The sequence below is a fragment of the Cebidichthys violaceus genome, unplaced genomic scaffold (assembly GCF_023349555.1).
Source record: "Cebidichthys violaceus isolate CVI_PGR_0920_01 unplaced genomic scaffold, fCebVio1.0.p SCAF_9, whole genome shotgun sequence".
Classification (NCBI taxonomy): Eukaryota; Metazoa; Chordata; class Actinopteri; order Perciformes; family Stichaeidae; genus Cebidichthys; species Cebidichthys violaceus.
Genome location: NW_027176975.1, coordinates 1,935,621 through 2,078,751, shown reverse-complemented (window position 1 = coordinate 2,078,751; position 143,131 = coordinate 1,935,621). Strand labels below are relative to the sequence as shown.

The 143,131-nt window shown below is 40.8% G+C and overlaps 10 protein-coding genes, 1 non-coding gene and 2 pseudogenes across 13 annotated transcripts in view; 4 read left to right on the top strand and 9 right to left on the bottom strand.

Annotated features, from left to right (window-relative positions):
• The first annotated feature begins 2,784 nt into the window (after positions 1-2,784).
• fam189a2 (family with sequence similarity 189 member A2) lies at positions 2,785-14,656 on the top strand. Of its 2 annotated transcripts, XM_068703537.1 has the most exons (11): positions 2,785-3,443; positions 7,369-7,425; positions 9,293-9,403; positions 10,866-10,985; positions 11,363-11,470; positions 11,626-11,759; positions 11,876-12,011; positions 12,211-12,277; positions 13,325-13,537; positions 13,631-13,983; positions 14,101-14,656. In XM_068703537.1, exons 1-11 carry the CDS (start codon positions 3,156-3,158, stop codon positions 14,401-14,403), a joined length of 1,890 nt encoding a protein of 629 aa, XP_068559638.1. In that variant the 5' UTR covers positions 2,785-3,155; the 3' UTR covers positions 14,404-14,656. The 2 variants fall into 2 exon arrangements, with proteins under 2 accessions (XP_068559638.1, XP_068559639.1); XM_068703538.1 differs by lacking the exon at positions 9,293-9,403.
• Positions 14,657-15,748: 1,092 nt separating this feature from the next.
• On the bottom strand, positions 15,749-15,821 carry trnar-ccu (transfer RNA arginine (anticodon CCU)). The gene has a single exon. It is a non-coding gene; the product is annotated as a tRNA-Arg (tRNA).
• Positions 15,822-16,787: 966 nt separating this feature from the next.
• On the bottom strand, positions 16,788-23,771 carry LOC137867107 (natterin-3-like). Its single transcript, XM_068703541.1, has 3 exons — positions 23,706-23,771; positions 19,026-19,083; positions 16,788-17,886 (listed from the first exon to the last, which is right to left on the bottom strand). The coding sequence occupies exons 1-3, from the start codon at positions 23,769-23,771 to the stop codon at positions 16,796-16,798; spliced, it is 1,215 nt and encodes a 404-aa protein (XP_068559642.1). The 3' UTR covers positions 16,788-16,795.
• A 3,513-nt stretch (positions 23,772-27,284) lies between these two features.
• Positions 27,285-31,081, top strand: LOC137867224 (natterin-3-like). Its single transcript, XM_068703708.1, has 3 exons — positions 27,285-27,329; positions 27,742-27,829; positions 29,632-31,081. The coding sequence occupies exons 1-3, from the start codon at positions 27,324-27,326 to the stop codon at positions 30,732-30,734; spliced, it is 1,197 nt and encodes a 398-aa protein (XP_068559809.1). The 5' UTR covers positions 27,285-27,323; the 3' UTR covers positions 30,735-31,081.
• A 5,044-nt stretch (positions 31,082-36,125) lies between these two features.
• Positions 36,126-37,133, bottom strand: LOC137867560 (natterin-3-like; annotated as a pseudogene).
• A 2,348-nt stretch (positions 37,134-39,481) lies between these two features.
• LOC137867311 (natterin-3-like) lies at positions 39,482-42,172 on the bottom strand. The gene is made up of 3 exons (XM_068703840.1): positions 42,057-42,172; positions 41,779-41,863; positions 39,482-40,671 (listed from the first exon to the last, which is right to left on the bottom strand). Exons 2-3 carry the CDS (start codon positions 41,861-41,863, stop codon positions 39,578-39,580), a joined length of 1,179 nt encoding a protein of 392 aa, XP_068559941.1. The 5' UTR covers positions 42,057-42,172; the 3' UTR covers positions 39,482-39,577.
• Positions 42,173-58,442: 16,270 nt separating this feature from the next.
• LOC137867308 (golgin subfamily A member 6-like protein 26) lies at positions 58,443-60,909 on the bottom strand. The gene is made up of 2 exons (XM_068703833.1): positions 60,241-60,909; positions 58,443-60,124 (listed from the first exon to the last, which is right to left on the bottom strand). Exons 1-2 carry the CDS (start codon positions 60,890-60,892, stop codon positions 58,563-58,565), a joined length of 2,214 nt encoding a protein of 737 aa, XP_068559934.1. The 5' UTR covers positions 60,893-60,909; the 3' UTR covers positions 58,443-58,562.
• Positions 60,910-61,820: 911 nt separating this feature from the next.
• On the bottom strand, positions 61,821-74,303 carry LOC137867105 (GTPase IMAP family member 5-like). Its single transcript, XM_068703540.1, has 5 exons — positions 74,273-74,303; positions 73,208-73,381; positions 65,887-65,976; positions 61,953-62,579; positions 61,821-61,867 (listed from the first exon to the last, which is right to left on the bottom strand). Exons 1-5 carry the CDS (start codon positions 74,301-74,303, stop codon positions 61,821-61,823), a joined length of 969 nt encoding a protein of 322 aa, XP_068559641.1.
• A 19,787-nt stretch (positions 74,304-94,090) lies between these two features.
• On the bottom strand, positions 94,091-96,680 carry LOC137867277 (natterin-3-like). 2 transcript variants are annotated; one of them, XM_068703790.1, is made up of 3 exons: positions 96,643-96,680; positions 96,257-96,350; positions 94,091-95,409 (listed from the first exon to the last, which is right to left on the bottom strand). In XM_068703790.1, the coding sequence occupies exons 1-3, from the start codon at positions 96,643-96,645 to the stop codon at positions 94,325-94,327; spliced, it is 1,182 nt and encodes a 393-aa protein (XP_068559891.1). In that variant the 5' UTR covers positions 96,646-96,680; the 3' UTR covers positions 94,091-94,324. The 2 variants fall into 2 exon arrangements, with proteins under 2 accessions (XP_068559891.1, XP_068559892.1); XM_068703791.1 differs by lacking the exon at positions 96,643-96,680 and adding an exon at positions 96,515-96,597.
• Positions 96,681-99,719: 3,039 nt separating this feature from the next.
• LOC137867611 (natterin-3-like) lies at positions 99,720-102,948 on the top strand. Its single transcript, XM_068704301.1, has 3 exons — positions 99,720-99,778; positions 100,131-100,185; positions 101,704-102,948. The coding sequence occupies exons 2-3, from the start codon at positions 100,131-100,133 to the stop codon at positions 102,792-102,794; spliced, it is 1,146 nt and encodes a 381-aa protein (XP_068560402.1). The 5' UTR covers positions 99,720-99,778; the 3' UTR covers positions 102,795-102,948.
• Positions 102,949-104,883: 1,935 nt separating this feature from the next.
• On the bottom strand, positions 104,884-108,045 carry LOC137867434 (natterin-3-like; annotated as a pseudogene).
• Positions 108,046-129,141: 21,096 nt separating this feature from the next.
• On the top strand, positions 129,142-131,945 carry LOC137867284 (protein FAM163B). Its single transcript, XM_068703798.1, has 2 exons — positions 129,142-129,242; positions 129,952-131,945. The coding sequence occupies exons 1-2, from the start codon at positions 129,150-129,152 to the stop codon at positions 130,399-130,401; spliced, it is 543 nt and encodes a 180-aa protein (XP_068559899.1). The 5' UTR covers positions 129,142-129,149; the 3' UTR covers positions 130,402-131,945.
• A 5,929-nt stretch (positions 131,946-137,874) lies between these two features.
• The window catches only part of adamtsl2 (ADAMTS-like 2), a 16,330-nt gene continuing 11,073 nt past the window's right edge, over positions 137,875-143,131 (bottom strand). The window contains exons 14-18 of the mRNA XM_068703854.1: positions 142,163-142,318; positions 140,596-140,766; positions 139,285-139,461; positions 139,030-139,174; positions 137,875-138,002 (exon numbers count right to left, since the gene is read on the bottom strand). Of these exons, the coding sequence (XP_068559955.1) occupies positions 137,875-138,002; positions 139,030-139,174; positions 139,285-139,461; positions 140,596-140,766; positions 142,163-142,318 (777 nt within the window). The remainder of the gene's footprint in view (positions 138,003-139,029; positions 139,175-139,284; positions 139,462-140,595; positions 140,767-142,162; positions 142,319-143,131) is intronic.

The following is a 143,131-nucleotide window of genomic DNA, read 5'->3' as shown; positions in this document are numbered from 1 at the left end:
AATATGCTTGATTGTATATCTCAGTTCTCTCTTTACCTCCACACATAAGCTACAAAGTGCTTACCATCATAATCCAAGTGCTGATGAGCGATGTCCCTCACAATGGACTCGTGGAGTACACTGTACCGTGTCATGGCAGAGGGTTACATTACAAATGAGACGGAGAGAATGAGAAGAATGACTGGGCTATGTCTGCTGAGTTTTTTCCATGTTTTCACCTTAAAACACCAAATAAAAACAAAAAAGTCTTAACTACACGTGTGGTGTATGTACTGTGCTCCTTTTCAAACATTGTAGATTTCCTAACTAGCCGAATGAAAACAGCGGCGATAGAAACGGTAGAGGATTGGTTTCACTCGGCAGAACCGGAGGCTACAATGCCCAACTTTACAACAGAAATAAACACGTTTACAGCCTTTTTCGTCTCTTTAGCTAATATTTCTGTTCATGACAGCTGTATGATATGGATATGAGGGCTTAGAGTTAGGCCTCAGGATTTGGTTTCAGGCCGTTAGCTGCTAGCTGCCTCCTCTGTTGCGTCACCCAAGCAGCCTCATCTCCACCAACGATTCCACCTCTTCTCCCAATTTATTTGAAATGTCAGTTTTCAATGCAGTACAGCTCAAACTCAATTCACCTCCATTATATTGAGGTGAGGCAGAACTCGTGGACAAACGGAACCAAAACCATCTTGGCTTGATACCACCACAGGTACGGGAGGATGTGCTTTTTATTAATAGGTGGAACAAACACGGCATGTCTTGTGCGTAGGTGAAGGCATGCAGTCAGCAGAGATTTAGTGACGGCAGGGAAGCGGTCGGTCCGATCCTCTCGGCACAGCCGGGTCAATGACGCACATTATTGAAGATTTATCACCGCTGCCGGTACGGACCAGGTAAACGACGGCGTGTGAAGGTTACGCATCATTCATACCCAGGTAGCTACAATATATCAACATGGTGGATTGAAGTCGCAGTTTATTTCAACCTTTTTATTCAGCTCAACGGCATAGCTGCTCAGCCAACATAACTGAAATATTATATATATATATTTTGTTTTTGTGTGAGTAAACCTAACCAAACCGTAACCACGGAGGTGACCGATCATGACACACTCGTATGGATATTTTTTGTAATATTTTAGAGGGCACTGAAAAATGACTTATTTTCTCATTTACTTTCATGGACTTGTTTGCTAAAAACATTTCTGTCTCCTCCTCATTATGAAGCATGGGCGTTAGGATGTTTTCAGAGCAAGCAACAGCCCTGTGTCATTTAAGAAGGGGCTGTGTTGGTAGCAGGCGGCAACCTCCTGAAGCCGATGCTTCATTTGTTAAAGCTGCATTCTCTCTAATGTCCACCAGGGGGCGACTCCTCTGGTTGTATAGAAGTCTAGTCTAAAATGACTCTACTTCTCTCTTGATTTATTCCCTCAGTAAACATTGTAAACATGAGTTTATGGTCTCAATCTCTAGTTTACAGTCTTCTTCAATACAGCATGATGTTCATTTAGTACATTATGCTCCATTTAGAGTCAAACAGACCATAAAGCAGGGGATGCTTTAGGGGCGGGGCTACACGCTGATTGACAGGTTGCTACCACAAGGTTCACCAGTGTGCGAGTTGTCCAGTGTGGGACTTGTCCATGTGTTCTTCTTAATAACTTTAACTTTAAGCCTAAAAATGTCTTATTCGACGTTTGGTTGTACTTAGCTCCACCCTCTGGAGTCACTTCTTTTAAAAAAAAAAAACCAAGATGGCGACGACCAAAACGTTGAATTCAAGGCTTCAAAATCAGAGGCCACACACCAGTGGGTGCTTGTTGTACTGGCGGTGCAAACAAATTGCCCACTGGGACCATAAATCTAAATCTATGCGCACTGTCATAGATTTCACTGACCATGCAATGTGCAAGGACAACCTGGCTTGCAGGATGACCCTGCAGACCTCGGCAAAATGGATCTTTATCAGTGAGTATAATTTCTCATTTATCTTTCTCACATACTTGCCTATCAGACCTGTTATTTATTAACAGTGTTCTATGGGTTATAAACTGTCATCATGTAAATTTGATACATATTCCAGCAATATCTTAATTGTTGTTTTCAATTAGCCTCCAACAATAAACATATATGTATGTGTGTATATACTGTATGTATGTATATATATTTATGTATATATGTATGTATGTATATATATATATATATATTTTTATATATATAAACACACATATATGTATGTATGTATATTTATCTATATATATACATATATATGTGTGTGTATATACTGTATATATATTTCTGTATATATGTATGTATACATATACATACACATATATGTATATATATATACACATATACATACACATATATGTATGTGTGTATACTGTATTTATATATTTTTAAGTATATATGTATTTATATATATGTATGTGTATATACTGTATGTATGTATATATATATACACACATACATACAGTATATACATACACATATATGTATGTGTCTATATGTATGTGTATATACTGTATGTATGTATATATATTTATATATATATATGTATATATATACATATGTATGTGTGTATGTATGAATATATATTTATGTATATATATAGGGGGTGAGGTGTGGGAGGTTGGGGGTGCCCTTTTTCTATTCAAGCCCGAGTCCTTCACACGTTTGCGCACGCGCCTGACACACACTGACCCCCCCCCCCCTCATGCATGGTAAACAATGTGAACGACTGTATGTTAAACGTGTGAGTAATGCTCTGCGCAGCGTTCAACTCTACACGTTATCTCCAGCGGGGTGTTTAGGTGGTCTGGAGAAGACAAACGGTCCTGTTTACATGTCACACATGGCCGCTCTGCCCCTCCCCCGTCCGTCCTCACTTTTTCTCAACCTCGCTGCCAAAATATGTGAAAGTCAATCCGAAGCCCTGCCGCTCGGCTCAGCTCGGCGATCGTGTTATTTTAAACCCGGACAGCCATCATGTCGGGGGCACCGAGCGGCTCCACCGGACTCCGCGAGGATCCACCCCGTGAATCCGTGAAAACAACGCTTCTGTAAAAAGAGACGCCCGAGCGACGGATTCTGAGCTTTTCTTTTTGGTTCCATCCCGCCCCGTCGAGCCTTTTTTTTTTTTTTTTTTTTTTAGATGTCGCTCCCGGTGGTGCTGCCGGGGTCTTGCTGTCCGGTCGTCGGGGCTCCGCAGCTCGCCGAGCAGCCTTACCGAAACCGACCGCGTGGCTTGTCCGCCTCTTCGCGGATCACCGGCGGCGGCGGCGGCGGCTCTCGGCTGCTGCTGCCCGGGCGGCCGCTGCTCTCGCTGGGCTTGTTGCAGCTGCTGCTCGGCGGCTCCATGGTGGTGCTGTGCTTCGGAGCTCTGTCCCTCAGCAACTCGCCCCCCATACGGAACTCCTGTCCCTTCTGGGCGGGCTCCTCGGTGAGTTAGCCACCGGGGCTCGTGTATCACTCGTCGGTGTGCATGGTGTTTAACGGACAACCGTGACTCTCAACTTCCGTCGCTTGCTAAGAGCTCAACACAAGCTATATATATATTTATATCTATATTTATAGATATAAATATATAAACAGTGACAAACGCATTATTTTCAAAACGGAAACCACAACTATATAATGCTGTAATAACGCCTGTTCCCCATGAATACCAGTGACACTGTTACTCAGAGGTATTGTGTCAGATCAACAACCACTGGTAGGCTGTAGCAGATTGTCCAAACTCATTTGGAAGCGTAAACAACGGCAACTATTAAAAGAATTACATGACACACAACCCAAAACTGTCCATCCATCACAGTTTACCGACCGGCTTCAACTACGACCTACTTAAGTTAGTAGTTAGTAACACAAAGTTGTGTTTCTGTGCAATGAGAGCAACAGTCCAGGAGCTCCCGTTTCAGGTTTGGCATCCAACTAAAGTGATGCAGGTCTCTGGATGAAGACCTGCATCAACAACCTGCAGTTTGACCTGCTGCTGAGAAGCAGGACTTGAGACTTGACTTGTCCCAGACTGACGTGAGACTTGCTTTGACAGAACTTGTTGGTTTGACTTCTTCAAATGCGAATGTCGTTTTAACGGGCATCATTCAGAGACTTGCGGCTCGACTTGCCAGTTGCTTATATAGACTCGGTGCTGAACTTGGGCCCGAGACCGGTCGAGATAGACGCCGTACTCGGCTAATGAGCAATATAAAGACGGTGCTGAATGGAGTAATCTTAATAATAAAGTTTTCTTTTTCCATTGTGAACTCCTCTTAAAACCAAGATGGCTGCCTTTACATTTGTATTTGTACTCAATAAAAAAAGGCTGGGTTTGTAATATTTTGCAATTTTTTTTACAAATATTTTTGTTGAAATTGTCTTTTTTAAAATGATGCGTAATCAAGATTACCAATCCTTGCCGTTAAGCAAGCTGGGAATGCGGGACATGTGTACATTATTTCACTTTTGATGGAGCTGAGCCAGCGTTTTCCTCTCTGGCTCCTGGTCTATATTCAAAGCCAGGTGTAACACATCCTGGAAACACAGCGGTACGATGGCGAACAGCGCTCATTTCAGCTCAAAACGCTGGACTACTCCTTTAAACTGTCATCCCTTTTTGATCACTAGTTGAATTATATGGCATTATATCCAAATCATATGTTCATGACAAATGAGAAATGCTTGTTCCCCCCAGTGTCCCGCCGGCTCGTCTTCCACTCACACATCATCTCATTCTCGCTGCCCCTCCAGCCTTTGGAGACGATTAAATTCCCTCACCTCCCGCAGCGGATCTCCTCTTTGCTCGTATTATATGTCTCCATCAATTCAAAAGCTATTTAAGGACAAAGCCTATCCGCTCCAGCTCTCCAGCCTCTGCAGCAACATTCCTGTGCTTCACACCGGGTGTTACACAGTATATAGTATGCGTGTTGTGTTACAGTACGGCAGTGATTTAGTGGTTCTGTATGCTTGGCGGCAGCCGAACACGGAAGTTGGTGGGACTGTACTATAGTGGAGTGAGGAGGGAGCTGTGTATTTGTAGAAGGGAATTGAATGAATACAAAACGAAAGACTAAGAAAACAATGTGTGTAGGTTAAAATGGGGTTTGTTTAGTGTGGTCACTTTTGAGAATATGGATATATAAGGGCTGTGGAGGGATTTGTTAGGTATAGCAGGATGTCATCTGCATATAAACGGATTTTGTGGTGAAGATGTCTTGCTTCTATACCTGTGATAGGAGTGTTCTTCCAACTTTATGAATTTTGATTAAAAATGGTTCGATAATAGGAGAAGGTGGACATGCTTGTCTTGTGCCCCGCTGCACTGTGAAGTGTTGAGAGGTGTGATTGTTGGTTATTAACTGATGAAGATGGTGAGTTGTAAAGAGTTTTCATCCATGAAATGAACGACTCCCCACAAACACATTTTTTGAGGGTTATGAAAAGAAATGTCCAGTGGACTTTATCAAAGGTCTGGTCTGCATCCAGTGGTTATCCAGTATTGAAGGGTTTTCTCTGGGATGAACTGATGAGGTTGAATAGAGGCCACGTGTTGGTGGATGACGTAGCAGGATGGTCAGAGCGGAGGGCATTTTTATGTGTACTGTTGCCATTGCGTCCGTTGTAGCGTGCTGACCTCTCTACATATTTAAACCAACTTTCGGCAAGTCGTGGACTCACTGAGGTGACGTTTTTGCAGTAAAGACTGAACCAAACAGTGGAGTAATGTTGTGACACATAGAGAACCAGAGTAAATGAGTACAACTTAATGCTTCATCCACACACTGGGTAGCCATCAGTAGCAGGTGATGCATTGTTGGAGAAGAAGGCTTCCTCTGAGGTGGTGGGTTGGTCTGACCTGTGGATATTTGGATAAATTTGGAAGTTCAATCCAGCAAGGAAGGAATGGATGTTGATTTTTTTGTTGTTGTGTCTCTTCAACTAATTAGCGAAGAGTTTACCATTGCTATTTTTGTTGTTCTTGTTTTTACCTCTGTTTGGAATATGAAATGATATGTTCTTTAAGAACTGTTTCACCTGTTTCCCGATGTACTGTTTGTGGTATTTCTATGGGGTCATTCAGTTCGATGAAAGATGTCCACTTTCTAGTGAGGAAATTGTCAATTAATGATAACAAAACGACCATCTGGGTCTATTATTGTTGCTTTATTATGGTATGGAATGTTTGAATTGATCAAAATAGTGGCTCCTTTTTTATTTTAGAATTATATGACGCAGAAATAAACTTAATCTATCCATTTTGTTTTTCAGTTTTATACGTTCAGATATGTTTCCTGCAGAAGGCAGAAACTAGGGTTCATTCGAGCAAGATCGTAGCGAATGTTGACTTCAGCTTTCACCCACAGTTCTGATCTCATGAGGCAGGAAACGGCCTGCAAGGCTCGAGGAGGACACCAAAGGACAACTGGCCAATTTATGGTACCGATCCCTATTTACGACCATTATCCCACATTCCAGGAAGTGGCCCTTTTGAACTCAAAACGACAAAAGGAACAACTGTGGTACAAAGGCAGGGGTGTCCAAACTACGGCCCGCGGGCCAGTTGCGGCCCATGGTCCATTTTGAATTGTACTTCTTAGTCTTAACACTAGGTGAGTTACTGTCTTGAACGAGGCAGCTTCTCCACAAAATAAAAGCAATCATAGAAAAGTTTTGCCACAGATGATGACACGTCCTACACCGGTGCCGAGTGAGAACAGAAAGTTAAGCAAATGGCAGCTAGCCAGCTCGCCCCACAACAGTATTTTTTCCGTGCTAACAAAACACAAGAAAAAGCCACCTGGACAAGACCGAGTTTGTGATCCTGTCCACCACTGACAACACCGTGGGGGTGCCAACTCGGAAGGCAAGGAACCTGGGAGTGACCCTGGATGTCAAACTGTTCTTTGCAAGGAGTAGCCCTCTCCTGTTGATTCTTCTATTTCAGGATCGGGATCTGCAACTGCTCTGCAACAAGATTTTGATATTGGAAGTGTTTTTGTTTCTGCTTCGGTCGAATGCAGGTACAATCTAGAAACAATCTGGTCGTCTCTCGACTCCAACTACAGTCTCGCATCTCAAGTTGCAAACCGGAAAGTAAACAACAAGCAGGGCACGGAGAAGAAAGTCCTGGCACAGATATCCGCCGACTAAACCAGAACTCCAGAGTTGTAGCCCCTCTTACCCAGGGGCTTATCCGTCGCCTGACTGATAACGATAGGTTCTGAGACTGCACAGCGATGGACTGGACTCACTTGTATTACAGATTGTTAGATATGTGCATGGGTGTTTGTTTGTTTAATTCTGTGTCGTGTATATTTTTTGTTGCACCACATGAAAGTGAATTTTTCTCTGTCTGTTTCCAGGTCATACTGTCAGGCATCGTAGGCCTCACAACATGGAGAAGGCCCATGCTGTTACTGGTGAGCTTTGGTTCTTGGTTTCCTTCTGTAAAGCAATGATTGCATGATATTGTGTTGCTGTTGAATTAGAATCAAATCATTACCATGGTGGCAGCAACGGATGTTTAACGATACAATAAACGGTGGTTGAGCAGCTGCTTTGTCAGTAAGCCAGCTTCCTGTGACCGCTTCACAATAAAAGCCACCTCGTTGTTCTCCCCAGTTCTTTTATTTTGAAGCAGCAGCAACAGGACATGTCAGGTTAGCATTAGCAGCGACTTATATACGGCTGTAGCAGAGCGAACAGAGTGAGACTGATTCATCCATTGTGACACATTATCCCTTGCATATTAAGAATTATTCCCAGATGGATAGAGCTATTTGTTATGTGTACAGGATGTGTGTGTGTGTGTGTGTGTGTGTGTGTTGCTGTCCTGGGTGCTGAAACCCAGCGCAGGAGGTCGATAGACAGAGGTATTCTATTTTGAAGTAAATTGGTTTTTATAGGATGTCGCTGTAGCGTTTGCGTGAGAGAGATTCTGGTGACGTACAGTGCCTGTAGACACAAAGGGCTCCGTTGGGCCGACAGGTTGCTGATGTAACGTGTCATAATGACGAACGCCGGTTCAGCCGGTTTGCATAACGTCAAACTGGTGTAAGCTCGTGCACCGGACCAAAACCAGCAAAACCAGAAATCAACCCAACACAAGTGTGTCGGGTTACCGTCCGTCTGAAGGGTCCTTTTGTAGAAAAAGATTAAATTCATAAGAATCTTATTTCTTGCATGAATACATTTCTTTCTCCCACTCTTAATCCAACAGTGCTGAAGAAATCCACACTGACTTGTGTCCTCCAGCTTTTCCATTTAAGCCAGAATGTAATAAAATATTGAGCGCACGGAGAGAGCTCATTGATACCAACAGTGTTTGATGGCCCACGAAGCTGGAGGTGTGACACAATGAGACAACGGTGTTCCTTTTGACTTGAGATCATCTTGTCAGACGGGTGGAGACAGCTATTTATAAGTCGGTACCCCCCCCCCCCCCCCCGCTGTGTCCTCCTGTCCTTGAACCATAGACACTGTGACATCACCCATTAGTTTATGGACTACTGTTTTTATAGCTGTGGGCTATCAATACATCAGAAATCAGTATTTAACAAGGTTCACTTTATTCTTAAAGATAATGTAACAAAACGTACTTCTATCTGCCTCCCCCAGCAGGCTTGAGAGAATCATTCATAAACTCTAAATACATCTAGCGCTCTGATATATTTAGAGTTCGTATGTGTTCTGATTAATACATGTAATCTTTCATTTTTAAACAGTAGCGTTATATTATTGTAATTTCGCCCTTTTTACGGCCCATCGCCGAGATGCTGTGCCAACGGTCCACTTGGATAGAGCTTAGCCTCCGTGGTTATCGACTCACTTGTAGACGCGCCGAGCTGCCGAGTCGCTGCCCGAACCCCCGTCACCATTTTCCGCCGCCCGAACTGCTCTGGCGACCTCAGTCTGGTCCCGATGCCGGCCGGCACCACCGACGATCATCAGGTATCCAGCAACCGCGATCAATACAGAAAACCTCAGCCTGAACTCGTGGACTGGATGACTAGCTGGTGAAAGTAACACACGTTCCATAAAATAGACGTGAACATTCCTTCTATATGTTCACGTAAGGTTCACGTAAATGTAACGTCATCTCACCGTCGTCTCACCGTCTCTCACCATGTGTTTTCATCATGTTCATCATGATCTGTTTCTACACAATATGTCCACAGGGGTTACACACATGTGTCCAAACCACAATAATCCATCTTCCCTTCCCTTTTCATCCTACCTCTCTCCCCCCCCCCCCCTCTCTCTCTCTCCCCGTCCCTCCATCTCCAGGTCAATGTGTTTGTCCTGCTGTCTTTGGTGTGTGTGCTCCTTAACCTGGCTGGATTCATCCTGTGCTGCCAGGGAGCCCAGCTGGTGTCCAGTATGACAAGCTGCCAACTGGTGAGGCCGTTACCCGTTTTCTGTGTCTATGTCCAGTTTTGTTTCGGTGAAGCAACCTCCGGTTCTGCCGGAAGTGTCTTAAAAGCTGCATTCTCTCTAGTGTCCAGCAGGGGGCGACTCCTCTGGTTGTATAGAAGTCTAGTCTAAAATGACTCTACTTCTCTCTTGATTTATTCCCTCAGTAAACATTGTAAATGTCTTGAGCCTTGATTGACACATAAGGTTGTCAGTTCTTTGGCCTGCAGCAGGTGGCTCTGGGGGTATATTTCGTCTCTTATTTCTGACTATTTATTGAATAAAATAGATTTATTCTCATGCGTTGATCTTCCTTGAACACACGGCGGTCCGTGTGTGTGTGTGTGTGTGTGTGTGTGTAACTACGTCTGCAGTTTGTCGTATCGTACAGCATCACTCTTGGCTGTGACCCGGTAACGAGAGATCTTTGCCGGTCGGGCTGCAGGGAATGTGATGAGTCTGGTTTTTCCGGGCCGGAGCTCCTCCATGTGACCTTTTGACTCTTCCTGCTGTTGTGTTGTCTTTCCTTCCTCCCCTCTGCCAGGCCTCCACCCCCCCCCCCCCCCACCTCTCTTTCACCGTCACTCTGGTCTCCACGCATCTTGTTGTCCATCTGTCCTGTATGTGAGGGAGCTGGAGGTATAAGAATAGATGGGGGGTCATGCAGTGTTTCTCCCTCCGCTCTAAAAATAGAGGGATGTGTGTGTGTGTGTGTGTGTGTGTGTGTGTGTGTGTGTGTGTGTGTGTGTGGCCCTATTTTCATGTTTATGCAAACTCAAGAGCCTTTGTTAAAAAAATAATAATGAAACGTCAATTCATACCATTAGTGTCACCCTTTCATCTGCATGGTCCTCTACATCTACCGGCTGCAAAGTGGAGGTCACGCCTCTAACTTCATTTGATTGAGTGTGACATTGACGAGCGGTGGGAGTTTTAAAATGTCATACAACACATATATTTCCAAATCTCTATTTTAGACGCGCACGTCTTTCTTTCCCTTCCTTCCTTCCTTCCTTTCTTTCCTTCCTTCCTTCCTTCCGTATCGCACCTGCTTATCTTTCCAAAGTGCGATATGTTCATAATTTACGCACAACGCCGTTAGCCTAGCTTAGCATAAAGACTGTGAACAGGGGAGAATACAATAGAATTTAATGTCATTAAAGGTTAGAGGGGGAGGGGCACCAGAATATTTAGGATTCAGCCTCTCGGGACCATGAACATCCTCAGTAGATGTTGTTGTAGTGTTGTTGTAGATTATTAGAAGAGACCTTGTTCTTTCTGGGACGTCGTGAATCCAGAAACGTTTTAAATGGTATCAAAATCAACCCTCTCTGTGTGTGTGTGTGTGTGTGTGTGTGTGTGTGTGTGTGTGTGTGTGTGTGTGTGTGTGTGTGTGTGTGTGTGTGTGTGTGTGTGTGTGTGTGTGTGTGTGTGTGTGTTGTTGCAGAGCGAGGCTGGAGATGTGTGTTACTGCTGCTCCCTCTCCCCCAGCTCCAAATGTCCCGAGGAGAAGCTGCTGGAGCTGCACCCCGCCCCCTCCTGCGGCACCATGAGGGTCCTGCTCAAGGTACCTCTACCTCTACCTCTACGCGTTCTCCTCGAGCCGAGCCGTTAGACGCTCTCGTTGTTTTGTTTCTCTTTGGAGAAGGTGCGTTTGATTCAAATAGTTAATTACATTTACGGTGTTATCTTGTGGATGAAGGCGGCAGGAGGTTGTGGTCTGATGTCAGTCCAAGACCCCCAAAAGGCTTTTCAACCGTCTCTGATTAATGCAGCGTCTGAGGTGATAGGTCAACACCCCTCCTGCCTTGTTTGATAAAACCCTCGTCCAGTCCTGCACCGGGTACAGTGCGACCCCTATCGAGCCCTTGGTCCGTTGATCAACCGTGGACGACTGTGGACTCCCTTTGACCTGATCTGATTGTGTCTCTTTTGTCCCCCCAGAAAGTGTTGTTTGCGCTGTGCGCTCTGAACGCTCTGACCACGGCCGTGTGCCTCATGGCGGCCGCCCTGAGATACCTGCAGATCTTCACCGCAAGAGCGCAGTGCCCGGTATGACCACACACACACACACACACACACACACACACACACACACACACGCAGTGTCGGCCCATTAACTACAACGGGTCGGTGTGGCAGCCTCCCGCCCTGTACTAGCGTTTAGCATGATGTGTGATGTCACGTGTCCCCCTGGTCTGTGATAGGACGAGCACAGGGCCGCTGTCGAGGAAAGGGAGGAACCCGCTCAGGTGCCAGACCCGGATGAGTTTGTGGCCCCGGCCCCTCCCCCATCCTACTTCTCCACTTTCTACTCGTACACGCCACGCCTGGCTCGCCGGTAACAACCCCCCCCCCCCCCCCACACACACACACACACACACACACACTTTCATCTTCAGTCCTGTTGTTGGTGGACTCGCTCTCCAGTTTGTCAGTTTGACTTGCGTGTTTCAGGATCCTCGGGGACAGCGTGATCCCTCTCCCTCACATCTACGGGACCCGGATCAAAGGGGTGGAGGTCTTCTGTCCGCTAGACCCCCCGCCGCCGTACGAGGTCGTCGCCGGCAGCTCCGCCGACGCAGCCGCACAGGTGCGCTCCAAATACAAAAGGATTAAAGGGACAGTCCAAAACATTTTAAAAGTCAACGGCAACAAACAATGACCAGGTCCCTCGAGATAATCCACAGATGCCTTTCTGACCTGCTCAGGCTCATGAGTTCTGAGCGTAGAGAGACGTTTAGAATTTGCCAACACTCTGTGACGACCTCCTCACTGTTTGTTCCTTTCAGGAGACAGAGATCGCTCTGACGGAGGTGACGACGAACCCGACTCCACCAGCAGCGTCATCTGCTCCAGGTAGGAGGACACATCTCCACACACACCCTGGGGCGGGGCAGGCCTGATTCTATGCTGACCGGACATAGAGCTCCAGAGTGTGTCTTTGTACCGCCCTCTGGAACAAAACGCTGACGCGGCGCCGGTGTCATTTGTAATAAACTGTCCGGCTGCTTCGCTTGTGTAAGCAAACTATGTAGACATGTTTTGCTTGTTTTATCATTTTTAGTTGCTGCCACTTCTCTAAAGGTTGATTTGTGTCAGGGCTTCATTGTCTGCGTGAAAGCTTTACTGTATGTGTGTGTGTGTGTGTGTGTGTGTGTGTGTGTGTGTGTGTGTGTGTGTGTGTGTGTGTGTGTGTGTGTGTGCCACAGTGGGTTTTCTTGGCTACGGTTTACCTCAGTGTTTACATGCACACTCATATTTCACTATTATTATTTTACTGTATTTCTTACTAAAGTATACAGAGAGGCGAAGTCTCTCTGTATAGCATGACAGCACGGTGGAGTTAACGAGCTAACGTTAGCACGACAGCACGGTGGAGTTAACGAGCTAACGTTAGCACGACAGCACGGTGGAGTTAACGAGCTAACGTTAGCACGACAGCACGGTGGAGTTAACGAGCTAACGTTAGCATGACAGCACGGTGGAGTTAACGAGCTAACGTTAGCACGACAGCACGGTGGAGTTAACGAGCTAACGTTAGCATGACAGCACGGTGGAGTTAACGAGCTAATGTTAGCCAGCTAACTTGTCTGATAAATGAGCTAAACAAACAACTTAATGCTTCACCTACACACTCTAGTCACAGCATCGTTAACAGTCTTATCACTAACAGTGGTTCATGACGTAGATTAGTCCCAAACGGCCGGCTCTATCTCAGAACCGGCCTTGAAGCACTTGGGCTGATTTTGATGGCATTTTGAGGCCGTTTTAATCATGAAATTAATTAATCACGGCGCAGTTACTCTATCAGCGTCTCTGGGTCTGATGTGTTTCCTCAGAGCATCCGCCCATCTTCTGTGACAACTTGTTCTAATAGCACCACCTGTCTGTATTCGGTCTTAGACGGGAGTCCGCAAATGGTATCGGCATCACCGGGCACCAAGCCCCAGATCCTGCCTCCTCCTCCGCCTTCCCCACCACCCCCTCCTCTTCCACCTCTTCCTCCTCCTCCTCCTCCTCAGCAGCAGGAGCCCTCTCCCGCACTGACCCACTGGAGGAAGGCGAGGATCCAGCGCTCCAACAGTGACCCAGTGTTGATGGACCTTGCTGCTAAAGGTTGGCTTGTTTGCAAATGTAGTTGGATATACCGATAACAGGGGTTGTTTAGGGAACCTGAACCATCTTCTTCCCCTCTGCTGTCCGCCATAGTGCTGAGCAGCAGCGACGCCCCCCAAGCCCCGTCTCCTCAGACCACAGATTCCTCCACCCAGACCTCCCAGCCCACGCTGGCCGCCTGTGCCCAGGGCCAGGTCACGCTGCGACGGGGCACCAACAACAACGGCGGCGGCGGCAGGGCTCCCCGTCGGCCCCGGCCCTCCTCCATGGTGGACTACCAGAGCTACCGGCACACGCAGCAGCTGGTCAGGAAGATCCTGGAGCAGCCGGCCGCCCAGGGGCTCGCCCCCGAGGTCCAGGAGCTGGTGGACAGCATACGGAATGTCCTGCAGTCGGACCAGGAGCACATGGAGGAGGCTGTGCGCTGTGCCAGCTACATAGAACAGGTCGGAGTTCATACAGAAACATACAAGCATGTGATACAAACATCTTTGTTGGGGAGTCCAACCATTTAGTAGTTTACTTGAACAGGAGCGTAACACAAATGATTGGTTGGCTTTCAGGTGTTCACTGATTCACAGATGGGTCCCGGTCAGCCTAAACCGCCCCAGCAGCCAGCGGGCAGTCACTCCCAGACTTTCCCTCGCCCCCCGAGGAGGAGGAGGAGGAGGCCCGGTCTGCTGCACCTGCAGAGCTGCGGGGACCTCAGCTCCTTCACCTGCGAGTCTGTGGAGCAACGAGGAAGAGCGGGGTCGAGGGCGGCCTCGAGAGGGGGTTCGGGGGCGGGGTCGAGGACAGGGTCCCGCCTGGACCACCCTGAACGCCCGCACAGTCTGATCGGAGTCTTTAGAGAGACGGTGCTTTGAGGGACAGCCAATTGTGAAACAACAAACCTGTTGGACTAAGGAGGATCTGAGAATGTGTGATGTGTGCAGATGAGTTTGTATGAGTGCATTTCTTGACAATTTACTGGTGAAATACAGAAAATAGGGCAAAAACACCTTGTATTGAAACATAATACCCAGCATTCAATGTGTTGTTTGCTATGAGATTATTTTGACATCGTAATAAGTTTGAATTTGTTCCCGTCTATGATAATAAACTGAACCCTCACCTGTGGATTATCAGTTACTTCGGTTTGTACTTGCTGCCCACACCATCTTTAATTTACAACGAGGAACTTTCATTTCTGTTGTTGATTTTGGCGGCCCCCTGTGGACAGAAGCGGTAGCGTTTCCGACCACCAGAGTCCCTTTAAAAAACCTCTCATGTTACCTCTAGCAGGCGTCTGATGGGCTGGCTCTCCCGTGCCTCCCTTCCCTCCAGCGGGCCTCGCAATAGTGGTGATTTTTTGATACTTTGGAGCTCCCTTTTTTAAAATCGATAATTTTAAGATAAAGCACCCGTACCGTACCGCCACGAATAGACAAGCATCAAGATCCAAGCGGCTTGACGGCAGTCTCATTTTGCTGCTACTTCACGTTATGAGGAGCGTTTATTTACTCCTTAAATACCGTAATATATCAAAGCAAAGCTTTGCAAAAGACAAGTTTGCGCAAATTCGTCACTTTCTGAAGTTGCAGTGAACCGATTCGAGAGGTTGTAATCGTTGCTTTGCCATTTGTGATGAATAATAGACGAGTAAATGTTGAATTACACGTTTGCAGCTGTCATTTTATTTACATAAATATCAATTTACACACTTTTGAATATTTTTTCTGTGACTTCACATTTTTGCGAAGCTTACTGCCTTCAGTGTAAATGCTTGTTTGATACTCTTTGCTTTACCATTTGAGTTCAGTTTAAATAACCTTAACAGTCAACACTGCTTTTTTTTTCATCCAAACAAGGACGATCAAAACGTTTATTTGCAATGAATTTAACGCATTATCTGCAACGTGTGAAGCGCTCTGGTGTGAATCCACAAACCTTAAGTTTCCCTGCCGCTGTAGCACATCGTTTGAACATCTGTACTTCTGAATATGAACGGCCAAACCCACGGGTGATACAGACCGTCAACCAATTTGACGGAAAGTGGCGATGCATGTATACACCAACCCCAACGTGAGATGTTGGAAGCAGAGCTATCTTTGGGAAGCAAGATTTATTTCTACCCACTCAATTCAACTCAAAAAGCAGAGGATTGTTTCAGTCTAGTAACCACTGGGTTGTGGGCCCAGCATACTTTCATTGCACAACTCTGTTGCAGAGCACCCCAGATGGGACTTGAACCCACAATCCCTGGCTTAGGAGGCCAGTGCCTTATCCATTAGGCCACTGGGGCTCTGATGGTGTGGTCAGAGAGTCCCTGTTTGCAGCATGGACTGTTGTTCCTAACACGTGGACTGACATACAATGAATGATATTCCGCTCCGCTACTCTGCTTTTCATCACCCCACATGAGACTCAGAAGTCTTTGTATGCACTGAAAATATGGGGAACATGAGACCAATACATTGATGTCGCGAAGCAAAAACAAATGCTATGGTGCTCAGAAGTCTTTGTATGCAGCACTGACTGTTGTTCCCGACATTTGCAGTGTGGACTGACATAAAATGAATGATTTGTAGAAACTATTATCCTTTTAGTGAGCAAAAAGGATAATAACACTCTATTAGTAGGCCTATGTTAACCCATTCAGAGTGACTACAATTGTTGGATTAATCCATGTCACCATGTCAGTCAGCGACACTGAAATGCTGTTAGCAGAAGGTGATTTCGATCCACCAATCTCTGGGTTATGGGCCTAGCCTGCTTCCGCTGCGCCACTCTGCTGTTTAAAGTTCAAATCAAGACAATTAGGGGACTTTGACTGAAGCTTTATTATATATTGTTTAATCTCATTATGCTCAATGCAAACGTCTAATTGCTGTAACACCTACTGTGAACATCTGGGTCCTTGCACACCAAACAACAATGCAACAATGAAGTTTGACCCATTTATCGTAGTTGTTTTGTAGCATTATCATGCTAATGTTCCTGACTGTAACATGCATGCTGATTGAATATTTGAGTGACTGTGACACAGATTTAGTTTGCATGGGATTTTATTTTATGCATAACAATGAAATCTTAAATGCAATTTTTTAATTGTTGAAAAACTGAAGAAACAATTAATGCCAAGTCGTTATATTGTCTTATAAGATATATTAAGGCAAATAAAACATAAAAGCAGGTTAATGTTTTAGCTTGATTACAATGTTAAGGGTATCCAACATACAATATGTCAGAAATTGAATCTCATCTTCCATCATTGTTTCAGGGACAGGGTGTGGGATCAGGGAGAGGTTCACAGGGATCCACCACACTCCTTACTTCTGCCATTTGGACACTTTTGTAGGTCCCAGAGATGGACGTCCATGTGGTTTCCCCGTTGCTGTAGGTGCGGCTGACGCGTGCAGTGAAAGGGATGTCTGCCCCGTACTGATACCCCACCATACTGACACCGCAGGAGTGGTTTGGTGGGACATTGTGCGTAACATTAAGAGTGTGGGTGTTGGACTCACTATAAGTTGTCCCCTTGGTGAACTGGAAGGTCATTGACGCACTAAGCTGAATTTGTGTCTCAGCAATTAAGGGGAGTTTGGCAGTCATGCTGATCTGGGCGCCCGCTGTGATAGAAAAGGTGATCTCCCACGTTTGATCCACTTTGTTCATCTTTGAGAGGGAAGCTGTCCCTGTCACTGTCTGGCAGCCCCTGTTGGTGATGGCAGACTTGCGCATGGTCTCTGGAGGATACTCAATGGGTTTAATGCCATCAGTCTTATACTTGACATCAGACAAGTGCTCCTTGTATACATCTTTGGTAAAGGTCAGGACCTGGTAGGACCTGGACCAATACTCTGAACCGCTCCAGGGATAGTAAAAGACCTTATCTTCAACATCCACCTTTCCAAGACCATACATGTTCTTCCCAACATATCTTTGGCAGGTAGTGCAGGTCTTGACTGAATTCGGAGGCACTGAACCGTCGTACCCTTCCTTCCATTCCAGAAACTCAAAGTTGTCTTTGTTGACCAGGATTTGAAATGGGGTGCCAACAAACCCAGACCCCCCATGGGTGTAGTGGCAGTAAGGAATCGAATCCATGCCAGGGTTGTAGAAGCCGGAGTTGTACCAGAATTGGCAAACGTAGTCGGTGCGTTTAACATATCCGTTGTAGATTGAGACTGCTCCATTGGGGAGAGAGCCATTAAAGGTCTGCCATTCTAGATTGGTTTGATTATTGTTGAGCTGGAGATCCTTCTCTGAATAATTCTCAATCCCTACACGAGTTGGAATAGCCTGGTTTGCCGTTCCGGTATCAGTGATAATCGGAACTATGTCCTCCAGATTTGGACCAAGAACAGAATTGTTTAAAAAAAAAAAAGAAGGAAAGAGACACAGATGGGAACAAAGTTTATGTATAAACCAAATGACATCAGTACTCAATCAAATCTTTCCTAATCCTTTTTAAACTAAGTTTTGAAGAATTCTTTATCGGACAATTCACAATTAAAGTGATGTCAGCAACTGTAATTTCCAGAGAACTTGGATATCTGAGACAGGAAAAGCCTGCAGTGACTCAACAAGGGCAACAGAGTTTTAAAATGCCTTTTAAGGTGTACATTTTTAAAAACTGTATACTTTGTATCTGTGTGGACACGTACAACAGAAACAATGACTTCTCAAAGTAACAGATGGTTTCACGCGAACAACAACCAGCAAACGGACCAGAAGTAAACCTTCACAGAGCTCGAAGCAAAGCAACACCACTCTGCGTGCCCAATTCAGGTTCATTGGTTCCCAACCTTCTCAGAGTTTTCCTTTGCAGGATACAGTTCTTGAAAACCACTGAGATGTCTGAATGTTTTGTATAACTAGACTCCCAATCAACGCTTTCTTGTGTTTTCATCTCCTTATATTGTAAAGTGACGCTAAGCAGGAACTCCACCTTCATCGTTACTCCACAAGAGTTAAATTTATTTTTTTACCGTGAAACCAAACATCAAGTATGTATAAATAAATACGGAATTAGCTGTTGATTGAATAAGCTCACTGAGCATGCTCAGAATATTCTTTTATGGTATTTGAGGTATTGTTGACGTAGCCTTTATCACCACCTACTGGCCCAGTGTAGCGCTTGGAGACGTTTTTTTGTGTCAAATGAAGAATTTCAGTTTAAATATTTTCTATGGTCATGTCTTTTTTGCTTCCTACATTTGTGCTAACACACTTTATATCCTCATCAAGTTATGCACAAATGGCGAAACTTGGAAATGGAGGCGTTTGAATTTTCAAATGTGATTCAGCAACGCTTAACGCACCACAGATTTAATCACCACTGAGATCTTCAATCGTCAGCACATCAAACCGAAATGATTTGCATGTCTTTGCAACACTTGCAACTTAAATCAATTGAAATTAAATCCGTGTTCAAGCAACATGGAAGACTCACACTGTAATGTCAGTTTCAGTTTACCTGGTTTGTAGTACTTCTCACAGCTGTCTAGGCCTGCTGAGGTCAGAGCTGGCAGCGCCAACATCAGCAACACAGACAGCTTCATCTGCAGATGAAACAGAACAAAACCACTGCAGTGAACCTACCAGCAGTTTGTAGCATTATACCAAAATTAAAATGAAGGCAGTGTTTGGTTTATTATATTATTTGTCATTCATTTTATTAAAAAAAAGAACTTAACGCAGACAAAAGCAGCAGAATCACTTTGGTGGATTTATGGGAAAGTTGCAAAAACTTACAGTCACGACGTTCAAAAGTCCAGCGGAGGGTCAGGCAGGCAGGTACGCAACAGTTGGGTTCAAGCAAACAGGTAACAGATGCTAGAGAACAAAGACGTGATGCACACTGAAGCTTTGATAGACGGTCAGTGACTGTGGTGAAGAGGCGGTTATAAGAGGTGCAGATACGGAGATGGGCGGGGAAAGTTCAGGTGAAGGTGACTTTCAAACATGTTCTTCTAGGTTGTTTGTAGTTCTCCCTGGGTGTGTTCTTTTATGTTCATATATGGTCTTTGTTCTGGAGCTGTGTAGTATGGAAGCCTAATGAGGACTTCTTCAACACAATAATGCAAACTTGAAAATGAAAAATGAATTCCGCAGTAGCATTATAATTTTCCACAAATGTATGTGTTATTTGAGTTGAGATGAATATAAAAAGACAATTATTCCATTTAAAATTTTTTTTTTAAGGCTGTTCTATGACCATAATAAGATGGAAAAGAAAAAAGCTACATAATGCAATATGAACAATGTAACCTGATTTTCCATTAACAATGTTTATGTCAAAATGAAAAAGATATTGCAATTTTCGAACATTTTGATAATTATGGCCAAAAACATGATTTTACCACCAAAATCTAATCTACCTTTTTGTTCCAAATTTGAAGAAGTTAGCTCAACGTTTCCTGAGATATCGAGTTCACAAGAATGGGACAGACGTGAAGTGTTTTACTGTCATGAGTCACAGGGTCAAGAAGATAGTTTTTCCCAGTAGCTTTATCTGTGGTATGACTTTTTTCACATAATTTCTTTGCAGTTAAAGAATGACAGAGATTCTTCCCCCGCCCCCTCAGTCATTGAACATTGATCTCAAAGACAGGGCTTTACCTGAAACCCTCTCGCTGTGTTAATCTTTGTGGAATCTTTCAGCGAACGTTTAAGGAGTGTTGAGAACTGTCGATGTCAGCAACTCAGAATTTGAACTGTGAAACTCCAATGACACTGGCAATAAACGGCTATAAACATGCTCTCCAGTGGTTGAACTAGAAATCGAGAACACGAGAACTTAAATTCATTATCAGGTGACAATCTACAGAGTAGGACAATTTACACTGAATTAACTCTTTGGGCGACATGTTAGTCTGTAAGACAGCAAAATCATAGGTTTATATGCGCTGGTTCATTTGGACTATTTTCTTCCATAAGTAAGTAAGATTTATTCATAAAGAGCTTTTTAGACATTAGTCACAAAGTCCTAAACAGCAGCGGAATTACAAACGAAAATAACACAATGTGACCAAATGAGGGCCAATAATTTACATTTAAGAAGACAGAAAAAACTGAAAGTACACAATTAAAACACGGTTTAAAGCAGGCCTAGGGCACGAGTTTTACCCAAACTATATCCACTGCGTCTGTTCTTATTAGTAGTCGTCATTTTCCATCATTATTCTGCTCACTACTTTCGTTATATGAATAATTTCAATTTTAATTGTGATTTTGGGCTATTCAAAATAAATTTAACTGAATAAAAATGCATGTGATTTAATTAATTTAAAGCCGATTTCATTAAAAGAGTCTTGATATGATGAAAACAGAGACAGGAAGAGCCATTTTGTTTTTAAAAAATCCTTTATTAATCAATTAAGGAATCTGTGGAAGCAGACCAGACAAAAGATGAAAGGAAAACAAGCAAACTAATTCAAACACATAAAGACGTTCAACCACCTTTTCACAGATCAGAGAGAAAACTAGAATCAGCCCCGCGGTTGTATGCCTTTGCCGACTAGTTTGCAGTATACAACCCCGCCCGTCCAAAATGTCATCACTTCATTATTTCATCCTATTAGACATTTGTGTGGAATTGTCATAATTAGCATATACGTTCTTAAGTTATGGCCAAAAACATGATTTTACCACCAAAATCGAATCAGTTCAACCTTGAGTCCATGTGGACCTTTTTGTTCCAAAATTTGAAGAATTTAACTCAACGTTTCCTGAGACATCGAGTTCACGAGAATTTCCCAGTAGCTTTATCTGTGGTATGACTGATGATGATTTGATTTTCATGCTGTGCGATTGTGTGAACGTTTTCCACATAATTTCTTTGCAGTTAAAGAATGACAGAGATGAGATATCATTCAGCTGTCAGGCAGTGTGAAGAAAAGCAAAGGGTTGGACATTTTTCCACAGAAGCATGAAGACATAGAAAAAAGTCTGTTTATTGCTGTAGGACAGGGCTCACTGATAGGTGGACCGCGGACCTGGACTTATAACCGGGTAGATAATTGAAAATTATTACATTTTCATTGAAGCGCATTCATTCGCTGCCCAACGAATTTACGCTGTAAAGGAGAGAATAGAACTGAAACAAGTGGGTTCAATAACCACAGATAAAGTTCCTGCACACAAAGTTCTCTTTGTAGAGGAGAAGAAGAATATAATAGCATGTTTTTATTTTCATTGAGATCACTTCACACCTGAGTGAACTGAATTTAAAGCTGCAGGGCAAAGACAAGTCAGTTTGTATATATTCATAAACACTTGTTCAGTAGTCATCCTTTATTTCAGAAGGTTAGTCTGAAAAAAGTGAATTTATGCACCCAATTAAAAAAGCAATAATTTCCACACAGCTTAAATGAGAATGTTCATGAACAGACAAGATAGTGAGCGAGAGTGAGCAAAGAAAATACTGTAAATCATTTTTTGTGTTTTTGTTTGGTTTTAAGTTATTCTTATAGAATTTGCTTTTGTTGCTGCAAGAAGTCAATCCTGGAGGACAAAATAAGAACAAATATGTTGTGGTTTCAATGTTCAATAGAACTTTACTATGTTTTCTATGTGTCTTTTGTAAATGTTGAGACACAAAAACAATCCTGTGGCAATTACAATCTTTCTCCATTTGTTTCTTTTTGAGCCATAAATTCTCACTACAGTAGAAGTAGTCCCTAGAGGAATTTCAAAGAGATGTATTCATATTCTTAAAAAGCTGAAATATCTCAGATATCCAGCAGGTGGCAGTGCAAGATCACTAATTTCTCACCAGACATTGTAGCTGGTGTGCCAGTCCCCATCTCAGTATCTCACACAGCAGTGCAGTAGTGCTTGAACATGATATTATATCATATATTACATTGCATAACATCCACACATGTCAATTTGAATGTAGAAGTACTAACAAATGCTCTTCTTCTACTTAAACTTGTGTCGTGATATTTTTGTTTCTTGAAGACCAAGTGACGGAGCAAACTCAACCCCCCGATGAAGACCATGAGATCTGGCTGAAGGCTCCGGGAAAAAGCTAGTAAGCTAGAGTGGATTTTGGATTTCTCAAGGTTTATTAGATCAAATGCAAGCAGAGAGCGCGGGCACATCAAGTTTATCTTCATCCGTCTTCTTACTCACGATAAATGACTCTATTTTAAAGTTTTTATTACACCTCGTTTAAGCCGCTGGGCAGCATTGTTTTTAATTTTTTACCATCTTTGGGCTCTGGACCACCAGCACCCCAGACTCAAGTCCCTAGATCATTAGATTGTCTTTGCCATGTCTCCGGAAGTGCACATATAATTCTGTTGCCTTCTCCATGCGATCGATACAATATATATGTTTATAGTGTGTTTCTTGTCTGTCCAACATATAATTTATTACAAATTTTACACTCGATCCCATACACCAGATTTGACGAACCCAGTTGGAAGGTTTGCCAGACCGGAGCACTGAGACATTTGTAATGTATTTGACCGATCTAAAATGTGTGTCATTTTGTTGTTGTTTTCCACTACTTAAGGAGGCATGAACCAACAGATCCTTTAGATTTGTATTCCTCTTAAAGGCTGATGTCCTAAAAAGACATGTCCTACTGTAGCCCCTTGTTCTGAGGGCTTTAAAGAGCACTCTTGTTGCCACCTCGACCTCACCCGGTCTTGTACATATTCTAAACCTTGTCAGTTGGGATTTCACGATAAGTATGTTTAGGATGGTAACTTGTTTTATGCAACAAGGCATGGGTGTCAGTTGATTTAAAGTATACTCTAGTCCCCAGACAACCCCCCGACCATCATCCCCCCTCATCCTAAAAACTTCAGTATCCCAAAATTTGATGATCTCAGTTTGTAAATTGTACTTTACAGTGATCGAATTATGGTGTCCATTCAGTATCCGACTCTGAGTGGCTCTAGACTCCAAAAATATCATCCAAGTACCGGATGTCCAATAATGGGATCTTACAGCATTTGGGCAAGACAGTATGCTCCCAATCAGTATGATCCTATATATATATATTGGCATATGCTGGAGCAAACGTCTTTCCCATGGCTGTCCCATGTACCTGGAGATAATGTCTGGAGTCAAATTCAAAGTTGCTCTGTGTCAGACCCAGTTCCAAAAGAGAGAGAAGGGCTTCATCCGGTCTAGACGGGTCAGGATATTTATTAAAAATCTGTCTCACTGCTCTAAGGCCTAGTTGAGGATCTATATTGGTATCCAGCGCATCTATGTCGATAGTGAAGAGCATTGCTCCAGGAGGTACATCGATTGTTTTGATCTTATTAACAAAGTCATAAGTGTCCTTCACATAGCTAGGATGTTTTCTGAGATAAGGGATTTATTTTTTTGTTTCGGAGAGATATATTTATTTTCATATAGTTTTACAACAATCTCCCGGATCTTGCTCTGCGTCTCCAATTGAAGAGAGCAAGTCAGAGGTACATAATGTCTAGCATTATTTAGTTGTCTGTTAGCCTCTGTGAGGTATTGGGTTTTGTCCATAATAACTATTTTCGATCCCTTATCCGCAGGTTTTATAACAATGTCCTGGTTTCGTTTTATTCTATTTAATGCTTGTCGTTCTTCTATTGACAGATTGTCCTCTCCTATGGTTCTAAACGAGATGTTCTCGACCTCTCGAATGTCACGCCTAATCAACTATTTAAGAGGTTCAGAAACTGAATCCCACTCAGGTTCCCACTTTGAGGGTTCGATAAATGATCAACGATCAACCAATATACCACATACACACGATATGTGGGCTCTTATTGTGAAAGGCCCCGATCACACTAAGAGGCGTCGCAACAGGTGCAACCTCACCGTTTAAAAAAAACACCCCTTGACAAAGCAGGTCAGGCTAAACGGCGTGGTGCACCTGTGGAACGTGTTCAACCAATCGTATGTGTTTAACAAAATTTTTTTGAAAACCGCCCTACCACATCAACCGGCATCAAAACAGGAAGTGAGTGGTAGAGCCCGCCTTTTGCTTGATTTGATCGGGGCCAAGTGTGGCATTGACGAGCGATGCGACTCCGCTGCTGGCGCTAAAAAGTTGAGAATATTTAAACTTTTATGCCCATCTAATCATTATCAGGGCCGAAGGGAAGAACGGACGGGTCGGATCTGGTCTGCGCTCCCTTTGTCAAGGTCTATGAGAGAAGTAAAGTTTGCCGTCTTGGTTCGGACCAAGAGTGTATAAAGAGGACAGACTGCGGAGCCTCCGGGTTGTTAATCCCATTCTGCACAACTTGATTGGTTGACGATGCCTTTATTTGCGGTTTGAAAGCTTAACTGCTGTTTTAGTCACCATTGTTTAGCATGTTAGCATGCTTGCATTTGCTAATAAGCTCTGAACACAGCACTGTACAGCTGAGGCTGATGGGAATGTCATTCATTTGTTTTTAATGGTAGTGGAAAAAATGTAAAGTCACAGGATCATTTAAATTAATCCGATTCATCCTGAAGGGAACAGAACCAGATTTCATGGCGATTCAATATTTGTCGGGACATTTCACTCAAAACCGATATTTGTCAACCTCATGGTGGTGCTACAAGAGAAGTCAGGGGATCACAGAAATCTGAAGGATTCATCCTCTGGGGAACAGATGAATCCACATACAAAATTCCATAATCCATAGTTGAGGTATTTCTGTCCATACCAGAGGTCTTCAACAGGGGGTCCGTGACCCCTATGGAGTCCGGAGGTACTGCAGGGGTTCCGCGAAATTTTTGGTTGATTAGAATTTCTTTTTCTTTTTTTTTTTCAAAGCATGAATCTGTCCATTATTTTAATAGTTCAGTATTGTATGCAAGATAACGGGTATGTTTGTACATGGCAGTGGTACTAATAGGCCATCACTCATTTTCATTTCCACATTTATGTTTAAAATAAAAACGTCAGTTTGAATAGCTTGTATGCATGATTATCATACAGTGTGTTCATAAATGTCAGTGTCACAGCCTCCCTACTCACTGTACCTTTAAAATAAAAACATGAAGATATGAACCTGTGTATTATTTGAATAGCTTAGTATTGAATGCACAATAACAAGGTATGTTTATACATGGCACTATAGGCCTATTTTAATATAAAACATAATTTTATACAATATACTGTATATAGTAGGGTAGTAGGGTCCTTGGCCTGAAAAACGTTGAAGACCCCTGCTGTAGGTTGTGTTACCTCGTTTAGTAAAACAGAAAAGAAGAGAAGCTCTGTGCGTGTAAACTAGTAAATCAGTGAATTATTGACCTGTTTTCTACATAGTTTCTTCCCAAGATAATTTCTCCCTACATGGTCAGTGGTGGTAGAGGTAGCGATGGCGGAATAAAAAGACTCTTGTCTACTTCAAAAACAGGAACAAAAGCACACTTCATAAGGCCACAAGCCACCCTAACAGAAAATCAGTTGTCCTTTTCCTTTAAAACAACAAGGCCGGATAGAATCACGTTTATGGATGATTAACCTATTAAAGAAAACAGTGACACAAGGAAGCATCAGACACCGTGAGCATTCATTCACAGTTATATAAACCCTTTTTTTCCCACAGTTTTTATTTAAAACATTCAATCCCTTCTATTGATAATTCACAGGTTAGTTTCACCAAGACAATGTTCATTGTTAACTATCTCATTTTATACAAGTTCAACTGTTGCAGTTAAGTTTCAAGCCTTTTGATTAAGTTTCCAATAAACATATTTCATCCACACTAAGTAGGAAAACAGTTGGCAAACATCCTTCCACAGAGGTTAAAATAAAAATACTACAATCCAGAGCCATATTTAGGATTCAGGTGTACTACACAGGTAAAACAGTCTGTTTTAATCACACATCTCTGATGTTAAATATAAACCAGTGTGCTGCTGAAGGATAAATCTTACTTGCATTTTAAATAAAAACTGTCTGTTGTTGATGTACCAAACTGTGACCCTGAATCCAAGTTTCATACTGAATTAGGAATTTGTGTGTACCGTTTCAGTATACTTTGACAAAAATGATTGTTAATTGTATTTATTTTAGACTAATAACATATTAATATACTCAAGGTACAAAAGAACAATTCTATAAGAAAGTCCACAAAGAGCCGCAACGGTAACAGAAAATAAGTTATCCTATTACTTTAATATGACAAGGCCAGATAGAACCACATTCTGGGATGGTTAATCTACGAAGAAAACAGACACACAAGGAAGTATCAGATTAGATTAGATTAGTTGAGAAACTCATTTGCCACCAAAAACGCAAACAGTCAACAATAAACTCATACAGACAACAATAGACACAGTCCACAGTGCACAACAGACAAAAAACACATTACAAAGAATAAATAACACCAGGAAATGCCATATGAAACATTGACATCAGAAAGATGCTAAATCTAAAAAACCACATCTAAAGGTGTTCATTAACAAATCTAACTACTGCTGGAACGAAAGACCTTCTGAGTCATCCTGAGTCTCTCACTGAATGAGCTCCTGAGTCCATTAAAACACAGTAAAACAATCGTTTTTAACTTGGCCCTGGTTCTCTTTACTACAGTAACCTCTAGTGAGTCCGGGGTAAGGCCAACCACTGATCCAGCCTTTCTGATCATGTTATTGATCCTGTTTTTATCATCCGCAGTGATGCCGTCCCCCCAGAGAGCTCGATCCAAACCAATGAGAAACACCTGGCTTGTTACTTTTTTGGCAGGTAACCAATATACTCTTTTTTTTCCAAGCAGAGCAAAGACACTCAGCCATTATGCAGCCACACTATAAAGGAGGTGGGGCACTGGAGGTGCATTCAGTGAAGGACAATATGATGGTGAGTACTTTTTATGGTGTTTTCACCTCAAGTTCAATAAGTGTCAAATTGTAAAGATTATGACTACATTTCAGAAAATTCAATAGATCAAATATATGAATGGTGATATAGAAAATGTCTTAAAAAAATCTTGAAATACAAAAAAATGTTACAAAATGTAATACCTGTGAAAAAGCATATAAATGTATTATTATTATGATTATTATTGTTTTTATCTGTATTTTCTTCTGTATTTCCAAAATCTATTCCAATCTATTATTCTTACAAAAACAGATTTACCATTCACAGACGATCATGACTCAATGTGTTGATGGCTAAACACTGACGGGACTTCTTCACCAAGCTCGTGTCGGTTTAACGCTGTTTTGTGAAAGAACTTTTCTAAAGATTTGGTTCTGTGTTTCATCTCCAGATGAAGCTGTCAGTGCTGCTGCTGCTGCTGGTCTTGCAGACTTCAGCCACGCCTTTGAACATTGGGAGCAACATGGAGCGGGAAAAAGGTAAACACAAACTGGCTTCTTAAATTTGGGGAAATGGGGAAAATAACTGGGATATGTTTATTATAAATGGCTTACAGTATAGAGCAACAAAGAATCTTGAGACAAAACTCTGTAGTGTGTTGGTATTACAGCTGTTTATCGTTCCAAATCACAAACTAATTGTGTTTTCCAACCTTCCCCTGTGTGTAACTAGTCATTTAGATGCTTGTGCTTCTGTTTTATATGATGAGATTTTCTTTTGTGACTTCTGCCACCCCCCCATACAATGTGTTGGACACTGTGAATTAAAAACTATATACTTTTCTACATACTAATCCTGTCCTTTTGTCACTTCTTCAGTTATCTCTTGTTTCATGTAAAAAGAAAAATTTGTTTGTCAAAAGAAAAAGAATTTGAGCATTTTTAAATAAAAAAAATAAAAAATCCTTCTCTTTTCTCTGAGCGTTGATGTGAATGTATCCAATGAAATGTAACCACAGTATACCCACCACAATAAACTAGACAACACCGTTGCCATGTTTAGCATCTTAATTTAATGTGTTAGCATGCTAACATTAGCTAATTAGCACAAAACTCAAAGTACAGCTGAGGCTGATGGGAATGCCATTTTACAAGTATGTGACCATAGACCAAGGAAAGAGATGACATTTTAAGATGAAATGTTAACCGCATCATGGTACTGGAGGAAAATCTTGTGGGATTTTGTCAAAGTTAGAACACTTTGGGGGCTCAGCCCGGAACACTCAAGGGCGATTTTGATAAACAAGCTCTATTTTGTTGCTTTTTTAAGCATTCTGGCACCTTATTTACATACAAAGTACATGTTTTAATCTTTGAAAAACTGTGTGTACCACAAAAAACTGTTTACTTACCAGATTAATTATGAATTGTGATCTTGAAAATAGAAGTGGTTGTTGTTTAATAGGAGTATAGTGAGTAAAAATAGAATACTTAACAACCGCTATTACATTTATTGACTAAGAATTGGAAAATATTGAAATATTGTGCTCTTTGCTCCACTACGTTTATTTGACAGCATTAGCTACTCTGCAGATTAAGAATAATAATGATAATAAAAACTAATAACTCATGATGTATTATCATAGATTAAACTGCCCAGCAGTATACAAAGTACTTAAAATGAGCTCCACCTTTACCAGCTGCAAAAGTAAAGTGATGAATACGTTATATTATAATTCAATAATATAATATATGTTAATATACATAATGAGTACTTTTTGTTCTTTATGTATATTTGATAATCATTTTGTACTTTTACTTGAGTAACATTTTCAACGCGTTTTTCTTCCACCTGGACCTGTCTTTTATGTTACGTAGACTTTGTGCTTTCACACACATTATGCTTTTTGACAATCTTTACAGGTTTAAATTTAAAGTTATATTCAGGGTTAACTCAAAACATACAAAGCTTTAGCACCAACAAAACGATCTGTGAATTCAAATACTGAATGTAGCACTCAAATTTCAAAACAATTTTTGTCACTAAAAAACAAAATTGTCAGCCTCATGGAGGCACTAAATAAAAAGTCACAAGCATCATTAGGATTCATCCTCTGGGGATAATGAATGCAAACATGGCTATCCATCCAATAATTGTTGAGACATTTCAGTGAAGACCAACTGATAGGAAACAAACTGAGAGGTCAGTTACTGTCTTCATAAATCAGAAAGCTGCTTTGTTTTTTATTTTAAGTGTAATGTTACACTTTTCACTCTGTTTATGCTTTGTGTTTGATATTAAAGCAAATATTGTTTGTGCCTTTTCCCTTGTCTTTTTCTAGTCTCCTTCATCAACTCCAATGTAAATGGCATCCCTGAAATCACAGAGAGCCGATCACTGCTACCGCATCGCCCTCTTCTGACTGTTCAGTCCTCCTTTGTGTCTGGCAGTGGCTCTAACCTGGCCTCCTCCTTCGTGTCTGCCGATGGCTCTAACCTGGAGTGGGTGACCTGGAACAACTCTCTCCCAGACTATGCAGTTTCAATTTACAATGATTACTTTTATCGCATTGATTATGTCTGCAAATACATGTGTGAGGCTGGCTTTTATACCCCCAGCATGGGTTCTTATTGCCACTATGCCAATGCAAAAAAAGTAAGTTCTGGTTCCCCATTTGAGATCCTGGTGAACAAAGACAACTTTGAGATCCTGGAGTGGAAAGATGGTTCATATGGTTCAATGCCCCAGAGTTCAGTCAGAACCTGCTCAAGTGGTAATATATATGTAGGGAAGAACAAATATGGACTTGGGCAGGTTGTGACTGGAGAGAACAACTTCTACCTGCCATGGAAGAGTTCTGTATATTCGTACAGCTCCTACCAGGTCCTGACCACCAATGAGGATATAATCAGCCAGCAGGTCTACAATGTCAGGTACATCATTGATGAGTCTAAAATCATCCACTATCCTCCGGAGATCATGCGGATAACATCTGTCCGCAACGACGATTGCCTCTCAGTGGTGAAAACAGACTCCCTTTCAAAAACGTATCAGACAGAGCACAGGTGGGACAAAAGAGTTTCTATCAAAGCAGGTGTTGAAATGACCTTCACAGCCGGGATCCCGTTCATCGTCTCCAATACTATTAGTTTGAGCACTGAAGTGTCGTTCCAGTACTCTTGGGGAGAGACGGTGACCGAGGCCATCACCAGTACTGATTCTGTGCAGATCACGGCCCCGCCAAACAGCTACTGCGTGGTTAATATGGAGCAACATAAGGTCACAGTTGAGATCCCGTACACGGCAAGCCTCACACGCACCTACGCTGACGGGGAGATCCACACCACGTCCATCACCGGGACGTATGACAGCATTCAGGTGGGAGAAGTCCGGGCCGTGGTGGACCGATGTGAACTTCTAAAAGACTTCAAGCCTTGCCGTTAAAATACAAAAAGCCCCGTATAGTTTATAGTTTTTAGTCCAAACACGTTTATTGGTTGGAAGATTTTTAACTGAAACAATCGGAGTGTCTCGGATGTTTTTAGACCGTAAACTAACACCAGGGGTTTCCTTCAAACACAAGTTGTCATTGTTTTCATCTGTTATCCCCGTAGAGTGTCTGACATAATGCAGCTGAATGTTTGATGCTTTTTTCTTTGCACTTCCAACTTTTGATGAAATCTAACTCTTGTTGAATTTGATCGTCATTATTGTAAGCCACTTTTTTTATGCTTATATACATTTTTTTGCACATAATAAAAAATCACACGCCATTTTAAAGTCCCCCACCACTCCAAAGTGTGTCCCTCTTATTTCTACTTCACTTGAATGTTTTCAGCCAAACTGTGCAGAGTTGAAGAGGGAAAGTTTCCCTGAGCTCACCTTTAGTCTCATTTTATCACGGGTTAGTCTTAGAGTGGTTTTGTGACACTGTGACTACTTTGGAAGCCAATCATGGTGCAGTATGTAGTAAAGTAGAGACGTTTCAGTGAAGATGGAGAAACCTTGTGACCAGTAGATTGACCTCTGAAATTAATAGTGCACAAATGTATAATCTTAAGACTTTGACATCTCACTTCAATATAGAGTTCTACATGTTAAAGTACAGAATGTGTCAAGTTGCCCCATCACCAGGTAAGGTGTCAAACAATGAGGGTTAAATTGTCACATTATATTTATACAAATGAGAACATGTATGAGGATTTACAAACTCATTTATGCAGATTCATTTAGACAGATGTTTCCAATAACAGGACTTCATCAGTGTTGGTGCATTAAAAACAGGAACAAGTAAGTAAATAAATAAATAATCTACAGGTTGATAAACAGACCTAAATGCACGTTTACTAGAAAAACAAGTGTAACTGAAAAAATGTAAATATTCATCCTGATTTATGACTATAATTCAAAACCAAATGCAAAATCAATGAACCAAAGTGACAAAGCCTAACATAGTTTAAATGTTGTCACTGATTACATGCACACTCGTATTCCACTATTATTCAGGTTTTGGCAATAAATATGACAAGGAATGAAAAGAGGGTTGCAGTGTTCACACGGTCCAACAAGTCATTGGTGGAAAACCCCAAACATATTTTGATGCAAAGAAGCAAAATGGCACAAGTGGCTCCTGATGTTCCACTTTTCCATATTTAGACGTGATAAGTGACGTGTTAGGACATCGAACCGTCACAGAAGAGAACGGCGTTGACGTGGGATTCACTGGTGATGAGGATGCAGCATGGGGTCATTTCACGTTAATCGGAATATGCTCGGCTGCATGTAAACGTGAATATTGGTGGAATATTCAATAGCCATGTAAACTGCTTATTAGGAATATTGTCTTCTTCCGAATAAGGGCAAAAAACGGAATATTTGTTGCAAGTAAACGTAGCCACTGAGGCTAGGTCATAGGTCCGACACAAATAAACTTTGAACTCTGGAGTGAAAGCTGGATTTGCCCGCTTGCTGCATTGGATGCATTGGTTGACAGTTGAATATTAGCCAGCGTAAAAAAGTGTGGGTGGGTCAGAGGTAGAGCGGGTCGTCCTGTGTTTAGAGGATTAGGTGTTCAATCCCCAGCTCCTCCCGTCTGCATGTTGAACTGTCCTTAGGTGATCCCGAAGGATGTGCCATCTGTGTGAATGTGCATTATTTGATGGGCCAGTGGCACCTTGTATGGCAGCCTCTGCCATCAGTGTATGAATGTGTTTGTGAGCGATTTGAGTAGTCAGAAGACGAGAAAGGTGCTACATAGATGCAAGTGGGGGACAGTAACTCACTGGGCTAGGAGGATTGTCTGGGAACCGGAGGGTTGACGGCCCAATTCCTTGGCTGGGATGAGTTGAGGTGTCCTTGAGCAAGACACTGACCCCCTAGCGGCTCCCAGGGTTCCTATCATGGGCAGCCCACTGCTCCCTGATACAGGAATGGGTCAAATGCAAAGACAAATATCCCCCTTAACGGGATAAATATAGTATAATAAAAAAAAGTACAACTACTGAAACAGCTTTTATTCAATGGATTTTATCTAGTTAAATTAAGATTAAATCAATATTATTGCTGCAATTCTGCATCATCTCATTTTGAGTTGACATCAGGTGGCAAACCTCCGGTTCTGAAAAGTGAAGCTGAAGTGTCTTAAAGCTGCATTCTCTCTAGTGTCCACCAGGGGGTGACTCCTCTGGTTGTATAGAAGTCTAGTCTAAAATGACTCTACTTCTCTCTTGATTTATTCCCTCAGTAAACATTGTAAACATGAGTTTATGGTCTCAATCTCTAGTTTACAGTCTTCTTCAATACAGCATGATGTTCATTTAGTACATTATGCTCCATTTAGAGTCAAACAGACCATAAAGCAGGGGATGTTTTAGGGGCGGGGCTACACGGTGATTGACAGGTGTCTACTAGAGACGTATACGATGTCTCTACGTCACTCCTCCTCAGTCCAGATATGGTCACTTCCGTTCATCGGTTCCCAAAAAAACAACATGGTGATGGTTGTATTCTAAGATGGCGACGGTGAAATTGCCGAACTCGAAGCTTCATAACATCAGTCCAAATCAATGGGTGACCTCACGACGACTCCGTGAACTTCTTATTCACAGTCTATGCATGAGGCACATTACAACCTTGGCAATATGTCAGTATCCATTATAAATGTCATGTATATTTATTTTAGACAGAAAAAGGTGAAGAAGCGTGTGCTTATTTGTAAATAATAATACAAATTCAAAATTCAAAGCCGGTACCTTATTAATTTATGAAGTTGTGCAAGCCAACAATACTGTCCTGAAATATTTCAGAATAAAAGCCCGGTGTTAACAAATGAAGGGATTCTGTCGATAGAGAGACACTAAATGGCTTTTATTTTACAATAAAAACAGTTTTGAATTAAAATAAAATATTTACTTTAATTTTTTTTATTTAATTAAATATGAAATGCAAATTTTTCATAAATTTTATTTTTTGGTTGGAAAAGAATTTGCTGAAAAAGCAAAACCGAAAATGGTAAATGTAATTAAGTAGTGTTATTGTCTTATAAAATATATTCAGACATAAAACAAAATTTAGGATTTCGTAATTGTTGTCTTTCTGAGAGTCTTGTACGGCTACGCCCTTGGCACTCTCAGTAGGATGTAACCCTAACACTCAGAATAAATATAGTTATGTAGACCGTCTATACTTTACTATTGCCTATTTTATGTTTCTCACCATTTTTGACTAACACTGTCAAGTCTTCACCCAGGGAACTTACCTTAAGCTCCTCTGGTAGAGTCGGTCGTCACCTGTGTACCACACGTTTCAGGGACAGGGGAAGAGGGTTAAACTATGTCTAGAAACAGTCTTTTAGTTTGGGTCCCAGACACTTACAAATGGTAAGGCTGTGGTTTTATTAAAGTTTTCTCACAACAGTCACATACAACAATTTGAATTCAATGAAACAGTTTTAGTGGTACAAAAGCTAATGCTAACAATCCTGCTGTAACAGGTATTCCTCAGTCAGCTTTCGCTGGCTTTAACCTGGTCTTCTTATTAAAGAAGTGTATGCTGGAAACAGCTGCTTCTCTCAGTTTTGCTGCTGCTTTTTATGCTGGTCTGAGGCTTGTACCGCCCTCAATTTCATGGGTCACTATTTTACATAAAGCGTCTATGCAGTTTATATGTTTAATCATTTTTATCATGAAATAAAACAGTTTATATCAGTGGTCCCCAAACTAAGGCCCGCGGGCCGGATACGGCCCGCCTCCACATTTGGCCCGGCCCCCTGAACAATACCAGAGACGCATTATGATTTTTTTTTCAGTCTGGCCACGCAAATCCTAGACTAGCCCCTGTCAAATAGAACGGAACAATGGCGAAAAGGTTAGGTAAGAGAAAAATTGATTCAGAATGCAGGGTATTTAACCTGCAGTGGGCAAACGATTATTTTTTTGTTCAATGCAAAGAAAAGGCTGTTTGTCTCATCTGTCAAGAGGCGGTGGCGGTATTCAAAGAATACAATCTGCGCCGACACTATGAATCCCGTCACAAAGACAAGTATGATTTTCACAGGGAAGTTGATGAGAGAGAGCTGCAAACAGCGGTGTCTACAAGCCTACTGGAACCTACAAAAGGATTATAAGGAAGGAACACAAGAACTTTGAGAGACTGCTCATATGAGTCATTTGAGTAAGAGATTCTGCTCTGACTAAGCTAAACTTTTACCTGTTAAGATTGTGCACGGCACAACAGAAAGTTAATGTTAAATGGACTTTTTTTCTGTGAAGATCCCAGAGAGGGTTATTTGGTTATTATTTATTTCATAAATAGTGTTATTTATTTCATTAATAGTATTATTATTTATTTCCTGACTTTATTTTCTGTGAAGATCCCGGAAAGGGTTATTCATATTTGGTTATGTGTGGCTTTCTGGAAAACAATAAATGTTTACATTTCGGCACCCCTGCGATCGTCACACTTTTTCTGTTACAAACTGACCCCGGCCCCCATCAGAGAAGGGAAAAGTTATGTGGCCCTCACAGGAAAAAGTTTGGGGACCCCTGGTTTATATGGTGTAAAGGTTATACTTTTTAAATCAAACAGGTTATATGGTGTAAATGTTACACTTTTTAAATCAAACAGGTTATATGGTGTAAAGGTTATACTTTTTAAATCAAACAGGTTATATGGTGTAAAGGTTATACTTTTTAAATCAAACAGGTTATATGGTGTAAAGGTTATACTTTTTAAATCAAACAGGTTATATGGTGTAAAGGTTATACTTTTTAAATCAAACAGGTTATATGGTGTAAAGGTTATACTTTTTAAATCAAACAGGTTATATGGTGTAAAGGTTATACTTTTTAAATCAAACAGGTTATATGGTGTAAAGGTTATACTTTTTAAATCAAACAGGTTATATGGTGTAAAGGTTATACTTTTTAAATCAAACAGGTTATATGGTGTAAAGGTTACACTTTTTAAATCAAACAGGTTATATGGTGTAAAGGTTATACTTTTAAGTCAAACAGGTTATATGGTGTAAAGGTTATACTTTTAAATCAAACAGGTTATATGGTGTAAAGGTTATACTTTTAAATCAAACAGGTTATATGGTGTAAAGGTTATACTTTTTAAATCAAACAGGTTATATGGTGTAAAGGTTATACTTTTTAAATCAAACAGATTATATGGTGTAAAGGTTATACTTTTATGCTTTCATACTTTTCTACGATATTCTAACACATTCATCCATAATAATAATAATAGTCTAATAGTAAAATTACATTACAAGTACCCAACGAAACATACATGATGTCAGGTACTGTATCTCATGGAGCCTCTTCCATCCTTTCAGGCATTGGGCGTGGCGTCAGACAGAGGTTCACTGGGACCCACCACAGACTAGACATTTCTAACTTTGACGCGTTTGTAGGTCCCAGAGATGGACGTCCATCTGGTCTCCCCGTTTCTTTAGGTGCGACTGAGGCGTGCAGTGTAAGGGATGTTTGCCTCGTATGTATGTCCCACCATACTGACAACACAGGAGTGGTTTGGTGAGACTTTGCACTCAACAGAAACAGTGTTGTCCTTTGACTCAGTATAAGTTGTCCCCTTGGTGAACTGGAGGGTTGCCGATGCGCTATACTCAATGCTGGTGGATACCAATAAGGGGATTTCAGCAGTGATGGTAGCCTGGACACCTAATGTGAGGGAAAAGCTGGTGTCCCACCTTTGCTCCACTTGGCTTTTCTTTGAGAGGGAAGCTGTCTGTGTCGCTATATGGGACCCTTTGTTGATGAGGGTAGCCTTGGTCATGGTCTCAGGAGGATGCTCAAGGATTTTAGCCTCATCATTCTTGTACTTGACATCAGAGATGTGCTCGCTGTATACTTCTTTGTTAAAGGTCAGGACCTGGTAGTGCTTGTACCAATACTCTTTACCCTCCCAGGGAAGGAAGAAGGCCTGATGTTTAACATGCACCTTCCCAAGTCCATACTTGTTCTTTCCAACATAAACTTCATCGTTGGAGCCGCTGGTCTTGACTGAATTCTCAGGCACTGAACCATAGAAGCCTTCTTTCCATTCCAAAAACTCAAAGTTGTCTTTGTTCACCAGGATCTCAAATGGGGAGCCCAGATGCTCTTTATATGCCCAGGGGTAGTGGCAGTAAGGACCCTTGTCAGGGTTGTAGAAGCCAGCCTGGGAATCGAACCTGGCAACGCAGTCGGTGCGCCCAACATATCCGTTGTTGATTGAAACTGCTCCGTTGGGGAGAGAGCCATCAAAGGTTTGCCATTTCAAGTTGGTTTCATTAAAGCTTATCAAGGGAGACTGGTCCAGTTTGTTCTCAATCTCCATGAGAACAACAACTGTCGTGATAAAAGGAACCCTGTCCTCCAGACTTGGGTTTAGTAACCGGACTGTATAAAAGAAAGGATAACAGCACAGATTGGAAAAATGTTTAAGTAAATCAAATGCAAAACAAGTAATCAATTGATGTATTCCTGATGCTTTAAGATACATTTATAATAAATGCTTTATAGGGCAAAATGAAAACTGGACAATGGAGAGTAGGATAAGGGTCTTGCACCCTTGTAATACATGAGGACTGTGTTGGAGGGCAGTCACTGACAAGCTGCTGTCTTGAATTTTAGAAGTTCAGCCAAACAGACAAATTGCTAAACCCCTAACCCAACCAGCGAGGGTCTGTCCAGCTCTGGATCTCTCATGTGTTACACTGTGAAACTCATTTAAAATATTTAGAGGGTGCGTATCTTTTTCAAGCCTTTCCCAAACCAAAAACACAACAGCAAAACGTGTTAGGAATGGAGTCAACTATGTGTTTAACTGCTCCAACATGAGCTGCAATGGTTAGTGAAACAGGAATAGTGTTGCATATCATTTGCTAGCCTCGCGGTACCAGACAACCGGAAATCGTCCCCTACCAAATGTCTGGGTATTTCTAAATTGAAAGTTTTCGCAGGAACGACGCTGTTGCATCGTTAAAAAATGTATCAAGGTTTGTAGAATATTGCACGAGGAGTTTGCGTTTTCAAATGTGATTTAGCAACGCTTTACGCACTACAGATTTAATCACTACTTAGTTCTTAAATCGTCAGCACATCAAACCGAAACAATTTTAATATTCAAACATGTTCTTCTAGTTTGTTTGTAGTTCTCTCTGGGTGTGGTCTTTTATGTTCATACATGGTATTTGTTCTTGAGCTGTGTAGTAGCTCAAGAAGAAGCCTAATGAGGACTTCTTTAACACAATAATGCAAACTTGAAAATGAAAAATTTATTATTTTGAATTATTCATTATAATTTTCCACAAATGTATGTGTTATTTGAGTTGAGATGAAAACAAAAATATAATTATTCCATTTCTTTTTTCAAATACTTTTAAGGCCGTTCTATGACCATAATAAGATGGAAAATAAAAAACTATTTCATGCAATATAAACAATGTAACCTTATTTTCCATTAATGCAAACAATTTTTATGTCAAAATGAAAAAGATATTGCAATTTTCGGTAACACTTTATAATAACTACACACTATGAAGCATTAGTTAAGTATGAGTAAACACTTAATTCATAATTTATAAAGCATTGTTCACTCATTAACACTCATTAGTATACAATTCATTACAAGTTATAAATGTTTTATTCTTGATGAATAAGCTCGTCAATTATGTGTTTGGTGATTATATTTTCATACTTTATAAATGATTGATTCCCCATTTGTAAATGAAGTATTATGTATTACAAAACAATTATTAAGGAGTTGTAGATGATTAATAACATCCTTTATGAAGTGCTAGTAAATGATTAAGAACTTATTTAGATGTACATTATTCATGCATTTATATATATATATATATATATATATATATATATATATATATATATATATATATATATATATATATATATATATATATAATGATTTAGATATGCACTAATGGTTAGGGACTATGTTAATATATGCTTTATAAATGTGTATTCATTCAGTGCCAACTGGGTTTTGTTGAATATTTCAGCTGCTTCATAAACATCTACATTATTGGGAGTTGATAGACAGTTAATAAGTACAAAACTTGATATTTGTTATATGTCTGTTTATATAATATTGTGCTATTTAAAATTCAAATCAAGACAATTAGGGGACTTTGACTGAAGCTTTATTGTATGTTGTTTAATCCCATTATGCTCCATGCAAAATTACTTTTGCTGCAACACCTACTGTGAACATCTGGGTCCTTGCACACCAAACTTTTAATCACATTTAAATTGAACTCATAATCAGGAAAAGTCTTCTGATTGTCATGTGTGAAAGTTAAATTTAAATACTCTTGCGTAGATGAAGCAAGTATAGGCAGATGACCAGTGTTGTTATTTACATTATATATTGCCTTACAAAAAAAGTAATAATCATTTTCTAATTCTGCAGCAGTAGAACAACTGGTTACATACCTTTCCAAAAAAGCTGCTCTTCTTGGTGATTTTTGTATTTTGTGTAGTAACAATGAAGTTTGATCTATTTATCATTAATTGTTTTGTAATGTAATGTTCCTGACTGTAACATGCATGCTGATTGAATATTTGAGTGACTGTGACACAGATTTAGTTTGCATGGAATTTTATTTTATGCATAACAATGAAATCTTAAATGCAAATTTTCCATTGTTGAAAAACTGAAGAAATAATTAATGCCAAGTAGTTATATTGTCTTACACGATATATCAAAACAAATAAAACATAAAAGCAGGTTATTGTTTTAGCTTGATTACAATGTTTCTTTCAGGGACAGGGTGTGGGATCAGGGAGAGGTTCACAGGGATCCACCACACTCCTTACTTCTGCCATTTGGACACTTTTGTAGGTCCCAGAGATGGACGTCCATGTGGTTTCCCCGTTGCTGTAGGTGCGGCTGACGCTTGCAGTGAAAGGGATGTCTGCCCCGTACTGATACCCCACCATACTGACACCGCAGGAGTGGTTTGGTGGGACATTGTGCGTAACACTAAGAGTGTGGGTGTTGGACTCACTATAAGTTGTCCCCTTGGTGAACTGGAAGGTCATTGACGCACTAAGCTGAATTTCTGTCTCGGCAATTAAGGGGAGTTTGGCAGTCATGCTGATCTGGGCGCCCGCTGTGATAGAAAAGGTGGTCTCCCATGTTTGATCCACTTTGTTCATCTTTGAAAGGGAAGCTGTCCCTGTCACTGTCTGGCAGCCCCTGTTGGTGATGGCAGACTTGCGCATGGTCTCTGGAGGATACTCAATGGGTTTAATGCCATCAGTCTTATACTTGACATCAGACAAGTGCTCCTTGTATACATCTTTGCTAAAAGTCAGGACCTGGTAGGACCTGTACCAATACTCTGAACCGCTCCAGGGAAGGTAAAAGACCTTATCTTCAACATCCACCTTTCCAAGACCATACATGTTCTTCCCAACATATCTTTGGCAGGTAGTGCAGGTCTTGACTGAATTCGGAGGCACTGAACCGTCGTACCCTTCCTTCCATTCCAGAAACTCAAAGTTGTCTTTGTTGACCAGGATTTGAAATGGGGTGCCAACAAACCCAGACCCCCCATGGGTGTAGTGGCAGTAAGGAATCGAATCCATGCCAGGGTTGTAGAAGCCGGAGTTGTACCAGAATTGGCAAACGTAGTCGGTGCGTTTAACATATCCGTTGTAGATTGAGACTGCTCCATTGGGGAGAGAGCCATTAAAGGTCTGCCATTCTAGATTGGTTTGATTATTGTTGAGCTGGAGATCCTTCTCTGAATAATTCTCAATCCCTACACGAGTTGGAATAGCCTGGTTTGCCGTTCCGGTATCAGTGATAATAGGAACTATGTCCTCCAGATTTGGATCCAGGAACAGAACTGTTTAAAAAAAAAAAAGAAGGAAAGAGACACAGATGGGAACAAAGTTTATGTATAAACCAAATGACATCAGTACTCAATCAAATCTTTCCTAATCCTTTTTAAACTAAGTTTTGAAGAATTCTTTATCGGGCAATTCACAATTAAAGTGACGTCAGCAACTGTAATTTCCAGAGAACTTGGATATCTGAGGCAGGAAAAGCCTGCAGTGACTCAACAAGGGCAACAGAGTTTTAAAATGCCTTTTAAGGTGTACATTTTTAAAAACTGTATACTTTGTATCTGTGTGTACACGTACAACAGAAACAATGACTTCTTAAAGTAACAGATGGTTTCACGTAAACAACAACCAGCAAACGGACCAGAAGTAAACCTTCACAGAGCTCGAAACAAAGCAACACCACTCTGCGTGCCCAATTCAGGTTCATTGGTTCCCAACCTTCTCAGAGTTTTCCTTTGCACGATACAGTTCTTGAAAACCACTGAGATGTCTTAATGTTTCGTATAACTAGACTCCCAATCAACGCTTTCTTGTGTTTTCATCTCCTTATATTGTAAAGTGACGCTAAGCAGGAACTCCACCTTCATCGTTACTCCACAAGAGTTAAATCTAGTTTTTACCGTGAAACCAAACATCAAGTATGTATAAATAAATACGGAATTAGCTGTTGATTGAATAAACTCACTGAGCATGCTCAGAATATTCTTTTATGGTATTTGAGGTATTGTTGACGTAGCCTTTATCACCACCTACTGGCCCAGTGTAGCGCTTGGAGATGTTTTTTTGTGTCAAATGAAGAATTTCAGTTTAAATATTTTCTATGTTCATGTCTTTTTTGCTTCCTACATTTGTGCTAACACTTTATATCCTCATCAAGTTGTGCACAAATGGCGAAACTTGGAAATGGAGGCGTTTGAATTTTCAAATGTGATTCAGCAACGCTTAACGCACCACAGATTTAATCACCACTGAGATCTTCAATCGTCAGCACATCAAACCAAAATGATTTGCATGTCTTTGCAACACTTGCAACTTAAATCAATTGAAATTAAATCCGTGTTCAAGCAACATGGAAGACTCACACTGTAATGTCAGTTTCAGTTTACCTGGTTTGTTGTACTTCTCACAGCTGTCTAGGCCTGCTGAGGTCAGAGCTGGCAGCGCCAACATCAGCAACACAGACAGCTTCATCTGCAGATGAAACAGAACAAAACCACTGCAGTGAACCTACCAGCAGTTTGTAGCATTATACCAAAATTAAAATGAAGGCAGTGTTTGGTTTATTATATTATTTGTCATTCATTTTATTAAAAAAAAGAACTTAACGCAGACAAAAGCAGCAGAATCACTTTGGTGGATTTATGGGAAAGTTGCAAAAACTTACAGTCACGACGTTCAAAAGTCCAGCGGAGGGTCAGGCAGGCAGGTACGCAACAGTTGGGTTCAAGCAAACAGGTAACAGATGCTAGAGAACAAAGACGTGATGCACACTGAAGCTTTGATAGACGGTCAGTGACTGTGGTGAAGAGGCGGTTATAAGAGGTGCAGATACGGAGATGGGCGGGGAAAGTTCAGGTGAAGGTGACTTTAGTTTAATATTAAATGTGCTGAGCTGACTGTCAATAAAGAGACATGTCATGATCTGTTTTTAATCATTTTATCTCATTCTAGAGAAATGTGAGTCACTAAATAATCTGTGATGCTTTTCTTTCTGTGGATTTGATTTCTGAAATAGCTGTAGGTGTGTATGACTTCAGCTTCAGGCAGTGTGAAGAAAAGCAAAGGGTTGGACATTTTTCCACAGAAGCATGAAGACATAGAAACAAGTTTATTCCTGTAGGACAGGGCTCACTAATCGGTGGACCGCGGTCCGGTTCCAGACCCGGACGCCGTTGTATCCGGACCTGGACTTATAACCGGGTAGATAATTGAGAATTATTACATTTTCATTGGAGCGCATTCATTCACTGCCCAGCAATGCTGTAAAGGAGAGAATAGAACTGAAACAAGTGGGTTCAATAACCACAGATAAAGTTCCTGCACACAAAGTTCTCTTTGTAGAGGAGGAGAAGAATATAATAGCATGTTTTTATTTTATTGACATCACTTCACACCTGAGTGAACTGAATTTAAAGCTGCAGGGCAAAGACAAGTCAGTTAAATACATTTTCTAAAATGAAGTAGTTTATTTTAAGAGCGACATTTTTCAAAAGCTTTCTGTTATGTATTTTATTTTTTATTCCAGCCCATATTTTACTTGAAATGAGAGAAGAACATTTATTTATTACTAGAGCATATATTATTTATTATTCATCCAGTTCAATATGAAGTCTGACAATAAATATTAGATATTATTCAATTGAACTTTATTTATTATATTTGACAGTCAGATGTTGACTACATACAGACGTTAACACAACTGTTGGGCTACTTCAATACATATGGGACTAAATCAGAGCACAAGTTAGACATTACTGGGATGTTTCGGACCTTTGCTTGAGGAAATTCTCTCTAACTGGATCTCGCTGAATGTTAATTGAACTGAACTGCTGTAGGATTTGGTGCCAGCTGAATCACCTCTACAAATCAGTTGTTAGTCTGCAGCTGACTTCTTATCTCACAGATTCTTAATTCTGTCATTCCAACTTTTCATGACTTTGTCAATCAATTTGTTCCCAATGACATCATACCATCGTTTCCTGTTTCTGTTTTAATGAGTGCTTTTTAAACAATCATTTGAAATACCAATGTATTAGAGGGACCCCAGACAAAAGCACCCAATTTTAAGCATGCCAGATCACCATGGCAGCTTCTGCTGCACGACTAACCTGCTCCGTTGTAGCCTATGATCAGTGTATCGCATTGAGATCGTGGATAATACGTTTCTTTCACTATTGGACATTCTTTTGCAAACAATTACAAAGTAAATTAGTAATGCCACTGAAAGAAGCCATGTAATCATAGTAGTTCATGCATCCTGTTGCCTTTTTAGTTTGCCACAGGAACCTACACACACTCAGGTATTGATCCAACAAACCTGAGCAAGAATACTGCATGCCACAATCTCATTCTTGTTCCTGTCTACTTCAGGTAATTTGAACACTTTTCACACAGCATATTATCCAAACACTAAACGAATGGTGGAGGCACAGCAGCTGCACATCACTTTGGACTATGTTTTTATGATTGATCCTGATTTGTGCCTGACTTCTTTGATCCTTCAGGCCTCGTACCTGTGGCCGTTATCTTCCAGCAGCTCAGTCATTGTGCAATCATTACCTGTAGGAGTCAGGTTCCAAAGAATTGTTATTTTTCTAAATACCGTGTCAAAACAGATAAGCACACCTTGTGACCTTTAATTTCATTCTCACACTCAAGCTCTGAATATCTGCCACAACAAGACTTAAAGCTATGTTGGTCCACGGCCAGTGATGTTTGGATCTCACTGCTTGTGTTTGCTTGAACCTGAATCATCATCCTTCTCACGGACTAGTCTCAGTCTCAAAGACCCAAATAAGTGCAGCTCTTAAAGTCAATGTCTGTCCTGCTGAGGAGATCATAGGTTCTCCTTCTTGTCCTGTGCTGGTCCATCAGTACTCTTTGTGTTCTTATGAAGTGTTTGGTCCAGTTCTGTGTAAGTCACAGCTGCTTTGAGAAACTGTTTCCTTGTTGGGCCAGAATCCCTTTATTCTTGTTGTTTGCATTCAGCTAACGTGTTAATCATCATGGCTGATGATAGTTTGTTGAAACATGAGGCTTGAAAGAAGTCTGAGCTCTCTTAATTAAAAAGCGTTCTTACATCATGAGGAACTTCTTCAGTTAAAAGACTGGGTAAAGGATTTTCACTTTTTACAAAGTTGTCTTTCTTGAAATGTGCAGAATAAAGTGACACAGAGACAGATTTTCGTTCTAACCTTCAGTTATTTGCTTTTTCTTTGATTACTTCAGGCCTCACATCTGTTGCCAGTAATGCGATTAATCATTCCCTGTCTGAGAATTCCAAAGAATCTTTCATTGTACCTGTTGCCATTAACCTTTCAGCAGCTCAGTCATTGTGCAATCATTACCTGTAGGAGTCAGGTTCCAAAGAATTGTTATTTTTCTAAATACCGTGTCAAAACAGATAAGCACACCTTGTGACCTTTAATTTCATTCTCACACTCAAGCTCTGAATATCTGCCACAACAAGACTTAAAGCTATCTTGGTCCACGGCCAGTGATGTTTGGATCTCACTGCTTGTGTTTGCTTGAACCTGAATCATCATCCTTCTCACGGACTAGTCTCAGTCTCAAAGACCCAAATAAGTGCAGCTCTTAAAGTCAATGTCTGTCCTGCTGACCAGAACATAGTAAACGTCCTGAAAAGTGTATTTGTTGTCCAACAAGCACATGAGCATCCAAGCTGTGTGCCTCTCTCTCTCTCTCTCTCTCTCTCTCTCTCTCTCTCTCTCTCTCTCTCTCTCTCTCTCGCTCTCTCTCTCTCTCTCTCTAGGTTCTCCTTCTTGTCCTCCGCTGGTCCATCAGCACGCTTTGTGTTTGCCCTCCTGATGAATGCCAAAAAAAAAGTCGTGAAATATCTGATCAAAGGTTCAAATCAGTGAAAATATTAAGTAATAAAAGTCACGTATTTTTTCTTAAGTTGTTCAAGTAGAAAATGTGCCTTCATCAGTTTAATGATGTCATACAGGCACATGTCTCTGGTCTCCTAGTTTGTCCTTGTCCTCTCTTTTCACTCAGGCTTACTTGTGCTGGGCTATCTTCAAGCCTTGTGTTAGGAGGACTTTGAGGGAGAAGCAGAACATGAACACACACACACACACACACACACACACACACACAGACAGACAGACAGACAGACAGACAGACAGACAGACACTCTCACACACACACACACACACACACACTCTCACACACTCTCTCACACTCTCTCACACTCTCACACTCTCACACACACACACTTTTCTTTGGGTGAAATACAGCTCTATTGTGACTCTACAGACACATTGTAACGTTTGGTTTTCACTTCATATAACATGTGTAACATCTAATACAGCTGTGTTCTGTTTGAACTCACTCTAAACCAAACTAAATAGAGATGAGAAGCTGCCAGGGTACAAAGATAAACGACCAAAGATACAGCAGAAAAATGAGAGTTAAATATTCATCAGAACATGAGAATGCTGCATTCACCCCACGTCAACAATCTAATATATTTACAATAGATAATAGAGATGAAATAATAGAAAACAATGGAGCAGGGAGGAAGTTCTGCTGCTGGTGGATGAGCTGCATCAGAGAAATCATATCATATTTAAATATACAGTAGACTAACATTAGCATTAACTAATGTGTTATTCATCATGGCCAACAATAGTTTGTACAATCATGTGTCAGAAGGTGTTACTGCACTGCAGTCATCTGGATCTACTCTGAACCAGCTTGAGAGTCCACAGTGGTGAAATGTAACTAAATACATTGAGTCAAGTACTTCTGTACAATGTTGAGGTTCCTGTACTTTATACATCTTGTACTACTCTGCTACATTTCAGAGGCAAATATTGATATATTTACTCCACTACACTTATTATATATCTTTAGTTACTTTACAGATTCAGAGTAATACAAATAAGTCTTGCAGAAACCCTTTAGCAACTCACCAGTGCTACGGTCTAAAACTGAGGGTTTTGGAGTGATAACAGTATTTTACATCCACATAAGAAACCAGATTACTGTGAGAAGTCAGATCAGGAAGTGTTGTGTATTAACAAGGCTGTGCAAGTAATAATCTGCAGATAAAACTATATATAAATATATATTTGGAGCTGTGGGGATGAAAGAAAGTGTACTTTTTCACTAATGATAATTGAGCTAGGCTAACAGTTTCCCTCTGCTTCCAGTCTTTGTGCTAAGCTAAAATAAACGCATCAGGAGATGGAACTGATCTGAGTAGGACAACATTACTGTATGGTTCATTAACAATTAATACACATTTATATTCCCTGTTCCTTTATGAGAATTAAATGTGTTTTTTTCAAGTTTCAAGATATTTAATATTACAGTTTTTTTCAATCGCTAACAAGCGCTTACCCATACTTCAGATACTTTTTCTAAACGCTTAACACAGACTCACACCTACAAACCACAATTGCCGAAATGGATAATTTTCTTCTCAAAAACACATTTTGTTAAATATATACTAACTCTTCATTTCAAAATAGAACACATCTTTCTCTGCACACACTAACTTTACCAAAACACTGGAAATCTGACTCAAAATGAAATTATTCTGTCAAAGAATAACTCTTGTTTTCACTTCACAAGGTCCTTCCAGTCAATCAAAGTACACCAGGTTTCAAAATACTGGCTATTGCTGACATTACAAAAACTGCATAGACTTTTATGTTTCAGTTTTACAGGTATTTGCATGCAAAACATGCAATCCACTGTTTTTACACTAAATGTCTTGGTTGGGAACTGTATGTCCACATGTAATGTTCACATTCAAAAGCATTCCAGTAAAAACCAAATCAGTTTTTTTTTTCCCTTTACTGTTTACTACAGGAGGTACAGTATAGATACTGTTTACAGTATGATAGAACAGAAAAAGTTTTACAGTATTGCTTACAGTGAACAAAATATCCATGAAACACACAAGAGCATTCTGAACAAAAAAACAACCGCAAAAAGCCCAGATAAAAAGGGGGGGGGGAACTAAAAAAAGCACAAACTTCCTGTATCTAATCTCTGCGATCTTCAGGGTTAGGCCACATGTTTTCATCAACATCGCATCTGATATTATCCAAGGCGATGCACCTGGGATAAAACCGCTTGGAATGTCAGATCCACCCTTGGCAATCATCAACTGTGATGTCCCTGCAGCCAGCATCCATGGCTTCAAGGAGGGACATCTGGTCATGTGGCTGATGGTCATAAACCTTCCACCTCCATGCAGAAAAGAACTCCTCTATGGGGTTGAGGAAAGGTGAATAGGGTGGAAGGAAGAGACGTACCAGTCTTGGGTGGACTTCAAACCATGTTGTTATTGCTTGCGAATGATGGAAAGCCACATTGTCCCAGGTGATTACAAAGGTCCTCATGTTTTCACCCTCCTGATCCTGCTCTGGAACCAGGCGCTGGTGGAGATCATTGAGAAAGGCAAGGAGGCGCTCGGTATTGTAGGGTCCAACCTGACATCTGTGAAGGAGTAATCCTGCATTTGCAATTGCTGCCCACATGGCAATGTTTGCCCCTCTCTGTCCTGGCACATAAACTGTGGCCCTTTTTCCAATGACATTTCGTCCACGTCGACGCCTTTTGGCCAGATTGAATCCTGCCTCATCTATGTATATGAATTCATGAGGGGCCTGGTTGGCCTCCAATTCCATAACTCTCTGAAACAAAGTTTATGTAAATCATGTCATTACTGTATACCATACTGTACTGTAACCTATTACTGAGTAGGTTACCTACTTGAAAAGTGCAAAGCTTATAGAACTGGACATTGAATTGAAGATACACTATACCTGGACATATTGTCGTCGTAGCTCCTTGACTGTCTCACTGTTCCTCTCAAAGGGAACAGTGTAGAGCTGCTTCATCCGCACTCTGTGTTTGGACAATGTCCGCGTAATGGTCGTGAGGCTGATGCTATTGATATTGTCAAATATCCCATGGTCCTCCACAATTCTACTTTGAATTTCATGCAGTTTTATTGCATTATTTGCAACAACCATTTCTACAATGGTAAGCTCTTGATCATTAGTGAGGAGCTTTCCTCTTCCCCCAGAGGGAGGAAGACGTTGCATTCTTTAGAGGGACAAAAAATTCAACATCTGCATTACTGTATGGCCTTATTGACACGTCAAGTGAGAATAGAAACAATCCATGTAAAATGCAATACTTACCTGTTGGTTTGTTGAAAGATGCGTATAATGGAGGCAACCGTTGACCGCCTCAAATTGGGCTGCACTCTTTCACCAGCCTCTCTTAGTGAAAGACCGTGGTTGACTACATGGTCAATGATAGTGGCACGAATTCCATCACTGATTACTGTTCTTGCAGCCCTTGGAATGCCACCACCACGCATTCGTACACCTCTACCTTGCCCTCTCCTTGGGCCTGCTCTTCTCCCTGCTCCTCTCACTGCTCCTCTCACTGCTCCTGCACCTCTCACTGCTCCTCTCACTGCTCCTGCACCTCTCACTGCTCCTCTCACTGCTCCTGCACATCTCACTGCTCCTCTCACTGCTCCTGCTCCTCTCACTGCTCCTGCACCTCTCACTGCTCCTCTCACTGCTCCTGCACCTCTCACTGCTCCTCTCACTGCTCCTGCTCCTCTCACTGCTCCTGCACCTCTCACTGTACCTCTCACTGCTCCTGCACCTCTCACTGCACCTCTCACTGCTCCTCTCACTGCTCCTGCACCTCTCACTGCTCCTCTCACTGCTCCTGCTTTTCTCACTGCTCCTGCACCTCTCACTGCACCTCTCACTGCTCCTGCTCCTCTCACTGCTCCTCTCACTGCTCCTGCACCTCTCACTGCACCTCACACTGCTCCTGCACCTCTCACTGCATCTCTCACTGCTCCTTTCACTGCTCCTGCTCCTCTCACTGCTCCTGCACCTCTCACTGCACCTCTCACTGCTCCTGCACCTCTCACTGCTCCTCTCACTGCTCCTGCACCTCTCACTGCTCCTCTCACTGCACCTCTCACTGCTCCTGCACCTCTCACTGCTCCTTTCACTGCTCCTGCTCCTCTCACTGCTCTTCTCACTGCTCCTGCACCTCTCACTGCACCTCTCACTGCTCCTCTCACTGCCCCTGCACCTCTCACTGCATCTCTCACTGCTCCTGCACCTCTCACTGCACCTCTCACTGCTCCTGCTCCTCTCACTGCTCTTCTCACTGCTCCTGCACCTCTCACTGCACCTTTCACTGCTCCTGCACCTCTCACTGCATCTCTCACTGCTCCTTTCACTGCTCCTGCTCCTCTCACTGCTCCTGCACCTCTCACTGCACCTCTCACTGCTCCTGCACCTCTCACTGCTCCTCTCACTGCTCCTGCACCTCTCACTGCTCCTCTCACTGCACCTCTCACTGCTCCTGCACCTCTCACTGCTCCTTTCACTGCTCCTGCTCCTCTCACTGCTCTTCTCACTGCTCCTGCACCTCTCACTGCACCTCTCACTGCTCCTCTCACTGCCCCTGCACCTCTCACTGCATCTCTCACTGCTCCTGCACCTCTCACTGCTCCTGCTCCTCTCACTGCTCTTCTCACTGCTCCTGCACCTCTCACTGCACCTCTCACTGCTCCTGCACCTCTCACTGCATCTCTCACTGCTCCTTTCACTGCTCCTGCTCCTCTCACTGCTCTTCTCACTGCTCCTGCACCTCTCACTGCACCTCTCACTGCTCCTCTCACTGCCCCTGCACCTCTCACTGCATCTCTCACTGGGCCTGCTCTTCTCCCTGGGCCCCTTGCTCTTACTCTTCCTCGTCCAGACATTACAGTGTTTGTCTTTTTCTGTTTCTGTTTCCAAAAACATCACTCCTCAAAGTCCTCCTTTTACTGTATAAGTAATGCCACTGAGTCTAAGCCAGACTGGAATCAGCTGTGGTTTGCCCAATTTACCCAACATAAATCAGCTATGTGTCAATTATTCAATTGTTTGTTTATTATCAGCTGAGATATATTGTTTTAGAACTGATATCATTGCAGAAGAGGTTTTTAGAAGTAGACATTTAAATCATCTTTCATTTCATGTTTTTAAACTTCATAATTCTAAATGATTCTCATTTCATTCCTCTGATGTGCAGCTTAACTGACTCATTTGATTCAAACGTAACATGATCTGTATCATCTGTGAATGTGTTACAGACTGACGTTTTATTCATTTTTACTCCAGAGGTATTCAAAAACATGATCTTCATCATCATCCAAAATGATCACCATGACAACCTCTTCTGATATCTGCAGAATACAAAAACATGAAAATGTGAAGAAGTGTTATTTTAGCTTTTGACTGCACATCAAACTGTGACTTAATATCAGTGAAGTTTCTACAAATACACAGTTTATTTCATTCAGTGTGTTAAACAGTGACACTTATTTATTATGATTATGATCTGAGACATTATTTTATTAATAAAGAAGCTCATTTATGAACCTGTGATGAAAAACAACTAATCCTGAAGCTCATTATGAGAAACATTCTTTAAATATTGAGTTATTGAGTTAAAATATAGAGAAAGTTTCTCATTACAGTTTTTTTCAGGCGCTACCAAGTGTTTGTCCAACCAGTGGTCACATTTTCAAAACTCTAAACACAATTAGCACAGCATCGGTCTTTTGTGGCCATACCATTCACACATTTCATGTCGTTTTCAAACAATATGCAGTCAGTGAACACATTTCCACAATGCTTACATTTTCTTAACAGACAAGCTATACCTCCCAACAAAATTATGGATTGTTTTTGTATTATTTACAAATGTTAACACACAACATCCCACAATGGCAAAAACAATATTCCAAACCTTAGATACAGTCTAAAAACCTCTTCTGCAATGATATCAGTTCTAAAACAATATATCTCAGCTGATAATAAACAAACAATTGAATAATTGACACACAGCTGATTTATGTTGGGTAAATTGGGCAAACCACAGCTGATTCCAGTCTGGCTTAGACTCAGTGGCATTACTTATACAGTAAAAGGAGGACTTTGAGGAGTGATGTTTTTGGAAACAGAAACAGAAAAAGACAAACACTGTAATGTCTGGAAGAGTAAGAGCAAGGGGCCCAGGGAGAAGAGCAGGCCCAGTGAGAGGAGCAGTGAGAGGTGCAGGAGCAGTGAGAGGAGCAGTGAGAGGAGCAGTGAGAGGAGCAGTGAGAGGTGCAGGAGCAGTAAGAGGTGCAGTGAGAGGTGCAGGAGCAGTGAGAGGAGCAGTGAGAGATGCAATGAGAGGTGCAGGAGCAGTGAGAGGAGCAGTGAGAGGAGCAGTGAGAGGAGCAGTGAGAGGTGCAGGAGCAGTGAGAGGTGCAGTGAGAGGTGCTGGAGCAGTGAAAGGAGCAGTGAGAGGTGCAGGAGCAGTGAGAGGAGCAGTGAGAGGAGCAGTGAGAGGTGCAGTGAGAGGTGCAGGAGCAGTGAGAGGAGCAGTGAGAGGAGCAGTGAGAGGTGCAGGAGCAGTGAGAGATGCAGTAAGAGGTGCAGGTGCAGTGAGAGGAGCAGTGAGAGATGCAGTGAGAGGTGCAGGAGCAGTGAGAGGAGCAGTGAGAGGAGCAGTGAGAGGTGCAGGAGCAGTGAGAGGTGCAGTGAGAGGTGCTGGAGCAGTGAAAGGAGCAGTGAGAGGTGCAGGAGCAGTGAGAGGAGCAGTAAGAGGTGCAGGTGCAGTGAGAGGAGCAGTGAGAGATGCAGGAGCAGTGAGAGGAGCAGGAGCAGTGAGAGATGCAGTAAGAGGTGCAGGTGCAGTGAGAGGAGCAGTGAGAGGTGCAGGTGCAGTGAGAGGAGCAGTGAGAGATGCAGGAGCAGTGAGAGGAGCAGGAGCAGTGAGAGATGCAGTAAGAGGTGCAGGTGCAGTGAGAGGAGCAGTGAGAGGTGCAGGAGCAGTGAGAGGAGCAGTGAGAGATGCAGGAGCAGTGAGAGGAGCAGTGAGAGATGCAGGAGCAGTGAGAGGAGCAGTGAGAGGTGCAGGAGCAGTGAGAGATGCAGTGAGAGGTGCAGTGAGAGGTGCAGGTGCAGTGAGAGGAGCAGTGAGAGGTGCAGGTGCAGTGAGAGGAGCAGTGAGAGGTGCAGGAGCAGTGAGAGGAGCAGGAGCAGTGAGAGGAGCAGTGAGAGGTGCAGGAGCAGTGAGAGGAGCAGGAGCAGTGAGATGTGCAGGAGCAGTGAGAGGAGCAGTGAGAGGAGCAGGGCCAGGGAGAAGAGCAGGCCCAAGGAGAGGGCAAGGTAGAGGTGTACGAATGCGTGGTGGTGGCATTCCAAGGGCTGCAAGAACAGTAATCAGTGATGGAATTCGTGCCACTATCATTGACCATGTAGTCAACCACGGTCTTTCACTAAGAGAGGCTGGTGAAAGAGTGCAGCCCAATTTGAGGCGGTCAACGGTTGCCTCCATTATACGCATCTTTCAACAAACCAACAGGTAAGTATTGCATTTGACATGGATTGTTTCTATTCTCACTTGACATGTCAATAAGGCCATACAGTAATGCAGATGTTGAATTTTTTGTCCCTCTAAAGAATGCAACGTCTTCCTCCCTCTGGGGGAAGAGGAAAGCTCCTCACTAATGATCAAGAGCTTACCATTGTAGAAATGGTTGTTGCAAATAATGCAATAAAACTGCATGAAATTCAAAGTAGAATTGTGGAGGACCATGGGATATTTGACAATATCAATAGCATCAGCCTCACGACCATTACGCGGACATTGTCCAAACACAGAGTGCGGATGAAGCAGCTCTACACTGTTCCCTTTGAGAGGAACAGTGAGACAGTCAAGGAGCTACGACGACAATATGTCCAGGTATAGTGTATCTTCAATTCAATGTCCAGTTCTATAAGCTTTGCACTTTTCAAGTAGGTAACCTACACAGTAATAGGTTACAGTACAGTATGGTATACAGTAATGACATGATTTACATAAACTTTGTTTCAGAGAGTTATGGAATTGGAGGCCAACCAGGCCCCTCATGAATTCATATACATAGATGAGGCAGGATTCAATCTGGCCAAAAGGCGTCGACGTGGACGAAATGTCATTGGAAAAAGGGCCACAGTTTATGTGCCAGGACAGAGAGGGGCAAACATTGCCATGTGGGCAGCAATTGCAAATGCAGGATTACTCCTTCACAGATGTCAGGTTGGACCCTACAATACCGAGCGCCTCCTTGCCTTTCTCAATGATCTCCACCAGCGCCTGGTTCCAGAGCAGGATCAGGAGGGTGAAAACATGAGGACCTTTGTAATCACCTGGGACAATGTGGCTTTCCATCATTCGCAAGCAATAACAACATGGTTTGAAGTCCACCCAAGACTGGTACGTCTCTTCCTTCCACCCTATTCACCTTTCCTCAACCCCATAGAGGAGTTCTTTTCTGCATGGAGGTGGAAGGTTTATGACCATCAGCCACATGACCAGATGTCCCTCCTTGAAGCCATGGATGCTGGCTGCAGGGACATCACAGTTGATGATTGCCAAGGGTGGATCTGACATTCCAAGCGGTTTTATCCCAGGTGCATCGCCTTGGATAATATCAGATGCGATGTTGATGAAAACATGTGGCCTAACCCTGAAGATCGCAGAGATTAGATACAGGAAGTTTGTGCTTTTTTTAGTTCCCCCCCCCCTTTTTATCTGGGCTTTTTGCGGTTGTTTTTTTGTTCAGAATGCTCTTGTGTGTTTCATGGATATTTTGTTCACTGTAAGCAATACTGTAAAACTTTTTCTGTTCTATCATACTGTAAACAGTATCTATACTGTACCTCCTGTAGTAAACAGTAAAGGGAAAAAAACTGATTTGGTTTTTACTGGAATGCTTTTGAATGTGAACATTACATGTGGACATACAGTTCCCAACCAAGACATTTAGTGTAAAAACAGTGGATTGCATGTTTTGCATGCAAATACCTGTAAAACTGAAACATAAAAGTCTATGCAGTTTTTGTAATGTCAGCAATAGCCAGTATTTTGAAACCTGGTGTACTTTGATTGACTGGAAGGACCTTGTGAAGTGAAAACAAGAGTTATTCTTTGACAGAATAATTTCATTTTGAGTCAGATTTCCAGTGTTTTGGTAAAGTTAGTGTGTGCAGAGAAAGATGTGTTCTATTTTGAAATGAAGAGTTAGTATATATTTAACAAAATGTGTTTTTGAGAAGAAAATTATCCATTTCGGCAATTGTGGTTTGTAGGTGTGAGTCTGTGTTAAGAGTTTAGAAAAAGTATCTGAAGTATGGGTAAGCGCTTGTTAGCGATTGAAAAAAACTGTAAGACTCACAGGATGTTGTTTCATCACAGAGGTAGAAATGGATTCTCATGAGACAGAAAAGTGGAACAGAGCTCATCACTGGTTGATGCTTCAGCTCCAGCTGCTGGACATGGAGACATTATCAATGTGGAGAAAACACATTTCAGAGCCTCCTGGAGCTCCAGCTGTTTCTACACCTGTACACAGCTGGAGCTCATCAAGGAGGCGAAAGGAGGAACAACACAAGGGCTGCGGTCCAATACTCCTTTTTACTCATGAAGGTTCCTCACTGAGTGAAATGACCTGAAGTATCTAAGTGTCCTCCATGGTAAGAGCTCTTTGAATCCTCTAAATGCTAAGGAAAGCTGCTTCAATGCTTCTTTTATTAGCTCCTTTAGCATAGGAAACACTGGACCTTCCTTTATTACCTCCTTTAGGAAACACTGGACCTTCCTTTATTACCTCCTTTAGCATAGGAAACACCGGACCTTCTTTTATTAGCTCCTTTAGCATAGGAAACACTGGACCTTACTTTATTAGCTCCTTTAGCATAGGAAACACTGGACCTTCCTGTGTTAGCTCCTTTAGCATAGGAAACACTGGACCTTCCTTTAGCAAAGGAAAGAAGATATTTCTGCCCCACAATGCATCATTCGGCCTTCATCTTCATATATATATAAAAATATTGGTCCCTGATCTCAGGGTGGTGCCCTATTATCATTAATAATAATTCTTAATAATCTTATTGATATTAATCATTTAATTAATGTCAATAATTTAGTTTTCAGACTTGCTGATAACCAAACACGCTCCTGCCAGATCCCACCAATACAAACTTCAAATACTATCACACTAAGAACATTCTAAAATGATGAATTCAAATGAAGAATAACTGACTGTTGGCTACAGGAGCATCAGGCTGCAGATAGAATGTGTTTTCTAGACAACAGTCCACTCTGAACTACAAGTCAAACCCTTTATTCATCTTGTTTCATGATACACAAAGAAACCAAACACCACAGACACAACATAGGAATAAAGAGCAATCTGAATTATCACTTAAAGCTTCTATTCTAATTTGACATGCAGCAAAACAAAGAAACATGAACACATTCATTGTCTATGAATTCATATTTTATATTTCTTGTGATATTTGTTATTTGGGTTAAATGACATTTAAACATTCATTTTCTTTTTACAAACATGAAACCAAAGATCATCTTTTCTGACAGTCTTTCTGTACTACGCTGTAAATAATGACACAAACAACAATAAAAACAATATTCACAACTAATGAGTAAAAAATAAAACAAAACATATCATGAAGATTTCTAGAGTGAGAAAGTGTCTCTGAGACGATGTCTCATTGTGTCCACAACTTCTTTACAATAATCAACTTATTTCAGGTGAAAAGTAAAACTCGTGACTCTTTCTCCAATATTAAGATGTTTTTACCAAAGTTTACATAAATCACAATGAAACAGAGAAGACCTGAATGTTACAAATCAAACAGTTATTTTCAGTAATATAGAACAGAAATAATAGATATTGTAGAGAGTCAGACTTACATGAACATTTTGTCACTGTGTGTCTATTTTAATCAGAGTGGTGGCTTTTGTTCGTCACCAAGAAAACTTGTTATTTAGGCTGCAGGTGGAGCAACGCAGAGTGCAAACAGCTTTCCTAAACCTAACCAAGTGGTTTTGTTGCCTAAACGTAACTTTGTTTAGTTGCCTAAACTTAACGTTTGTTTAGTTGCCTAAACTTAACTGTCAAGTTATATTTTGAGCCCAACTATGAAGTTTTTCCTAAACCTCACTCATTGATTTTGTTGCCTACATTTAATGTTCATTTAGTTGCCTAGATTTAACTTTCCTTGAGTTGCCTGAACCCAACGTTCATTTAGTTGCCTAAAATGTACTGTATGCAGTTATTTTAGGCCCAACCATGGAGTTCTTCCTCAACTTAACTCAGTGGTTTTGTTACCTGAACATAACTTTGGTTTTGTAACTTAATGGCGTCACAGAAAAACGACACAAACATATCCGGACAATTCTTGTCCCTGTAGATGAAACTCATAGATTGTATTCTGTGATTTTACGTTGGAACAACACATACTAACAATCAAACATTGATTTTTCAAAGCCATCCACTGATTAGAGAGTGATCAATTAAAATGGATTATTTACATTGTAAGCATTATTCCATCATTGCTGCTCATTTGCTGCAGTATTTCATTGGGCTGTGTTCTCTTCTTCCTCTGTAAGTTTCTCTATGCAACAGATTTGTAGGTTTGTCTGTCAGCAGAGGTTTGCATTCTAATCTATATTATTTACAGTCAGTTTGATGACATTCTTACTTGACAATCTTTCTATATGCACACATTGAATATATCAAATATAAACAAAACAAAAGTACTGATAAGTAATGAAGGAAGCGAACCTTCTCCATCTCCAACGTTCACTACTCCACATTATTAAAGGTGATTATAGGCTGTGGACAGAAAACAAAGTATTGGACACATGAACATGTTGACCTGATGATGGCGCTAGAGGAGAGGTCAGAGGATCATCAAAGTCTGGAGGATTCATCCTCTGGGGAACATGAGTTCCTGAACCAAATTTATAGGCAATCCAGCCAATAGTTGACTGAGTGACATTGCCTTCCCCCACCAGCATGGCTTCAGAATAAAAAGCCTCATGAGATGGAACAATGTGGTTTGTCAGGTCCGTTCAGAAGTTCTGCTATCAAGTCACTCAATTGTTTTTCATGTCTTCTCCAGGTGTTCTCTTTGCTCCAGATTTTCCACACTATTTATTTCTTGTTCCTGTTTTTTCAGTAAGTCACTGATCCTTTCAGCTTTTCAAGTGCCTCACGTTCTTCCTGTTTATTTCCCAGATCTCTTTTGTCCCACCACTCTTTTATTCCCTTTCCTGATACAGCTGTTAGGACGTCTTCTCAAAACATATCCTCATAAAATGCAACAGCTTGATTTGTCATCTTGTTGCAGAAGTTCTTGTATCAAGTCATTTAGTTCTTTTTCATGTTTTTGCTGCAGACTCTTCTTTTCTTCCTCATCCTTCACAGTCTTCATTTCTTCTTCCTGTGTTTTCAGTAAGTCAATTATTCTCAGATTTCCCCCATATTTGGTCATACATGTCACGCTGTCAGAAATCTTGGCTTGATGTTTCAACATTGTTTGTTCATGTTGCTTTTTCATGGATTTGTCAGAGTTACTCTTAAAGTCATTGAACTCCTCAGCTTTCTGTCTGGCTTCATCTTCATATGTCTTCTTCAGAGTCTCCATGTTTGTCTTATGATTGTTCTCCATGTCTTTTCTCTTTTTTTCTCTTGTTCTCTTCTGATTCAATCTTCTTCTTTTCTTTTCTTTTCATATTTTTCTCTTTCCTGTTCATATTCTTCTTGAAGTTTTCTAAGTTTTGTTTCTTCCTCACGTCGTCTCTGTTCATTTTCTTGATCTCGTTTAATCCACCATTCTTTTTGTTTTGTCTCCCAGTTCTCTCGCTCTTTTCTCATCATCTCTCTATTCTCCTCCAGCTTTCTGTCCTGGGATTCTGCCTCTAATCTTCTATTTTGCTCCAAAGCTTCAACTTTCTGTTTCCACTCCTGTCGTTGTTTTTCTTCCTCTTGTTTTCTCTTCCTGTCTTTTTCTTCTTCTCTCATTTCCTGTTCTTTCCTTCTCTTCTCACGTTCCTTCTTTATGTTTTTCTCCTTTTCTTCAAGTTGTTCTCTCAGTTTTCTCTCCTTTTCAATTTCTGCTCTCTGTTTTTCCTCCATGTCTTTTCTCTGTTTTTCCTCTTGTTCTCTTCTGATTCGATCTTCTTCTTTTCTTTTCTTTTCATATTTTTCTCTTTCCTGTTCATATTCTTCTTGAAGTTTTCTAAGTTTTGTTTCTTCCTCTTGTCATCTCTGTTCATTTTCTTGATCTCGTTTAATCCACCATTCTTTTTGTTTTGTCTCCCAGTTCTCTCGTTCTTTTCTCATCATCTCTCTATTCTCCTCCAGTTTTCTGTCCTTTGATTCTGCCTCTAATCTTCTGTTTTGCTCCAAAGTTTCAACTTTCTGTTTCCACTCCTGTCGTTGTTTTTCTTCCTCTTGTTTTCTCTTCCTGTCGTCTTCTTCTCTCATTTCCTGTTCTTTCCTTCTCTCCTCACGTTCCTTCTTTATGTTTTTCTCCTTTTCTTCAAGTTGTTCTCTCAGTTTTCTCTCCTTTTCAACTTCTGCTCTCTGTTTTTCCTCCATGTCTTTTCTCTCTTTTTCCTCTTGTTCTCTTCTGATTCGATCTTCTTCTTTTCTTTTCTTTTCATATTTTTCTCTTTCCTGTTCATAATCTTCTTGAAGTTTTCTATGTTTAGTTTCTTCCTCCTGTCGTCTCTGTTCATTTTCTTGATCTCGTTTAATCCACCATTCTTTTTGTTTTGTCTCCCAGTTCTTTCGTTCTTTTCTCATCATCTCTTTATTCTCCTCCAGCTTTTTGTCGATGGTTTCCTTTGATTGTGACTGTGATCTTATTTTTTGCTCCAAAGTTTCAACTTTCTGTTTCCACTCCTGTCGTTGTTTTTCTTCCTCTCGTTTTCTCTTCTTGTCTTCTTCTTCTCCTCTCATTTGCTGTTCTTTCTTTCTCTCTTCATCTTCCATCTTCATGTTTTCCTTCATTTCTTCAAGTTGTTCTGCTCTCAGTTTTCTCTCCTTTTCAATTTCTGCTCTCTGTTTTTCCATTCTTCTTTTCATTGTCTGCATTTCTTCTTCATGTTTTCTTTTAAGTTCCTCCCTCTCTCTCTGCATCTCTTCTTCCTTCTCCTTCAGGATTCTCTCCATTTCTTTCTTGATAGCGGTCTCGGCCTCTTGCAGCATCTCATTAGTGTAGCAGCCGCCTCCATTTGTCTTCACCATTGTGTCAATCTTAGTCATCAGCTCACTGACTTGCATTTGGTTTTGTTGATCATTGTTATTAAACACATGATATCTTCCTCCACAATCATTGATCAGTTTTTTAAAGGAATCATCACATTGTTCTATGTATTCCTCAACACACTGCTCCTCTTGCTCCAGTGAATCTCCTCTTGTGAAAAGAATGATGATGAACTTTTCAGCCTTTTTCCCAAAGACCTTCTTGATGAGTTGTAATGTCTTCTTTTGCTCTTCTGTAAACCTACCAATGTTTAACACCAGCAGGAAGACATGTGGTCCAGGAGCCAGAAGACTGATGCATTTCACCATCTCCTCATTAACCTCTTCATGGGACAAACTTGTGTCAAACAGACCAGGAGTGTCGACCACAGCGACAGGACGACCGTCCACTTCACTCTCTGCTTTCTGACAATGTTTGGTGACAGACTTTTGGCTCGATTCAGCTTCAAACTCATCTCTTCCTAGAATGGTGTTTCCTGAGGAGCTCTTTCCGCTGTCAGTCTTTCCTATCAGCACGATCCTGAGACCCTCTGGGCTCTGCTTCTCTTCATCACCTGTGGACCAAGAAGACCTGGAGTTACTTTAATGGTGACAGTTACTACAGTATAGACTGCCAGGTATAATGTCCACTGGATGGATTAGGACAGACATTAAAATATACAATACTTACAGGTGACCGTACTTTTTGTTCTCATGTTCTTCAGTTCAGCCTGTAGTGCTCTGATCTTTTCTATTTGACCATGTGCAAATAGTTCTGTTGTGTAGCAGCATGGTTCAGTGTGGGAGAGTTTCAGTCTTATTTTTTCCACAGAATCCATCAGCTGTGGGATCTGCTGCTGGTTCTTGATGTTGAGAACAACATATCTTCCTCCACAGCTCTGACAGAGATCCTGGATCTCCTTGTTTTCTTTCACAAAGTTAACAACAGGTGGAGCTTTAGGATCTGACTCCACAGTGAACAGAATCATGGTGAAGTCATTGACTGCAGAGCTGAAAGTGTTCTGGATGGTCTCTAACTCTCCCTTGTCTTCATCAGTGAGTGGACCCACAGGTAGGACCAGGATGAAAACATGGACGCCCTCAGGACCACAGAGGGAGATACACCTGAGTGATTCCTCCATCACTGCCTCCTGAGGTTTTCCATACAAGGCAGGCAGCTCCACCAGAGAAACCCAACGTCCACACACCTCTCCCTGATGTTTAACACACTCTGATGAGTTGGAGACTGGATGAAGCTCTGTTTGACCTAAAATGGCCTTGGCTGCTGAAGTCTTCTCTGCTCCTGTCCTCCCACACAGAACCAGGTTTAAAGATGGTTTCATGTGGTCAGTCTTTGATGTCATGGTATCTTCAGTGAAGGTGAGAAGAGTACTTTTGTTTTCAGGCACAATGTTCTCAATCTTCTCCATTAATGATCTATGGTCATCTGCAGACATGCTGTAGTGTCTTCCTCCACAGTCTTTAAGGAGCCGATGAACACAGAAATGTGTTTCACTCCCATCATGTGTGATGACCATTGAGTGTTTAAAAGCATCTTGATCAATCAAACTCAGGCTGAACTTCAGTGTTTGCCTGTTCTCCTCAGTGAAATCAGAAGGCTTCACTAACAGCAGCAGAACATTTGGTCCAGGTGAACAAAGACTCACACAGCTCTTCATCTCTTCTCTGATTGATTCCTCAGACAGACTGAAGACGTCTGGAGTTTTCACCACTGTTAGAGGATGTTCTCTCCACTTTCCACGGGTGACCTCACAGTGCTTGTTTGGCTTCATTTTAAAACGTTGAACCTTTTTGCTCCCAATAATGAAGTTGCATAGTGTTTTCTTTTTGTCCTCGGTTTTTCCAAACATCACAATCCTGAGTTCAGATGCTGTGAAACAACACAGATATAATATTAGTTAGAAGATTCCAATGAGCAGATTCTCATCACTCAACAATTCATCTTACGTGATAAAACATCATTAATTTAACAAAGAGGGCTGCAGACATGAATGATTGTTGCTCATTGTGTCAAAATCCATGTTCTCTCCACATTTATAAATATGAAGCATAATTGTACAAATACTTAAATTAGCATGTTAATATGTTAGTTTGCTCATTATGGGTCCTTATCAGTCAGCAACATTATTGATTCACTGTAATGGCCATTTCATTTTCTACTGACTGATACTACAGATATCAATATACTGTATATTTCATATATATCAGTGTTGTATTGTTGCTACTGTATGTAACTGGATAACATGTGATTTACTTACACTGGGACGGCGGGGTCACTTTACTGGGAACGTTCACCTCTGTAAAAGACAGTCATGTCAAAGTAAGTAAAGTAAATATTAAGTTATTCATTATTCATTAACTGAATGACTGTTCTGCACTCACCAACAGGTTTTGGAGGATCAGATCTAAAACCTCCTTCTGCATGTTTCAGACTTCCCAGATCAAAACCTGGTGCTGCATCTTCAAATACATCACAGATCAGATGTTCTCCATTGTTGTCCTTTGTAGTTTGACCCAAACGTGTTAACAGCTCTGGACGTTCAAGGTTCTTCTGGTTCAGGTATCTGTATCTACACATTCTGATCAGGTCTTTTAAAGGCTGGTCTTTGTCCATGAAAGCTGAACTCTCCTCTCTAGGTGTTGATATCAGTATCAATGAATGATCAAATGATCGATCACCGAAGAGTTTCAGGACTCTGCAGAGCTTCACTTTGAGTTCCTCAGTGAAGTCTTCAGGCTGTAGAACCAGCAGGAACACATGAGGTCCAGGATCAGAGAGTCTCACACAGTGTTCTACATGTTTTCTTAGTTTGTCTTCAGAGATGTTGGGGTGCAGCAGATCTGGAGTGTTGATCAGAACTATCTTTTTCTCCTTTAACTGTCTTCTGACTCTCAGACAGTGATCTGGTTCTTCTTCAGTGTTGAATACAGTCTCTCCCATTATGAAGTTCCCCACTGAACTCCTCTCAGACCAGCTGTTCCCCAGCAGAACAACCCTCAGCTCAGACACTGAGAAGAAAACATTGGATTAGAAACACAATAAATGAAAACTTTACCCATGTTGAAAACAAAATAATTGGACTAAAAACCAGAAAGTCATGGCTTGTTTAAGGTGGTCTTTTTAAGGTAGACTATTAATGTTGTAAAGACCATTATTGATCCATATTGATCCCCCTCACGATTCTTCACGTATGTGAGCCACAGATCAATTCCACAGTTTATCGTTAACCATCACAGTGTAAATAAAGTTTTAACGTTAACCATCAGTGTAAATAAAGTTTTAACGTTAAGCATCACAGTGTAAATAAAGTTTTCCTGACGATGGTTCTCCTCCAGTATTCAGTAGAACATGTGTTTCTAGTCTCTGTTCTCTGATCATGTTTCATTGTTAACAACTAATCAAGAGGAGAGCTAGTAACGTTAGCAGCTCCGCTAACGGCTAACCAACGGAGGTTCACTTCAGTTACATCATGATGCCTTCAGGCTCTGCTCAGTGAACATGAGTACTGGCTGAAGGTAGATTATAACGTTATCGTGATGTGTTCACATGTAAATCTGTAAAATGTAGTTTTGGTGATGAACTTGAATAAATCCAGTAGGTTGAAGGAGATGTTTTCATGTTAATATAAAATAGATATTAGAGATGAATTATGATGTTTAACTCCATAACACAAGCTCTAAACACATTATTATACATCAGTAAAAATAATCATGACTATAGTTATTTTAATCCACAAAAATATAATCTCTTATTTCCTTATTATTTGAATTGTCTTATGAAGAAAAAAACACTTTCAATTTCTATAACATAGTGAAAATATAACATTTAGAATGTCTGATGGTTTACTGACTTCAGAGCATTACAATTATTTTTATAATAAATATTCTGGATCCTTGTAGACCAGCTGCTATCATCAAACAACAAAGGGTATGTGTTAATATGGATCATCAATGATCAATAATTAGTATCAGTGGCAACAAAACTTCACCAGGGATCTATAAAAGTTATATTTGCTCCCTTTTTTCTTTATTGCTGATCTGTGGTCCGATCCGTGAGTTTTATATTTGTTGCACCTTGAAACTTGTAAATATTTCAATTTAATAAAATGTGAGTTAGTACCCAGCACCTACAAACACATACTCTAGATGTTAATAAACAGGAGAATAATTCTGACAAGGTCCAGTTTAACTTACTGAGAGGTGACAGGAATTCAAGGCTGCTGCTGCTGCTGCTGCTGCTGCGTGTCACAGGTTGAACATCTGGCTCTGTAGAGATACATAGTTTTTTGTCATTTAAATTTGGATTCATTTAAACGCATTAACATTATACATAGATACAGAAATTAGGTTTGTCAGAAAGTAAAATAAAAAAACCCCAGCAGAAATAATATTTATATATCTATATATATATATATATATCTATATATCTATATATATATATATATATATATATATATATATCTATATATATATATATATATATAAAAACATTTATCAATTAACTTAAAGGCAGCTACAAGAGCCTCCACCCCTCGGCACTCCATTAATTATCTTTCACATGTACTTCTATATACACATACATGCCCATTTATCTACACATCCATATGCACGCAAATCCCATCTGCAAGTACTCCACACCTCTAAAATTGTGCATCTGTAATATAAGCCATCAGATTTCCTCATGCTTGGTCATTTCTGCTTGGAATGTTCTTTACCCTGGCAATCATATTTTCAAATGCAGCTGTCTCTTGTGATAGAAAATTCCTTTGTGTTAAGAACTTTTTATTCTGTGACTTGCTTATATGCTTTATTCTATGTTTGACTATACTACTGTACTGTATGTCTGCTGTAACTCCCTTCAAAGGAAGAATCTGAAAGGGAGCGCTGCAGAATGTTTAGATTAGATTAGTTGAAGATCTTTGATGTAGGGAGTGCAGATAGTAATCACAGTGTTTAGCTTAGAGGTAGTAAACCACAGGATCTACAGATTAGGATCTGTCATAAATGTTTTATTGCAGGTACTAAAATGTGTAGAGTAGAAACAAAACAGATGTCTTGGAGAAACACCCCTTCCCCCTCCTCCTTTGATGCTCTGACCCTTTAAAAGTGTACTCAAACGGCACACAGGACTCTCACCATCCCACAGACAACGCAGGCACTCTGTGTGATGATGAAGTCTTCTCTTCTCTGCGCAGAGAATAAATACTTTAAATGGAAAGTGGAAACCGAAGTCAAATTCCATGTATGCGTACGTATACATGGCCAATAAAGCTGATTCTGATTCTAAAGGCTTTTGCTTTTCTCGGGTTTCCTTATTTCAGTGTTATAGGACTCACTTGGTACTATTGTATAGTTTTTCCACCACAAACAGAGTTTGAGCCATTCTGTGATCACAGGCGTATGTGGGCTCTTTCAGTTTCATAGAACAAGCCTTGCTGCCACAATAAAAACAGTTAATGCCAGTAAACATAATTGTGGGGATTCTGGTAAAGGCTGTTTGAGCCACCCTTCTAGTTTCTTCAGTACCACCTTCCAAAAAGGCATCACCCTGGAACACCCCGACAGAGCATGTAGAAAAGTGTCCATTTCTTTATTACATTTCCAACATTTGCTATCCTGCATTACAGTTTCAGGGGTGTAAAGTAGTACCTTTGTACAATTTTGTAATAGATAAACTTGCTTCTTGCATCCCTTGTAGCCCAGCCTACATTCAATATTAATTATTACCATATACATCTTCCCTAATCTTATTGCCAAGATCCTTTTGCCATATCAGTTTCAGGCCTTCGCACATTCTAGTTTGAATATTTAACATTTTCCTATAAAATATTGTGGCTGAGTGTAATGTACGGGAAGCACTTAGAAACTCTTGAATCTTATTCTCTTTCATCTCTTCTCTTTTCAGTCCAAACACTGACCCTATGCTGCTCCTCAACTGTAAATACTTCCAGAAATCATTTCATTTAATTTTCTCTTTTTAATAACATTTTTCTTTAAGTTCCTCAAATGACCTAAATGAGATCTCCATAGAGATCTTTGACAACATGTATTCCTTTTGCCAGCCATGTGTTTTCCCTAAACAGATGAGAGGGTTATTCCAAATGAAGGAGTAGCTTTGTTTGTATGAACAAATCCTCAAAATCTTGTGTGCTCTTGCCCATGCCCACTGAGAGTGTTGTAAAATTAGATTTCTTAGTTTGACCTGTTTTGTGACTGATATGAAATCAAACGTGAGTTTAAGCCCACCACCAACAAAGCACTGTATTTCTAAATGTTAATATAGACAATATTTCTGCCTCAGTTCAGTTTAATTTACCTTCATTGCTGACGCTGCCGTCAATGCTGCCAACCCCGCTGCTGCTGCTGTGGCCACAGACACTACTTTTACTGGGCTTCACAGGTGTCTCTGTAGAGATACAAAAAAATATGGATATTCATTTATTCATATGTAATCTGTAATGCATCTCCTCAATACAGTGATTGTTGGTGCAAAATTAACATTTTCACAGCCATAACAGACTGACACAGTTATTATCTACTGTTGGGACCTCACTACGTGGGGGAGAGAGGCCTACATGAAAAAATAAAAGCCTAAACTATGAAACCACGGCTAAACCCCATCAGGCATTACAAATCTCAGTTTGAATCACAACACTGGTGCCTCACTAGAGGAGACCCACAGGAACTCACCAAGGTTATACAAAGATATATAACATTGGTACCCAAAATCAACCTCACTGGACGAGCACCAGACTGTTGATCTCCGTCCCGTCTCCGTTTCAGCATTGTTTTCGAAATATTCTCCGTCCACACAAAAACGTCTGAAAACGAATATCACGTGACTATTCACGTACACTGGGCATGCGGGTGAGTGCCGATGTAAACAGGAAGTAGATTGGTTGATTAGTTAAAAAAATACGACAGACTAATATAGTAGTCTTTAATAATGAAAGGTCATGTTTGATACTTAAGATATTCTCTAAAATCTTCCTCTATAAACTGAAACAGACACATTTCGTGGAAGGTTTTAGAAGTTTTATTTTTCAGACTTAGTTACAACACTGCAGGTCCTATGGAGCTAAATCCAGGTCAAAAGTTTTGATCATTTGAAAAAAAAAATTGAAACCTGAAAGTTCAAGTTGTGGTCTTGAACATTGAAAATTCCATCAATGTATTCAAAATAAAAATAATGAATGAACTTTTTTTTGGGGTTGAATATAATTTTGATTATCAACATATTCATTTTTCACTTTCATATATATTTTGATATTTGAGGTCTTATATTTTCAGATTCAAATGTTTTTTTCACTTTCAGATCATTTTTTTTCAGTTCAGACTTTTGACCCTGATCTAACTTGGGGGGGCGTGGCCTCAACTGAGAAGGGCGTGTCATCATGAGTGACAGCATGACAAAGAAGGCTGAGGATGTGGGCACCTCGAGAATTATGATTGAACACTTTCTATACACCATATTCACGTGAATGCAGTGGGAAAAAACTGTGAGCGTCAGCTATCCTGAAGGAAACTTCGGAGGGAACCAGCTACTGGTTCGATTAGTCTTTCGCCCCTATACCCAGGTCGGACGACCGATTTACACGTCAGGACCGATATACCCTCGCCAGGCGCATATCCTCTGTGGCGGTGCGCCGCGACCGGTGTTAATTAAGCTTTGGTTTGCACTCTAAAGTGACCGAGTCCTAGTCTGGATGGATCTTGTTGGCAAGCTGAAATGCACCAACAATGGTTACGTATTTGTCATGGTGGACTAGACTGTAGCTACTTCACAAAGTGGCTGGAAGTCTACCCTCTAAGAACTAAAAAGAGCTGAAGAAGTGACATTGTTCAAAATGTTTTTTTTTCATACGGCGCCCCAAAACGTATCCTGACCGACTGTGGCAAAGAATTTGTCAACAAAGTAAGTTGAATTCTGAGACAAGAGTTCGCAATTATTTAGTGTATTTTCACATTATCATCGTCACTGTATAATCGTGACAAAAGTACATTTGTTTGTGTCAAAATGCATCGGTGGTGTTTGGCCGAAGCCTCTCGAAAAAGCATTGATAAATATGTTTGGAAGTGATTGAAGAGACGCCCAAGGTAACCAGTTGTTTCAGATCACCCTAAACCAAAACGTTTCCTGGAAACTAATGAGGTATGACTGAATGGATAAGTAAGTGAATGACTGACACATCTTTAAGAGCAAGTGGCAGATCGCATAGTGTGACCGTCTTTGGAATTATGACTATTTTGCTGGACAGAGTTCGAATCCAGGTGGTTGCGATCTTTCCTTAAATCTATTTTCTTCAATGTATTTCTTCATACGTGGCTGTGATGTAGTGCTCACTTATACAATCGTAATCCCCGCAATGGATATGAGATGTGGTTTATAGATCTCCAGCAATATGTTTGTGAATGTGTGACCAATCTGGCAACAGAGGCAGAAACAGCTGCTGCGCATGGAAGGGAAACCAGTAGGTTTAAAAACCAGTAGGGGCGTAACACCGGCCCCACGGCGTCGGGCACACCACCGGCCCGTCTCGCCCGCGCCATCGAAGTGGAGCGTGAGTTTGTGCGATAGGACCCGAAAGATGGTGAACTATGCCTGGGCAGGGTGAAGCCAGAGGAAACTCTGGTGGAAGCTCATAGCAGTCCTGACGTGCAAATCGGTCGTCTAACCTGGGTATAGGGGCGAAAGACCAATCGAACCAGTAGAAGTTTCCTTCAGGATAGGTGGCGCACACATTTTTTTCCCCATTGCATTCACGTGAATATGGAAGCCACGCCCCCACGCTAGATCAGGGTCAAAAGTCTGAACTGGAAAAAAACGATCCGAAAGTGAAAAAAAGATTTGAAACCGAAAAAAAGATTTGAATCTGAAAATATAAAATCTGAAACTGAAAAATATAAGACCTCAATTATCAAAATATATATGAAATTGAAAAATTAAAAAAGAAACGTATTCAAAAAAAATTCTAGAACTGAATTAAAATTCAACCCAAAAAAACTTTTCATTTACTTATTTTTATTTTGAATACATTGATGTATTTTTCAATGTTCAAGACCATAACTTGAACTTTCAGGTTCAAATTTGTTTTTCATATGATCAAAACTTTTGACCTGGATTTAGCTCCATATAGGTGTCTCTCTCTCTCTCTCTCTCTCTCTCTCTCACACACACACACACACACATCACATTTACTTTAAAATCAACACTTACACATAATAGTTTACTACATTATGGTCCATAAATGTGGTCAACACTCGTCTCTCACTTGTTTCCTCGGTGTCGTTGTTTCTGTTCTCACTCGTAGCTCTGCTGGTGGCTGAAGTCTCTGTTTTACTGGAGAACATTTACTGGTTTTGTTCCTTTACATTTTATCTGTGGACTTCACAATAGTTGTGCAGAACAAAATAAGCATCGATAAGGACAGGAAAGTCCTCCGTTTTGTGTCCATCCCTCCTCAACGCCACTAACCGAGACTTCAGACGGCCGCTCTGTAGGTCTGTTAACGCCGCTGGACACGCCGCTCACTGATCGCTCCAATAACAGCTGCTTCCTCTGCAAACATGCAGACTTTAACTGAACAACAGCTGCTAGTAAAGACAACTAGGTCAGCAACGCCTGTAATCAGGTTGCTATGTACTGTAAGGATAGTTAGCAATGTCAAAGTCATTTTTATCTAAATCTGTGGTGAAATATTTTGAGTTTCTGCTTCTATAGATTAATCTGTCAAAGAACTTCTCTCTCATTGTTGCTGGCCGTTACAGACCACCTTCTGCTCCTGCCTGTGCCTTGCCTGCTCTTAGTGAGCTTATTGCCCCTCACACTTCCTCTGAATTGTTGTTAATAGCTGACCTGAATTGGGATTTGCTCAACTCCTCCCCCTTCTGTGCAACTTCAATTGGATGCTTTAAATCTCTCCCAGATTGTGCAGGCTCCCACCAGATTCAATGCTAAGTCTATGAAAAATAGAATACTAATTGATATTATTCGCACCAATAGACCAACCAAGTAAACATCTGCAGTTTTTTCCAAGGCCTTAGTGACCATTGTTGTATTGCTTGTGTACGTAAGGGTACTAATGCTAAACACCCTCCCTCGTCATCTATAAACGTGTGCTAAATTATTTCAATGAGCAGGCCTTCTAACATGACATGGTACCTGTACAATGGCACAGAATTGGCCTGATCCCTACTGTTGAGGATGCTTGGACATATTTAAAAAACTCATTCATTTCCATTTTGAATAGACACGCTCCTTCAAAAAAAATCTAAATCAATTGTCTGACCTGATTGGCCAAAAACAACTATTTTACTGTAAAGCAGAGGCCTCCAAGAGCACATCACACTGGTAAAGGAACAAATGCACCCAGTCAATCAGAAAAGCAAAATCAAATTATCATAAATAATGGCTCTGACCCAGTCAGAGCCATTATAGCCAACAGTTTTGGAAAACTGTATAAAATCATGGAAAATAAAAATACATCCTCTCATTTACCTACTGCAATCAAAGAAGACAACATAGTTATTTCAGATGAAGCCAAAATGGTAGATTATTTCAAAAACATTTTGTTACGGCTGGTCATGTCTTTGTAGCTGCTACGGCCACTCCTACCGTCAACCATGCTGACTCAGTGCCAAGCATTGATCCCCTCCACTTTTCCTTCCAGTCAGTACAGGAGATTAAAGTGCTCAGGGAGCTGCTCAAACTGGATCCTCATATTTCAGCTGGATACTCTAGACCCTTTCTTCCTGAAGTTAGCAGTCATATTATCGCAGCCCCCATAACTTGTCTGTTCAACCTCTCCTTCCAGACCTGTGTATTCCCTCAGGACTGGAAATCGACTGCTGTCACCCCTCTCTTCATAGGGGGGCAATATCTTGCAATTACAGACCTATTTCTATCTTTTCTTGACTGTCCAAAGTCTATGAGTAACTGGTCAACAAACAGCTCATCCACCACCTGGAGTCCCACAGTATTCTCACTGCCATGCAATCTGGCTTTAGAGCAGACCATGGGTGTATCTCTGCAACACTTAAAGTGTTAATTGACATATGTGCCATCGTTGGGAAGAATAATGTGTGGCTGTGTTTGTTGACTTGGAAAAGGCCTTTGAGTCTGTGGACCACAGTATTCTGCTTGACAGGCTCTAGGACATACTTTCAGAGGGTGGTCTAGCTTGGTATAACAGCTACTTTTTTAGGCGTGTACAAACAGTGAGAGCTGAGGGTTACCTATCTGACCCACTGTCCCTGTCCAAGGGTGTTCCTCAGGGGTCCATTCTAGGTTCAACTTTATTCATAATCGACATAAACAATGTTGCTCACACTGCAGGCGGTTCTCACATCTATTTGTGTGCCTACGACACCATCTTGTAGACATCCAGCTCGTCCCTGAACACTGCTCTGACTTCCTGCAGCACAGCTTCAATAGTATTCAACATGCCTTCTCCAACCTTCCCCTTGTCTTTAAACACAAACCAAACTAAATGTATGGTTTTCAACCTACACCACCACCTGCCTACCCTCGCAAAATCTCCTCCCTGGATGGATCAGAACTCCAATTCCTACAAGTACTTGGGTATCTGGCTCGACCAATTGCTCACCTTTAAAACGTACATAAAACACACTGCTTACCATAACAAAGCCTCCTTTACCCACAATGCAAAGAACACCCTGGTTAAAATGAGTCATTCCCATCTTATACTATGGTGATGTACAAGTCCGTCTACAAAGACCTTCTCAATAAACTAGACCTCATCTACCAAACCGTCACCGGTGTCCTTTACTGTAGCCTGTACTCTCTAGTCCAGAGGTCTTCAACATGGTTCAGTATTGTATGCAAGATAACAGGTATGTTTATGCATATCAGTGGCACTAATAGGCCATCACTCATTTTCGTTTCCACATTTATTTTTAAAATAAAAACGTCAATTTGAATAGCTTGTATGCATGATTATCATGCAATTGACAGACAATGTTGATGTTGGCATTGGTATCAGTTGACAAAGTGTGTTTATAAATGGCAGTGGCACAGCCACCCTACTCACTGTACCTTTAAAATAAAAACATGAAGATATGAACCTGTGTATTATTTGAATAGCTTAGTATTGAATGCACAATAACAAGGTATGTTTATACATGGCACTAGGCCCAGTTTAATATAAAACTCAATTTTATACAATGTATATAGTAGGGGGTCCCTGCTCCATCTCTATGTATCCTCCTAAAGTACAATTTGGTATTTTGCATCTTTACTTGTTCTGTATTTCTCCACACGTTCAAAAGTGTCCTCTCCTGTCATTGACTTTATAGCTGTTTGTTCCTCTTAATGTCTTAATCTCTAATTCTCTGTCTCTTCTCTTGTTCATTCCTATTTTTTTCCTCACTTTCTTTACCTTCATGATGGAGGGTGGAGGGTTGTGCCTGCTGTCGGAGCGGTTGGGTCAACAAAGAACATTCTTTGATCTTCTCTGAAATCCTCGACACTGAAAGGATAACAATGAATTAGAAAACACAATAAGTGTTGACTTAGTCCATGTTGAATACAATGAAATTGGACCAACAACCAGTGAAGAAGTCACAACCTCTTTAAAGTGATCCATCATCTATTATCAACTTGAAACTTTCAAATATTTAAATTAAATCAGATGTGAATTTAAGACCAACATCAACAAAACACTGTAATTATAGATGTTAATATAGACAACAATATTTCTGACTCAGTTCATTTTAATTTACGTTCATTGCTGCTGCCTTTTTAGATGACAGTGAAGCAACACGTGGTTTGTTTGCTTTGGAATATGATCATCAGTTATGGTTTTGTGTTCAGTAAAAATGAGTGTGAGCAGACATGAAGGAAACATCTCTTTCTCTAAATCATGTGTCTCGTTCAGGTTCTTGTATGAGGGGCGGAGCCTATTCCTGCTTACATTGGGTGAGTGGCTGACTACAACTGAACAATCATATTTCACTAGCATTCACACCAACAGGTAACTTAGAGTTACTAAAACATTGTCCAGGTTCAGTCATGTTGGCCTCTCATTTGAGGACGATTCCTCAGAATCTATGGCACACCTGATCACACATGATGCATGTTTTGGTTCAGACACAATCTCTCTCTCTTTATGTATCCTCCTAAAGTACAATTTTGTGACTTGTGTCTTTACTTGTTCTGTATTTCTCCACATGTTCAAGTACTAGTGTCCTCTCCTGTCATTGACTTTATAGCTGTTTGTTGCTCTTAGTGTCTTAATCTCTGATTCTCTGTTCTTTCCTATTTTTTCCTCACTTCTTTTACCTTCAAGATTCATGATCCGGAGTAGGAGTCGTAGGTTCAATAAACAAAGGTCATTGACCATCTCTAAAATCATCTGCATAGACACTGAAAGAAAACAAAATAAATGTTGACTTAATGCATGTTGAATACAATTTAACTAATAACCATTGAGGAAGTCACAACTTCTTTCAGGCGAACTTAGAGGAATCTGTCATCTATTATCATTACTTGATTACTTGAATCTTACAAAAATTGAAATCAAATCAAACGTGTGTCTAAGCCCAACATCAACAAAACACTGTAGTTATAGATGTTAAAATAGACAACAATATTTCTGACTCAGTTCAGTTTAATTTACGTTCATAGCTGCCGCCATTATTGCTGCCGCCGCCATTATTGCTGCTCCCATTATTGTTGCTGCCGCCGCCATTATTGCTGCTGCCGCCATTATTGCTGCTCCCATTATTGCTGCTGCCGCCATTATTGCTGCCGCCGCCATTTTTGCCACTGCCGCCATGGCTGCCACCACCACCTTTGTAGTTTATAAATACAATGAAGCAACAAGTCATTAGTTTGCTATAAAATATGGTCATCAGTTATGATATTGTGTTCAGTAAAAATGAGTGTCAGCAGACATGAAGGGAACATCAGTTTCCATCTATTGATTCTCTAAATCACGTATCCTGGTCAGGTTCATGTATGAGGGGCGGAGCCTATTCCTGCTTACATTGGTCCTTGAGACAAAGATAAGCTTGCTGTATATGATCAAGTCTTTAACAATGGCTAAAGAAAGCTAATCTAAATAGAGCAAACATCTAGAATAATTAAACAATACTACTTATAAATAAAACAACTTATTATTAACAACAAATCAAAAGCTTCTACAGATACATTATCAAGATCAGATATTTACATGCCAGCATTTGTCCCCATGGAAACAATCACACCTGGTGAGGAATTGCTGTCTAAAGACAACCATTGCACTGAGCTACTTGTCATCAACGTAGAGAAGTGGACACAGTGTGTAATGTGTGATTAGTGACAGCAGTGTGTTATAAAAAGTCTTACTGGTCTTAGATGATGAGCTCCCCATAATGTCCCTCTGCTGGAAACGTCACAGACTGACTGGAGACCAACTTCTGATTTAAAGACCTGGAGAGAGAAAAGCATTCAATGTTAAATGATCTAGTTCTCTCTCTGAGTCTCTCTCTCTCTCTCTCTGTCTCTCTCTCTCTCTGTCTCTCTCTCTCTCTGAGTGTGCGAGCTGAGAGCAGGTGGTGGTGGCAGAGCGTGTGCGTCGTAGTGTTTTCTTGTTAATGTTATATTTTTCACATAGTTTAATAATCACAGTTTCACAGTAGTTTATAGTTTAGCGTTGGGGTATTTTGTGGGTTTATTTTATATTTTTCTTTTCTTTTCTCACCGGCGTCTGCCGGTAGCGTGGCGGACGCCATGGCTAGCATGTGCTACAAGCACCTCACCCGCAAACACGGTGTTAAGGTGTGTGCCACGTTCCCCTGCAGCGTGGAGGACATCGGCCTCGCTGTGGGGGAAAAGGTCGGCCACGGCGGCGTCGTGTCGGCCGCACGCATGAACAGAGCCGTGGTTGTGTTCCTGGACCGGGTGGAGAAGGTGAACTCGGTGGTCGAGACGGGCATCACCGTAAACAGCTGTTTCGTGCAGGTACTGCCTTTATGCCAACCCGCCACCAAGGTAGTCCTCTCGAACGTCCCCCCCTTCATCACCGACGAGTTCCTCAGCAGAGAGCTGTCCAGACACGGGAAGGTGGCGTCCCCGATCCGCAGGATGTTGTCTGGGTGTAAGTCTCCATTGCTGAAGCACGTGGTGTCCCATCGTAGACAGCTCTATATGATACTGAACAACCGGAACGAGGAGCTCAACCTCCGTTTCGTTGTTAAAGTAGATGATTATGACTACACCATATACGCCACTTCAGCGGGCATGAAGTGCTTCGGTTGTGGAGAGGAGGGACACCTGTCCGGAGCGGAGCGAGCCGGCTCCGCCCGGCGCGGGAGCGGCTGCGGCTGCTGACGCGGGGGCCCCCGCCGCTCCACCGGTACCGGAGCGGCCGAGGGCTCCCGCCTGGGGGGGCGCTGGCGCGGCGGGGACCCCGCTCGCGAGCGGGGGTGGCCGCCCCCATCGTGCGGCCGATCGCGGCTCCGCGGAGACCCGCCGCTGTGGCCGAACCAACACACGGGGTGAGTTCAGTTGATGCACCGGGGGTGGAGGTAGCTACGGGTGAAAAGGAGGGTTTGGGTGAGGGTATTGCGCGTAAAGAGGGGGTGGTGGGTGAGGAGGTTGTTCTGGGAGGAGAAGGTGTTCTGGGTGGGGTGGGGGAGAAGGAGGTGGGGGCTGGTGTGAGCGGTGTGTGTGGGATGCAGGTGGAGGAGAAGGCAGGTGAGGGGGTCAAGGAGGAGAAGGCAGGGGGAAAAAAAGGGCAAAGAAAAGACGGAGGGGAGCGCAGTGCGCTGTGGAGTGAGCAGGTGGAGGAGGCGGAGATGGAGGAAATAAATAAAGTAAAAACAAAAAGTACAACAAAGCGCAGGAGGTCAAGCAGGGCGGTGGCGATGAGTGTGGGTGTGACTGATGAGAGTGCAAATGATGAGTGTGTGTCTGATAGTAGCGATGTCCCGGTTTTTAGCAGCAGTCAAAAGAAAAAGATGTTCACGTCAGAAAAATTAAAGTTGTTTTTAGCCCAAACAAAGAACCAGCACGGGGTAAAGGTGGGTGAGCACTTCCCAGATCTAGGTCTTTTTATTGCCTCGGCCAGACTCCACATGAGCCAGAGGGAGGAGTCTGGCCTCACAGACCAGGAGGCTTTTAGACAGAAAAAACTAGTGCTTAAGGCAAAGCGTCAGCTGAGCAGTGATGGAAAGGACAGCTTGGGTTATTTTATCTAAGTTACTGTTTTATTGTTTGGTTTTTACTTTAATTTTATCCACCATGGATGTTTTTAAAGTGGGCCTTTCCAACGTCAACGGTGCCAGAGACGTCCGGAAGAGAACGTCTATCTATGAAACATCCAAAATGAAAAAGATAGACGTTCTCTTCCTACAGGAGACGCACAGTGATTTTAACAATGAGTCTGACTGGAGGAGGGAGTGGGAAGGGGAAGTCATTTTAAGCCACAACACCTCCCTTAGCGCAGGAGTGGGCTTCCTCTTCTCACAGGCTTTTAAACCCAACGCACTGGAGGTCCAGCATTTTATCGAGGGGAGGCTTCTTTTAGTCAAAGCTCGGTTCGACACATTTTCTGCTGTTTTTATCAACGTTTATGCTCCAACATCCGGCACAGAGAGGAAGCAGTTTTTACTCAAAGTGAATGACGTTTTAAATGGTTGCTCCACGGAGGATTTTTTATTCTTGGGGGGGGATTTTAACTGCACAGAAGATGCAATTTTAGATCGTAATCACGCAGAGCCTCATCCGGCCTCTCAGCACGCCTTGAAGCAGCTGGTCCGCTCTCACGGCCTGGTGGACGTGTGGAGGAGGATGCACCCAGACTCCAGACAGTACACCTGGTCCCACCTCAGAGAGAGCAGGGTCTCCTCAGCCAGGTTAGATCGTATTTATTGTTTTAAGCATCATTTTAGCATTTTTAAGAGTTGTGCTATTATGCCTACTGGTTTTAGTGATCATTCTCTGGTTTTAGCTCATGTTCTTATCAGGAACATTTTACCCAGAAGTGCTTATTGGCATTTTAATTCTGTTTTAACATTTGATAAGAGTTTTAGAGAGGTTTTTATTTATTTTTGGGGTGCTTTTAGACAGAGGAAGGGCGAGTTTAGCAATCTTAGACAGTGGTGGGACCATGGTAAGACACAAATAAGACTACTGTGTCAACAGCACACTTTAAACGTCACACGGGATAGCACCAGATCTATGAAAGATCTGGAGACCGACATAGTGGAACTGGAACATTTAAGTGAGTCCACAGGAGATCGAGGTTATATTGAAAACATCAAAGAGAAAAAAATGGCTTTAGCCGACCTGCTGGATAGTAAGGTGCAGGGCGCCCTGGTCAGGTCCCGGTTCCTGAACATCACAGAGATGGATGCTCCCTCTAGCTATTTCTTCAGTCTGGAGAAAAAGAACGGGCAGGGGAAAGTAATCCACGCGCTGCTGTCTGACACAGGGCAGGAACTGGCGGAGCCAAGCCAGATACGAGGGCGAGCTGTGAGCTTTTAACAACAATTGTACTCCACAGAATACCAGGAAGAGCCAGCTCTCCTGGAGAGTTTCAGTGGGGGACTGCCCCAGGTCTCTGAAGAGGCCAACTCACAGCTCGAAGGCCCCCTCCAGATGCAGGAGCTGCTGGCCGCCCTGCAAAGCATGCAGGGGCGGCGGGCTCCTGGCATTGATGGCCTTACAGTTGAATTTTATAAGGCCTACTGGGACATCCTTGCAGAGGATGTCCCAGTAGGCCAGTAGGTTTTTAATGAGTGTCTGGCTGCTGGTTCCATGCCAGTGTCCTGCAGGAGGGCAGTCCTCACATTGCTGCCCAAAAAAGGAAACCTGCAGGACATCAAAAACTGGCGCCCTGTGTCACTGCTCTGTGTGGATTACAAACTCCTGTCCAAAGTATTGGCCTCCAGGCTGGGGAAAGTTATGGAGCAGGTTATCCACCGGGACCAGACCTACTGCGTCCCTGGCAGGTCCATGGTGGACAACGTCCACCTAATTCGAGATGTTTTGGATGTCTCTAGTTCATTAGGTGTAGACACTGGTTTGATTTCCCTGGACCAGGAAAAGGCTTTTGACCGCGTTGAGCACAGCTTCTTGTGGAACGTTATGGAGAAGTTTGGGTTCAGCGCGGGCTTCATAGCTAAGATCAAGGTGCTGTACAGGGATGTTGAGAGTGTGCTGAAAATCAACAGCAGTCTGAGTGCTCCTTTTAGAGTGTGTAGAGGGGTCCGGCAGGGCTGTGCTCTGTCTGGGATGCTCTACGCTCTCTCCCTTGAACCTCTTCTCCACAAGATACACTCCTGCACTCAGGGTTTGTTTTATCCGGGTTTTAATAAAGAAATGATTTTATCTGCTTATGCAGACGATATTATATTTTTTATTAAAAACCAAAGTGAGGTCAACATTTTAGCAGGAATTATACAAGATTTTAGCTTAGCATCGGCAGCGAGGGTCAACTGGAGGAAAAGTGAAGCCCTCGCTGTCGGTGAGTGGCGCGGCGGTCTCCCAGTTCTCCCCCAAAACCTGGAATGGAAGAGAGGAGGTCTAAAGTACCTAGGGGTGTTTTTGGGAGCAGACCATATAGTGAAGAAGAACTGGGAGACCGTCACAGAAAAGGTTGAAGAAAAACTTAAAAAATGGAAATGGCTGCTCCCCCCGATGTCGCTTAGAGGGAGAGTGCTGGTTTTAAACAACTTGGTAGCATCCCAGTTGTGGCACCGGTTAGCCTGTGTGGACCCCCCCTTAGGCCTACTTGCGGAAATCCAGAGGAAGATGGTGGACTTCCTTTGGGGGGGTCTACACTGGGTGCCACAGGGGGTGCTCTTTTTAGCCAGGGATGAGGGGGGACAGGGCTTTGTCCACCTGGCCAGCCGGACTGCCACTTTTAGACTACAGTTTGTTCAAAGGTACCTCACAGGCCCGGCAGATCTGGTGTGGAGAGATGTGGCCAGCAGCATCCTGAGGCGTGCCAATAACCTGGGGTTGGATGATGCTCTGTTTTTAATTGATCCTAAATTTTTAAAACTAACTATGTTGCCTGCTTTTTACCAGGGCGTCTTTAAGTCATGGGCCCTTTTTAACCAAAAAAGGTGCCCGAAAGCCAACTCTCTGCGCTGGTTGTTGAGAGAACCACTGGTCAATGGAGCCAGGCTGGACGTCAGCAACCACACCACGCACGGCCTGATGGCGGCGCTGATCCAGTCTGGAACCTTGACCCTGCAGCAGCTGGTGGATGCAGCGGGGCCGGCACTGACCGACACCCAGGCCCCGGGTTCTCTGCTGGGGCTGCAGTCTCTCCGGGTGGCAAGGAGGATCCTGGAGCTCTGGTCCAACAGGCTATCAAAGAAAGAAAAAGACCTCCTGATGGGTGACCAGACCAGGACCAGCCCGGACGCTGCAGACCCCTACCCGGACATCATCCTGAGCCCAGGGCTGGGAGAAAACACCAGCCCCCTTCTGAGAGTCATCCACGCAGAAAAACTAACAATAACGAGAGCGGACAAAGAGACTCTGTACCGCAACTGCGTGAAGTGCATCCACCAGGCCGGACTGAGCGGCAGACCTCCAACTGTGTGGACCAAGAGATGGGGACAGGAAGGACCCAGCCCACAGTGGAGGATTTTATACAAAGCCCCCCTCAAAAAATGGACAGGCGACCTCCAGTGGAGAATCTTGCACGGTGCCGTCGCTTCCAACGCTTTTATTTCTGTTATTAATCCAACTGTTCTTAGCGGGTGTCCATTTTGCGGAGTACGTGAGACAATTTACCACGTTTTTACTGAGTGCAAGAGACTCACCAGTCTCTTCTCTCTTTTAACATCGGTTTTTACACGTTTTAACGTTGTTTTTACTGAGAGGATTTTTATCTTGGGAGCTGGCTACAACAACATTTTTTAAATCAAGTGGCAGCTCCTCAACTTCCTCTCAGCCCAAGCCAAACTGGCCATTTACACCAGCAGAAAGAGGAAGGTGGAGCAGGGGGTGGGGCAGGAAGCGGCGGCAGTGTGGAAGACGAACCTCCGGTCAAGACTCCGGCTTGAGTTCGGATTTTATCGACAGGTCTCCGATCTCGAGTCTTTTAAAGAGCGTTGGTGTTTTAAAAACACACTGTGTGAGGTTCTTAACGACCAGCTGTCCTTTTCACACTTTTTACTTGACTGATGTATTTTAAAAACAAAAGAAAACAGTTTTTTAATACATTTTTTGTATTTATTTATTTACATTTGAGACGTCTTGTGACTGTAAAAATTTAAACAATATGTAAATAAAGTGTTTTTGTAAAAATCAAAAAAATCTCTCTCTCTCTCTTGCTCTCCCTCTCGCTCTCTCTCTCTGGGAGATCTGCATTTACAATAAAACTCTAGAGGACAAGCTCACGTTTTGCGAATTCATCTTGAAATGCCACCACAGTCTCAACAGTCAACACAGTATGCTGCAATCAGAATAAATTCCAGAAGAGATGAGAGTGAAATGTATTAAAAATAATAGTCCTGAAAGGGTTACAAAGCCCTTTTTAAGGCTGTAAGAGCCATTATTTCCAAATATAAGAAACTTGCAACAGTAGTGAATCTTCTCAAGGTTCTTCCAAGTGGCCAGTCTACCAAAACCTTCAAGAGTACATTAATGACTCATACAGGAAGTCACTGAATAACTAAACATTTCATTAATTGTAGCACTTGCTCGTCTCAGTTAATGTCAGCGTCAATGATTCCACCAAAGTAACAGACTGGGGAAAAATGTTATCCATGGGAGAGCTGCCAGGTGAAAAACCAAGATGAACGTACACATTGATGAACCCCAAACTTTATGGGATCATATTCTGTGGACTAATGAGTCCAAAGTGGAACTTCATGGAAGAAATAGGTCCAGTTACATCAAATCTAACACTGCATTCCACAACAACGACATCATACCAACAGTCAAACGTGGTGGCAGTGAGATGGTGTGGAGATGCTTTGCTGCTTCAGGATCTGGGTGACTTGCTATAATTGACAGAAGCAGGAATCTTGATCTCTACCATACAATTCTGAGGGAGAATGAACGCACAGCCTTCTCACATACAGTAGGTGATCTAGGTGCTGGATAACCTTTTTTCTCTTCAATAACTGAAATTGTATACATATATATATATATATATATATATATATATGTATATATATATATGTATATATATATATATGTATATATATATATATGTATATATATATATATATATATATGTATATATATATATATATATGTTGTGTTGTCAGGTAGTATTTCTCTTATAGTAAATTTAGTTTGAAGATCTGAAAACCAATAATTTTTTACAGACTTTGACAGTCGGTTCCGTTACAAAGACTATCAAACATTCACACATATTTCATTTTCTCACACAATTAAAATGATATTTGAGGCTAAGCTCAAAACATTTGGGGCTTCAGCCCCTGCAAAGTCACCTGGAGACGCCAACATAGAAGGGTATATGCTCATAGAAGGGCCCCCGGCTCAATTTAACCCATTTAACACACTTATCTCTATTAGCTTACTCTCCTTTTTGAGCTGTTGGTCTTCTCTATGAGTATCTTGCTGTACAGTGAGAGCCACTGGAGTCAATTTCCTTGTGTGTTCAAACATTAAAACTAATTCTGTTTTTAACAAGAATAATTAGAAGATTATGAGGAACAGGAACTAACTATACAAAACAAGTTTTGCAAGAGCAAAAGTATTTTAATAATCGTGTAAGCATGGCTTGTGCATATATATATATATATATATATATATATATATAATGAAACATTATAATGGTATATATATATATATATATATATATATATATATATATATATATATATATATATATATATATATATATATATATATATATTATAATGTCACATTCCAGCTGCATTAACAAACTATTTTGTGGTTTTCTGAGTAATACAATAAAGAATGACATTTAAAAGGGTTTTAATGATGGAAACAGTGAATTATTGTGTATATGGCAGAACATTGACTGTTGTTGTAAATCCATCAAACTTAGTTTTGTTGCCCCCCAGTGGAACGTGTTGGCTCTGCACTGATTCTGATGACATATCAATAACATAACAGACACACATGTAAAAAGCACAAACATCAACCAATGAAGGAAAGTGGATAAAACATCAGTGTCCTTAAAAACACAAGTCATGATGTTTAGATTCAAGTGTAAGAATAGACTGAGTCTAAATGAGAGTAAATTCAGTCAGAGCTCAACGTCTCATATTTAATGCTTTGTTGACCGACCAGCCGGTTTAATCAGGACTATAATATCTGAAGTGTTTATTACGTGTGTCATATGTGGACAGAGAGAGAGATGAGTGTTAGAAACTAATGAAGTCGGTCTGGACTCACCTGGTGCTGCAGTCGCCATAATGTCACTCTGAACCTCACAGAATCATTTAGCAGCAGTATGAAGAACCTGAACGAAGAATCGATACAATTCAATCATCTTTCAACATATTTCATCAGGTCAAAATGGGAGATGACATTTTGCTGTAGTTTGTTCTGTGTTCTCACAAAAGACATTTCTAGTTGAGTTACATTATTGCCTCCAACAGCAGCGTATTGACGTCATTGTCACGTAACTTTGATTATTATGGTTATGTACCTCCTCTTCCTGGTTCTTCACTTCAACTCCTGGAATCTAAAATGGCGTCTTTACCTTTTACAATAAAGTGACATAAACATCCTATCTTCATAGATTTCTCTCATTGAACTCTGGGAAACATAAAGACTTGAGAACGAAACCCAGATAATTGAATGTATATGATATGATGTGTATTTCTTGCATATTGTTTGTTGACTTCCGCCTCAAACAGCTGAACTCATCTGAAGTCATTCTTCTTTCAATGTCACGTGTTGATGTTTCTTAAAGCTCAGCTTTCCGTTTCAAACACTTTTAGCTCTCGTGAACTAAACGTCACCTTAAAGTTACTTTAATTATGTAACGTTCTGTTTATTTTCATTTCATGTTCATGATCTTAAACAGCTTCAAAGATGACGTGAAAGTCCGACTCGTTTGTTTCAGACACATTTCTCTGCTTGACGTTTGAAAAATAATCGGAACTCAGAACAAAAACAAACTAAATATTAAAACGCATTTAGTCGCGTATCGTTTATTGACGCGCATGTAGTGACGTAATGTATCCAGCTGAAGCATGAACTAATACTTGCTGCTGATCGACAATACTGATGGATTATTCTGTCATAATTACCTTTGAATCGAGTTTAAATCCGTCTGATGTTCCGTCGCTGTTTCAGACGATATGAAGTGAAAGTAGTTCAGAGAGAAGAGGAGAAAAAACAAACCTCCAGAAGAAATGTCAGGATCTGATCTGACAACAGATTACATCTCCACTGTTGACTTCAGCTTCATGAGGCTCCTGTGTTTTACTGTGAAACTGTGTTTTACTGTGAAACTGTGTTTTACTGTGAAACTGTGTTTTACTGTGATACTGTGTTTTACTGTGAAACTGTGTTTTACTGTGATACTGTGTTTTACTGTGAAACTGTGTTTTACTGTGAAACTGTGTTTTACTGTGAAACTGTGTTTTACCATCCATCAGTCCTGTTAGCAGGGCTGGGAAATAACGTCATATCAGGGACGTGCGGTCAGGGGAAAAGTACAAAAGAAATAATGCTGAAATAAAATAAATCTTCATATTTCTCTACTGATCTGTGTGTGACGCACACAAAGTGTATGGTCACATTTTTGTTGTTTGATGAATATTTGATTCATGCTATTTGAACGTATTTCTGTGATTCGCTCATCATAATAAAACGTCCTTTAGAAGTGTATTACTATCTATGTCCAGTAGGTGGCGGTGCAGCGCTGTGGTTTCGCCTCGCGGCCCGAGACTAGGATGTGCGCGTGCAGCGTCTCCTCACAGCTTGAGAAGACGTTGAAGGAAGAAGACACACGTCTGTCTCAATGAGTTCCTCTTCTCTCAGGACTACAATCTGTTATCAGGCTCTTTCAGGCTGGGACCTGTAACGTGCTATAAATGTAGTTCATGTATGATTCCAATCATTTCAATCATTGGTATCATCAGAACCTCTGAATGACGTCATGTTCTGTTCAAACAGAGGAGACAGTGAGGTGAGACAGTGACCAGCTGTTCCTCTCCTCACTGTGAATCCTCATTAACTGTTGAGTCTTTTTCTGTCTCATTGTTTGTCTCCACTGTAATATCTGTAGACTCTTTTATTATATGTCCTTTCTTTACATAGAATAATGTATTTCATGTCTGTGTAGAACATGTTTAGTGTTCTGATCTGACATGAATTATTACATTATTACAGCTATTTTAAAAGTTAAACCTCAAGTTTAAAGTTAACACTGAATCATATTTAGGGCCCGAGCACCGACAACGTCGGGCCGCGAGGTCCCTATTGAAACTGTAGGAATTATTATTAGGGCCCGAGCACCGACGAAGTCGGGCGAAGGCCCTATTGTAATTCAAAGAATTATTAGGGCCCGAGCACCGACAACGTCGGGCCGCGAGGTCCCTATTGAAACTGGAGGAATTATTATTATTATTAGGGCCCGAGCCACCGACAACGTCGGGCCAGCGAAGGCCCTATTGAAATTGTATGGGGTATTATGATTTTTATTTTTACACTTTGGGGGCATTTTTGGGATACTTGCCATACATGAAAACTCACCAAATTTTGCAGACTTGTCAGGTCTGGAGAAAATAGCCATCTGACATAGGTTGCATATTTCAGTGTGAAAAAATGGCTCTCTAGCGCCCCCTACAAGTCGGACCGGCGACGCCCCTCGGCCAGTATGTCCGATTTACTTGAAATTTAACACAAATGTCTAGATCCGTTAGATCTACAAAAAAGCCTCTCAGACCCCTAAGGTCCGCCTACCAAAATTTTCCGCCATCTTGAATTTTGTGAAAAACACATTTTTGAGAACTCCTCCTACACACTTGGTCCGATTGCTACCAAATTTTCTGTGGATCATTATTGGATCAAGATCACATGAAGTTATCAAAAGCTTGTTGATATCTTAAAGCGTTTAGAAGATACGGACCAATGAACTTCTTGGGGCGTGGCTTGTTTTTCAATACACATAACTTCTCAACCGTGTATCCTAAAATCACCAAATTTGCAGTATTTGTGCATATTGCATGGTGGAACATACCCTCCAATTTTCATTCCATTCAACCCATAGGGGGCGCTATAGTATTTCACTCAATTTCAGTTTTTTTGTGATTTTTCGTGTTTTCAGCCTTTGTATTTTAACGAACTCCTCCTAGAGAATTCATGCGATCAACTTCAGATTTGGTCAGGATGCTCTTAAGACCTTTGTGATGAAAAGTTATCAAAAGCTAGAGTTTTCATCAAAGAACCTTGACCTGGCGGTGCGGCCATTTTGCCTCATTGGCCGGGAAAAAAGAAGTTGTTATAACTCCAAGGTACATTATTCAATCTGCACGAAATTTCTTATGCATGATGCTACTTCAACTCTTAGCACATTTCAATTGAAAAATGTTCAATAACTCATAGTGCCACCTACTGGCAAAAGGAAATGTCATATTTTATACTTTTATTTACTCCTCCTAGCCAGTTCACCAGATCAGTCTGAAATTTGGGGGCATTGATGATGCATCATCATGAATATTGTGAGTTTTCGTTGAACGCTGTTGCCGTGGCAACCCATCATTCGCCATGAAAAAAGAAGCTGATGGTTCACTGGCTTAGGATGCTCAAAAACTCATGGAACTTTATACATGTCATAGGTGATGGGAAGACATATTTTATATGGGTGTTTGGCTTGGCCGTTTTAAATTGTCTCCATAGCGCCCCCTACAATATTTAAAAAGAGCAGCCCCAGCGCTATGTTTGAGGTACCTGTATGAAACTTGGTAGGACCATGTATCTCAAGGAGACTTACAAATAGGTCTCTTAGGACCATGCTCTAAAATGTACCTGAAGTCGGCCATTTTGATTTTTGTGTCATTTTTCAATAGATTTAGTCTTACTTCTAGTCGCTATACTTTAACAAACTCCTCCTAGGGACTTTGTCGGATCCACTTCAAATTTGGTCAGTACAGTCTCAAGATCTTTGTGATTAAAAGTTATCAAAAGCTTTACGTTTGACGGAATGGCTTAGCCGTAGCGGGCGGCTACTTTACGTGATTCCCAATGAAAAAAGCTGATGTAACTCAGCCGGACTTGTTCCAAACGCTCCCAAACTTCCCATGCTCGATAACACTGATGGCCTGAGGATGTCCAAAAGTTAATTTTCACTAACACTCACAGCGCCACCTGCTGGCCAAAGGAAATCTGCATTTTCTGACAAACAGCATCCGATTTACGTGACTTTTGCACAATGTGGTTTTCAGTTCATATAGAGCAACATAATGCCTGTTTGCGGTTCTTCTGTAGCGCCACACAGCAGATACAAGAAGCGGTGGACTATTTGAATAGCATCATTTCCTGCGTCACGCGTTCCAAGCAGAAAAAAATCATTGGACTCGTAGGTGCGTTGTCCGACTGTCGCAGACAATCTCGGCCGCATACGTTGGAGTCCCGCCATCACCCCCGACATGCGGGAGGAGGCGAGGGCCCGTTCATTGCTGCTCGAAGCTTTAATTATTCTTCTTCTTCTTCTTTTTCTCTCAAATCAATCGCCTTTTTGGGGGCTTTATCATATCCCAAAATGCCCCATATTTGGCAAGCATACCAGGACTGTGAGAAAATTTGATAATTTATGGGTCCCATGCTTAAGTATCAAAAAATTGCTCGCTAGCGCCCCCTAGAAGTCTGACCGACAACGCCTTGCGGTAACTCTTACCCATTGTGTCCGATTTACTTGAAATTCGACACACATGTCCACCTCCACCTACTCTACAAAAAAGCCAATCAGACCCCTAAGCTCCGCCTACCAATATTTTCCGCCATTTTTAATTTTGTGAAAAACACATTTTCACAATCTCCTCCTACAAGCTGGGTCTGATTGGTACCAAATTTGCTGTGGATCATTATTGGATCTATATCATCAAAAGTTACTAAAAGCTTGTTGATAACCCATTGCAATAGGAATATATGGACCAATGAATTTCATAGGCGCGTGACCTTTTACAGCAATACATATAACTTCAAAACCATGTGGCGTATCATCACGAAATCTGGTGTGTATGTCCACATTGTGTTCTGTAACATACACTCAAATTTTTATTCCATACAACCACTCGGGGGCGATACAGTAATACTCCCATTTCTTGCATTTTTAGGCATTTTTCATCGTTTTCAGGCGTTGTACTTTAACAAACTTCTCCCACAAAATTTATGCGAACAACTTCAAATTGGGTCAGGGTCATCTAAAGACATTAATGATGAAAATTTGCAAAAATGGTCTACTGACATTGAACGACCTTCGTTTTATGTGGCGCCCATGTCACGCACATTTCGTGCCGTTCGCCATGAAAGAGGAAGTTGTTGTAACTCCAAGGTACTTTATTCAATCTGCCCCAAACTTGTTATGTATGATGCTGGTCCAGTCTTGAGCACATTCTCATGCCAACATTTTCAAAAAGTCATAGCGCCACCTACTGGCAAAAGGAAATGACAAGTTTTATACTTTGATGTACTCTGACTAGGAAGTTACCCAGATCAGTCTTTAATTTGGTAAGGTAAGCCGTAAGACATTGATGATGCTTCATCATGAATATTGTGAGTTGATGCAAAACGCTGTTGCCGTGGCAACGCGTCATTCGCCATGAAAAATTAAGCTTATTTTTATGTGGCTTACGATGCTCAACAAGCCTTGGAACTTTACACAGGTGTCATAGGTGATGTAAATAAATATTTCATTTGGCTTTTTGGCTTGACTGTTTCAAATTGCCTCGATAGCGCCCCCTACAAATATTCAAAAACGCAGCCCCAGTGCTACGTTTGACCTACATGTATGAGATTTGGTAGGCACATGTATGACATGTAGACTTAAAAAAAGTCTCTTGGGACCATGCTCTAAAATTAACAGGAAGTCGGCCATTTTGATTTTTATGTGAATTTTCCCTTGATTTCTAGTCGTTATACTTTAACGAACTCCTCCTAGGGAATTAATCAGATTGACTTCAAATTTCGTCAGTACAGTCTGAAGACCCTTAGTTACTCAAAGATTGTTATTTCGTGAAAGCCCGTAGCCGTGGCAATGCATTCTTCGCCATGAAAAACAATGGTGTTTTTGAGCGGCTAAACATGCTCCAACCAGAACCAAACATGGCACACACATATAAAATCATGAATGTAGTTTTCTAATGTGATGTTAATGTTTCAGATTGGCAAGTCGGCTCAATAGCGCCCCCTACTAAATTTTGCCGATGCAGCCTTCGAAATGCGTTTGACCTAGATGTATGAAATTTGGTAGGCATATGTATCACATATAGACTTAAAAAAAAGTCTCTTGGGACCATACTCTAAAATCAACCAGAAGTTGGCCATTTTGATTTTTGTGTGAATCTTCCCTTGATTTCTATTCGCTATACTTTAACAAACTCCTTCTAGGGACTTTGTCAAATCCACTTCAAATTTGGTCAGTACAATCTAAAGACCGTTGCAATTAAAAGTTACTCAAAGCTTTACGTTTGATGGAATGACATAGCCGTGGTGTGGCGGCCATTTTACGTGATTCGCCATTAAACAACAAGCTGATGTAACTCCACTGGACTTGATTAAATCTGTCCCAAAGTTGCCATACTTGATAACAGTCATTGCCTGAGGATGTCTACAAGCCAATTTTCACTCAAAGTTGTAGCGCCACCAACTGGCAACAGGAAGTCAGCGTTATGTGACAGACGGAATACGATTTGAATGACATTTACATGATGTGGTCTGCACTTGATGTAGAGCAATGTAATGCATGTTTGCGTGTGTTCTGTAGCGCCACATAGTGGATGCAGAAACTGGTGGAATATTTGCACTACATAATTTCCAGCATCGCAGAGTCCAGCGGGAAAAATATGTTAAACTCCGGGACGCGTTGTCCGATGATCAAAGACATTCGCGGCCGCGTCTGCCGGCGTCCTGCCAGTACCCCCGAGACGCGGGAAGGTGCGAGGGCCCGTCCATCGCTGCTTGCAGCTTTAATTAAACATATCATTTTATGAATGAAGATAAAGTAAAACAAATTTTGAGAGTAAATCTGTTATCACTACTGATTTGTGCCGATTTGTGTGAGGCCAACACAGTCTCACAACAGTTTGTGAAATAGTCCAAAAAGCAATCTCTTGTTTTGTGTGTTCATTAATTTCGCTAAGAATAACTTTTTATCTATCTGTCAATACATTACAAAATTAATGTAGGTTTGGGACACAAAACAATGTAGTTAGGTTTCGGTAAAACATTGTGGTTGGGCTTTAAATAACTACTTACAGTTAGATTTAGGCAACAAAATATTGGAATTCAAATAACTCCACGTAGTAAAGTTTAGCCAACAAAACAAATGCCAGGGTTAGACAACAAAACCCCTTAGTTAGGTTTAGACAAAACACGGTTGGGCTTAAAATAATTTCTACAGCTAGGTTTAGGCAACAAAACTACACGGTTAGGTTTAGTAAAACCCTCATAAATGTCAGGTTTATGCAAAACATCATGGTTGGGCTTTAAATAACTTCATACAGTTAAGTTTAGGCAACAAAACCCCATTATTAGGTTTAGACAAAACACAGTTGAGCCTAAAATACCTATGCAAAGTAATTTTAGGCAACAAAACTAATGTTAGGTTTAGGGAACAAAACAACGTTGTTAGGTTTAGACAATAAAAATCAGGTTTAGCAATACAAATACAATTTATTATTATTATTATTAGACAAAACATCACGGTCGGCTTTAAATAACTAGGTACAGTTAGGTTAAAGCAACATGTTAGGTGTAGGCAACAAAACCACTTAGTTAGGTTTAAGGAAAAACATCATGGTTGGGGTTAAAATAACTACATACGGAAGCAAAAAACAAAAAGTTCAGTGGGGAAGTTGCCAAGACTTACATTCACAAGAGCCAAAAGTCCAGTGATCCGGCAGAGGGTCAGGCAGCCAGGCAGGTAGGCAACAGGTGACAAGAGTTCCAGAAAACAGGCAACAGATGCTAGAAAGCAAAGACGTGAGGCCGATGACAAATACGCCAATCTGTCAGTGACTGTGGTAAAAATGCTGGTATAAGTACTGCAAACTACTGTTTTCACCATTGATGTCAAGGGAAGGAACCACACACACAAAAGCAAAAGGCGGAATCACTTCAGTGGAAGGTTAAAAAAACTTAGTCACAATGTCCAAAAGTCAGGTGATCCGTCAGACGGTCAGGCAGTCAGATAGGCAACAGTTGGGTTCAAGCAAACAGCTGACAGAAGACGTGAGGAACGTCACAACTGACAGTTTCAGTGACTGCGGTAAAGAGGCTGATATAAGTACTGGAGGGCTCATAAGGAAATGAAGTGCAGGGGTGGAGATGAACAGGGAAGCTCAGGTGAAGGGGATTTTTATTTCATTCTAATTCCACCAGTTTCCTCCATTCTTCTTGTGAGTGGCTTCATGCTTCCTGATGGTGGAGTCCCTCGTGATTTTGTTCGCTTCCACATTCATACAGTGATGGCAGCAGCTACCATGCAAGGTGCCACCTGCCCATCAGGACTAACTAACATTAATACAACGTTCACACACCGTAGGCACAGCTACAGGAGCAGATAGAATCAGGGTTTTGGGATGTTTAAGATAAGTATTTCATTAGCTTGTTCCCTAAAACACAACATACTTTGCTGCTAAAACATATTTAGAAATGTTGCTATGTTAACAGTTATAGTTATTGCTAGTATATGCAAATGTCAGCAAAGTTCTGTTATTCAAGGGAACCCTCCAACATTTTATCCTTTTCCCCTTTTCATATCCTAAGATATGACTAAAACTAATTTCAGGACACGTGAAATCAAGTCAGCATTAACTTAATATAACTTTTGTTTCGTACTTAATTAACATAAGTTATTTAAACTTATTTTACGTAACAAACGTACTTCTTTTAACCCAAACAGCAGTCTTTTTCTTTTTAAACCAAGTAGTTTTTGTGAACCTACAAACTGAGTAAACCTACGTGAGAAATGTATCTTCAAAAGAGCCTGTATGCATGGAATGAGCAGAAACTGAAAGAGAAAGAAACAACATCTATCTACTCTGATGGCACTGGACCAGTTAGTGTTTACTGTTCAATGTCAGAGCCAAGACAAAATGAAAGTATGTGCAGTGTTTGTTCAATGACTCACCCATGAAGACATTTGGGAAAACACCAACAACGCCTCTTTAAAGACGTTCTATTCTGTGTCCTTTTGTCAGTCGTTCAGTTCTCTTGTTTCATGCCAAGTATGTAATACCACAAATGGCTCCCGTCATTTCTGTATTTGAGATATATACCTTTGTTTGATAAGCCTTTGGAAATGATGGGAGCTAATGCTGTGTGTGTGCGTGTCTCAGTGTCTCTGCATGTTTAACGGCTCTAATGAGCTCATATCAAACACCTGTGTGCTTGGGTACATGTGTGTCACTCCCAAGGCCAACAAAACTACCTGTCAAACATCTGCCCTTTATACCAAAACCATGAGTACAATCAATAAGATCTGGGTACCATGAGAAAGATAACCCTCTGCTGAACGCTGATGTGGATTTTATGTTTGTGGTGTTAAAAATGTGAGCTACAGCGCAATATACAAAACCGGTACCGTCTGCTTTCTTTGAGAAATTAGTGGTCAGATTTAACATGGAGTCTAATGGAGCAGTTGGTTGGAGATCATGTCACTCTGCGGCTCTTTCAGCCAAATGTCTAAGTCCGTAGGATTCCATTGACAGTTGTTTTCCTAACTTTTTGGCCAAAAATGGAGTATAAAGAGTAAAAATTGTGGGACCTGGAGCAATTTGTTTGGAAAAATCACAGAATATTTTCCTGCTCCGCTCCACTCTGACCGACTCTGAACATTCCGTGCAATACACACCCATTATAAAATCTGAAACAGTCCCAACATTTTCCTGAAACTTAAATGGTGACTTAACACTGTGCTAACTATCAAAATGCCCATTTGGCTCAATACAGTCCATCATTTTGTCTACATTTTAAACTTTGAATCATTTTTCTACGTTAAAGTATGACTAGTCAACATGGGCCCAAAGTTCAGTGTTTTTTTTGTTCTCTTCATGCCGAAACCCCATTCAAGCAAATGGAGAAATTTTGCACCGTTTTCCTCGATTTCGGGGAAAACCACTGGGCAAATCTTTGAGAAGAGTCATTGCACACCATTCCCGATCAGGCCGTATGTTTTGATGTATTTTTTGCGCAAGTGTTAGCAACGCTGTGTGAGGAGAAGCGCGGCAAACATTTGTACTTTAGCCCGGAATAATAGGATTATTAAGCCCAATGGATTATAACCAGTGTGCTTTTACGTCAACAGTTATTGTTATTATATGCAAATGTCAGCAACGTTCTATTATTCAAGGGAACCCTCCAATATTTTATCTTTTTCCCCTTTTCATAACCTACGATATGACTCTTTTCCGGACATGTGAAATCAAGTCAGCATTAACTTAATAACTTTTCGTACTATACTAACGTCAGAGTAAACCTACGTGAAAGTTTATCTTCAAAAGAGCCTGTATGCATGTAGCAGAAACTGAAACTGATGGTAGAGGGGAACCTTAAGCGTCATAATTCAGGCTGTTCTCATACAGCGTTCGTTTCGCTATATAGACGAAAATTGGTGGGCAGTAATTCTTAACCCTGGTTTATACTTGGGATTTGCACAGTAGCGTGAGCCTCTACAGATGGTGCAAGAGCTCCATGCACACACTCAATGTGCTGTTCGTTGCATTATTCTCCGAAACCCCAGGGGGCGTACAAAGAAAATGATCTGTGAATCAAGCAAGAAGACAACAAGTGTAACCCATACACTGCCAAGGAGTGATTGTAATCAACTGGAATGAATTAGAGTGGAAACTTTGCCAGATATGTTTTACACAAACACTTCACCATAAGCTCACTTAACATGTTGTTTTGAATGGTTTACATTGTTATTGTTGCAGCTCTGCACTTTTTAAACTAAACTCTTGGACTAAACATGTTTTCCAACTAGCCCCAACAGGATATTTGGTTCTCTGGTTCTAAATAAGATTCTTGATGGAGAAACACGTGATGAAAAAGAGAGAAACAACATCTATCTTCTCTGACTCACTGGACCAGTTAGTGTTTACTGTTCAATGTCAGAGCCAAGACAAAGTGAAAGTATGTGCAGTGTTTGTTCAATGACTCAGCCATGAAGACATTTGGGAAAACACCAACAACGCCTCTTTAAAGACGTTCTATTCTGTGTCCTTTTGTCTTTCAGTTCTTTTGTTTCATGCCAAGTATGTAAAGATATTTTTTGAGCAATTTTAAAACAAAATCATTCTCCTTTCTCTTCCTGTGAAACCATATGAAGTGTTTATGACTTGTCTTGATTGTTTACATAAATGCATCCAATAAAGTGTGATTCATCCGGTCCATCACATTAAACTAAGATTGACTGTTAGTGTGTTGTACTGGTAGTCTGTATCTGCGTTCTGTAAACAGTTCTCTTGTGATCAATAACATTGATCTAAAGCTCAATTTTGAGTGTGTTCTGTTTAAATAATTTTCAAATAAATGCTGAATATATCTGTTCAATCCTTATCAGTTTCAGGTATATAAATAAACTTCTGATTAAGTCTGTGGATGTATAAAGAGAACTGGATACAGAGTTGGTTTTATTGTTGAATTAAAAAAACAAAAATACAGAAATACCATGTTTTTTTAGTTTTTAGTTTTTGTTGAAATCCAAAAATGAGAGAACCAAACTCAAGTAACGAGCCAATTTTTTTGTTGTTGCAAATCCCTCTTTCGTTTTTTCTTTTTAAGAGAGACGCAAAGCAAGACAGGTAGTACAGAAGTACAAGAATGTCAAAATAAAAGCCACGGCAATAGAATGAGCATTTGAGCTTTTTGATAGCAACAGTAGTTGACTACAGGTGATTTAATATGCATTTATCCATGTACACAGCAAGAATCAAGTTTTCGATTAATCGTTGCATTGTTATAAACAATACAGCTCATAATATAGTTTAATTAAAGTAATTTTGTGTGAGCGGAGTTGTTGCTGTTAGCGCTGATATTTATTTTGCGACCATATTGTGCTGTTGAGTGAATGCAGAGCATAGACTGTATAAGGAGACGTAGAGTAAACGTGTTTACGTTTCTTCCAGTAGATGGCAGTTTAAGTGTATTTAAACCATATATTCATATGCCTGTGTCTTTGTTTATTTTATAGGTTATTGATACAAATATATTTAATGTTGTTTATTTAATCTGATATTTGATGTTTATGGTTAATTTGCTAACTAGTTATATTCATTATGTATTTATTTGTTATATTTATGTAATTTTAGAAGCACAAATACCGACATGGAAGAGTGAACATGTGTTGATCATGAGGCAAAAAATAATGACAATTGAAAAATAAAGAGTCATTTGGTTTATTCTTATTAAACAGCCTTCAGTGGACCTTGTTTCAGTTACAAAAATGGCAAATGCATTAGTTTCCTAATTTCCATAATAATTATCTAACAAAATGTATTGGAGCACTTAATTGAACTGAAGAACAAAGCAGGTTTATATATAGCTTTTTATTAGAGTTTCACCAATATTTCACATCAACTATGAGATATCTTACATTGCCTCTTTCATTTTTCTTTCAGAGGCAAGGCTTAGCATTGGGTAGAGGTTCACAGCGATCCACAACAGTATGGACCCCTTCAATGTCGACACCATTGAAAGTCCCAGTGATGTACGTCGTTCTGAGTTCCCCGTTGTTGTACTTGCGTCTGAGATATGCTGTGTATGGGACGTTTGCCTCATACTTGCGTCCCACCATACTGACACCGCAGAAGTGGTTTGGTGGGACCATTTGCTCCACAGTGACGGAGTAGGTTTTTGACTCCACCACGGTGGTTCCGCTGGAGAAATGCTTAGTTGTCTCAGCACTGAGCTCCATACCTAAAGAGCCGAAAAATGGGATTTTGGTAGTGATGGTGCCAACGATACCATGTGTGGTGGCAGTGCTGGTGTCCCATCTTTTCTCATCCTGATATGTTTGTGAGAGAAGAACTGTTTTTACAACTGGGCTGCACTCATTGTTTGTTATGGTTGACTTGGTCATGATTTCTGGAGGATGCTCGATGACTTTAGCATTAGTGGCATAGTTAACATTGAACATGTGCTCGCTGTATATGTCTTTGCGAATGGTCAGGACCTCGTAGTACCAGTAATAATACTCATCACCTTCCCAGGGAAGGAAGAAGGCCTCATGTTTAACATGCACCTTTCCAAGACCATACTTGTTTTTGCCAACATAAAGGTCATTGGGGGAGCAGGTGTAGATTGAATTCTGAGGGACTGAACCCCAGGAGTCATCCTTCCATTCCATAAGCTCAAAATTGCCTTTGTTCACCAGGATTTGAAATGTGGAGCTACTATACTCTTTTCCTGACAAGGGGTAGCGGCAGTAAGGACCCATGCTAGGGCTGTAGAAGCCGGACGAGCACCCGTATTTGCAAACGTAGTCCCTGCGTCTATTCACGTAATCGTTGTCAATGTAAATTGCTCCATCAGGGGGAGAGTTAGAGAAGGTCTGCCATTCAAGGTTGGAGGAAGCAAACACAAAGGAGGAAGATTGACCCAGCCTGTTTTCAGATTCAGCAGGAGTCATGAGAGCCAACATTGATCCGTTGGCGGTGATTTGAGGAATCCTGTTCCCTAGATCTGGGTTCAGAGAGGGAACTGTATAAAAAGAGAGGGAAAAGATGAACAACTATTTCTGAAATGCTAAACAAAGAAAAAACAAGAATCAGGGCAATCTCTAAAAATATTTAAATTACAATGAGAAATAGAAGCAGTGATCAAATTACAAGTATCAAACTAATTCCAAATCAAACTAAAACAAAATGTATGGCTAGATCGCACTGCAAATAAAGTGGGGAAATACTTTTTTAAAGACCCTTTAAAAACAAAGACTGCAGCTTAACTATTAACAACCTCAACCATTTAAAATTAATTTGTATGTGTTTTCCCAAAATTGATAACACCTGTCCTCTGTCTTAAGTAAACCAAAGTATCATAAATTTGTTAATTTGGGAACTTTATAGTCCTTGGCTTCACCACACAGTTATCAAAAAACCACAAAATAAGTGAAGATAGATAAGGAACTGTGTTTGGTTTCAGAGGTGTGTGTGTGATTATATAGCTCATAAATATAATTAGTATAGTGTTTGTATCTTTACTACATAGCGCACTGGGCTTTACTACCTTACCGGTTTTATGATTTATGTTTGATTAATTGTCTCTCTAGTAGAATATTAACTGTGAATACATTTTTTCATTGCAAAAAAATCATGCAGAGGAGGTGGAAGTACTTTTTTTTTCCACCACAGAATAATGGCATTTCCTTTCAGGCTGTACAGCCCTAACAACCTGGACCATTCAGTTTGGACAACCTGTACATAGCCCAAGAGACAAAAATGCTCAAGACAGCCATCAACAAACAACATGGCTTTTATAATCTATAAATACCACTTTTTTTTTTTTTTTAAAAAGCAAGGAAATTCATGAAACCAGATTTTGTGTTTACCTCTACTAGTATGTGAGCTCTTCTTCACAATGTCTTGCAGGCTGGCCGAGGACAGAGCCAGGAGCGCTGGCAGCAAAAACATTGATAGCTTCATCTAAAACACAGTACAAAACTTTGAGTGAACAGATATTCATACGACTAAACAAACTTTGAAATCATGAGAAAAATGTTTAATTTCAAACAATATGTCCCTGCAGCACTTGAGATGAAACTGGAGGCTTGAATGCTTCCAGAATCCTTCTTTAGACAAAACGTTACCTTTTAACAAAGTTGTTCACAGTAGCAGGCACAGTCTGACTTTTGCACTTGTTGCAGCTTTATGTCGATCTTTAAAACCAAATTCAACATGTATAAACTGTAGGTTAAAATAAAATGAAAAGACCTACCATTTCAGTCACACGTCACGTTGTCTACCTCCGGTCACCTCCAGGCTTATATACTGTAGCTGCTTTATTGCTGTATCATAAAGCAAATAGTTTCACTTCGATTTGGCACTGATCTTGAGTAATTTAATCAATTGACCTTTTCCTTTTCTCAGGTAAAGATAAGACTTTAAGAAAAAGAAAATAGAGCTCTGTTCTTTTATTGTACGAATAACACGCCAACCTGTTTTCTCTTGTTTGCATCCATCCTGTTAAAATAAAAACATTTCCACCAGCATATCACATATATAGTTTACGGTTTGTATAAGCAACAACACTGTGTAAACCATAAGTCCATGGTCATCTATTAAAGTGACTAATTGTGCAATATGACATACAACACACAAGATGTAAATAGATTTACTAACTACAACATACTTTATGTACATCTACAAAATTATACTTTTTAAATGTATAAAAAACACATCAATGTACTACATTGGTTATTCAAATTATGTTTGCTGTACAATATCATTATTTATTTTCAATTGAACTAGTGTAACTGTGAGTACATAAAAAATTATATTTACTTAGAAGTCAATATACAGTTATATTAAAAAAGTGTCTTAAAACACACTTTTGCTAATGAATGTATACTACAAAACAGTGTACCATTATGGCTGCCATTAGTAACAAACAATTGTAAACATTTTATTTAGATATATGTTTATAATGCAAATCTTTGAATCTACTATCCAATTTAATAATGGTTTCAATTCAAAGCATCTGGAGTGTACCTTTTGAATAAGACACATTTGACTTCATAATCAGTATATTATACTGCAGTTTAAAAACTTTTGTTGGGAAACATTGTACTTTTGGTGTTGATTATGTATTTCCATGACTTTGTCATGTTTATTCAACAGAAATAAATTAATTTTCCAATAATGTTTTCTTTTTCTATTTTTTCTTGGCCTTGATCCTATGAGGGGAAAAAACACACATCGTGAATGATACAATTCAAAGATAAAGGGTGTATGTGATACCAAACAAGCATAACAACACACCATAAATATGAAATAATAAATATGAATTGAATACATTTAAGAGATTATTAACCTGAAAGAAAACAGAAAGATAAGGCTCTAAGAGAAAGAAAGCACAGCTCTGTTCTTTTATTGTAGCAATACCGAGCCAACCTGTTTTCTGCTGAGTTTGCATCTGTAAGAAATAGGGGAAATAGTAGGATGGAATAATAATAATAATAATAATAATAATAATAATAATAATAATGATGAGAAGAAGATAAAGAAGAAGAATAGCTGGAAAAATTGGAATGAGTTAATTTTGTATGACTGTCATTGAACATTGGAATTATACAAATAATGTATAGAATATGTGGACTATTTTATGTTTTTTAATTATTGAAAAGCTGATGCTACACTGCATTACTGGCTTTAAAAGTTGAGTAATACCAATAATGTATAAAATATGGAGAATATTTAAAAGTTTGAATGGAGTATGAAGCATTAGGTAAAAATTGAAAATGCATGAAAAACCGCTGAAGAAGTACTGATAATTGAAAACGTGGGAAAGGGATGAAAGATGCAAAATGTAGAGAAAGCAATGAAAGAAGTTCAAATGGGAAATTTAAAGCAATTTAAAAACATCAGCTCAGGTCTAAGCTCTGAAGTTCAAAACTGGTTCAAAATTTAAAGTGTTTTCACCGACTATTTGAAAACATTGATTAAAAATTCATGTTTAGACCATATTTCACAGGGAATTCCAATATTGTCTTTTAATTGAGATATTTGGATGTGGTTTCTTATTTAGGATCTAAAATGATGATATGCAATTATTAGCGCAATGTAGAGGATGACTGGTTTCTGGTGAACAACTGTCTAAATGTGAATGCTCAATCAACGTTTTAAAATTTTGGTGAAAATTTTTTTGTTTTTATGTATTCCAGAAAGTATCATGTGCATTCAATATAAATGTAGGACTCCATGGCTCACAGAGAACAGTGACCCAATTATGTTTTCCTTTTTTTGTTTGCCCTTGATCCAAAGGGGCAAAAAACACACATCATAAAGGACAAAATCCAAAGATAAAAAGCATCAGTGATGCCAAACAAACATAACAGAACATAAAGTTGACTTTTTCTTCTCTTAAACTAAGGTGAGGCAACAATATATTTAAGGAATTATTAACCTATGAACAAAAACAGAAAGATAAGGCTCTAAGAAAAAGAAAGTACAGCTCTGTTCTTTTATTGTAGCAATAACGAGCCAACCTGTTTTCTAATGAATTTGCATCTGTCACACTTTTGTTAATGAATGTATACTTCAAAACAGTGTACCATTATGGATTATTAGTAACAAACAATTGTAAACATTTTATTTAGATATGTTTATAATGCAAATCTTTGAATCTACTATCCAATTTAGTAATGGTTTCAATTCAAAGCAACTCAAGTGTATCTTTGAATAAGATAAAGTTGACTTCATAATCATTATACACAGTATATATTGTTGGGAAACATTGTACTTTTGGTGTTGATTATGTATTTCCCTGACTTCATCATGTTTATTCAACAGAAATAAATTAATTTCCCAATAATGTTTTCTTTTTCTATTTTTTTCATCCATCTATGATACCAAACACACATAACAACAGAACATAAAGTTGACTTTTTCTTTTCTGATCTTACGGCCAGGTAAAATAAATTTAAGGGAATATTAACCTATAAGAACAGAACAGAAATATAAGGCTTTGATAAAGAACGAAAATACAGCTCTGTTCTTTTATTGTACCAACTGCAAATGAAACCCTTTCCACCATCTTTAACTTTTGCAGTATGTAAACCCCAAGTCCGCAATCACCTATTACAGTAGCTAATTGTTTGCAATATGACAACACACAGAAAGTTTCGTAAAACTAAATCTGATGAAAAGAAAGGTATAGATAAAGCATAAATATCCAGACAGACATTAACATAAGACCTTTTTTTGTTAACATCCTATTGATTTCTACTTCTACCCCAATATTTAATGGTCAAAGTCAAAGCCCAGACAAAGTGAGAGTGTATATTTGTTTTTGATCAGCGGTAAATCAGTTACATAAGCTTGGACACGTTGGACTGTTTTTTTAAAATCTGAGGGTGAGTGCTTCTCATATATTCCAACCACTTTAAACACTTGTTGTTCAGTAGTTGTCCTTTTTTTAGAAGGTTAGTCGTAAAAAAGTGAATTCATGCAAGAAATTTACAACCACTCACCTAATTAAAAAACAATAACTTCCACACAGTTTGAAAATAGAATGTTGTCAGATTCATGAACAACAAGATACAGATGATCAAAGTCTTGTTTTTCTGTGCACATTATCTTTAAAACCGTCTCAGTAGCTGAATATTTGATGTTCTGTTGTTTTCACCAAAACTGGATATTATGGTTGGTCTGATGCTACGAACTGGTGGCAGGTAACAGTGATCCTGTTCTGCGTTTCATCTGCAGATGAAGCTGTCAGTGTTGCTGCTGATGGTCCTGCCGGCTCTGTACGCTGAGTCAGGTAAACTGAACAACCATTACAGTTTGAATTTTCCATGTTTCTGTTCCAAGTGTCCTCGTTTACGTGTGACCTAAAATTGGATCAGGATAGAACATACTTTTACACAAAATGTGGAGGGACAAAAAAATGAAAGTGCGAGTGCAAAAATGTGAATTATATAATTTTTGATTTAAGCTCCTCCTGTGACAGCTGTGCTTTTTAGTTTTTTTAAGGGTCAGTTTAACAAAATCACCTCTGTGGAGCCAGACATTCAAATAATTTGGTGCTTTGTAGTATATGTGGTGCGTAAAGTATAACATTTGGAAACTTAGCAGCATGTTTCAGCATTAAAATCCATTTTCTAAGCACAATGAAAGCAGTGAGGTCTGTGGAATAGTCAGAGTAGGTCTGCGTAAAGTCCAACAGATTCTTTAATGCTGTGTTTCACAATGTGTAAAATGTCTATATTATGGAATTTGAGTCATTACAATATCCTAAAAAGGTAATTTGAGTCAGTAACGTATATGATAGCTGGTATTAAACTGTGATGTTCAAGGATTCAAGGACAATTTATTGTTGTTGTGCAACACACGGTTGCACAACAAAATGCAGTTTTAGCCCATTTGCTTCACAGCAAAAACATGAACAACAAAACATTCCCGTAGTAAATTTTTTAGGGGAATTTGAATCAGGAGGAACGTAAACAGCAGCAACAAAACAATTCTCTGGGCCATATGGCAGACATATTAATTTAAAAAAAATCATTGTCCAGCACATTTCACTATGTTTAAGCACAAAGCATCATTGATGAAAACACGGGGTCCACCTTTTCTCGTCCCATTAGAGAAAATTCACCTTTTTGACAGTTTGGGAGTGCCGTGAGCCAGAGAGATGGTGACTTGAGTTTGTGACTTGGTCTATAGTTGCACCTAATTGACACAGTACAGTGACTCGACAATTGACTTGAGACTCGACTCGAACACACGACTTGGGTCGATCTTGTGTACGATCTTTATTTGTTGGTGCAAAACCATTAATAAGAATGTCTGACAAACTGAATGTTATTCTCCTTATTATCATGTGTAACCTTACACATCTGGTGGGCATGTCACTGCATCAACAACACCATGGCAAGCACAGCTCTGCGGCGCTGTTTGTCAGTACCTTTGGCGATAATAACACAAGGCCCACACTAAAGAATTACTTGATGCAACGCCTTCAAAATGAAAGGTACTGGATCGGACACATCAAACTTTATCAGGCACCTAAAAACGCGCCCGGGTACGAGAGTCACTTAATAATGTGAACGTTAGCACCTATGGATGGTTAGCAGACATGTTTAGCATAGTATCAGGTATATAACGTTAGCTTGCTAAGAGCTAGGGAGGTTAACTTGATTTGATGTGCGTTGTTAGTTTGCTTGCCCACTATAAAATCTTTATTCCAAATGTGTCTGCTTTCAACAGGCAGTAGGGATAAACAATTGTTTACTGATGTTATTTAGTTCATACTTAAACTTTCTTTCCTGCTTTTTCACAGTCCTGTTCCTGGACCCAAGTCTGGGGGACAGGGTTCCCAACATCACTGCTAACGGATCGACAAATCAAGCTCCTCCAACTCCTGTGGAGATTAAGACCAAGCTGGACCAGAATTCAACATTCAACATTTATCAAACCAATCTGGAATGGCAATTCTTTAACCGCTCTCTCCCAAAAGGAGCAATCTCAATCTACAACCAATATGTTGGACGCGTCGACTACGTTTGCCAATTCTGGTGCAACGCCGGCTTTTACAGCCCTGGCATAGATTCTTACTGCCACTACTCCTATAAAGGGAAAGAGTACAATAGCTTGTTATGGCCATTTCAAATCCTAGTGAACAAAGACAACTTTGAGTTTATGGAATGGAAGGATGGCTCCTACGGTTCAGTGCCTCAGAATTCAGTCAGGACCTGCTCCAAGGAAGTATATGTTGGGATGAATGAGTATGGTCTTGGAAAAGTGGATGTTAAAGATAAGGTCTTCTACCTTCCCTGGGAAGGTTCTGAGTATTGGTACAGCTCCTACCAGGTCCTGACCTTTAGCAAAGATATTTACAGTGAGCACTTGTCTGATGTCAAGTATAAGACTGATGGGGTCAAACCCATTGATTATCCTCCAGAGCCCATGCGCAAGTCTTCCGTCAGCAACTACCAGTGCCAGACAGTGACAGCGACAGCAACAATCTCAAAGACATACCAAGTGGAGCAAAGGTGGGACACCAGCGTTTCTATCACGGTGGGCGTCCAGACTAGCATCACTGCTGCAATCCCCATAATTGGCTCCGCAGGTATCGAGTTCAGCGAGGAGACGACCCTCCAGTTCACCACGGGGACAACTTATATTGAGTCGACCACCCACACGGTTTCTGTTGAGTGCAAAGTCCCACCAAACCACTCCTGCGTTGTCAATATGGTGGGATATAAGTACGGGGCAGACATCCCTTACACTTCACGCCTCAACCGCACCTACAGCAACGGGGACACCACATGGACGTCCATCTCTGGGACCTACAAAAGCGTCCAAATGGGAGAAGTCCGGGCTGTGGTGGATCCCTGTGAACCTGTACCTGATCCTACACCCTGTCCCTGAAACAATGATGGAGGAGGCTCAATGACATTCAATACCTGACAAATTGTATGTTGGATACACGTAACAATGTAATGATAAAAAAGTAAGAAAGTTTCCTTTTATGTTTTATATGCCTTGATATATTTCATAAGACAATAAAAATATTGGCTTTTAACTATTTGTTACTGCTGTTATTTAACTAATTGTTTTCCAGGCAACAAATGGAATTCATGAAAATATTAAATATTCAATCAAGTAGAGCGTGTCGTCCTCTAATCGTGGTTCGATCCCCAGCTTGTCCACATGTCAAATTGTCCTCGGGCAAAATACCAAACCTCAAATTGCTCCCGAAGGCTGTGCCATTGGTGTGCAAGTTTCCTTGAATGTACATTAGTTTACATCCTGCTAGGCAAAGTTAAAATATGTTCAAAGTATCACTTACAGTGTTCAATAGTTACAGGTTACTGTTAAAGTTTTTTGACCGTCATCTTGTTGTGAGCTACAAAGACATTTTAAACTAGACACTTTTATAATCATGCAAGATTTTAAAAACAGGATTAAAGATCATTTGAGCACCGGAAAGTCTGAATGAAAATTCTTTGATTGATGCAATTTCCTGGTTTATTTTATGAAGTCTGTTTTCTGTGTTCAAGTGTTGAAACTTTTTTATTTCTTGTAAAAGAAATTCAAAATGTCTATGGGATTATCCAGAATAAATAAGGGCTAAGAGTTACATAAATACAAACATAAATATAATTAAGATTATTTGAAATGCTTTGAAATTTTGCGCTGAATCGATTAGTGGAGAGGTCCTGGATCAACACTGGACTAGAAGAAAAAGTTATCTGGATTCCATTTATGGTTGTGTCACATAACTACTGTTATCCTGCACTGTAAGTGATCATCTAAATCCACACTGTATTTGGTTTCAGGTCATTTAGGTTCATAAATAGATGCAGACAGAAACTAAACAATACATCTGAGATTAAGTTTATTGGTCATTGTCCATCATTGTTTTTTTTGTTGCCTTAACGTAACTGCTGCTGTTACTATACACGAAATGTCGTGCTATTTATACGCCTTTCCACGAGATTGGGTTAATTGAAGACACATTGTACTTCTTCTACCAGGGGAGTTAAACATCTTGACATCTGCATCTTCACTTTAGATTCCTCGACACATACATCCAGCAGTTACACAAAATATATACAATTTCTCTATTTAGGTATATCCTCGTTTCTGAGAACACACTTGTACACAAAAGAAGTTTTCACACTACTCTTTTACACTTTACTTTAGTTAGTTTAGTTAGACATTAAAATAACATGATGGATACACATGACACATAATGTGATATATGTTCAAAAGCTTGCAGGAATTTCCCTCAGCATAAATGAAAGCAGTTTTTTTATGTACTGGGTACGTATATGTAGAAGGCATTGTTTAGGCACACGTTTTTTAAAATCATTTTTGTGTTACATATGGTAAATTAGGTTCAGGTTTACTTTAGAAACGTTTCACTGTATGTCAACAGTCTGTCATTCCCAAAGACTGGGTCGCAACCCACATGTGGGTCGCAGGATATTTTAATATGAGCTTCAAATAAAGTTACTGAATTTCTTCCATCGTCTTATATCTGAGAAATTATATCTGCAGTATACCTTTAAACCACATGAGGGAGCCTGAGTGTTTGTATTGTTCTGTTAATTGTAGTCTTTATAAATAAACTTGCCTTGCCTAACTGGGAACTCAGGAGTAACTCTATCCCAACAAGGAAGCTTAGGATGAGGCTTCCTTCCCTCCCCCGAAAACTACTTTCTGTCTGACGACTTGTAGTTTTAAAAGGTTCATTCTACCCAAAAACATATTTCTGTCCTAGTACTTAAAGTTTTAAAGGTTTGTTCCACTCAAATATTATTTTCTGAACAAGTTCTTATAGTTTTAAAAGTTTTACTCAAGCCAACTACTAATTTATATCTAACTACTTGTCTAATGAGTACATCAATTTCAACTTCCCCCTTTGACAGTATTACAGTTTAGCCTGCATCTTTTCTCGCGATGCATTTGAGCTCTAAGCTTCATTAGATAATGCAGTTCAGCTTTAAAACATTGCGCTTAAAGATTTCTTTATTTTCAGCAATGCTTTTGCAATCATTTAACATATTTAACATTTGTATATGTTTTCAATAACACATGCATGAAACAAAGTTGTGATTTTTCAAACGTATATCTCTTCAAAATGGCTGGTTCAAGATGTATAAGGTTATGTGGAAATTACCAGAGTGTGAATTGGGTCATGATGGTTTGTCACTTTTAAAAAGCTCTGGAAACACTGAATCGCCTCATGAACTCCTCAGGGGACAAGGCTCTGCATTAGGAATAGGTTGACAGCGATCCACTAAAGTTATAGCTTCTCCAACATCAGTGCCGTTGTAGGTCCCAGAGATGTACATCAACGTGGTCTCCCCATTTCTGTATTGGCGACTCAGACATGCAGTGAATGTCGGCCTTGTACTTATGAATCACCGTTTGGACTTTGCACTAATGGTTTGGGGGGACTGTGACCTTCAAAGGCATCAACTGGGTGGACTCCTTTGTCACAGTTTCTCCTCTTGAGAATGTCAATGTCACGTCAGCGCTGATCTCAATAGTTCCAGATGCGAGAATGGGGATTCCTCCTGCGAAGCTTGTGCTGGATCCGAACCTGGTGGAGGAGCTGTCTTTGTTCACCAAGATCTCAAACTTGGAGACTCTATACTCTTTGTTATTGTAGGGGTAGTGGCAGCAATGACTCTTGCTGGGGTTGTAGAAACCAGCATGACACCTGTGCTTGCAGACGTAGTCGACACGATTCTCATAGTCGTTGTAAATCGAAATAGATCCGTCGGGTAGAGAGCCACTCCATGTCACCCATTTCAGGTTTGGGCTACAATCAAACAAGGTGGAAGGCTGAGCCTGTCTCTTTTGTCTCGACATACGAGAAGACAGATGCAATCGAGGAGTTGGCATTGTTGTGTTGGAGGTGATGTCAGGCGTCCTGTCGCTTGGCACCCGTTCCAGTATGGGGACTGGGTAAAAGAAAGGGAATAAGGCACATACACAATGTGTAATGTCATTGGTAGGCTGTATGCTAATATTTGCTATTGAAATATCAAATGTGGATTACAATCATTTATTACAGTTGCAGAGCTCATTGTCTTTGGTTATTGTTTGACACATGCATTGTGATGCTTTCGTGATGAAAATATAAGAAGTCATGTTTGATTATTGTGACCATTTTGAACTGAAATGAAGACTATACTTTTAAATGCTTAGGCCTGTAGTTTAAAATTACATCTGCCATTCACTTCTCTCACGCATGCTCACTACTAATTTCCTTGCTGTCATTGTTTGATGCCGTCAATCATGATATCAGCTTTTCTGCATAGCTGGTCTCTTCTATCCAATTGTTAACCTATCCTATCCTTTAGCTGCTGTCTCTTTTTTAAATATGATTGTCTCTCTAACTTTAGTACATGTATGTTGCTGTTTGACACGCTCCTCTACCTCCCCATCACCGCCCAGTCTTAGAGGAACTATTAGCTTCATCAACTTCATCATTCCATCAGCCTCCTCAGCCACCATCACCACCAGTGACTCATGTTTACAATGTTTACTGAGGGAATACATCAAGAGAGAAGTAGAGTCATTTTCTCATAGACTTCTATACAACCAGAGGAGTCGCCCCCTGATGGACATTACATTACATTACATTAGAGAGAATGCAGCTTTAACACATGAAGCTTTGGCTTCATTGCATCTGGTAGCAGATAGTGTACAGCCTCTCAGTGAAACTAGCTAGTCAACAGGGTAATTTGTGTCATCAGTCTGATGTCATTAGCGTGAGCATTTTTATGTCATCATTTTCATCTTCACATCCTTTTATGAAAATTTGTCATCGTACGGCTAAAATACTTGTTAAGCAGGCCTTCCCAGTCTAAATTGAGGGAATAAGTAATGAACAAGTATACTTTTGTTCTTGATGAAGAAACTTCAAAGAAATACCATTTCCTTGCTGTGAGCCATCCTGAAGAGTGTCTGCAGACAGAGCCGGCAGGACCAGCAGAAACAACACCGACAGCTTCATCTGAAGACAAAATACAGTCCAAAACCATTTTTATTACATCATTAAAAACATTAAAAACAGCCATTCAGTATATAAGCAGTTTTTTTCCACACACTTTTCTTTGTTGCATAGCTGTGATGTGCTTCTTGTCTGTGCTTGTCTGAGATGTTTTTGTACCCTGCCTGTTTGGACTTGGCCGCCTCACATCTCCTTCACCTGCCAATAAGACTTTGAAAAACACTGAACTGATAATATCTGCCTTCTTTTATAAATAGCCCTAGTTACTTACTGCTACTTTTATGTTTGAAAAGCATGACCACTCGCTCGACTTGCCAGTCTTGACCATAGACCGTATAAAATGTGGACGTAGTCTCAGTGATGTCCCCAGACGGCAACCTCTGGTTCTGATTAGTGAAGCCAAAGCTTCATGTGTTAAAGCTGCATTCTCTCTAGTGTCCATCAGAGGGCGACTCCTCTGGTTGTATAGAAGTCTAGTCTAAAATGACTTTACTTCTCTCTTGATTTATTCCCTCAGTAAACATTGTAAACATGAGTTTATGGTCTCAATCTCTAGTTTACAGTCTTCTTCAATACAGCATGATGTTCATTTAGTACATTATGGAACATTTAGAGTCAAACAGACCATAAAGCAGGGACTACTCCACAGTCAGAAACAACGTTTGGACGGCAAGTGTTTTTGCGTTATATTGTCGATGGAGACATTTCCTAAAAAAAAGGTTGTTTGGACAGAATTTTTTTAATTATTATTTTAAATATCAACAGGTGTCAACAGGGCCTGAATCACTCGTTCTCAGGCCATCACATTGTTGTAGTGAGACGACAGAGCGAAGGTCAGACTATTCAGAGTTGTTGCTTTTGAGTCTTATCTTTCTGAGAAAAACAGAAAAATGCATAATGTTCTCAGCTTTTAGCATTAGCTTGATTTCTGAAACGTCATGTTATCAGTAAACCATTTTGTTTTTGTTGACAGTTTGAGCATTGATGACTTCTCAGGAGACCAGAGCCTCTGTCTGAAATGCACCCAGATGATCAACTCAGAGACAGCCAGGACAAGTAAAAGTTCACGTTTACTTACTTGGTCCAAAAACGTCAGGCCGAGGGGCAAAAGTCTGATGGGCAGGCAACGGCTCATGAAGGCAACGTCAACCAGGCTGAAGAGTCTGAGAATGAACCCGCTGCTGAGATGTTTCTATAGTGAAGACTTGCTGCCTCATGATTCCTGTCAGTACCTGCCAGTGAGGGGCCTGCTTTTGTCTGATTCATGTGCTCATGTTGAATCATGTTGGATCTCTGTTTTGCCCTCAGCTGTTTTCCCACCACAACATGTAAATTGCTGTAAGGTGTGCAAAACAGATGATCTTAGATACAAAAGATGTATTGCACTTAGTTACTGAGAATGTAACTGTTGAACGTTGAACCATCTGAGCTAATGAGTTTCAAGTACCTGTCAGCGATTGATTATGGTGATGTTTTATCGACGCATGCTAGTTCATCTTTGAAAAGGTTGGATTCAGTATATCTTGCTGCCGTCAAACGATTTGTGTCTATTTTGGGTTTCTGGACGTCATTGCAGTTTGTATGACAAAGTTGGTTCTTCCTCCCTATTAGCGATGCACCGATCTGACTTTCTCAGTCCCGATATCGACAGTGTCCTCGTACAACGGTTTGTATGATATCGTACAAAAAGTACGTAGATTCTAGATAAGAAGAGGACGTAGTCATAGTGACATCACACATTGGTTTATGGACTGATGGAGCTATCAGTAGCTGCAGCCCTTCGGTCATGCGGACAAATTATGTTCGTCATTCCAAGAACTGGAACCGTTTTTGGGGAAAGAACATTTTAAACTAGATTATTTAATAAGCATTGAAGATATTAAAAACAGAGTTGAGGATCATTTAAGCTGCTAATTCATTGGTTGATGCAATTTGCTGGTTTTGTTTTAAGTCTGTTTCTTTTATGTGAAGTTTTTATGTTGATATTAAGTTGCTCTTTCGTTTTTTAAAGTATGTTTCTTGTGCTTTTATGTGCGTAACTTTGATGATGTAGCGTCTCGGCCAGGACGCCCTCGGAAAAGAGATTTTAAATCTCAATTAGACTTTCCTGGATAAATAAATGTTAGATAAAAATATGTTAAAATAATCTATGAACAAGAATGAGATAGATCCTGTAAGTCAAATGTCCAGTCAGCCTTTTGGGGTTGAATCTTGGTCCCTAAATTCTATTGTTTTGTTCTTACAATGAACAATCTATGAAGATACTTAGTGGCATGAAGCTCCATACTTGGAAATCATTTCTACTTGTTTGTGAAGCTGTTATCAGGACACATTTACACTGATAGGCAGCAGAGGGCAGCAACAGACTGACCGAGGAATGAAGCTCGACAACCAGGTTCTTGTTCTAAAGCGTTGGATTCAGTCTTTTTTCACCGGCATTGTGTATGAATCCTTCATACATGTACGTGTGTGTAAATACATATCTAACTTTGAATAGTTTTCTTTACTTGTTGTAGGGTAGATTTTTGTTGTTAGTCTTTATGAATGATCATTTTAATTTAAATACCTTAATAAATATCAATGAATGATTCAATCATGGTGCTTTTATGTGAAGCATTGTTTTTTCACTGTTTAACATTCAAAACTAATTATTTATTTGCCAACATTTAATGTGAATAAATAAATTAGAGTTCAAACAAGCAATAAACAATCCCAGAATTAACAGAATTGAATGCAGGTTTTATGTTTAGTAAGCAGGTTATTGATTCATTATCGCACATTGAATGATATTGCACTAAAGCACAACATTCTTGGTTTGAATGTAACAAAAGTAAAAGCATGCGTGTGTCGGCCATGTTGGAGGGAACACAGTGAGGTTAACAGGACGCTCTGTTGGTCCGGTGAAGTGGTTTCATCCTGCAGCTTTACCGCAGCTCTCAATGGCACTTAACCAGAGATGAATAAAACATAGACTCCCATCTTTCTCTCTTTCCATCTATCTATATCTCCCTGTCTCTTTGTGTCACACACATTCAGTAAACACCTTCTAACACAACTGCTCTCTCTGTCTCTGTCTCTGTCTCTCTCTCTCTCTCTCTCTCTCTCTCTCTCTCTCTGTCTCTCTCTGTCTCTCTCTCTCTCTCTCTCTCTTTCTCTCTCTCTCTACCAAACTGTTTTCTGCTTCCTGCTGCTTCACTAAAGGGTTCCTTTATCAGCACGACGTGTTAATAATCTGAGCAGGATGAAGACCAACAGAGCAACAGTGATCATAAAACAACACATCAGTGGTGGAATTTACATTTACTCAAGTACTGTACACAAGTACAAAGTCAACATACATGTACTTTACTTGCTACTTTCTACTTCCCCTCCATTACAACTCAGAGGTAAATATTGTACTTTTTACTACATCTCAGAGGTTAAAATAAATGTTGTACTTGCATTTTTACAGGACCTTTACTTGAAGTGGAGTATTTTCAGTACAATCGGAATACTTCTACAAATCACTGATCAATTCAAAAAGGTTTTACTGGCATCAAAGATGGTCGAATGCCGCAGAGATCTGAGATGCAAGAATAAACACAAATAAATCGGGAACAACATCAATTTCGTAAGAAGGTGAAGAGGTCACAGGTCACGCTCCAGCAGAAGGTCGGAGGGAGGGAGGGAGGTTTAGGCGAGCCTGCACTTTGCTGAGCCCTTGAAGGTCCCGTCAGGCTTCATTTCGGCTGAGTGAGCTGTTCCGTTTCAGGGGCGGGCGGACGGACGGACGGACGCCTGCGCTCAGGGTGACAGCGATCGGGGCACACTGCTCATTAGAGGCAGCTCGACTACACGGCCGTGCCTCTTTTAATGAGGTACCGACAGTAACGAGGAGCTCGGTGCCTGAAGCTCACTGAGGTTAAGTTCGTATCTGACGCTCACACGCAGATATAAAGCACCACATGGTTCGTATGTTTGTATGTGTACGTGCTTCAAGCATGTCAAACGGATTAATGATATGATGCTCGGGGTCGTGCAATATGTGCAATGTGTGGTCTTAATGTGCTTCAGTACATGTTTCTTTGTTTGTCTGTTTCTTTTTTATTCACTCGTATGGAGGCAGCTGTAATGACAATATGTCGAGTCCAATAATAAAGTATATCATATTGTATTTTATGTCTTCAGCAATGTTGTATTATATTTCTGTTGTACTACTATAACATGACACTGTCACTTACAAGCTTGTCAAAATTATTGTAATTTTGTGTAAAAAAAACCCTCCAATAAAGTGCATACAAATAATTTGAATAACATTTAGAGTATTATAGTATATAACAATTATAGTATTATATTATAGTAATCATATTTAATGCTACTTTATTCTTTCTTTAGTCTTAACATTTTTGTTGTGACAATATTAGGAGTTTACTGCACACCTGATTTATTTATAGAGCCCAAAATCAAAAATTAAAGACACAAAAAAGACACGCAAAGACACAGAAAGTCACACAACAAAGTGCAACAGCTAGCTCTGAAATGAAAGCAGCTGCTGCAGATTCTTTGCAGCCGCTGTCGTCTGCCCGTCATCTTTAGTGAGGCTGTGCAAGTTGCACCGACTCAAAACTTCTTTCTGCAAAGTTTGTGCACGAAATTTTCAGAAAATTTGGACTATGACCCCGCTGCATGCATTTTTTCCAAGTGATATAATACAATGAATCCTCCTCTGTATAACAAGTGCATTATGTTTCCTGCAGTGCAGAGCTGAATCGGTTCCAGCGAGCGAGGTGCGGATTGCATTTGTGCCCGTGGTCACACGCCCGGCTGAGCACACGGGACGGTAAGCGCTCATTGTCATATCAGAGGAGCGAAGCTGCCGTGTTCGCCATGAAAAATGCATGGGCTTTATCTCGGAATCGCATTTGCATTCCGGAGCCTCATCCCACCTGGCATCTCACGGCAGCATGACGGCATGGGCCTCGCTGTGCGGCTGTGCGGCTGTGTGCGCGCGGCGACTGGAACTGGAGGGTCACAAGCACATTCCACTTATCAACCAATGAGTCCATTAGGTGCCGTTAGTCCTGTCTAAGTGAAGGAAAGATGAACTTTCCTTCCTTTGACGTTCTGTTTTTGTTCTACACAGAGCTCTGGATTGGTTAAAGGTAATCTCACATGGCCTCTGTCCGTTCAGCAGAACATTGGGAAGATCTGGAGATCGAGGTTGGATTAGAAATCAGTGGGAACTGCTAATGACTATAGCTTAATGTAAAGAAAGCTGGTTAAAGTTATATATAAATACTGTTACTCTCAAAGTCTAGCGAGCCTCCTCTTGCTGCTCCTTGGTCAAAGTATGTTACACTGAGGAACTGACTGAGAATGCTGTCCACTCTCACAGATGGAGCTTAATTAGCCAACTTAGTTTTGCTCATGTGACGTATTTGAGACAGTCTTTGGCAGGCGGAAACCTCCAGTTCTGCAGAGTGAAGCCAATGCTTCATGTCTTAAAGCTGCATTCTCTCTAGTGTCCACCAGGGGGCGACTCCTCTGGTTGTATAGAAGTCTAGTCTAAAATGACTCTACTTCTCTCTTGATTTATTCCCTCAGTAAACATTGTAAACGTGAGTTTATGGTCTTAATCTCTAGTTTACAGTCTTCTTCAATACAGCATGATGTTCATTTAGTACATTATGCTCCATTTAGAGTCAAACAGACCATAAAGCAGGGGATGATTTAGGGGCGGGGCTACACGCTGATTGACAGGTCGACACCAGAGACGTATACGGCGTCTTTAACACGGCGGAGGTTGCCACCTGGTCCAATCTGCTGCAACAAGAGTTAATTGAAAGTAATTATCTTGTCAACACAAAACAAGGAAGACGTACCATTTCGGGACATTAGTGCTTCATACATTTCAAGCAGATGGCTGAAACTAGCAGTGTTGTGGGTCGTGTCCTTTGCTGCTACCTCTCCCTGTCAGGCCCTCCTGTGTCTCCTGTGACTCGTCTTTCATGAAGGTAATGAATGCTGACCCACCGTCCCCTCCGGGCCTCGATCTGCCCACTGGTTCCCTGCGTTGCCCTCTGATTCATCCGCTCCCCTCACGCTGATGTTTGTGTCACTGGCTATGCTAATATCCTGAGCAATATGCTAATAAAGGCCCAATGAATATTCATTGGAATACATTCAGGATGACAGTTGGGGAGCTGAGACTCGATGTCATTGGAGGAAAAAAGGTAAGACTAAACTTTGTTACAGCTCTGCCCAAAGTTCCCCCTCAGGATGACTCACCAGGTGGCCTGGAGGTGGATAACGAGGTTGCTGGTTTGATTTCCGGAGAAAGTTGGCAGAAAGATGTGTTTCCTTCGACACTGGTTTCCAAACTTTTTGCCCTCTGACCATTAACAAGTCAACTCAAGACTCATCAAAGGTTTCATATTCATACCATCTGTAAGTAAATGGACTGTACTTGTGTAGTTCTCCGACCACTCAAAGCGCTTTAACACTACATGTTCATTCATCCATTCACACCATGCATCCGCTGATGGCTACCATGCAAGGTGCCACCTGCCCACCAGGACTCTAAATCACATTCATACTCATTCACAGATTGGGGCTAAGTGTCTTGCCCAAGGAGGCATCGCACGACAACGTTGATTTATTTGTCACGTAACTTAAGTGACGGTACTTCTGCGGTTACTTTGACCCAAACAACAATCTTTTTCCGAAACCTAACTAAGTGGTTTTGTTGCCCGAACTTAACTAACTATATCACAATCTATTTCTAAACCCAACTAAGTGGTTTCCTGTGAAGACGGACGTTTATTTTGAAAAGACTGTATGCATGTAGCGAGTTCAAATTTAAACGTGTTGCTGGACTTGAAAAATGTAATTAACTCTTCGTAAGATATCATACGAACCGTTGTGTGAGGATACATTGTGTTCAGGAAGTGTCAGTTGTTGCTTTGACCTTCAGTTTTCTGCACACTTTGTTAAAGTGATCTGACAATTAATTTCCTTTTTTTGTTTTTTTTTCACCTGGAACCTCATCTGCATATCTTAATAGCCTGACCTTAACTGTGACAAAGCTTTTAATTAACCTTCATTTATTCACAGGAAACTTTTTGGAACATGGTGGGAGCCTCCCACTACAGCCTGTCTGCTCCTGCTGGTCTGCATGGAGCTCCACCGCAGCAGCTGAAGGAGTGCCTTGCTAAAGGGCACAGTGATAGTGTTCACTTTCCACACGTTTCCCCAGCATTTCATATTTGGAATATATTGACCTCGACTGGAAACGGATATTACAAAAGTTTTTACTTTTCAAGGTATGTTTACTGTCATCAGCTCACAGTCCAAGAAGGGGAAAAGAAACCACTTTGCAGATCATATATATATATATATATATATATATATATATATATATATATATAAACCAGGTGTGGCCACTTAAGTATTTACAGTAAGTTCAACCTAGAAATACAGAATCCATAATCACATCAAAGACATACAAAACTAGAAGGGCACTCAGAGAGCACAAACATACTCTTGTTTTCGCTCTGTGATTCAAATCTACTCCAAAATCGAATAACTTCTTCTTTGGCTCACGCTACAGCCTTCTGCCAAGTTTCATGAAAATCGAGGCGGTGGTTTCTCTGCAATCCTGCTGACAAACAGACCAAAAAAATAACCTCCTTGGTCCTTATTGACCAAATCTAAGAGTAGAAGGAATCAACGGACACACAATTAACTTATCATTAGAAATCATGAGTAAACCCACAAAGAAAAGATAAGAAAAGCCTAAAGTTAATGGAATGTTTGACACCAGCGATGCACAAAGTACATTATAAGAAATGGTAAGCAAACTGTCAGAATCAGTAGGTTCCTTACATATAAGGAATTTGTCTTTGGTATTTTGGTGCATAACAATAAATATAACGAGATAAATAAAAAAATCATCATTTGCTCACAGCCCATAGAAACACACCAGCTGAGGAGGCGTCATGAGTTGAATTTATTTATTTGAAACGACTGGAGTGTCCTCACCTGCGCTCGTTACTCCTGCAGGTGCACACGATGACGTCTCTGCTTGTTGAGATGCTTTTTTTTAATCCTAATGAATAAATAAAATGCATCAGAGCAAAGTTCGGTTCGTTCTGTGAGATCGTTGCGTAACATGGCACCTCATCATCTGTGTTTTTACCACCTCCGTTTCTCTGAAACAAATGAACCTGAAGAGATTCTGTTTGGCGCAGAAAACGCCATCGTCCCGGCCTCTGGTATCCGAATGCGTCTCCAGCAGCGTTTTGGCGGGACGGAGACGGCTGCGATCGAGGACGGTCAGGTGCTCTCACGTCCAATAAAAGCCTCTTCGAACAGAGATGCTCTCCGCACGCTTCAGTGGAGACGAGCGAGAATATTCTTTGAAAAAGCCTTTTTTCTTTTTCTCAAAGTGGGGTCAGAGCGTCAGAGAGAGGACCAGAGCATCAAATAGAGATCTTTGTGATTCATTATTAATAATGCTGTTGGCACTGCACTAGGGGGGGATTTGTGATAATATGTTGTTCTGGCTTGGACGGAGAGAATTACACTACATGGTGATGCTTCTGTGATACTTCCAGTAAAATGACCATGAAGCTTCCCTTGTTGATCACTGACATTAAGACAATGTAGTCAGGTTTAAATGTAATTTTGTTGACATATTAGAGTCAAAGGTTTTTACAGAGGATATCTGTTTGTATCACTCCATAAATCAGTCGACAGCCATTAAAAAAAATCAATTTCCTCCATGTTTTTATTAATAAATGTAGTATAAATGAGTGTGTGAATGGTGTGTGAACAAGCCCCTCTGTAGAAAGCTTCAGCACACAGAGAGGAATGAAGGTGTGAAGTTTGGTGGATGTCAGAACTACTGAAGTGGAGATTTCTGGATCAGAGTGTGAGAAAAACTCCATTGATAGAAAAGCTCCTTTAAAGAGACGTTTAGTTAAAGTCCAGACATTTAGAAGAGTCTCCAGGTGAAGAGGGTCACAACATGAACTAGTAGATATCACCATCAAACTTCACCACTTCATCACTCACAGCAACACCAGTAGTTATTGTGTTACAAGTTTTATGAAATGTTATGTTTAAATATGCAAATTATGCATTATGTAATGGTAACTTTTGGTGAATTTAGGAGAAATCTACAAACAGACAAAGAAATAAAATAAATGTTTTCTTTCCACTAGTCTGAAAGAAGACGAGTTCTGGAGGCAACAGAGGGACAGAGGCACACCTGTGTGGGAGAGATCAGAACCGTGTTTTTGCGGTCGTCATACTTCATGATTACGTAGATTTCGCACAATTTGCTTTTGTGGGACATCTAAAAATTACACGTGCATTAATTTTTCTTAGGTTATAAATAAAATTACTTAGGTGTGAAGAGGACTGCAGGACATTGAATTTATCATTTGAAAAATTCATTGCTGATTTAAACAACTGGTTGAAAAAATATTTTTGAGGAAAACAATAAAATTAGATGGCCGTGAAACTTTATTTGGACTTGTTTAAAGTTAAGATGATGAAGAAACCTTTAATATTTTCTTCCACCAAATAATTTGAATGGCCATGAAGCTACAAGATACATTGACAAACAAATGGTGGGTGATTACTGAAAGACTCGTTATGTGGTTTAAACATTTGTTTTTCCTAAATTATTAAATGTCTTATTGAATGATTGCTCAAACACTTTGTATGTTTGTCTGGTTGCGCTTAATAAAATGAAGAAGTTGTTCGTTTTAGTGAAGAGAATCAGTATTTCTGTGGTGCTGTATCTTTAGTAATACCAAATGAATGTATAAAGAGTGAGCTTTAATATTAAATTATCTCAAGATTTGACAAGAACTCTACAAAAAAAACTCGTTGAACTGCTCTTAAGCCTGACCCGTCAGCTGAACGCCGACACAGCCGACAGCCTGAAGAGGTTTAAGAGTCTTTTTAAAATCACATTACACACCGTAAACCACTGGAGACAAAAATCAAACAGAGTAAGAACAGAAGCTCGTGTCTGAAGAGGAAAACAGGTCTTTTCCTGTGTTTTGTCTGAAGACCGGGGCCTGTTTGTGCAGCGATCGGGATCAGGATCGGGTTTGAATGGATCCTCTGCTGCCCGGCCCGGCCGATGACGCAAAGAGACGTCGCGGGTCGGTAACACGAGGATAACTCTGTATGTTTTATAAACATTGGGGTTTTTTGGTGGGAGGGCTAATTCGGCGGATCACCCTAACGCGGTATTTCTCCTCACCCCGTGGCGCTTTAAGGAGCTCCAGCTAAGCCTCGTGGCTCACCGCAACACCGAGGGCCTTCACGCCGCAGCCAGACGCCGTCCGGGAGTCTGACCTTTCACAGACAACCTGCAGGCCGATGAAAGGATAACAAAGCTGCCTCCCCTCTCAGGCTGGAATCCCTAGACTAAATAAGAGGTGAAACAGTAGACACCTGTAAGCTGACGGTCTGCTCTGACGTGCACACAGCTGGACGAGACACTCAAGACGGGTTCAGACGACATCTGCGGCCGCCGAGAGCCGCCGCATCGGTTTCTCCGATCTGGACTTCGGTAGCTTCCTGATATCGACTCCAAACCCGAGGCGTTAACCCTCCGAAACCCCGAAGCAGCTTCTGAGCGTCTTTTCTCTCCCGTCATACTTTACTCTCTGTGGAAACAGAACCGTGGTGACTAGAAGAAGAGAGAACTCAAACATGTCTGTAGTGCAGAAGAACACAGTTATGTCTATTGTACAAAAATTGGAAAACAATGAAATTAATACATCCAATATCCAAAGTGTCCACAAGTGTTACTAATGTTGTAAAAAATGTATTGAGGCTCCACATGTTGTAAGATATTTACATTTCTACAACCTCTACTTCCAGCCTCTCCTCTCCTCTCCCCTGTCCTCTCTCCTCTCCTCTCCTCTCTCCTCTCCCCTCCTCTCCTCTCTCCTCTCCCCTCCTTTCGACGAGGACGAAACAAAAAATGAAACACAATTAGTCTTCTCGTTTCTAAACGTAGACGGACAGGTTAGCGTCTCAGGGGAGAAACAGGTGGCTAACGCCTCATTCTGAACACACCTTTCGATTTTAGTGAAATATGTTTAATTCTACTCGTCTTAATTTAACATTTAACTCGATTTAAAAAATGTTACCAGCAGCAGTGAACCTCTTCATGGTGTCTGTGTAGCCGTCCATCGGTTAAAGACAAAATCAATGGGAAGAACCACAAACTATAAATGTGACAACCGGAATAATAAAGACGAATAAATTCACAGTTTCTGTCACCGTTTCACTGAGAATCCAACACGACTTTGCTCCCAATGATTTGCAGGGAACAAGTGAAGCTGTGATTCAGTTTGTCAGGACTGACTTCACTGAGTCTGAATGCTAGAAGCCAGAGAAGTCGTCTCTGCTGAAGTCACTTTTAATGAGCGCATTGTACTTTATGCTTCACGTCTCTCTGATTCATTGAAGAGCGTTGCGTGAATCTGCTCTGTTCATTCTGTCGTGTGCTTCACTATCAGTTTGAATGGGCCGCATTTCATCCATTTCTGAACTGATTGTGTGCATCTTGATGCAATTGTAATAATGTATGTATTAATTGCGTTTTGTCTTAAAGGAGGTGTTAAAAATCTACATTTGAGTAAATATTTTGCAGCCAAATCAAATAGTTTACAGGATATTTAACATACATTTAATACTTCTTTGTTGTATAAAGGCAATAAAGTAGTCCATGAAGGAAGGAACGTTTAGATTCCAGCAGTGATGGTCTTTGTGTGTTTGAAGGAGCCTGGCAGCTCGTCAGCTTCTGAATCTCTCTGATTGAAGTGAAGTCTCCTCAAAGAGTTTTATGGCTCCCCAGCGTCCGGGACTTCAGCCCTGCAGCGCCACAAATCAATGGAGAGTCTAGTGGTCTATCGAGCCGCAGTTTTTATCCTCGGCTATCTCTTCTGATGGATCAAGCACAAACGGTTGTTGCTGTAATTACGGGAGAGATCCCCGGTGCCTCCCTGCAGCAACAGACACATTTGACGGACAAAATATCGGTCTCATGTATGAGGAGAGTTTTCCTGAAACCAAATAATTACAGAGCATGTCCCACCGTCAAAACCACCAAACAAAATCAACTAAACCAACAGTTAGGTTTAGTCAACTAAACCAACAAAACCAACAGTTAGGTTTAGACAACAACACCAACAGTTAGGTTTAGACAACAAAACCAACAGTTAGGTTTATACAAATAAACCAACAGTTAGGTTTATACAAATAAACCAACAGTTAGGTTTAGACAACAAAACCAACAGTTAGGTTTATACAAATAGACCATTAGTTAGGTTTATACAAATAAACCATTAGTTAGGTTTAGACAACAAAACCAACAGTTAGGTTTATACAAATAAACCATTAGTTAGGTTTAGACAACAAAACCAGCAGTTAGGTTTAGACAACTAAACCAACAGTTAAGTTTAGGCAATAAAACCAACAGTTAAGTTTAGACAACTAAACCAACAGTTAGGTTTAGACAACTAAACCAACAGTTACGTTTATTCAACAAAACCAACAGTTAGGTTTAGACAACTAAACCAACAGTTAGGTTTATTCAACAAAACCAACAGTTAGGTTTATTCAACTAAACCAACAGTTAGGTTTAGACAACTAAACCAACAGTTAGGTTTAGACAACAAAACCAACAGTTAGGTTTAGACAACTAAACCAACAGTTAGGTTTATACAACTAAACCAACAGTTAGGTTTATTCAACTAAACCAACAGTTAGGTTAGGTACGTTTTTATTTGTTTGAATAATAGTATAGAACCACTAATAATTCAAACTTTACATTTCCAACTGTTTCATGATACGTCGGGTTGCTCGGTTGTATAAATGTTTCAGTGATCCTTCAGCTTGTTGTGCTGGCGCTGCGGCTGTAAACAGACTTACTGTGGAAAGCCCGGAGGGAGGTGGAAACATCCCGTCGGCCCGCTGGCGGCCGTGTTCTGGTTGATGTTCTGACTGAGAGAACAAGAGCTCAGATCAGTCAGAGCGAGGCGGTGCGTTGAACACGGGGCTCGTCAGGAATGCGAGCGATACACGAGGAGGAAGGACCGGCATCTGGTGGGTATCATGACGACGTGTCACATTAAGGATTCCGCGGCTCCTCGGTGCCAGTCGGGCTGACGAAGCGGAGCGGAAACAAACGCTGGAGGATGCAGAACCTCGTCTGCTTGAGAGGAAAGAGGAAGCAAAGCAGAAAGGAAAGGAGACTAAAGAGGACCCTGGTGCTGCTGAAACTGACCTCCAACGGTTCAGCCGGGCGAATAAATTAGGCCCGGTTCCGCTCTGACTGATGGATTCAGTTTTGATCCAAACCCTGTAGAGTTTAAACCCAGACTTTATTCAAGTCTGAGCTTTTTCAAGGCAAATTCAGCAGCTGACCTTTTTCATTTTAACAGCTTCTCACAGTTAACAGAGCAGTACTTCAGCCCAGTATCACGAAGTTCGTGAAATAATCACGAAATGTAATCTACTGGTTTCGTGTACAGGGACACAACGGGGAAAACGACGAAAATAATAGCAATGGAAAATCAATTAAGACACAAATGAAATGCATCTACACCTAACTGTTGGTGGGTTAGATTTGATTTTAACATAATGTCATCCGAAAAAGAAAAAAGTTGAAGTACACAAAAAAGACATTTAATGTCCCCGTCCACAAAACCAATAGATTGCATTTCGTGACCTTTTCACAAACTGCCGTGAGTGTCACAACTTCAGCCAGGCTTTAGTTTTTCATTTGTCTGTCTCCTGTTTTGCCACACTAACTCTCATGTCATTTCAGAATCTGCCACTCCCCCCCGCTCTGCACTAATTGCTGATTTCATTTCACCTGGCCTGCCCCACCTCCATACTCACCTGCTCCTCATCAGCCATCAGCCCCTCAGTGTATATGTACCGGCCCATTTCCCTCAGTTCTCTGCCAGATTGTCTAGTGTGTTTCCCTTGCTATCCAGCAACCTGTCATTCTGATTCTGATCCTGATTATTTGTTTGTTGACCTGCCTTTTTGGACTTTGGACCTTCCCTTTTGCCTGCTCCCACTGGATTTGTTTGCCACGCGGGTTACTACCTGGTTTGACATCTGCAGGTTATTAAACCCGGTTTCTACACCTGAACTGTTTTCTGTGTCGTGCTATTGGGTTCTTGTCTGTCGTTTTGTGATACCTGACAGTGAGACTGTTGAGTCTTTAGTTAAGTATGGCAAATGTGATCTTTTATTAATAAACCAAAGCTGTTTCCTGTGAAGGTGGAACTTTATTTTGAAAAGACCATATCCATGTAACGAGCTGAATTTCACACGTGTTGCTGGACTTTCAGAGGGAAACGCACAAAAAACTGAGCAGTAACTTTTTGTAAGACATATAAACTGTTGTATGAGGACACGTTGTCCAGATACATCATTCAAAATTTAAGAAGTCCATGTTTTTTGTGCCTTGCAGCTAGTTCTTCTTGTCGGTATTAATATTGAGCTTCTTACTTCACTGCTGGACAGAAGTTGTTTTTTTGAAGTATGCTGAAAACTGTCAACCTTTTTTTCTACTAAAGACTCCCCTTCACTTTCTTTTGGAGAAGAGAGTGATTCATTAAGAAGCTGTTGTCGCTCCTCGCTTGTCCGACTGACAGTGAATGCATCGTCTGTGCTGACCTGTTATCTGACCTTGCCAGGTGTAGACAGTCCTCACTGTAAGCTAAGCCATCGGCCCGATGTGGGAATCAATGCTAAGTGGATGACTTACACTGACACCCTGTTTGTCTCATTGAGCGATGTCATTGGACGGGCAGAGAGGAGGAGGAGGAGGAGGAGGGTGATGAAGAGAACACAGAGCTGCTGATTCATCTGTATATCCATTTATCACTTACGCAAACCACAGCCTCCCGAACGAACGGTCCTGATTTCATTATTTGAGATGAAAAGTTTGAAATCAGAAACCAAAATCATATCACACCCCAAAATGACACTTCATATTAGGATATCATGTGTTGAGAATATGAATTTACTCAAATATGAAAAGGGATAAGAATGCTTGGATTAATAAAAACAATGTCTCTGGTTCTGCTGCGTTGATTTTTGATACTTTTTAAAATAAATAAAAGTGTTCATCATGAGTGTGACGTGTCACAGGAGGTGGATTTCTCTTCTAGCAGCTGGGGAGCCACGGCTGCTCTTCGTCCGATGTTGTCTGTTCCAGACTTCTTTCAGGTGAACTCTCTCCAGCAGTGAAGCCGACTCTTATCTTCTCGCTGAGATCTCATTGAAGTCGCTGCGTTCAAACGTGTCGGTGAAGTTCTGCCGTTTCGACCTCAACAAAATATCCACGTTCTGCAGCTCGGTGTGGGAGCGGCTGGAAAAAAAGAAAGAAGAGGAGAAATAACCTCTAACGTCTCCTCTCATTAATATTACACGCTCCTGTCGGTACAATACGGTGGAATCTCAGCCTGCTTCCTTTAAATAATTCACTCAGTAAAATCTTTTCTTTCTCGGCCTCCCTTTAAACTTTTCTTCTTTTTTTTTTTCCGGGTGCTGCTCAAAGTGGAGGCGATAGAGGAGACGGAGGGACTCGTTTCACTGATTCAGAGTTTGTCCAGTCGGAGGTGTCTTCTTAACTGCGGACACAGAACGAGAGGCCGGAGAGTCTGACGTGAAATATCCCACAGTTCAAACTCAAACTCCTCACTTTACAATGCTTAAGCTGCTACAGAGACCTGAGGTTTGATTCCCAACAGCAGGAACCTCCAGCGTTTCATTACCACAGATACAGCTGGGAAGCCAGTGTATCTGTCTCTAGTAATGTGTACTGCTCTGTTGTGCACACGGCGGAGGATCGTTTCAAACCTTTGTGATTAGGTTCCAATCACTTCAGAGCGTAGTAAAATCCAAATGTCAAAATCTATATCTAGCTCATGATATATGACGATAAGACATTCAGAACTTCATCTGAAGACCTGAAGCTTTGACTACGGTTAAAAAAAAGACCTTTGAGCCCTGATTTTTGGCCTACTTTAGCCTTTTCTGCTGTGACCGTCTACATCTAAAGCTATCAAAGCCTCAATGACGCCACTGATTATGAATGATGATGATGAGCTACAACATGTTGAATCTCCCTTTGAGGCTCAAGAAAGTGCAGAAAGCTTTGGGATCCCGGATCAGATCTTCTGACCATGTTTCTCTGGCCTGAAGGAGGAGAGCTGCTGGAGGTGACGGATGACGAAGAAGAAGTGAAGGAGAAGAATCTAGAGCTAAAATGTTCATCAAACGTTAAAAACGATCAGTGTAGTCAAACGTATCTTTAGTTTTTACCACTGAAAACAAGACCAATGCACCACCATCATGAATCTGTGTCTTTGTTCAGTAGAAATCAAACTAAAGGCATTTGAAGAGACCTGGGTGCATCCTTTTTTCTTTTTTTCTTGTTGCATCGCGCGCTGCTGTGACGCACGGTCACATCCACTCGGGCCAGCATCGGAAATGAACGCGCTGTGTTCACAGACAGGATGAGACCGGATCCGGTGTGCGGAACGTACATCCGACAATTAATTAGAAGCGGACCAGAGCTTTCCCCCCAAACAACTCGCCGTCCTCGTGCGCAAACCCCGCGTGTCCGTTGATCGCCTGTTTGCTGTTTTCAACGTTTTGTTGGGAGAAAGAACCGGAGGACCTGGACGGGAAATATTTCAGAACTTTGGATTTTAATAAGTTGGACTGGGTGTTTTTAAAAACTGCGATGCGCTCTGAATCAGACGGCTGATGGGGAATGAATAGAGGAAACAAAGGAGGAAACACTTCCTCATTCAGTGGAAGTTTGGTCACATTCTCTCAACGACAAACCCGCCGCACGTCAGACGTCTCCAGCTGTGGAGCAACGCGCAGGTTGTGACATGTGGAGATAAATCTGCCTCTCAGGACGCACCGAGACGACGCGCTGCTGCTGGTTCCCACAGGTCGGATGTGTGTGTGGATGTAAAACGCTGCTGTTAGCAGAGAGCTCTGGGTCCCCCCCCCCCCCCCAGCTGTAACTCAAACCTCCGACCCCGTCACCTCTGCCCGCAAACCGGGGCGCCCCGAGCTGGAGGTGCCGCGGCGGACGCCATGGGACGATCCAAATACTAATGTGATGGGTAAGATAGTCATCTGTTTGTGTGGAAGCGTCCTAAGAAGCAAAGTGGGTGTAACTGTACAACGTGCCAGAAATCGGGTCGTTGAGAGGTTCGTTCCATGGAATAACCTGAAACACGCGCTGGAAGGCTCTGCGTAAAAAAAAAAGAGTCTTTCAACCACTGGAGGGATTCTTAAAAGTACATTTCTTCATATTGTAGAGTTTGTCGTATTTATTAGACTGGATGCTGCGGTTTCCTTAATGTGTAATTCTGTATGTAGTCTAAACTGATTTTACGCACACTAATCCAGAATTAAATAGGAAATAATTTCAGAATTTAAATCGCTGATAGAAACGCGTAATTTAGACTGGTGTTGCAAAAACAGTCGTGCACTTAAATATGTGTGTGTGTGTGTGTGTGTGTGTGTGTGTGTGTGTGTGTGTGTGTGTGTGTGAGAAACCTGAGGGAAGGAGGCTGAAGGAATGTATTGAACAAAAAGAATGACCGTGATCGGTTTCAAACAGCAGCACATACACTCCACTGTAAATGCACCGCTATGTCCAGATTGCAAACAAAAATCGGACTTTAGAAATACCGAGAATGTGAGTCTAAGTTCTTTAAACTCTCTTCATGTTGGCATCGCAGGTCTCATTCATTGATTAAACGCTTCATTTAGATTGTCTGTATTTCCCCATTTGACGGGTTGAAGTTGTCTCCACACTGTCAGCAATAACTCTCCGGTGAAGACGTACTTTTTGTTGGCCTTCAAGTAGCCATATTAGATATATTCGAATTTGACAACTTTCAAATGACCTCAGTTTTCGTAATGGTTGCTCTGGCCCTGACTCAATATTGAATGTATAGTCAACTCATGTATAATATAACACTCCTGTGACTGAGGATGTACTGCCACACGTTGTGGATAAGAGGCGTTAGGACTGCAAGTATTAAAGGAAACAACTTGCATTAATCTAGACAACAATGTCATGAAATGCATAAATGCATGACCATGAATGCATGGTGGATGGATGGATGGATGTATAATGGATGGATGGATTGTGGATGGATGGTGGCTGCATAATGGCTGCATGGTTGATGAATGGATGGTCAATGGATGGTGGATGGATGTATGGTTGTATGGTTGATGGATGGATGCTTTATGAATGGTTCGATGCATGGATTTTGGATGGATGGATGGATCAATGATGGTTGGATGCTGACCTTTGAGTGAGTGTGTGTGTGTGATGTGTGTGTGTGGTGTGTGTGTGTGATGTGGTGTGTGTGTGGTGCTGACTGGCTGTGTCGGTGTAATCGACCCTCCGACCTTCGAGGTTGATGATGCCCATGGCTCTGTCACTATGGAAACCCATTGCAATAGCCGGTGATGAATTGCCCGTCGGGGTGCAGATGAGAGTTCAGGTGGATCATTGTGGTTGAATGTGATTTCTAATATGTGAGTTTGGTGGCATTCAGCTGTGTGGAGCCCGGCAGAGACAGACAATGAGAAGGAGCTGGCACCTGTGGTGGAGGTCTAAGCAGGTGCAACCATATACATGTGTTGTTATATACATTATATAATATATATGTGTGTTTTTATGCAAATGATTACTACCCTGGTCGACAGATGGTGAAGTACGCCTGGGCAGGGCGAAGCCAGAGGACACTCTGGTGGAGGTCCGTAGCGGTCCTGACGTGCAAATCGCTCGTCCGACCCGGGTGTAGGGGCGAAAGACTAATGGAACCAGTAGCTGGTTCCCTCCGAAGTTTCCTTCAGGATAGGTGGCGCACACAGTTATTTTCCCTACTGCATTCACGTGAATATGGTGTATAGAAAGGGTTGAATCATAATTTTCGCGGTGCCCACGTTAGTTGAGGACGGTCCTCAGCCTTTTTTGTTATGCTGTCACTCATGATGACACGCCCCTCTCAGTTGAAGCCACGCCCCCCACGCTAGATCAGGGTCAAAAGTCTGAACTGAAAAAAAAGATTTGAATCTGAAAATATAAAATCTGAAAATGAAAAATATAAGAACTCAAATATCAAAATATACATGAAAGTGAAAAATGAAAAAAAAAAGAAAAATCGAAATTTTCAAAAAATTAAAAATTAAAAAAAAAAATCTAAAAAATTCCTGAACTGAATAAAAATTAGATTCAACACAAAAACATCTTTTCATTCACTTATTTTTATTTTGAATACATTGCTGTATTTTTCAATGTTCAAGACCACAACTTGAACTTTCAGGTTAAAATTTTTTTTTTTCAAATGATCAAAACTTTTGACCTGGATTTGGCTCGATAGACACTTCTGTTCTGATGTTTAGTTCAATGTACAGTTCAAATAATTGTTCAGTTGTTATATTGATTGCTGTCATTAAAGCTGTAAACCTAGGGGAAACACTGCTCTGTATCAATACACAAGTCAAAATAATTGTGTTTATTTCTACACACATTATGTTTCGCTGTAACACATTTGCTGCATTCATGTGGTGTCGGAATAATTGGATTACTCAGAAAATGCTTAACGCATGCTTGTTATAACGAGGATCTTTTTGTGTAATTATACATCATACATATCTGGTTAGACTGTTTGTTATCTGGTCTCCTCTCGGCTGAAGCTCCTCATCATCACAGCTTGACGCTCCTCAACGCACTGCTGCCGACCCTCGTCACAGCCACACAGGAAGCAGAGTAAACGAGATGATGAGGATGAGGATGAGGACGACTTCACTTCAGTCACATCTCTTCACATCTGCCTGCTGGTGTCTCTGCTATTCATCAGTGCGCATTGTTTTAAATGCTGCCCTGGCTCCTGGTTTATTGTATAAAACATGAGGGAAAGCAGAATATTAGCGATTCATAATTTAAATTCATAATTCTACTCTAGCATCAGGGATGAGCGATTTCACTCTTCAGGAGGATATTTGAGGAGTCGAGCAGAAGCCTGGAGGGGGAACTGGTTTCCATCTGTCGCCGCATTAAAGGTGGAGGAACTTCCCTTTAGTGTTTGGATTCTCTTTCCACTTGCTAATGGACACTTAATACCAGATTTATTGCATAAAACATGAAGGGAAAGTGAATTTTAAAATGCATATTCTCTCTCTCTTTCTCTCTCCAGCTAGTGTAATTTCAAGGAGATTATAAAAAGACTTCTTGACTTGTTCACACAGGAAGAGGAAAAGGAAGTAGTTTTTTGTGTCACCTTTTCCTTAAATTATGTCTCCTTCTGTTTAACACTTTACCTTTTAATCTAGAAGGTCTTTTTGTTTTCCCCCGTCCGTCTAGTTGTCGTAGTCACGTCTCTCTTTTGGCCCGAGCTGATCCCACGCCGGGGGAAGATGTCGAGTAAAGCTTGCAGCCACCAGACCATTAGCATTTCCTGTTTCCATAATGTGCAGCAAGACGAACAACGAGGCGTCGTTAACGGTCCTGGAGGCCGCGGCGCTTCGCCGTTAGCGGAGGTTTGCGCTCTGTTTGCTGCCTTGTTGTCTAATTGTCAGGTTGCTTTGGGAGCACTCAGCTGAACGCCTCGGACTACCAAATGCAAAATGTTTAATGGAACGCAGTGTGCTCATGAAATGCTAACTATAAACTAGAGGCTTGTTTAGTTGTTCATCTCGTTACATAAACGTCTGAACCTCGAGGCCAGGCTGGAGTTTTTCCTCTTTCGTTTAGAACTTTGAACCACGTCGACACAAACTCGTGCAAATCTAAGCACACAGACATGATCCCCAATCAGTGCACAGTACACTTTCCAGGGACATCAATATTGTTGATGTTCATAGCGGAGAAGAATCCATAAATCTGCTTAGAAGTACTTTAAAAAAGTATTTTTTGTAGTGGTTTTGCGTCCCTTAGTTGCTTTGTGTCTCTTTATAGTTTCTTTGTGGTTGTTTTTGCCTCTTTTAATAATGACTTTGAGTCTCTTTGTGTCTCTTTGCAGCTATTTTGATTTATTTCCAGTCTTTGGTGAGTCTTTGTAGTTGTTTCATGTCTCTTTGTGGTTGTTTTGAGTCTCTTTCTGGTCGGTACGTGTCTCTTTGAGTGTTTTTTTGTAGGTGAAGGCCTACACGCTCCATCTGACGTCATCGTTTCCATATTGATACACAGAATCAGTAGTTCTGCAAGCTCTGCACCTTAGAAGATCTAAAAACTGAGTTTGCATGAGGACGAGGGGGAAAAGTTGAGCTTTCAAAATCACCCGTGTACTGTAGGTGTGGAAAAGCAGGGACCGGTTGGCAGACTACAACCTCAACAATTGAATTGAAAATTTGAAAGATCAGTGAGCTTTTGGTGGTGAGCAGAGCCAGGCTAGCTGTTTCCTCCTGTTTCCACTCTTTGTGCTAAGCTAAGCTAAGCTACCTGGCTCCTGGCTGCAGCTTTATATTTATTGACAAGGAGTGGTATCGATCTTCTCATCGAAACTCTCAGCTAGAAAGTCAAATAGAGGATTTTTCACAGATTTTGTTGTTCAACCGTCAGTAATAATGTGTTCTCCACCATCAGACTCAGAACTGCTAATATTTTCTCTTGGCCTACTCTAACTTCACTCTTGTGACTCGGCTTGATTTACTCGCTAAGTCGTAATAAAAATCCATCAGCAGTATTCTCAGTAATTGCTGCTGGCAAGAGAAAACAGTTTAAACATTTTGGAGCTCGTAAAAATTTTATAGCGACATCATTATCTCTCCTCACTTTTCCTCCACCTCCATCTTTCTCCACCTTTCATTTTCCTCTTCTCTCTTTCTTCTTGTTTCTTATCTTCTCCTCACGTCTTTCCTCGTCTCATTTTCCTTCCTCCTCTTGATCTACTCTCACCTCCTCACCAACTCTCTTCCTCTCTCTTTTCTCCTCTTCATCCTCTTTTCTCCTCGTCGCCTTTTTCCGTCTGTACTTCCTCTTTGATATTCCCTCTTTTCCTCCTCCAATCTCCTCCTCCTCACTCCTTCTCATCCTCCTCACTTGCTCCCTTGTTTTTGTTTCTTTTCCTCCTTCCACTTTCATCTCATTCCGCCTTCCTCCTCATTTCTTGTTCTCCTCCTTCTTCGTGCCCCTCCTCCTCTTCCTCCTCTCTGCAGGCTGTTGATGGAGAGGATTTCGAATGTCAGCCGGGACAGTGGTCATCGCAGGAGGAATTCTGGCTACGGTCATCTTACTGACCATCGTCGCTGTACTGTGTTTATGTAGGTTACAGGTAGGACTGCTTTCATTTTCAAAAGACACCCGACTGAAACAAAAAATACTCCAAGAACAGTGAAACCTTAACAGGACTGAGAGTCTACAGTGATGCTACCTAGACCCAGAGGTGCTTTGAGCTAAATGCTAATATGCTGATGTTAAGCATGTACAATTTTACCCTCCTAGTCCAATGTGTTAGCATGCTAACATGCTGACACATTGGAGTTTTTAAGACATTTGGACACATTAACATGTGTGATCTGACGGTGGCACTAGAGGAGAAGTGAACACAGTTCATCCTGAGGGGAACATGAATGTGTGAACATGAATGTGTGAACATGAATTCATCCAATCGACGGATCCTCATACAACTGTTCTTACGATATCTTTAGATTCTTCACTTTTTGTGTGTTTTCCTACAGAAGTCCAGCAACACGTGGCAAGTTCCGCTCGTTACACGAATACATAAAACGTCTGTCTTCGTGGGAAACGACTCAGTTACTTTTAGGAAACAAAAGCACTTGGTTGGGTTTAGGGATAGATATAAGTTTGGGTTAAAATAACTGGAGAAGTGCTGTTACTAAAACATCAACGTTGACTTCTCGTTCTCACACGGGGAACGAACACCAGTCACGTGTTTGCCATATTGCCAATATCCATATTGTCGTTAACATTGACACACATCGTAACCAGTAAGCTCTCTTCCTGTTATTTCACCGCTGCAGTATTACTGCTGTAAGAGGGAGGAGTCTGAGAAGGGGGAAGAGGAGGAACCAGAGCTCGACACCATGTCTCCGTCCCGGCCCCTGGCTCTGTCCGCTCCACCTAGCCCTCCGACGCCGCAGCGCTACTTTGAGGAACCGGACAACTACCCCCCCACCTTCCTCACCGAGGCCAACGGGCCTGCCAGCTACTCCTCCACGCCGCCGCCGCCGCCGCGCAGGTGCCAGCGCTCGCACGCCTTCTGCCCGTCCTGCGCCCGCTGCTCGCTGCCCTTCTACCTGCAGCACCCGGAGAGGCTGTGCAATGGCGGCCGCAGGATCAGCTACAGGACTGTGCAGCAGCAGGACCTGGAGCTGCCCGTGGACCTGGCCAGCTTCTACGAGAAGCTCAACCTCATCCGCTCCGTCACCATGAAGCAGGTGGTCACCCACAGCATCAGCACCGACGTCTAGGAGCCGACAGGGTGGAGGGAAAGGTGCACTGTTGCACTTGATCGACATGCTGTGGGTGCAGCGTTGATACCGTGTCCTGATGTAACTCCGAGGGCTTTTGGGTAATGCAACACATCTTCTGGCAGCCATGTTGGAGGTCTGCAGCTCAGGAGCTTTGTTTCTGACAGACTTATTCTTTTTGACATAAAACGGATCATTTTGTCTGATTTTGTGTTTAGAAAAGTAGCTTATTAGCTACTTAGCTAGTATGTATGTGTATCAAAGTGTAAACAAGACAATTTACAATTTGTGATTTTGTCAGTAAATTAAACAGATTTTGTTTGTTTGACTTCACTGCAAAACGAGACAGAAGTGGAGGTAAAAATCCCAAACACCTGGAATAAGTCTGGATTCTTAAATGAGGCTAACGGCTGGTTAGCTAGCTGGCTAGTCTGGTTTTGTTGTCACTTAATCCCATGTGTTATTGACAGACATCCAAACAGTAATCACTGGATTACTAGAAGAAATAAAGCAGAGGACACGTCTGTCTCCTGAGTCAGGAGCTTCAGTTTAGGCACAGATGTATTTGGAGACTGTTCACATTGACTCTGACTGTTCACATTGACTTCACCTGCAGCCACGTTCCTTTTGTTTCTAGAGATCCATTATTTGTGCACAACCCATTCTCCAACAGGTGGTTCTCTGCTCCAGTACTGAACATATGTGTACTTTTACTGTGTGCTTGTACTTGACTGTGATTCCTTTTTTGCACGGACAAATATCCAAGTGGATGTTCACACGAACAATTTGCTCTATTTGTGTTCGTAGCAACAACTGTACAGTGTTTGATATTCTGCTCAGCGTGCTGAAGCTTCACAGCTGTTTCCACTTCATCTGCCTGATTACTGGAGTCCAGCTCCAATCAGCCAAACAAAATCACCTGTGACAGGTGAGCTGCTTTTAAGGTTAAAATCAATGCAGAGACTAAAGGAAGCAACTTTTAATATTCCCCTGGCAGGTGTCATGGGGTAAAAACGTTTTTAGTGCACATTAATTATCGATTTGAGAGCATTAATTATGAATTTGCACACAACAGTAAGATTTTAAAGAGTGATTCCTGCACTTAAAGTATCAAAGGGCACAGTATTGTAATATTTTTCACATTAACTTTGTTTCTGCCGAGCTCTGTGCGATTTTTTAAAATCAGGATTTACCTTGAATTCTTCACATCTACAAGTTTAATCTGCAAAATCAAGAATTATGGCTAAATGTCAATTGTTCATAAGAATTTAAACAATCGGGAGTTTGATTTTAAATCGGATAGAATTTTATTATTGCTGGCATGAATTACATTTTTGATTAGTGAAAACATTCTTGATGTGAAAATAACTTAATTAATCACCTTCATTTTTTCAATTAACTGCTTGAGAAGTTGAAAGTAAAGTCGAGCGAGACGAAGATCAAAGATTTTTTTAATACCAATAATTTAATTGATATCACCCAAAATTGGGATTTTAATTAGATAGCATTTGCTCTTTGGTTTAAAAAAATAAAACATTGCAGACGTTACACGGAGCTTCTGTTTGTGTTCACCTGTGTAGATTTGTCAGCGCAGCATTGTGTTTTTATTGTCTGTACTTGGTTCTAACAACAGAGAGCAGCTGGTCGTACTGTCAGTGAGTGAGTGTTTCAGTGTGTGAGTTCCTGTTTGTCTGCGGAGCGCCGCGGTGCAGAAAACAAATCGCATTTCAAAAGGGCTTTTCTGAAGCATTCAATGATCCAATGACTGTGACCCTCTGGAAGACGTTTACTTCCTGTTGAATACATCGTACTGTAGATAGACGCTGTGCTCCCGCCCGGGGTTCTGCACCAACATGACGTATCGAGCATTTAAAACTGATTCTTAAGCTTCTTATTGATAGCCCAGTAGATGAGTGTTTGGTACTTCACTTCACATCGGTAGAGAGAAAACAGCTGGAGCTGCACATTATTCTTTTCTTTATCTGAAAATAAAAATTCAGATGGTATAAAACAAAGTAAATTTACACTGTAACATGAGGGCAACATGTGAGATGAAATAGTACGCTGCTAATAAAATAAAAGCTGTTTATTCTGGTAGGCTTCCCTCAGAAAATGAGTCCGAGTGTGTTATTATTTGCTGTGTGATGTGTGATGCTGTCCTTGTGGGTTTTTCATGAAAGCGTTAATACGTGATGGTCTTTTAACAGAGATTGCGAGTCTGGATTAAAGTGCAGAACCTGCAGAGCTTTAAAACACTGTTTGTTAGGATGAATGGGTGTTGGATGTGTACGTTTCTGCAAACGTTTCCATTGAATGACAATGTTTTTGCTTTCTGTCACAGCTTATATATATATATATATATATATATAAATCGCTCTATATGTATATATATACATATAGAGCGACTTATTTTGTCAATTACGTCGTATAATGACAAGTATAAGAAGCAAGAAAGTCCACTAAGAAAGGGTGGGTCTCACTAACACAGAACTTTCATTCAGGAGACCGGTGTTTGTGTTCTGTGTTGACTTTATGCTTCTTGCGTTATGTTGTTGCGTTACGTTGTAGCGTTGTGTTGTAACACTGCTATGTTACAATGTTACCGTTACGTTGTCACGTTACGTTGTTATTAACCTGCAGAAGTTAGAATGATTTCAATTCTGTATAATGTTTCAAACACTACCCTCTTCCTCAGACTTCATAATATAATCCATGAATAATATTATCCTCCCACAATGAAAAGGAAATGGACGCGCTGCTCACGGTACATATTATAATTTCCTTTTAGTATAAAATATTGTTTTGCTTTTTCACGTGTCATTTCACGCCACAGCAACATCAGACGCTCAGAACAAGTGCTCGTCGTATAAAGAGTGAGAAAATCCTTGAGGTTGGGTTGGATGGAAAAGGTAAAAAAAAAACCACAGGACTTTAACTCAGGAGACCAGTGTTTTTGTCCCGTGTGAAATAAATGACACGCAAAGTGACCTTAAAAAGTAGCGTGCTATTTATACGCCTTTCCATGAGATCACATTGAAGATGTCGTGTTCTTTTTATAGACAAGAAGACATGAATCCATTCAGGGTGTTTCGGGGGACGAAGCTACAGGTTCTATACTTTATTTTTTGGTTCTTGAGGTTTCCTGATTTTTCTTTATTTTTATTTTGAGAAGACTGAAACTGTTTCCTCTCTCCTTCAGTAGTTGATGTTTCTATTAAACCCTGAAGTTCAGTAGATGAGAGGTTGGATGCTGACCAGCAGGGGGCATCAGCTGCTGTCAAACCTGCTTCTACTGCAGCTGCTTCGTTTACAGTATTAATAAAATGATGCTTAACTGTATGGCGTTAGTGTAATACCTCGTGGAAGGACAAGAGCAGCAGCAAGGAGAGAGTTCATTCTGTTCTGTTGCTTTATCGACCCTCATTAAATGAAAAGAAGCCTGAGGATGACAGTGGGGGAGAGGGGACAATAATCCAAGAAAAAAAGTCACAAATATACAATTCAACCTCACTACGTGTTCAATTAATTGTGTTTCATGTGTTCATTTTGTGAGTACTCTTTATTAACACGTTATCCTGAAAGACTGACGTAGTCACGTGTATCCTTCTGCTAACTTCGCCAAGTTCGTCGTTAGCTGTCCCCATCAGCTCATTCATACATTTTGAATGCATCAATAAATGTCATTATATAGTCAGTATGTTTGAAGGCACTGCTGTTTTAGCGTCTGCTTATTTGACCACGGCGATCCGAGTGAGAGTTTTTTCTCTCTCTCAAATTTGTGACTTTAAAATCTCAGAGAACGTCTGAGAATGTTTTTTTTCTGCAAAATTTACGACTTTAATCGTGGAAAGAGTTTTTCCTTTGAATATTATCCGCCCCTCTGGATTCCGTAATTTATTCATTTTTTTTTAACCTACAAAGGCTCAAATACGGCGTCGTACATTTAAAAGAGTGTAACTGTGTCAATACCCTTTCATTTTTGTAGAAATGTTGTGTTTTAGGGGAGTCCTGGTCGACTGGGGGTTGTCGTGTCTCGTCCCCAGTTCATTTCCTTCACTACTGTCAATCATATAGAGGCATACATTTATTATATTTTTTATAAATCATTTGATTTTTTTTCTGTTTCATCAGTGGTTCAGTTCCTTTCATGTATTTTCTTCCATTTCTTCTGATTATTTTCCTTCCTCCTAATTCTTTAGTGCAAAGTGTAAAGCGTTAGTTTGTGTAAAATGATTGTGCTTCCACTTTGACAAGGACTCTCTTTTGACAGAGGGATTTAGATCAAGTAGAGTCAGATCTCCACAGCGCTGAAGAGAAAATACAGAAAGGTCTGGCTCCACACGTTACCCTTCTCTTACCATGATGGCCCGCCTCCCCTGATTGGGCTCAGTTTGGCCATAACCAGGAAGAGTCCTGGTTGTTCCAAACTTCTCCCATTGCAGAGTCATGGAGGCCTCTGTTTTTGCTCTGATATGCACTTATTCTTTTATCTACATCAATACTGTTACATTTTATTACCAAAAAGGGCAAAAACTTACAAAACAAAATAACTAATTCTGCCTGACTCACTCTTCCTCCTTATCTTCTCTCAGGCGACCATCCTGTGTCTTATCTACTTTCTCATGCTTACATCATATCTAACCCTGATTTTTTTTGGACTCCTTTCCTCTCTTTGGACAGTTAGCCTCCCACGCTGCATGATTCCTCCACATTCATTCACCACTTGTGGTAAAATCACTCCCAAACACAAACATACTGCACCAAAACTTCCACCAGTTCTGGCTTTTCCTCAAACCTTGCCAAACCAAAGCCTTTTTAAATCATTTCCAATCAGTTGAATTGACCACAGGTGGAGTCCAATCCAGGTGAAGAAACATCTCAAAGATGATCAAGAGAAATGGGAGGCACCTGAGCTAAATTACAAGCGTCAAAGCAAACAGTCTGAATACTTGCGTCAATCAATTTCAGTTTTTTAATAAATTTGGTAATATTTCTAGAATCCTGTGTTGCTTTGTTATCATGGGGAGTTGAATTTCGATCGATGAGGGAAATAATGAATTTCAACGACAAAACGAAATTTCTGAATACTTTCTGAATGCACGTTATGGGTATTTCGTAAGTTTTACCCTTTTTTATTCCTTTTTTTCATTTGTTGATAAAGAGAAACATGCTTGGTGCCTGAGCAAAAATATAAAATCCACACAAAAACTGACAAAGAGGCAAATATGTTCATATGAACTATTATTTAATTGAAATACAAGTCAGTACCATTAGGTTTTCAGTTTATTATCAAAAGTACACAATGTCCATACTTACGTTTTGTACAAAGAGGTATCAGTTATATAAAAACACAGTACACAATAGTTAAAAATGAGACATACATGTACACGTCTGAATACATTTCAACCATACTTCAAGTGTCAGGAATCGTCTGTGTTTGTATTAACTCTCCTCTGTCACACACACGGACCAGAACTGGCTTCAGTCGTCCCGATGAATAACCGCCGGCTGGCATCAGGAGCGTCACGATAAATGAAAATGTGCTATGACTAATAAATACGCTTCCATATCCTGCAGGCGTACCGGCGCGGCGCCAAGCGGGCCGTGGGGTGGAATGGAAATATAAACTTTTTACATGCCAGACACCAAACTGAAACATAATTAAATAATATCCCATAAACAGTATCTGTATTAAATATTCTAGTCATGCAGTATATTCGGTTGAGAAATAATTTAACGGATTTTTTTCAACAAGGGCGAGCTGCTAACTGGTGATGGAGTCTGTTTAAGTGTCGACTCCACGTGTTGTTAGAAGACTTTCTACCAGAACTGATAAATAATCAATAACAGCTGATAAAAACTGTCTTTCTGCTTGAGATACAGTATAATGATAATAAGACTTGTGATGATGATGATGAGGAGCATTAACTGTTATTTCTCTCAGTTCATCACGTTATACTGACGACATAATATTGGAGACGGTAAAGATTTATCGGGACAAGAGGAAACATTTATTTCTTAAACTAATTGTTTTGTATGTTTACACACTGTGCTGGTCAACATTCAGCCCAGTCACCATGAAAGAATGTTGGCATTTTATGTTTCAGCAATTTGGGCATTTGGTCAGAGGAAATGACGTAATACAACGAGCGACCGTTATTGAAATGTATACAGTAATGAGTTCACCAAACAAGAAAGTCTACTAAGACTCTCACCCAGGAAGCTGCTGTTCGTGTCGCATGTGAAACCAAAAGTAAACGCTGACTACGCTGGCTACATAACGTTCTGCTTTTTACATAAGAAACTCAGCTAAAGGCAGTAATTTATATAAGTTGTTACTTGTTCTGTTGACAAGTTACGTTGTCACATTACATTGTTGTAACACTATTTTGTGTTACATTGTTACTTGTAACTGTTTTGATACATTGTTTGTTGTTACATTGTTACTTGTAACACTGTTTTTTGATACATTGTTTGTTACATTGTTACTTGTACCACTGTTTTTGTTACATTGCTTGTTGTTACATTGTTATTTGTTACATTGTTACTTTTTACATTGTTACATGTTACGTTGTCACATTACACTGTTTTTTTACTTACATTGTTACTTGTAACACTGTTTTTTGTTACATTGTTACTTCACTTCATTTGAACACAAATCATGATCTTTTTGCTAACTTCACAAAGTAGTTTTGTTGCCTAAACCTAACCAATCGTTTTGCAACTTTAAAATGTATTTTATGTATTTATATATATATATTTCGCTAATTTACAACTGTAGTCCCTGGTCAGGAAACAGGGAATACCATTTCTCTTAAAAAAAATTAGCACTGTAGTATAAAAACACAATTAAAGACATTACATATTGACTATATGATTACAAAATTAGCAACATCACATTTCTGCATTTCTGCAAGCGTTATACAAGGCTGATATGAAATGCATTTATGAAGCATATTTTTGGTTCGGAAACGTACAATGCCAACATTTTTTTCTGGCGACTGGGTTGTAATATTTCCGTCTATTATTATTACGTCTACTATCCTCTTCACACAAAATGTAACTGATTAAAACTTTGACATGTGGAGAACTTTCCTTCAAGGCGAATTTGCCTTTTATTGCCCAATTCTTTTGTATTTTTATTCCAAATAAAGAAGAAACACATTCTGTATTTGGAAAAGAAAAAAGAGCGAATAGAGAATGATAAAAATAGTTTTATGTGTGAACATCGCAGTTCACATCGCAGCATCAACAAGATTGACAAAATATTTTTGTCCGATCTCAAGATGACCAGATTTAATTTTCGATTGTTTAAATTATTCAACTGACAAATTAACCAAGTTATAGGAGGAACTTTCAGCTTCCTCTCATTGTTCACAGTAACTGTAGTACCACGTTTGCATAAACATACTCATTGGTATCCTCGTGCTGGAGTTGGGAGTTGGGGTGCAGAAGAGGCGGTGGTGTCCTGGACTAGGAGGTTGGAGGCCGTAGGGCGCGGCAGGAGTGGCAGCAGGCCTTGCTGTAGTACCAGTGGCTGCATAGGTTGACCTTCAGCGCCAGCAGGCAGTTGGTGGAGGGACGATCCTGGCAGCTCTCATCTGGGCCACAGGTCACAAAACACATGAATCTAAACCCACAACCAGGTTGAGATATCTTTGATGCCAAAACAGTATCTTTCTAAAAGCTCCATTTGAGAAATATGAACATGTTTTTATAGCGAAACCCTTTTTCATTCATCAAAAAAAGCCAAAGTTCTAACATTTTAAGGGAAATTTCAGTTCTTTTCACCTTTCCAGTTGTGTTTTTCAGTTGTGCGTCATGTGTGCTATAGTTGGGTAGAAATGCTTCATGTCTATTTTTTTAATTTTGTATTTTTATTGTTTACTGGTTGTTGCATGTTTGGTTGTCAGAATCGATATTCCAACAGCGGACTCAAGTTCTACTGAATTCCGACCGTTTCAGAGCAGTAGGTGTTTCAGTGGTACCCACACAATTTTGTTTTGTTTTGTTTACCATGGCACTGCAATTCCACTGTAATTATTTTTGTTTCCGAGAGTTAACAGCAAATTATTCTACTTTTCTTTGTGTTTTTCTTTCATTGTTAACAATTAATTTGTTGCTGGAATAATCAGTTTCTTTTTTATTTTTGTTAGATAAAAAATATGAAGCAGTGTATGTGTGTCAGTGCTTGTACAGCTATCTTTGTGAGGACCATGTAGAGTTTTAGACTTTCAGAGTGAGGACATTTTTGGAAAGTGAGAACATTTTCGCCGGTCCTCAATTTAGGACGGACCTTCAAAGGCCTGTTAGAGGGTTACGTCTTAGTCTTAAGGTTCTGCTTAGAATAAGGTTCATGTGAGGGTTTGGGTCAGGCATTAAGTTGTGATGGTTAAGGTTGGGGTAAGGGGCTCGGGCATGCATTATGTTATAGAGTGTCCTCACAAAGTACAATGTTGATTGTGTGTGTGTGTGTTTGTTCTTGTCTTCCTGCATTTGTGGGGTCCAACAAATTTGTGGGGACCGAAAGGCTTCTCGAGACTCTCCTGATGCCCCTGGTGGTTTCATGAAAAACTGTTCTCCGTGTTTGTGTGTGGAAGCTTGTGGAAGCAGAGCAGCAGGTGTTACCTGGCGGCTCAGTGGGGCAGGGCTGCAGAGTGCAGGTCTGCTTGGCCACCGGTTTGGTGAGTGGGTCGCAGCCTCGGACCAGCTCCCTGCCCTGGTAACACTTGACGTCCCTCATCCTCACACCAACACCACACGTCTTAGTGCACTGAGGACAAACCAGAAACACAGGCGTTGAACAGTTCACTGCTGATGAACTGGAGGATGTCAGTCGTCAGAGGTGTCAGAGGTGAAGTGTGTGTGCTGTGCGGACCTCACCTCAGACCAAGGGGTGGTGTACCATTTAAAGCATGGCCTCTCAAAGCAGGTGTTTTCCTCTTCGGGCTTCTCGCTGCCTCCGCACGCCTCGTCGTCAAAAGTCTGGAACTTTCCTCCGCTGATGCCGACACACAGGACGAGCCTTCGCTTCACGCCGCGACCGCAGGTTGTGTTGCACTACGGACAAAACCAGAAAGTTATTCATATGCATATCTGACTCTGGTGATTCTCATTCTGCATTTGATTTTCATCTCAAGGCAGTTAAAACCAAGTCTGTTCTCGTGGTAAAATGGAAACTGTAACCTACAACTGTCCGATGACTTTCATCCCTCAAAATAGTTGTTTCTTCAAAAAAAGTTCAATTAATAGTAATATAAAAGAGACAAAATGAATCAAGCAGATCAATAAATTGACTCATTTCAACACTGTAATAAATAATAAATACGCTTCCATTTCCTGCAGGCGTACCGGCGCCAAGCAGTGGGGTGGAATAGAAATATATACTTTTTACAACCCAGACACCAAACTGAAAAGCAATTAAATAAGATCCTATGAACAGTATCTGTATTAAATATTCTAGTAATGCAGTATATTTAGTTTAGAAATGATTTTATGGATTTGGATATGGACTTTCGACCAGAACTGATAATGAATGTTACCATTTTATGTTTCAACAATTTGGCCATTCGGTCAGAGGAAATGATGTAATACAACGAGCAACCGTCACACAAATGTATGTAGGATAATAACGAGTTAACCAAACGAGAAAGTCTACTAAGTCCACGTAAACACAGGACTCTCACCCAGGAAACCGCTGTTTGTGTCGCATGTGAAACCAAAAGTAAATGCTGACTCTGCGCTGGCTACGTAACATTATTACGTAATAACGTTATTACGTAATAACATTACGTAAGAAACTCAGTTAAATTTACGTTGTTACTTTTGACACTACTTGTGACGTTGACATGTTACATCATTTCTTGTTACATTGACACGTTGCATTGTTTCTTGTAATGTTGTCACTTGTTAAGTTATTATTTGAAAATCATGATTGTTTTTCTAACTTAACCAAATAGTGTTTTTGCCTAAACCTAACCAATGGTTTCACAACGTTAGCATGCTAAGATGCTAAGATGATAGAGGAAGACTTTATACAACTGATAAATAATCAATGAGAGCTGATTTAAAAACTGTCTATTCTGGTTGAGATACAGTATGATGATAATAAGAATTGTACAGTAATATTGAAGAGACAAAAATAAGCAAGCGGATCAATAAATTGCATATTTCACCACAGTATCATGTCCTCACCCTCTCCCAGTCTTGGCTCAGCCAGTGTGGAGCACAGTCTCTCTCCCCACAGGGGTGGATGGCCAGCGGCTTGTCCTCCGCCGAGCACTGGTTCTCTGGAACCACGCGGCCCTCCGGAGCCTTGCAGTACACGTGACGCACCGTCTTCCCCTGGCCGCACAGCCCCGAGCACTGCAACAACGGAAGAGTCAGAAGTCAAAACTGGATGATTCACAATCGGCAAAGAGCGCACTCCCGTTCTCCTCGTTGACTTCTCCAGCCAAGCGTCGTCACGAAAAGCTCAGAGTCACAACGCTGAAGTCAGATCAGGTCGCCCTCAAATCATACAAATAACGCGTCAGAGGAAAGGAATGATGAAACCATGTCACATTCATTTAGAATAACATCACAGGAGGTCCAATCATCCCACTGACGTCATAGAACATGAGGTTTTTAGGATGCTTATCCTAAAAACCTCATGTTCTATGATTTATACAAAGCGGTACGACCCTGTTTTGACTTATTTTTAGGCAAGAAAAGAGAACTACTTGAGCAAACAGCTGGATCACCTGGTGCAGTATTTATTAATGTTCAATAAAACACATCTAAGATAAGATGAATCCTTTATTGGTCCCACAGAGATGTAAAACGTGGACAGATACAACTAGAAGTGAGTAAAACAAATCTGTTTTTTCTTCTCTTTATCATAACTTGGGATTGTCAAAGTAAAATCGAACTGATGCAGGTGGAAAACGTGAGGCGCACTGCACTGCTTTTTCTGTTGCCTGAACAGAGAGATACATTTTTTAACAGTATGCTGCGTCTATTTGTGCTAACATTAGCTTAGCACAAACCTAATAGTGCAGTTTAAATGAATGAAAACAAAACGACAATCTCAAGTATCGCACTAAATTGTCTCCTGCTGTTTGCTGTTAAGATCACAGTTACTACGGTTTGGTAAAGTCATACAGCGCCGGAGATCCAGACAAATGACAAATTGACAAATGTTTTTTCACATGTTAAAAAATGAGCATAATATTACAAACACTGATTGATTGCAGGGCTGTTATATGGACACAGATATAAAGTACGTTAAAAATGCAAACGTACAATGATCTCACAGTTGGTAACTTTCTAAATAACTATAAATATTTCTGACTTAACTGTAGCTGTTGCAAAGGAATACTATTTTACTTTGTGCAAATGTAAATTCCCAATCCATCCATGTTTGTGCCTGGTCGGACTCCACAGTTGTAAATAAGACCTGTGGGTTTCCAGACTCTGCCTTTGAATGGAACATCAGGAACTACATTTGTCTGTGCAAAACAATAAAAACCGTAAATTCACACTGTGGCTCTGAAGTGAAAACAGCTGGGACGGGCGAGGTGTTTTCAGTTTTTTTGGAACAAATCTATCAAACTCCAAGGAGGAAAAAATACAAGGAAAGAAAACCAGACAGGTTATAAAACAAAAATCCTTAAAATTAAGTTACTGTAATATCTCAAGGGAGAAGATGGAATTTGTGTGGATTTACAGTAACTGACAGTAACTCTGGACGTCGTCTTAAGTGCAGAATAAAGACACTCACTGGCCCCCACTCGGACACGGTCCAGTGGCGCTCGCAGGGCGGGCCGGTGCAGTTTTTGCCATTTGGCGGTTTGGTCATCGGGTCACACGGTCGGGTCTCATCAGAGCAGCGGACGTCCCGGGTCACCTGGGCTTTGCGGCCGCATTTAGCAGGACACTGGATCGTGGAGGGACACACGGAGACATTTTAGATAAATACTCGTGTCATTAAAGCAGCAGCGTTCAGAAAAGCTTCATTTCAAGCTGCTCCAGTTGACTTTATTTGGAGCCATTTTTAACTATTTTGAAATGTTTTGATTGAAAGAGTCTGAAATCTGCAGAAACAAACAGATCTTGAGCGTCTGAAGCGATATCGTTTAACTTAAAAAAAATATATATATATAAATATTATTATCTGCCTGAACTATTGTGCTTACGCATTGCATCATTTTGTAATCTTTGCTTATAGCAACACCAGCTTTCTCATCCATGACCTGCCAAAAACAAACATTTTGAGCTTTTAAAATAAGTTGTATTCGGTGTTTTAGGTAAGAAAGTTTCCAATATGTGGTCGGTTTAATATATCGGCTATTTGAAATATTTAGCCAAATTTTTGGAGCTGTTGGGAACCGCTGGCTGTGTGGGAGCGGCCGATCGGAGTACAAAGAGAACATTTCGACGTTGTTTTTGTAATTACTCTCACTGCCTGAAAAGCAGACACAGGTCAGTGACGTCAGCCATTGGTTTGTGGACGTTTTGAAGACTCGAGTTCGGCGATTTCACTGTAGCCATCTTGGAATACGTTGTTTTTTTTGCAACCAATGAACGGAAGTTGCTATGATGTGTGTGTGTCAGAGTGAAACACAAAGAGACAGAGAGAGGAGGTTTGAGACGAGGACATGAAGTACCGATAGCAGAACCGCTAACGTCGGACCGCATCAATACTCCCAATTTGTACTCATTTAGAACCGGTTCCCGTTGCAGACGTTTC

Coding starts and splice junctions, on each gene's coding strand:
- fam189a2 (XM_068703537.1), top strand. CDS start 3,156: ATGTCGCTCCCGGTGGTGCTGCCGGGGTCTTGCTGTCCGGTCGTCGGG. Junction 11,471..11,625: donor CCGCAAGAGCGCAGTGCCCG/GTATGACCACAC, acceptor GGTCTGTGATAG/GACGAGCACAGGGCCGCTGT. Junction 13,984..14,100: donor GTGCCAGCTACATAGAACAG/GTCGGAGTTCAT, acceptor GTTGGCTTTCAG/GTGTTCACTGATTCACAGAT.
- LOC137867107 (XM_068703541.1), bottom strand. CDS start 23,771: ATGCTCTTCACTATCGACATAGATGCGCTGGATACCAATATAGATCCT. Junction 19,084..23,705: donor CTCAACTAGGCCTTAGAGCA/GTGAGACAGATT, acceptor TTTCATCTGCAG/ATGAAGCTGTCTGTGTTGCT. Junction 17,887..19,025: donor TCTGACCTCAGCAGGCCTAG/ACAGCTGTGAGA, acceptor TTTTAAACAATT/CTGTTCTTGGTCCAAATCTG.
- LOC137867224 (XM_068703708.1), top strand. Junction 27,830..29,631: donor CAACATGGAGCGGGAAAAAG/GTAAACACAAAC, acceptor GTCTTTTTCTAG/TCTCCTTCATCAACTCCAAT.
- LOC137867311 (XM_068703840.1), bottom strand. CDS start 41,863: ATGAAGCTGTCTGTGTTGCTGATGTTGGCGCTGCCAGCTCTGACCTCA. Junction 40,672..41,778: donor TGAGAAGTACAACAAACCAG/GTAAACTGAAAC, acceptor TTTTTTAAACAG/TTCTGTTCCTGGATCCAAAT.
- LOC137867308 (XM_068703833.1), bottom strand. CDS start 60,892: ATGAAACCATCTTTAAACCTGGTTCTGTGTGGGAGGACAGGAGCAGAG. Junction 60,125..60,240: donor AACAAAAAGTACGGTCACCT/GTAAGTATTGTA, acceptor CTTGGTCCACAG/GTGATGAAGAGAAGCAGAGC.
- LOC137867105 (XM_068703540.1), bottom strand. CDS start 74,303: ATGGCGTCCGCCACGCTACCGGCAGACGCCG. Junction 62,580..65,886: donor CGGCAGCGTCAGCAATGAAG/GTAAATTAAACT, acceptor TTTTCTTCTCAG/TGTCTGAGCTGAGGGTTGTT. Junction 61,868..61,952: donor TGATCCTCCAAAACCTGTTG/GTGAGTGCAGAA, acceptor TGTCTTTTACAG/AGGTGAACGTTCCCAGTAAA.
- LOC137867277 (XM_068703790.1), bottom strand. Junction 95,410..96,256: donor GAGCTCACATACTAGTAGAG/GTAAACACAAAA, acceptor CTTTTTATACAG/TTCCCTCTCTGAACCCAGAT.
- LOC137867611 (XM_068704301.1), top strand. CDS start 100,131: ATGAAGCTGTCAGTGTTGCTGCTGATGGTCCTGCCGGCTCTGTACGCT. Junction 100,186..101,703: donor GGCTCTGTACGCTGAGTCAG/GTAAACTGAACA, acceptor GCTTTTTCACAG/TCCTGTTCCTGGACCCAAGT.
- LOC137867284 (XM_068703798.1), top strand. CDS start 129,150: ATGTCAGCCGGGACAGTGGTCATCGCAGGAGGAATTCTGGCTACGGTC. Junction 129,243..129,951: donor TGTGTTTATGTAGGTTACAG/GTAGGACTGCTT, acceptor TCACCGCTGCAG/TATTACTGCTGTAAGAGGGA.